Source organism: Mya arenaria, chromosome 1, assembly GCF_026914265.1.
Source record: "Mya arenaria isolate MELC-2E11 chromosome 1, ASM2691426v1".
Taxonomy (NCBI): domain Eukaryota; kingdom Metazoa; phylum Mollusca; class Bivalvia; order Myida; family Myidae; genus Mya; species Mya arenaria.
Genome location: NC_069122.1, coordinates 6213247 through 6357425, shown reverse-complemented (window position 1 = coordinate 6357425; position 144179 = coordinate 6213247). Strand labels below are relative to the sequence as shown.

At 36.2% G+C, this 144179-nt stretch overlaps 3 protein-coding genes across 3 annotated transcripts in view; 2 read left to right on the top strand and 1 right to left on the bottom strand.

Moving 5' to 3' along the window:
- Window positions 1-47909: 47909 nt before the first annotated feature.
- On the bottom strand, window positions 47910-99164 carry LOC128235852 (neurogenic locus notch homolog protein 1-like). The gene is made up of 34 exons (XM_052950647.1): window positions 99091-99164; window positions 98224-98315; window positions 86133-86201; window positions 85046-85182; window positions 84113-84254; window positions 81653-81757; window positions 78165-78281; window positions 74773-74886; window positions 74372-74485; window positions 72527-72640; window positions 71073-71186; window positions 69506-69619; window positions 67914-68030; window positions 66626-66742; window positions 65871-65984; window positions 64519-64635; window positions 64211-64327; window positions 62975-63091; window positions 62072-62188; window positions 61233-61349; window positions 60436-60552; window positions 59800-59916; window positions 59139-59255; window positions 58889-59005; window positions 58152-58268; window positions 57097-57213; window positions 56017-56133; window positions 55290-55406; window positions 51329-51439; window positions 50473-50661; window positions 49927-50011; window positions 49461-49587; window positions 48992-49148; window positions 47910-47971 (listed from the first exon to the last, which is right to left on the bottom strand). The coding sequence occupies exons 1-34, from the start codon at window positions 99162-99164 to the stop codon at window positions 47910-47912; spliced, it is 3906 nt and encodes a 1301-aa protein (XP_052806607.1).
- Window positions 99165-102519: 3355 nt separating this feature from the next.
- Window positions 102520-127857, top strand: LOC128235841 (neurogenic locus notch homolog protein 1-like). The gene is made up of 23 exons (XM_052950637.1): window positions 102520-102676; window positions 104643-104711; window positions 105787-105923; window positions 106575-106716; window positions 108623-108724; window positions 108977-109093; window positions 109745-109861; window positions 111073-111189; window positions 111706-111822; window positions 112266-112382; window positions 114479-114595; window positions 114838-114954; window positions 115331-115447; window positions 115738-115854; window positions 116184-116300; window positions 116827-116943; window positions 117761-117877; window positions 120070-120180; window positions 120610-120798; window positions 121231-121315; window positions 123531-123657; window positions 124491-124644; window positions 127796-127857. The coding sequence occupies exons 1-23, from the start codon at window positions 102520-102522 to the stop codon at window positions 127855-127857; spliced, it is 2739 nt and encodes a 912-aa protein (XP_052806597.1).
- A 6934-nt stretch (window positions 127858-134791) lies between these two features.
- LOC128235830 (uncharacterized) overlaps window positions 134792-144179 on the top strand; it is a 23772-nt gene continuing 14384 nt past the window's right edge. Inside the window, exons 1-5 of the mRNA XM_052950627.1 lie at window positions 134792-134928; window positions 135295-135369; window positions 139515-139613; window positions 143162-143260; window positions 143877-143987. Of these exons, the coding sequence (XP_052806587.1) occupies window positions 134792-134928; window positions 135295-135369; window positions 139515-139613; window positions 143162-143260; window positions 143877-143987 (521 nt within the window). The remainder of the gene's footprint in view (window positions 134929-135294; window positions 135370-139514; window positions 139614-143161; window positions 143261-143876; window positions 143988-144179) is intronic.

The window sequence follows — 144179 nt, the reverse complement described above, 5'->3', positions numbered from 1 at the left end:
GATCAACACAAAGTTAATATATACATAAAATCGATGAGTTGCCGTTTGTGAAGCTAACATAGAAGTTCCCACTTTTTGAAACGGACCCAAACAATATTATTACTTTACATCTTGACTAAAGTAGTTCTAAGATCAAGCGTACGTGTGGTTGTTGTCACTACTCCACAGTCTTCTTCGTCACTTCCGTCTTTACAGTCGGCCATGCCGTCACAGCGTTTATCCCCGTCGACACATCGGCCATTGTCGCAGGTGAACTGACCACGCTTACACTCTGAAAGGGAGTTGTGAGCGTGTGTTAAATTTACGTGTACACCATGTCGGAGAGTTGAGACATGAACTGACCTGCACAGTAATCCGGCTCTAGGTTCACGTGGTTGTGCCAATCAAAACAAGTGTCCCGTACAGTTTATCAACTGGTCAATATACACTTGAAAGGGCGTTGAGAGTGTGCGTTAAAATTACGTATACGCCATGTCAAGAGAGTTAAGATATGTACTTATAGGCACATCAATCCGGATTTAGGTCCACGTGGTTCTCCCAATCAAGACAAGTGTCCCGTACAGTTTGTCAACTGGTCACGTGTTCACTTTGTAAGGGGTTGTTAAGTAATACTAGCGCTGAAGTATTCAAGAGTGTTTCCACATTAAAAGAACGCAACCTTATTGTTTTTTCTACATAAGTTGTAATGCCCCTCTTACTTCTTGCTCGTTATTGATATAGAACTCATCCGAGGGCAGTCACTCTCATGATCAAGGCGGTATTCAAGGAGAATATTTTACCGTTTCAATTTCGCAAAGGGGACAAACTCCTTGACTTACTGCAGCCCTGTTCGTCCGAGCCGTCCGCGCAGTCCACCACGCCGTCACACTGGTGGTACTTGTCCAGACATTCACAGCTGCCGCACGTGAACACGCCTCGCCCGTCACACGTGCAATCTGGGGTAAGAAAAGCGATATTTATATAGATATTCTTCATCACTTCATAATGACAACACACTGTTGTTAGTTCAATAGGCACCAAAAATCCAAATGTACATGAATGCAATTGCTGAGATATTGTAACTTTAATTTGAAAAAAATAAATTTCTATCGCTTTCCGGAAAATTTCTTTTTTAATCAAGAATTACAATTGTACACATTTTTGCACTGAGTGGAAGTGTCTTTAGTAGCGCCGTGCTATTTTGCGTGGACGCAGTAACATTTAACCAATTAGATAACGCATTTATCGATTTGAAAAATCCTATTTACGGCGATCCCTGTTTGTTCGATCATATAGCTGTTACTTCCCTTTGCTGTATACAGTTGATCTTTTCTATTTTGTCAAGGGAGATCACTGCGATGGAAAGTGAATCACGATATGTCAAGGACATCATTTATCGCACCGCATTATATAGAAGCGGTAATGTAGTACTTACTGCATCCAACTTCGTCACTTCCATCACCGCAGTCGTCATGGCGATCACAACGTAACGTGTACGGCAGGCAGGCGCCGTTATCACAACGGAACGTTCGCACTTCGGCACACTCCGTGATAACTGATAGAGAGAAACAAATGGGATTGTATCGCGCTTTTACACCGCAGCCAGAAGCAGGAAACTATATTTCAAAAGGCGATAAAGATGCATAGGTATACTTTTCACGTTTCCTTGTGATGTTACGGTTCCGGTGTCGGAATAAAATGTTTTGACATATCTGTATATAAACAACGTTTACTAGTAAAGCCGATTAAATACGGCGTTTTATTTGGTATGACATAATTTTATTATCAGTCATCAAAGTAGGTGTCTGACTAAGATATTCTGATCGCCTCTGATGACACTTATGCCTTCTGGTATCACGAACAAGTGATACTTTCACTGAACAACTAATAACCATCGAACTAAGAAGCCATATATGCGCGAGTGTATAATGTCTAATTTCTGTAGCACACGAATACATAGCATACCTACAATTGACTTAAACCTACTTGGGCAATTTGCCTCGTCCGATCCATCCATGGGTCCGCAGTCCTGTTCGCCATCACAACGGTAGTTGGCCGGGATACAGTGGCCGCTGTCGCACGTGAACTCGTAATCTTCACACTCAGGCACTGTGGGGCATGAAAGATATATTACAAATATAAATATACTTATTTTTATAATAAAAAATATTATGTACCATATAGGTAATAGCAGATATTTTTTATAAAATAAGAAACACATATTATTCAATAAGGCGAGTTAGACATGCTGATGTTGATTATAAATTATTGTTTAATAAAATCGCAGGTGGCGAATTAAATGGCGGTTTATCTTTAATCATGTAATAATTATTTTCTTGACTCATTACCCACAGATTAATGATCTTGTATGTATGTAACCTTGAAATTTCTTATCTAATAACGATAGAAAGAAACAATTTGATATGTATCATCATTGGTCTTATATGACGAGCAATGGCATCATTTAAGGTCCCACTTGACAGTGATATACACTGGTGCATATTACAGACCCTCACCCCACCCCTCCCTACAGCCAGCATCATTTTGCAAAAAAATATGGGAAGCGACCTACCGCATCCTTCCTCATCCGACATGTCCAGGCAGTCGTAGTAGCCGTCACAAAGGAACTTGTTGTCGATACAGCGGCCGTTCCCACACTGGAATTCGTCGTCCATGCACTCGATCGCTAATGACAGCAGAAGGGTATGTTTAAATATATGTGGCTTTTATCATTACGAAAACATTATCGCAAAGATAATGAAACGCACTAGCAGGCGATAATATGTTAACATAAATATAGAGACGATTTATAGTCAACAATGACGCAGCTCGTATTTGAACGCCATTCCGAGCTGATATTGAATATAAGAGAGGTGTAGCTAATCAGATTACTTGTTTATGTAACTATTACGGTTCAGTTTTGGTACCTCTGCTTACATACCTGTGCAGTTATGTTCGTCACTTCCGTCTTGACAGTCGGAGTATCCGTCACAGACGTATTCCTGCTTGATACAGTCACCATTGGCGCACACAAACTCCCCGTCGGCGCAAACACCCGTACAGTTGGAGCCTGAACACTCAAACACGCCACGGACACATGTACTGCAATATAAATTGTGTTTTTTTACAACGCTCTGGACATATATACAGCAATATAAGTTATTTGTTGTTTTTTCACCGAGGAAAGTGTTAAAAATATGTGTCATAGGGAAGTGTTAAGCATGTTATTATTACCAGTTCATGCAGTTCCTGATGACAGCGGAGCCTGGTGGGTAGTTTACACCGTCCTTCATGCACGGGCAATCGTCAGCTGGTACGCATTTCTCTCCTGAAGGGGGAATGCAGTAAATACTTATTAGATTTAGATGCATATTCAGTGCTTTTTTGTGTAGAAAAAACATTCGACCACTTTGTTAACAATGATTGCGTTATTTCTTCTATAAGTTGCTGTTGAAACCTATAAAGCTTTTAATGTTATGTATCTAATTAAACATAAAAAGACACGCTTACCGTTGGTAAATATTTGACTACATGTAGGTTTAAAAACCTAATCAAAGAAAATTACATAAAGCTCTTTGAAAATCAAAAATTGAATCCGAACCATACTTTGATAAGATATATTTGCAATACACCAATATGAAAGGGAAGGCTTCGCTCACCGAGTTCAACGAATCCCGCGGGACAGAAGCATCCTTCCACACACGGCGTGGTGTCGCTGTTGTCTTCCGGTACCCAGTCTAGTGTGGCGCAGGTCTGAGGGAACGGAGAACCACAGGCGGTGTAAACCTTCCCGTAATCGCACTGCATCGCTGTAATGGTTAAAAGTTTTTTTTCCGTTATGTAAGATGTGAGTAATGTTTAGTCAATGTTGTCTTCTTTTGTACCCCTCAAAAAGCGGTGCAAGTAGAGGAACTGGAAACAGACCGTGTATACATTTACATTTTCACACTGCATAACTTCAGTGGTAAACTGACCTTTTTATGCAATCAAAGTTTGTTACATTATTTGGAATACAACCTACATTTTCAGCCAATGAAATTGCAGACAAGCAATCATTATGTACTTGGCTTAATTATTAAGAATTTAAACTTTCGCGGGTGTTTAAAGGTCCGCCTACTGCCACTCATCCGAAACGCATTCCCTACGTTAGAGTTTGCGTTGACAATGCATCAGCCAATAAGGTTGTATTCTAGTACATTTAGATGACCTAAAGTAAGAGTATACGCCCATTCTGAACCATTAAAATGTTATATTCCTAGTCATCTAACTATTATTTAGGGATGCAAACGAATGACCAAATAGATATTCGAATATTCGGTAGTTCTTTCGATCGAATATTCGATTACCAAAATACATCTTTTAATTTATTTTACTTAAACTGTGTGCCACAGCCTCATTACATTTGTAACAATGCATAGCTTTTTATGATAACTATTTTATTGTAATACGTTAAATACATCATCAAAATAAGAAAAAGAGAGTGGGTCCGATGTGATAATATATTTCGAATACATTTAAAAGCTGTTGGAATTTAAACGACTTACGGCAGAGTCTTTGGTGTCTCCAACGGACAGGCGATCCGAGCTCGTTACATTTTTCGGCGAAGTTGGCCAAGGCTGTACACAGACATTCGCAATCACCGCCCATGTCACATCTTGGGAAGAGGGTACATTCAGAGAAATTAATATGTGGCTGTCATATGTCATTATTAGGGATGGCAACGAGTACCCGAGTAATTGAGTACCCGATCGATCGTCCGAGGACCCGAGTACTAATTCGCTGCTCGAGTTTTCGAAAAAAAAAGTTTAAAATTCACCAAATACACGATACACAATATTCATTATAGAATACATATACACATTTATATTCATACAATACTCTCATATATGAACGACATATAATATAGATATAATATTGCTATTATCAAATATTTCAGCGAAATATGTAGCACTTAAGAAGTGTTTAAGATACAGGGAAAACTTGACCGAGACGACAACTCATAAAATAGGTTGTTTGGCGTTTCTCTATCAACGTTTTGAGATGTGGGTAGGTACTGTTTGTTAATTTTAAACCCTTTAATTCCGGCACGAAAAAAACGAACCAAACACGATCAGAGACGCTAAGACAACTTTTGGGTTTGAGAATTTTTGAGAGTCGGTCGGATACGCTGAACAAATTGTTAAAAAAACTGTTATAATAGTTATTGTTTAACTACGAGATTTTTTTTAAATAACACAAGTAACTGGGAAGACAAACGAAGAGGTCTCCCTAGATTACATGTAATATAAAGCACAGGCGCTTGTGCTCTACGGCCCAACACTTTCATACCTGCATGCGTCGAAGAGACAGTCGTCATAGTAATATTTCTCGATCCAGTCATCCATTTCCTGTCGGCACGAGGCGAACACCTCCCCAGTCAGAATAGTTGAACACATTTGGGTCGCCCACGTCTCACGATGTTCAACACCCTAAAATACAAACACGTTAGTTCGCAGTATTTAAACGTGTAGTCTACCACAGGTACTCCACGACGTCAAACCAGCTAAAGGAAGTTGACGACCAGTTAATTATCATATTTATTTATAAAATATTTTTAGCCTGTAGTTTGAAAAAAAAACTAGTTAATTTGGCCTTCTTGACCAACTCATAATCTTCTAAAGCCGCGCCGATGGTCATAATGCTTTGTTTGTCATTAATCGATAAAGGATTAGGTTAGAATAAAACCCCACAAGAATCATTTCTTTACATACATACCAACCCATCAAAATAAAAATATTATGTGTAGAGTAATGACAAACAAAATATTTCTGATTTTGGCCTTACATAAAATCAAAATCGGTAACGGTGCACTGTACTTAACATAACATGGCCTAATATGAAACAACCACTTACATGGCACGGGTCAAGTTGTTCCGGTGAGGGATGCGGGGCGTCCGCACATCGCGTGCTTGTCTTCCAATCGTTACCGAAGTCGACCACATTCATACCACCGTCGTTGTTCTGGCGGCCGTCGAAGTTGCCGCACAAACCCTCTACAGAGTTCCTCCACTTGGCATCGAGGTACACCACAACTCGGGTGCCTGAAATAGGAGCGTGCGATATGGTACTAAGACGACTATAAATTGATTGCTTTATTTTCAACACCGCCCGTCCCTATTTTTATCCGCCGCCTCTTAAGCTTTATTGACCCAAATGAACATGTTGCGTGTCGGTCCGGTACTGTCCGGGAAAGACGTTTATTCATAACTACCGTGTTGATGTTTAACATTCACATGTAAAAAGTAGAATTGTTACGATCATGTTCGTGGTTCGTCTATAAACGCATGTATAGTCATTAATGCAATAAGGAATAGCATGGACGCATATTAAACGGAAGAAACAATGTCATCCACCGCCCCCATTTAAAAAAAGAAAATGGTTGAAAATCTAGCAAATTTATTTTTTATTGGATTTCAATTGCTAAGCAATGCATGTACTAATTAATGCTTCACATCAAAGATAGTTCTTAATAGTCAAATTTGTCGGTTTGTTAGTCACTTTATATGCCACATGATATTAGATATATGATCTATAAGCCTCATATATACATGTTTAGCCTTTTAACCAAAGTTTATGGCTATAACAATGATACCCAATACCATACGATTATAGAACCTGACTTCCTTATATTTCCAGGTTCCCTTGAGCCACATCTTCGCCATACTCACGATCTAGCTTATGGTGAAGACGTTGGTTTTGTAGAATCTATTCAATTTAGTATTCTAATTATAGAAACTAATCTAACTGACCTTCGTCATACTGGACAGTCAGCTTCAGTTTGGACGATCTCACGAACACCCACATGCCGGCACGGTTGATGGTGAGGCCCTTGGTTTTGTAGGAGTTACCGCTTACTGTATAGTTGTCCACGACAGGCGCCATTCCCTTCAGTAGCTTCACTGTCACGCCGAACATCCGGATGTTTACCGACTTGGTGCATGTCACACCTGAAAATTTTACTCGTTGTTAATATAAAATCCGTTTAAAGGGGCGTTTTCATGTTTTGTAAAATACACTTTTTACAGATTTTTTATTGCGAAATAAAGTGTGGCAAATCATTAGGAGTGTTAAAACTAAGGTACTGATGACTGGAACCATTCAACATATGTTGATAAATGCTCAAAAGTTGTCTTTGAAGTCCACGATTTTGAATAGCGTTAGTAACGCAATTCGGCAAAAGGCTGAAGCGTGATTGGTTGGTTGACATTCTCACGTGATGCTACCAATGTATTCAATATAAAGGTTTAAAAATCCGTCAGCTTATAAATTCTGCCTGGTGGGCGAGTTGATATGGTATTATTATAATATTTGTTCCTGACTGTACCGGCGATGGTGCACTCCCCATAACAAACAGGTTTTTAAGACTTTAATTGTTTTTTTCTTGCAATTTCGGTATTAAGAATAAAATAATTATAATATAAGTGTTAACCGGGAAAACTCATTCTTGGTGCCAAAACATGATGAGTCCCTTTAATACTTTTTTAATACTTTTTACATAGCCGTCAAATAAACACAAACAATAAGATATCGTCTGCTTTAAAATATAGACAAACAAGTATTTTGCAACCTCATTAGATTATCTTAAAAAAACTCATTTTCCGCTTATACAGTGGCGTAGCTACATTTAGGCCTTGTAGGCCTGGGCCTACAACTTTTTTCGAAAAATGACAAAATTTAAATAACCCAAAAATGCAATGAAAACTAATAGCTACTTTGAACAACTCAAAAGTTGTATATAACGTTAATATAACCAAAGAAAGTCTGGTGTTTATTTTACTTACATGCAGGTTGTGTTGATTGATTTTATTGTAATCATTGCATATACGATTAAGTTTGTGGAATACACATACAAAATGGATGAAATTGTGCCTTTTGTTTTTCTCCTGGAATGCTCCAAAATGATATCGAAGGTGGGGGGATACCCAAACTCATATAGAGCCATCGGGCCTACAAGTTTTTTAGGCCTAGCTCCGCCCCTGTTATATAATTAAAATGTTGAAATATGTTGGTATTCAGTATTGCTATATTTATTGATGCAATGAACTTCTACAGTGAATATATAAGCTGCATATTGAATACCATCCATGGACAAAATATACTACATGGTGGTGTTAGTACATGTAGTACCAAATGTTATTTCGGATGATTCGTATCATAAAACTTCCCTGTAAGTTAACAAAGCAATTATATCCAAACCCCTACCCGTGGATCCACATGGCACGTTCTGTATGGTGACGTCAAAGTCGCTTTTGGAGGAGGCGTCCCGTACCAGCGTGTATGAACACACGCCCTGGAACGAGTAGTGCTTCCCGTCGAACGTCTTAAAATGGGGGTCTCCGACCGCCCAACAACTTCCGGGACAATTGTTGTCCTTGGAAACCACCCACTTTTGGCCCTCGCAACGCCTGTGGTGAAGAGAGATTATTAGTGGTAGAACTGAGTACATAATTTTGTATCACAAAACACAAGCTACTTATGAATCAGTGGAAATAAATATTAAATCGAATGCTTAGATCATAATAATATTATCTTTTAAGTACACTTTTTTAATCTTCCTTCAAAAGGCATGAGTTGGACGGCTAATCTAATCATTATTACATGTGTAACATAATAAAAATGTATAATTCGTTTAGTTTTAGACAATATATTCATGTTCATAGTATAGTTCAAGAAAACAAAAATTATACAACTCAGGGCGAATTTGGAACGGTCGTACAAGGCAGGTAGTTGCTTGTACCAGGTGGTCGGAAAGACAGGTATTGCTGTACACAACAATTACATCAACGTTTATCATTAACGATCTATTGTATAACAAAGACGTCCTTTAATTTCAACTTACAGTTCTTTGCATCCTGTCTTTACCACAGCTCCGACATCGTACCACTCGGCTCCGTATTGACATGGGCACTGGCTGGGCGAAATACATCGACCCTGAAATCATGGGGCAAATGTTTGATATCAATGTCATAAAACATGTATTGGTTTGTTCGTATGTGTTCAATATTTCTGTTAATGCTTTTGTTAAAACAAATATCAAGAAGGAATGAAAAACACTCCAAGTCATTTTGATGAAAAGCTACACAGTCTTCATTTTCGGTCTCATGATGTATAAGAGCAATTTCATTTACAGAAATACAAAAGTGGCCGGGAGGTGGACACCTTACGTCTGAGCCATCGCAACCTATATGGCATCTCTGTAAATGATATTGTTGGGGTATGTACTTCTGAACAATCCTGAGCGAGAGGTCCGAATTCGATCCACGGGAACGTTTTTGTGGCCTTTCACATGTACTCTTTGAGGGGTGAATGCAAAAAGGTTATATCTTCTTCTACATGTTATGTCACTTAGAACCTTTTCGCATTCACCCCTCGACTAAGTGGTGCATTTGGCACAGGAAGTGGACTCGTAAGAGTAAAGACCAGGATGGTAGCTTTCTACACAAACTAGCTACATAAAATTGGTATAGTCTAGATGCCAGAGTCCATCATATTGGAAAACTCATAATAGTTTGTATGCTGCAACTAATGGTATAAAACTCGTCTAAATTGTCGCCATGCTATCTTAGGCTAGTTTGTATATTTGAATGATTTGATTGGTTTATAGTATTTTTTGGATAGATATAGACCAATCGATGGATATTCTGGCTAACTTAAGTCAAATATAAGAATTAACTAATTTAATAAAATTGGCCGCTTAAGTCATTATCTTTTTCACATTGGAATGAGAAAAACCAGGTTAGGGAATAGAATATAAAAGCAGCGTACATCCGGTGACATGGTTTTGTTCCCACGGCATCCACAGCCCGTATACACGTAACTTGGTCCACAGTCATGGCCCCAGGTCTCACACGTGGTCTGGCACACGTGACTATCCTCCAGGTAGTCTTGGTTACGGGGGCACGTGATGTCCGTGTAGCAGCCATCTATCGCCGAGCAGGCCCATGCACCTTTGTCGCACGTGCTGGGAGGAAAGATATTAATTTTATTTTTATTTTCCATTGTATAATGCATTAAATACTAAAATATAACAATTAAAAAAGAATAGAAATTTAATATCAGAATTAAATGAACTTAAAGGGATGGATTGTGTAAGAATAAAAAATACCTTAATGGATTTTAAATGAAACTATTAATTTTCTTAATATCTTTTCAATATTTGGCCGATATATAAATAATTCATTAAATAATTATATTTCATTCCATAAGTCTCGAAAAGGTGGCAATTTTGGATTTTTTTTATAAATGATTAATAATTCTCTTCATGTATTAATTATACATGGATGTGTGTTGTTAGTCACTCCTTAGGTCCAACATGTTACCAAAATCTATACTAATATTGTTTTGCCAGCTAATTCCACAACATTGTTTTCCGACTCTTCAAAGAAAACATTCCTCATGGCGTCCCGTAATCCTTGCGGTATGTACGTAAGCCTTCCAGATTTTAAAACTTTGTCACAGCTGAATCCCATTATCCGATTATTCCGTATAAGAAGTGGCCGAGAATTCGTCCATGAGTTTTTTAGCAGCTTTCTCCTTTTACAGCATACATATTTACAATATCGTCGTGTTTTTCCCTAGCGTGCTTAACAGTGAAATGGCGTATAGTCCAGAGAGCTTTGTAAGGACATTAACCCGCTTTTTGTAAATATCATGTTAACATGTATGAGTATATTAAAACAACATTTTGTGTTTCATTCCTTCATTTATTTCCATTTGCTACTGCAAGCATTAGGCGCATGTTTCTGCCATTACTCCACCATTCAACCGAGAGCGATCATAAATACATGTAGAGAAAACTACTACCATATTGTTACATCCAGGTTACAGCAAGCGTACCAGACGACATGTAAATGAAGATATGCCTTTTGTTAGTTTCAATTTAAGGACAGTTGACAGCTGAAATGAATACATTTTGTTTCCGTTCTGGGTAGAGCCAAGTACCGTTGTCCTTTTTAAGCGTTAATCGTTTAAGCCGTTAAGAACATAGCGCTTGCAGCCGTTAAGAACATAATGGTCAATAGCATTCATAATTCGTGTGTTCTCATCTAGTCGTATACATGGCCGTTTCCTGATCTTCTGATCTTGCTGGACAGCAGCGCACAGACTTGTCACAATATGCAGTCCCATATCGTGGACGCCAGTGCCGCGGTGGTATAACTGTCGGACAAAAGCGCACAGCCAACAGTGTGCAGTCCCATATCGTGGACGTCATAGCCGTGGTGGGATAACGGCCGGACAACAGCGCACAGACTTGTCACAGTGTGCACTGCCATATCGTGGACGCCAGTGCCGTGGTGGGATAACTGCCGGACAACAGCGCACAGACTTGGTACAGTGTGCACTCCCATACAGCAGCTAACCCACACCGACCTATTACAGTTACTGTCTCAGCAGCATTGGTTTCTTGATTTTCCAACGTCCATCTGGAATCTTTTGCATCCTTTCAATAATTCTCATTTGGTCAAAATATCATTTATATGATTTCAAAGGAAACAGTGCCCTGACGGGGCTACCATATAAGACATTCTTGTAGTCCTAGACTTGGTTCATTTTCATAATCTCATTATGATAACAGGACGCCATGTTTCGTTCAGGCGCTAAATTAAGTGCGACTTGTTCTTGTTTTTCCTACATAATGAAATATATGTTTGCGTCATACCAAGTTTCTTTACAATTCTACGGACAGTGATGTCATTCCACTTACCATCTGTGACAGTTGCGTTCGATGACGTCACCAGCGTCTCTCACGCGGTCTCCCTCGGGCGCGTATTTGTCGTAGCACGTGCACTGTGTCAGTTTCACGCACTCTCCGTTGTCGTCCATAACCTGGGTGTAGGGAGGTGAAAATATGACTTTATTAATATAAAAAATAATTCGTATAAAAGTATTATTATGTTTGATGTTTATAAATAAAATACCGCTGCGTTAAATGCGGTAAATTCGCATTTAACACACTTAGTTAAGAAGGGTACATCACAGACCACCCAAACGGTAATGCTCTGGAAGGGTACCCTCCCCCAACACACACAATCCTTATCAGTCGGAACAGCTCGGCCATCTCGGACAAACAACAAGCGTCAGATTTATGTTGATGCAATAGTAGAAGTACTTCATAACATTATAAATAATATTAATTCATTCTGGATTTTAACTTGTTATTGTTATGTTTTAATTGTACATCAGATGTTGTTTCGAAAGAAAATGGTCGAGACGCTCTTTAATTCTTTACAAGTTTGGCTCTTCTTCCATATTTTTTGTTAAATATGGCTTACGTAGTATAATAGGCTCGTCAGGAGACATATCTGAGATGTCGTACGATCCATATTCTAATTATAGTTTATATTGGGTTATGAAACATGATCACGTGACCGCTCACCTGGCCACCAGGGCACTGACATCCTGGAATACATTCCTCTTCACAAGTGTTGTCTGCGATCTCCATGTCCCGACAGTGACCCTTGCACGCGGAGCAGCACTCCTTGTACTCAGATGTTCCAGAGGATGAGGTGCACTTTGTGAACGCATCTGAAATTCAAAGCATTGGGTTGTAATGCCTGTGAGCAGCAAGCAAGAATGAACACTGGTAGTTGCCTCAGCTTGCGGGCGTCGTCCTCGTGGCAGCGCTCCGCATCGTCTGGCGACTAACGGCCGACATGGAAACCGTACAGACTAGGGGAATCCGACTGTCTAATGTCAGTTTAGCATAGAAGTGTAATTAGAATTTAGATTTATGTCCAAAATATGTTGTAGCACCTTTCAGAAATATGCAATGCCGCTTAAATATTTGTCAAATAAATTTGAATGCCGCCCACAAACCAATCGTTGTACTTATTTATTTAGCTCATTATATCTTCACGATATGTTTTTTTCACCAGTATTTCCATCAACCTACCGCATTTCCCATCAATGCTGTCGTGCTTGCTCCAGGAGTCGAGCGCCACGCCCTGCAGAGCGCACTCACGCGCCACGACCGCCATGATGATACAGGCAGGTGACGTCACGTCTAGTGATTTCACGGAACATACGTCACTGATACATTGCTGGTAGTAAGCGTTGAAATCCACAAGATCCCGGCATTTCCGCCACAGAGAGGAAGTGTCCCGGATTGGCTCACAAATTTCCTTGGCATACTGCATCTGAGAAAAAGATGGTAACGTTACTGTTTAGTGCATTTACTTTTTAACTGGAATTTACATGTCGAATCACTATAATGAAATTGTGGGAGTGAGATTCAAAGATGCGGGAGGATTTCTGTAGCGAAATAACATTGCCAAGATTTATAAATCAGTGGTTAGAAGTCACCTAGTAAACTGGCTGCTTCAAATGATTTATTTTAATTAATTCGGACATAATTTTCATTTGTTTACGTACGATTATAGAAAGTTTGAAAATCGTCGCAATTCTTAGTAAGGAGCAGTTAGTCGGATATTACAATTTATAATCATTATTTCCATAACAATTCTGTACCTGTATCTTGGAGCACTCGGGCATGGCGGGTCTGTCCTCTTGCGTAGCGCAGTTAGGTGGGTTCATGTAATGAGCCACAAACGCGCCTGCCTTCTTTTCTGTAATGCCGTTAGGTGCCAGCCAATCGTCGTTCGTGATGTAGTTAAATTTACCGCATAGACCCTGGATCTGTAAGGGGTCGTATTGTCTTTAAGTCACGTGATTAATATAAGAGACCCATGTCTGCATCTTTCTTTATATAAACTAATTAATGCGTCTGTTAGGATAACTAACTCAGTGCATGCGTTGATAATGTGAAACAGTAAGAAGTATTTTTGGAAAATATATACAAAATTAGAGTCTTCCGCCAGTGGAAGTAGCATTATGAAATAGCTCGTTTTTATAGTTATGTTTATTAACTTAAGATTATGCAGTTCACATTATTGATTCTGCTGTGTTGGACATGCATAATGACTTGTTTATAAAATCTAATTTATAACGATATTTATGCAATAGTCGCATTCTGGTTTACGACTGTACTTTTGTAATGAAAATGTACAAAGGGGGAGCACTTTTGATTCATTTTACGGAGGTTACACTCAACTATATTTTTTTTTAAATTTGAGAAATACAATAACAACAAACCTTGTTGTCATAGAACGTGTCCACGCTGACAAAGATCCTCCTGTAACCAAATAGAACCCGGAAGCCGAATCCCCGGACCATCTTGAAGAGGGAGGTGGCTTGTTTAACGTACAGGTTGCGCGATAAGTAGGGCTGTTCCTGGACGTATGAGGTGTAGTCTTTGCCGTTGATCTTCACAATGTCGCCTGCAGAAAAAAGTAATGCCTCACATACAGGTTTTCGTGTATAACAGGCAATAAAGCTTGGGGCATACTAGAATGTGTTTAATTCGAAAATAAGTCGATTAATGGACATGCATTTCTTGTTAAAGATTAATTGATTTAAAATTTTAAAATTAGAAAAGAAAGAATATTTAACGTTGAACGACATGATTATTAATAACTTTATTCCGAAATTATTCCGATTAAAATCATATCCTAGCTGTACGCTCTGCTTAATTTCCAGACGAGTTCAAAGGGATGACTAAGCAAGGAAGACTTGGACTTCAGTTAGATTGTTAGATCTATTTATTTTGACCATATGTGTGTGAAGCTATATATAAGTTTTACATTATTGGAAAAGGAGTATAAAAGTAAATAAAATTGGCCAGCATACCTTGGATGACAACTTTCTCCCCCTGCGTCTCGATGCGTACACCGGAAATACAATTACGGTCCTTAATGTCGTTCCCACAATCCTCGTGAAGTGCCCGGATAAGAAGGTTGGCACGTGGGTCCTGCTCAATAGCTTCCGGTGATGGCTTGCGAATAACAACAACAAATACAGTGAAATGTCTACTTATACGGCTTACATTGTTCACCCTTATTAATTTTTTAAAGGATTTGGATTTTGGTAGAAGTACATTTTTTTATTGGAAAAAGACACACACAGTTGTAAATCTGAGACGGAATTTCAAATTGTGTATTCGTAATGCATGATTCAAAAGAAGCAACAAGTCACTTTTACAAGCAGGAAGTTGTTGTTTTTTTTGGAATATAACTTGATGAATCAAGGAAAAAGAAGGGAGCTAACATTTTGAATTTCACAAGAATACCTAAGTAAAATGAAACATTTATGTAAATAACTCAGAAAAGTAGCTACCTCGACAAGATCGTAGGAGCAAGGTGCAGCTTCGAAGTCGTACTCGAGGCCGTCGAAGGTTTTCACGTGCGACATGCCGTAATAGTTGCACGTGGAACTGCATTTGTCCTCTGTGCACTGCCACTTGCTCATGTAACACGTGCTGTGCAGAGGGAAATCAACACAGCATGTGAAATGTTTTAAACGAAAAAACCCACTCACAAAATACTAATAAAAACTTCATAAATAATGTTTGATAATCAATAAAGCCATCGGACGCTTGAAATTCATTTTTATAGTTTGTATAAAAGTTGACTCTGTAGGGTTTGAGTTGAGTTGACTTGAGTTGAGTTGAGTTGACTTGAGTTGAGTTGATTTCTTCATTTTGCTGATACCAAATATCGACTGAAATGAACCAAATCGTTCACGTACCATTTGTTACACCCGATCTGTAGCTCGGCTGTGTTGTTGAAGCGCTCATGGTTGTACTCGCATTGGCACTCTTGTGGATCCACACACTCGCCGTCCTGCAGGAACATCCCCTGAGGACACTCGCAACCGGAAACGCATTCGGCCGTGCACGAGTCTGGCTGCACGTGGTGAAGGGACTGGCACGTGCGAGGGCACGGGGATACACAGTCAGAGTACACGAGGCCGGCTGGACACTCCTTAGCTGTAAGGGACAAATAAAAAAGTTAAAAAAACTGGCATCGCAATTTAATAGTTCATAATATCGTTTAATTAAAACAAATTGGCTTTGCGCGACAGCAATGATGCAATATGTATAATGCATAGTGCCCACCGCAGAACCTCGATGAACAATCCAGCATGAACAATTTGTAATACAGACACACCAAAGAAAGCGTATGATGTAAAACCATAAAACTTAAACATTTCTACAACCTAAACTCGTTTTTTTATATGTTAACGGCACCGGCATACCAATTGACCCCCCACCACTCCCCTCCATCCACGCCCAAGTGTTGCACTTACGAAAAGTTACGTTATAAATGATAAAATATAAACTTACGGCACATAGCCAAAGATCTCCACTGAACGACTACGCCGACGGCGCTGCACTCGCGGCTGTATGCCTCTGTGTAGAAGCACCGTACCGCCTCTCGGTCCTCGCTCGACTCGGCACCGCAGTAATAGTTCATGCACATACTGAACCACATATTCACGTCAATCTGGTAAAAGAAGGATTATATTTGGGTTAATTTATACCAATTTATTCAAGCTCAATTGTTACGAAATATGATACCGTCTTGGAACTTTTACTTGGAAGGAACCAGAACTTGTAGCTGTGGATAGCGGTCGTCATTAGAAAGTGCTTCTAGAACAACTCAAATCAGTGACTATTTGAGCGAAGGAGGGTAATTTCATACCTCACCAATTACTGATTGGTCGAACTATGGTGAATACTATTTTACAGCAGTCAGGAGTGGTATTCAATATGCAACTTCAGTAATTCTAAGGGTATTACATCATTTACTTCATTCACTCTATTGGTCAGTACTTCGATTAGTTACATCGTTCTTAGATCTATTTAAGATATTGAAAACCAGCCAAGAAAGCTTTCTTAGTACAATAAATCTCAATAAAACTGATCATATTCGCATTCGGGCTCCACCTGAAATGCTGGTAACTTTACCTATGATATGGGCTTCCTTTAATATCCTGTCCTCTGATATAGCATTGAACTTACAAGTCCTTGGCACTCGCTGAAGGCCGACGACCTCATATAGGAGCAAGCCTCCTCTGCGTCTCTCTTCACCTTGCTGGAGGCACCCTTGCAGTAGCTCTCGATGGCGCCACTGTCCGGGCACTGCAGTGCAACATGTATGAAATTTATATTCCCTAGATGATGTTGGGTTCCATGCAGCAAAATTTATGTCATATGTATACGCCCGTGGGGTAATTTATTCCTAATCACAATAAAAAATGCATATATGTATCTGGCTCTATTGGCAACGTTTCCTTAATTTAATATCTCACCTGGACCAAGCCCTGATTTCTCGAAACTTCGTCAGCTAAGCAATCTAAATATCTTATTTTATTCTGATTATGATTACTAAAATTGCTTTTCGAGATGATCAGACAGATAAATTCAATAAACAGTCAAAAACTTTAAAGAAAGTTAAGAAAAATCACAAATTATGGAAGAAAATAATAGTAAGCTTAGCTTAATCGTGTTATAACAGACTTCGATAGTTTCGGGAAATCGACCCCAGGTTTCTACCCCAAAATACTTACCACTGCTCCTGAGGTGACGACCTTGTATGAGTTACCGAACGTTGCAGGGTTCTTCACCCCTTCGAACTCGTCTGGAAAAGTAGACGTGTTCATGGGTTGTTAAACAGGCAAACTGTTATTATTTTCGACACATAGTAACAATCCAAAATCATGACAATTTGTTGAATTAACAATGATTTTAACAGCTTGTTGCAGACTTATTGTGGATGATTGTGTGGGTTTTCGTACCAAACAAGAAGTACCTTTTTGTGCCATTCCGCGGGTAGGTTTTGAAACAAAAATATAAAATGCTTCAGCCAAAGTGTCCCTACCTGGAATGTTGGGGTTGCCGTTATTGTTACCACAGAGACCACGGACGTTCTGTCCAGCAGACTTGTCCTTGTCCAGGGTCACATAGACTGTTGAGGCGTGGTCGACCTTGACACGGAGACCGTTAGGGCATTCTAGGAGGACCCAGTCACCAACCACGCTGATTGTGAAAGCTGGAACCATATCATGTGATAATAAATTAATTAATTAAAAAAATGTCTTGGTAAGCAGATGTATTTTGTCCAATATAATGTTGGCAGTTTCGCCTTGGGATTTTTGTCCATTAAAATTGTAAAAGTTTCGCCGTGGTAGTTTTGTCCGATATATAGTGTTGGCAGTTTCGACTTGGTCAACCTTCACACGGTGACCTTCAATGCATTCTAGCAGAGCCGTATGACTGTGAGCAGAGATCTAGAAATCTTGATATAGTTTTGTATTATTTTTGACGCAGATGTATCCTTAAAAACCTTAATTGCCGGGCTGTAGTCTACTTTTCCTTACAGGACAGACGATATAAAACTAATTGAAAATCAATGCTGCCATGAGATCAGTTTAAATGTGTTATTCAAATACGAAGATAATAAGCAATAAACAGGGAAGCATACGTACATTCCCCAGGGGTGAGAGCGGGTTTATCCGGCAGTACTGAGATTGTGCGGCCATTGACGCGGATCTCGCCTCCCTCCGTCTCTACAAAATCCCCGTTGTCCATGAACGTCTTGACGATCTGCCAGGATTATAAGAATATTCAATTAAAAGCAATCTAGTTGCTGTGTAGGGAAAGTTTATACTATAGTGTGATGAAAAAAGTAACCTCTCACAAACTTTAACATATGCATCTGCTCTATTCCGTTAAAGACGATTTAAACTAGAGAAGACCTTTGAACACAATGCGTGTCCTTGGGTGGTATTACATATGCAATTTAATCCAATCTTATGGCCATACATTATGGACTCCATTTGCTCTATAGGCCCGATAATTATATCGCACAATCCGATTAGCTACATCGTTCTTACATCCAATAAAGAACGGTACTGAATACAACCATGGTATCTTTCTCAAAATTAAACAAACGTTCACAAATGTTGACAATATACATGTAATGTTGTTTTGATAGTTAACTCCGTCGACCCACCTTCCTGCAAGTAGTCCAGTAGTCGCAGTTCCTGACAGTCATTTCCACGTGCCATCCCTGATCCACGTTTTCGGCGAGCGTATACGTGCACGTGCCGGCAAACTGAAACTCCAGCCCGTCGAATGTGCGATAGAAGCTTCGTCCGAAGTTGAGACATGTGCGGAACGGCTGATCATTTGACTGCATGATTACTGTCGGTTCTGGAAGTGGTTTATACGTGTTTCATTTTTTGCCAAGATACACTTCGCAAAATTACTTGTCCTGTACTTCGAATCTTAAATGGCTTTAGTCTTAAACATATAAGGGTATCGACTTTTCGAAATGTTGCTATGGGCCGTCGACCTCAGTCAAAGAAACTAGCCGTTATTTGAACTTGAACAAACTGTAGCAGACACTCTTTACAAACATAATCTAGCATTGAAGCGCTTGCCTCTGTTCAAAGGCATCTTTTACAAGTACAATGAACTTCAGAGAACCATAGAAAAGATGTCTCTACAAAGCTTTCTGTACTGTTGACACGTGACACAATATTCAGGTTTGGATACCAAAATGACACAACGCCGATCAACAATACTTGTCTACATTCTATAAATGTCCGTATTACAAGACAGTGAAACATCGCTCTCACTTAGTTCTTTATCATGAGGACATGTTTATGGTTTCTTATTTGCAGTTATTGTCGCTAGCCAAAGATATGCAACAGGGACGGTATTCATAAAAAAATACTAAGTCATTTCCTATCTTAAGTCAATTTGTTACTTTAAGTATGAAACTTGTCATATTCTGAAACAGTCTAATACTATCTGACATACTTTAATGTCTTTGATCTTTTTATGTTAAAAACATTTATACTTAACATGGCTTCAAAAAACTTACGGAATCTACTTTAGTTAAGGTTTGACTTTAGAAATTTTATGAATACGGCAGCAGTACTATTTAGCATCACGACATCCTAGCTATTTCTCCTACCAAGCTCTCCGTCTTCTGGACACGTGTAGCAGTGGGCAGTCCCGGACACCCCGAAGGAGCCGCCACCGGCCTCGCAACACTTTTCCTTGCTGACCGTCTTGTCCTCGAGACCGGAGACCTTGGCGCCGTAACATGTGTCCGACTGGTAACAGTACTGCAGGCTCGACTCTTGCTCTGAAATGGTTGCAAGATAAGATAAGATAAGATAATTTGTATTGTAGAACATTTGTCATGTGATGTATTACACGTCATCCATAGTACATACCTTAGAAACCAACTACAATCACAGTCACTAAGGTTGTAATGTTAAATTCAGCTTGTAACATAAGCTTTTTTTCGTCAATATCATCGAACATGTTTTTTTAGTTTTATTTATTATTTTCTTGGTAAATGAAATAATAAATACTTCTTTTAGTCTTATAAATATATTGTTAACACAACGTGATTCATTTCCATATGCAAAATAAAATATATGTCACTGGCTCATTACTGTTTTTAAAAACCATCTCAATATTAGATAAAGCAAAACACAAGGTAGTAGAAATCATGTTTGTATAATGAAACAATTGTAGAAATATATTTATTTTTGTAATATAATTACTTGTATGTATATCAAACCACACTCACGTTTAGTAAGGTCGTCACACCTGTAGCCCGTGTAACCTTCTTTACAGTCACAGACGTTAGGCTCGACACAGCCGCGGGAGTTGCGCTCATTACACGGAGGGTTGCAATTCGCTGAAGGGAGCATGTATTTATCATTACTAAGCTGTTAATGCATGGAGCCATTTTGCATAAAGTCGAAATTGCGACGCTGATTTGCAATAATTTTAAACAGTATCGCTCGTTTATTACAAAAAAAGAAAATATAATAACTGAACATGGATATTTGATATATGTATTATAACATTTAGTTATATGTTACAACTGAAATTGAATTTATCATTTTTTGACAATCTTTTATTTGCGTAAAATACTTTATTATGTCCGTTGTAATTTACATATTTTTCACTACTTATGCTATTAATTCAATCTCAAGATACACGTAGTTTCACAAAATAACCTAGTGTAAAATCTAAATATCTTACCATTACCGTTTTCATTTTAAATAACACACATTTTAAAGATGATATGTCGAAAACAAAACACACATTGGAATTAGCAAAACAGCAAAATCGAAGATAACCGCTTTCTTTTGGAATTGCAAACTATTTTGCTTTTTCTAAAATTCACTTAAAACTGAACTCTAACAGATTAAACGCTTTGACGACTCTTTTTTTCACTTTTTTGTCTAGGAAAAAGCCATTTTTACGAAAATGTACGGAAACGAGTGATTTAAGACTGATATCACAAAATCAGATTGCAAGTTTATGTTCATATTCAATAATTGATGTTTAAGCAACATTTTTTTTAAAACGGAAATTTGAAAAACTGCGATCAGATTTTTTGTCAGCAATCTTATATTACCATTTTTCAGATATTTTTTTCTCCAAAAATTGGCTCATACCAAGGCAAAAAATAAACAAAAGTTGAAAAAACGTTCAAACATAAGAGTGCAGCTTTAAACCCGAACGTACGTATGTCGCAATTGCTTCCCATCCAGCCAGCACAACATCCCTGTGTCGTCTCCTCATTCTCCCTGTATGATAAAACATAGCATAAATCAAAGCACTGGCAGTGATAGTAGACGGGGGATATAAAACATAAATCTTTCAATGTGCTTTCCACAGGGACAAGAGCAATAGTCAAACAATGAAAAATAATCCTGTCAAGATTCAGAATACAAGGGCCCAGACGACAATGAACTAGAGACACAAACGTATACATATCATATACACAAAAATCAATACCAACAACAGACCACACTTTAATCAAAGTAGCTTTGCCGGTAAAAACATCAAGAAAATGGGACGTCTTTATAAGAAATGTCGCATCAAGGGTATTTTGAAAATGTTGCAGTGATTAAAAACATCATTTTTGATGAAATGGCAACACACCAATTCCTATATTTATTCCGTTCTATGACTTAGAAGTGTTACCATTAAATACCTTTAGTACTTACAAAAAGTAAAAAAGGCATATATTTTCTATAGAAACTACTTATTTTTTTGGCTGAAGGTTACGAAAAAGAAACCCGAGATAGTTATCAAATAACTTACTTTATGTAAACACATTTAGGAGTAGGGCGGCCCTTCATCACGGCGTCCTGCATGTATTCCGATATATCATCGTCCGACATTTTATCAAGGCCTGACGCTCTTTTATCCAAAGTATATCCTTCTATCATCATTTTCGTGAAATCGGCACAAGGAGCCTTTTCCGACTTCGTGACAGTTTTTGTGTATTGGCATTTTCTGAAATGTTTTTGTTGGAAGGATATTAAACATTCATTGCCTTTCTTTTTATAAACTAGTATTAAATCGCTATACACTTGAATGGAAATAACCCGACAACGAGTTCATGTAAAAATCTGCATAGTTTTGAGTTGTAAAGACATTTAGTATGTATGGTAATGCATTCACACATAAACAGTACACGTAATGGAATTTTAAACAATTCTTAAAAAAAATACAAGATACCAATAACACTTATTCATTCACTCTAATGTAATACTTACGATGCGCTAATGGTGTTCGAGTGCGTTAAAACTATCCATAACAGCAAACATGTAATAGGCGGCTTCGGAGCAGCCATACTGTCCCGTAGAGGGGAATTTAAAACGAGGGACTTCGATGATTTCCAGCAAAAGATGTTTTGTAACTTTCAATGCTTAGAATATTAATATAAGTGATGTCCCCTCACTGTTTAGCAGAACGTCTTTCCGGGACAATGCTTCTGGGATTGGAGAATGAGGCTTTTTATACGGTTTGTACGGTTAGTATTACGTAAGAGGGTCGTTCAATATGCTCATATTGTGAGTTTTGTAGGCATTCAATATATTTATTTTGCGATTACGAAGTGCTTAGTTGCAAAACGTTCAACTGGGGATTGTTGTGTATATTGCTGAATATTTTACTGTATGGTCACATGCTAAGAAAGTAAAAATCTAACCGTATTTAAGATTTTCTTTTGCATATTTACACATCTTTTATCAAATTGTCTGAATGTTCGATCAATCCAAATAAATAAACCTTAACAACTGTTAAAAGTGATCCTCTTATTCAATACATACACATGTATAACAACATAATGTTGAGTGATAAACCTTAAACTACTTACTAAATAAGGCATTTATAAAATTATTTATTACTGATAACAAGATTGTAACCGTGTATTTTATAGTTAAAAATGCAAAAATGTTATATGATTGGTGAGTGCTAAAATATTTACTGTGATCTACTTTGGTTCATAAGGTAGAAATACCGTGTTTTCTGCACTTTTCTTTTAAATCAAACTCGGTATCTTTCATGAGAACCCTTGTTTTTGACATGTATTCATCCTTTTTGGTATTTTAATACAATTCTAAAATTGAGGTAAATCTTTTTGGGGAGTAAGAGTGCATCTTTAAAGCATTATTGGATACCTCAGTGTATCATATTGGAAAAAAGAAATATAGCTGTATACATAACTTATACGGTTTCTAATAAATCTAAATAACTCTCACGAAAATTTTTCAACGACCCTTTTCTGAATTCCGTTACTTTGCTTGTGACATATGTAAGCATTTTTTTGAAATCACACACAAAGAAAATATATCAGAGCTGTTCAAACATAGTGTAAAAACATCGCAAATGACTAGAATATATCCGTTAGATAGTGTTTTCTGGAATCTACCTACATGTACACGACCGAATGTTACATTAACTGTTGACGCGAGTCACAGATGCAAAACGACTTAGGACGGATTAGTAGCGATCAGTAAGCAATGTTGCTGAAAGTAACATATCTACCAATAAAATGATTGGCTAATCAGGGTTAAGGATTCGGTCAGATGTTGCGCACAAACCTTAATCGGCTTATACGATTGGGCCGAACCCTAACATGCAAAGCGGTTAAGAACAAAGGGATATAAGTTCATTTAGATAGTTAGTGCATGTACCTTTTTGACCATTATGAGCACACAGACAGTCCGTGATAGATTACGAGAAAATAGGTCATATTGTAAAATGCGTTTATATTTGTGTTTTCGTAGTTTTCGTGAAACATATTTAGATATGACGCTAAAACATGATTATCTGTTAAAGCCAATTGTTTTTACCACAGTGTGCGTTGTTGTGACACACCCTTTGACCACGCCCCTCCCCCCATTTTTTTTTAAATCCCAGGCTTATAAATAATAATTGGGGAACTGTTATTAATGATAGCTTCTAAAGCTACAGGGACAAGAGTTTAAGATAATAGAATAAAAATTCAGATTTTATTTTTTGTAAGTAATCGTTAGTAACAGTTCTCTCATATTTATTAATAAGCCTGGGATTTTTTTAATGGGGGGGGTGTGGTCAAAGAGGTGTATCAAAACAACGCACCCTGCCCCTGTGGTTTATACCGGGTTGCTGTGGATATTGATTTGTTTAACTTTGACTAGTTTTGACATAAAAATTCTTTGAGTACCTGTAGCCCGCATTAGATAAATGTTTGCATTGTATATAACGTGGTTATAATTTGGTTAATTCTATACAAACTAATGCACGTGGATGTGTTGTATCGTGTTATACAGTACACTGCTAATCATATGAACTTATGCTAAGTACGGTTTTATCCCGGTTTTATTAAAACTCAACAAGTGACTGAACATCTGAACGTTGAACCAACAAACAGTGTACGTACAAGAAAAAATGCAAGCTGTAATTTTGTCTAATTGTTGGAAATGATCTACATATTCCATGTCCTGTTACAAACCGTTTGATTAATCCTTATTTATGTATTTAAGCATTTTTTTATTTTCATAAACAAACCTCGAAATAACACATGTAATACATATATAATCGTAAGGATTTAGGCAATAACTGAAAGGTTGTATTGTTTCCCGTCATTTTCAGTATGTTTAGTCAGACAACAAGGATTTGTTTTTAAATATTTTAAACTAGATTCAATTCGGCCAGTTAACCTTTTCCACGTCAGCCCAATAACACACTCAGCCTAGGCCATTTCGGGATATCTTATTAAGTAGTGTACGTTATAATTTGGTCACAAAATGAATAAGGAGACATGACCATCTAAAGGAAATTAACATATATATTTATATCCCATGCGGCACCTTGTTCCCGATTCAATACTTCCATTGCGTCTTTTCTATATTACACATGCGTAATATTACTTTACTCTACTTTCATTGGTGAGAAAATATGTATCCGTATATATGCATTTTAAACGGTTTTATTAGAAATATTGATGGATCATAGTAATACAGGTATCCTTTTGAAGCTTGTCATGTTCAACAAAAAATAATGCAACTAGTCAGATTATTCAGGGTTATTACTGCTGTCTATTTTGCAACTGATTTTTTTCTAAATTAATTATCATCCTTCATCGTAAGTTTACGTTTCTAAACATATCATAGGATTGTGCCATTCACAGAAAATGTATAAAATAAAATTATATTGTTATACATTTTTGGTTGTAACTGCCATATTGCGTATTTCATTTTCATATACTGTTTCAAGTTGTAATGCGACCATATTGACTCCGGCTTTTGAATAAAACTTGAAACGCAGTAATCTCCCTTGACGAGCAGAAGAGATCTCTGCTTCTTGTGCAAAAAAAGCTGGATTTAAGCTATACATTTCTTTAAGAAATTAATTTCAGTTAAGGCCAACAAAAACCTTTGTTTCCACTAACATCTTCAAAAATACGATAGTTAGAAAGGCATACGTTTTATTCTATTTTTTTGGAGAAACAGGATTCTACGCATCAAACGAATTTGACATTTGTTATTCCAAATGAACTTATATTATTCCTGAAGCAAAATTGTCGTAGGTATTGCAGTTACGAAAAGGTTATTACAGAATGTGTGATATTAACAACCCATACCAAGAAATCGCATCAGTTGTTTTCTGTGTTGTCACAGGAACATCAAATATAGCTTCGCCCTTTGCATCTAAATAATTGACCCTGTTCCTGAACATGACATTACATAAAAACATTACAGTAGCATGAACTATTACCTTTTTGTAAGGTTGATTGTAAACTTGACTATAGTGAATCGATCAAAGAAAGCCCTGCTTTTCACAAGATAGTCACTCCATGTATCGGAATGACATTATGCATGCGCCACAACCGTCAAGACAAGACAAGAGTTAACGATATTTAAAAGCTGCTAAAATGTAACTTGCTAATTCGTCATTCCAGAGGGCATTTATACATTCATTATTAATTGACATTTAAAATTGGCTTATTTTAGGCACATTCCTTACTTTACTGAAGACTTTATATATGAGGTATGACTCCTTTCGTTTTCGACCAACAGTACACGAGTATATGTTACTTCTTTGACTTGACGTCATTACCCAACACAATTTTTACTTCGTCTCTTCGTGTCAAATAATTTATTCTGTATGGATGTTGATTTACTTGTTTGATGTACTCCACCACGACATCATGAACTAATAATTAGCTACTTTTGGAATATCAGGACATAAGTGCTCATATTCGGATTTGTAGAGTTCTAATCCGCCCCTTTGTGATCGTTTTATGGTCTAGATTGTATCTCTTGGCATGTCACATTCTGAGAATTGACCGTGTTACAGAACATGACGTTAACAAAATGTTTCAGAAGACAGACACAATCTGTAACAAGGACTGCTCTTTCGGAATTTTGTATGGTCCATGAACACTCGAAAACAAACGGGATGAAACAAAGAGACTCTTGCTTTTGCGCACGTCTTTCGCAGTATCATAACAATATCATATTCTTTCTATTTTTGTCTTATGAAATATTTCTAAAGAACCTTGACTTTCAGGAGGATAGGCTAATGACGTTTATTAGTTGTTCCCTAACGCATGCACAAAAATGCGAGACATAACGTTTAAGCATTGGTCTTGGTTTACCTATTCCTTAAATGATTATCTTAAGGGAAGCATGTTGAAGAACATATGATTGTCAAAAGATATCCAGAGCCAGACTTAATTCCAGGGAAAAGGCTGTAATGATCCTACTATATAAAAGGCTCATCCAATGCAGAAATAGGATGTAAGTGAGCTTTCGTTTTGGTCTTATTAGGTTTTCCTAGCATCTGACAAGTATGACATGATTTGCAAAACATTTGAAACATTTGCTCTGAAGTCTGAAGTCAATCAGGTAAACGAAAATGCCTAGTATCTTAGATTTGTCTTTTAAACACCCAGATGACCTGATATTGGAGGATCATGAGTTTAACTAAATATCTTCGGAAGATATGACTAAGCTTCCACAGTTTTGTGCCCATTCATAATGAGAGGAAACAATCTGGTATGTGGTTTATAACAAAAAAGTAAGGGAAGGTTTTTACGAGTCATTCAATCGGCGAAGTAAAAAACGGTTGTAATTATAAAAAAAAAACTAATGGATCAACTTTTCCTACAGGAGAACGTTACAACCTGTTCAAGAGTAAAACAATCATAAGTCGCAGCATGAAGCTATCCTTCACTTACCGTTTCAAAAGCAAACCTCATTACGACTACAAATGGATCCAAGTCAAGGGAAATGTAGTGCCAGACAGGGACGTATTTGCCCTGCTAAAGTACCAGACCAACAAATGGTTTAGCGATCTGGAACTCGGAGTCAGGGTAATGTTGAGCGATGCTCGAAGAAGAGTATTCGACCCCAAAGACGGTACTTAATACCACGACAATCAGGTTACAAATATCGTACTGCGTATCGTGAGTCACTACACACCCGAAGAGTACGTCGACCCTAGCACCTTCGGATCTAGAGGAATTTATAGAGTCAACAGTCACATCGAGTAGGAAGAGACCTGCACTTTGAGGATCACCTGCAAAAACCCGACCTGTCCTCCTTTGAATTAACATGCATATTTTCCCTTTCAGCGTATTTTTGAATACATTTAAAAAAAGCGTCAATTTAAAAAAGAGACATTGGGCGGTCGCCATTTTCTCATTAGAACCCCATTCTTTTTAAATAACGTACTGAACCTGTGAAGTTTCCTCTTTGCCTTAAGCCGTTGCTATTTCATGATGATGCTCTTAAATAAGCTATGACAGTGTCAATGTGTCATGCTTAGGATCATTTGACCTTAGTAGAGGAAATCTGATTTGATAACCTGTCTTGATGTCAGGCAAAACAGAAGAATTAAGTATGTTTAACTCGGTATTAATAGACTGGCCTATTAAAGTGTCAGGTAAGTCTACATATGACATATTGTTGTCTTAATGGCTTGCTTAGCCATTATGAGAGTAAATGCACTCAAAGGATAAAGGAAAGGATTTTACAGCTGACTCGGATCTAAGGTTTAATTATGCAATGTGCGTGAGTTACTAGTGGTTTGACCATAACCTTATATCCAGCTTAGTCACTCTCTAGGAGTAAATGAATAGCTTTAAATAGTAATGAAGATCTTATACAAACAGCCACTGGCCCAGTAACTAAATATACAGTTGTAAGAACGTCAAATTCACACTCTTAGACCTTGTATAATTTATTTCAGAGGAGGAAGGTTTAAAAAAACAACTCCATACCAGAATCGGACTTGGGTCATGTGACATAAACCAATGCTTTGTTATCAAAACAAGAGTGTGGTTTGACCTCGGAGTTGGCTCAGTACGTTGTTGCTGCTGCTGTTGTTGTTATAATAATAATAATAATAATAATAATAATAATAATAATAATAATAATAATAATAATAATAGTAATAATAATAATTACAAATAGGGGGTTGAGATCAGATATGTTGATCTTTGTTTTAACCAAGTGACATGGGTAAGGGTGTATTTTTTTTACTTGTCTTGCCAAATAAACGCTCAGAAGGAGCTTTGGATTGTTCATGTGAGAAGTTGGTTTTGATATATTAATTTACAAATGAAACTGTTGGTCAGGGTGTAGTCATCGAGTTCGAGCGGGTTCTTCCGAATTTTCTAGTCGATTCTCATCCAGTAATTATAGTCGAGCCAATTTCCTTCCCACAATGTTTAGTCTTAGGAACCTGCAACTCATAATGCTTAAGAATAAACTCTTAAACTAACTGTGTCATAATAAAAGCTTTGTTCAACACTTACCAGCGTGTACCTTTCAGGAGAATTGCAATTTAAACCCAGTGAAAGAGTTATGGTCCAATACTTTTAATAACATTATGGATTTTCTGCAACCTGTTCAAAGTGTAGGAAATATTTGTCATTCAATTTTCTTGAAATGGTGGACAGGTCTAATGTGTTTCGTTACATCCAAGTATAATATTCCTGTTAGATCAGACTAATTTGCTTGTTCTTGGAATTTTAATTTCTTTATTATAACTGAAATCGCCTCTGTTCACTCTCATCTCCTTACTGCATCTGTCTTTCCTGACGCTGTGCGTTTGCGTCTGTCTCTCTGTCATCTGTCTTTCCTGACGTTGTGCGTTTGCGTCTGTCTCTCTTGCATATGTCTCTCCTGACGCTGTGCGTTTGCGTCTGTCTCTCTTGCATATGTCTCTCCTGACGCTGTGCGTTTGCGTCTGTCTCTCTTGCATATGTCTCTCCATAACTTAATTATAATCAAATGCTCACGTTCCGTTAACTGGCATAAAGACTGTTATTGAACAATAAAACAGAGTGCACTCTTTTCTCTACCACTAAACAACGGTTCAAAGATTTCTCAGATATTCCTGCTTAAGTATATATAGAAGTTTCTGAATTTCAAACACTTTTTAATGCTTGATAATGCTTGACCAATTCAGGCTTCTTAGTCAAATTAGGCTCTGTTGAGGTTCCGCTACACAATGTTGAACTACATGAATGTGTTTTGCTAGTTTCAACCACTACAACAGTATCAAATAACTTCCCAAATATATATTTATTTAAACTTATGAACTTTCTTTATCTTTCAAATTATTTTTGCAACATTTTCTGGTTCAAAGAGGACGTTAAGTTTTAATCAAGGGGAAATAACTACAATGGATTTGAAAAAAAAAGTTCTTTAAATTGATATTTTTACTCCTCAGTTTGCAGAGAAAATATCGAATTGATATTTTCACTGTTGTTATTTAATAATAATATATGAATTCACGAGTGGTTTCCCTTTGCACATAAGGACTCAGTAAGCAGGGATATCCTACTGTATTTTTAGGACATGTGTTCGCTGACTGGGAAACTGAATAGTAAATTCTACTACGATTATTTGTTTTTGAGACTTTATTTATTGCCAGTATGCATTCCAAAATGGCCACCATTTGTTTTTTAAATTGTTTGTTTTTTGGATGTTAGTGTTTGGCTGGCTAAGCATGCGCACCTCATGTAATGAATTTATTCATCAGTTACTGCAAAATGCGTTTGTGGAGTATTGATACAATTTTATTTTATTAATCCGTTATGTTACCAAAGCAAAACGTATTGGAATGCCATCCACACATTTATTGCTCAAACAAAAGCAAAAACAAATAAGCAACAACAACAACAATAACAACAACATACATACAATAGCAAAGAAATGATAAACAAAAAGGCAGCACTAACAAAGATTGCAGAATGTTAAATGTAAAAAAAATATGTTATCCTTTTTTTAATAATTTCCATTGACAAAATCATAGAAAAAAAACAATAAGGAAATTCAAACAATATTTGAAACCTTGTATTGTATAAAACGAGAAAGGATTGTCATGATAGTTTAGCAGCCTGTTAATATCACAGAAACAAAGGAGATTAGTAAATTCACACACAAATATCACAGTCCATATGACGTATCCATCATAATTTAGAATATATATTTCTTCAAACAGAAATCCGACCATTAGTATTTTAAGTCAATTGTTTTTTCGTAACTAAAATTAATTTGAAAACTCGAAGAACTCAATTACAATTACGAAATAATTGATTGATTTTCGTACTTTTTATTCGTGCTGATCGTGCAGTGTTTGTCGGCGTAGGTTGTGTCCGTCCAAATTTCACGAACAATGTTAAGTCCCTTAAAACAGGATCAAGCTAACCTCACAAATTTTGTCTGGCATAATTTATTATGATCTAATTAAAAAATTAAGTAACACTTGGTAAGAATCTATTAAAGCTGCACTCTCATAGATTGAACATTTCACAACTTTTTTTTTTATTTTTGTCTTGGAACGAGCCAATTTTTTTGCGAAAATGCATGGAAACCAGTTATATAAGACTGCTGACAAAAAAATGATCGCAGATTAGTAACGGTTTAAGCCATAAAACATTAATTTTCGAACGGAAATATGAAAATCTGCGATCTGATCTTTTGTCAGCAATCTTTTATCATTGGTTTGCAGATATTTACGCAAAAATTTGCTCTTTCCAAGACAAAAATGAAAAAAGTTGTGAAAACGTTCAATCTGTAAGAGTGCAGCTTTAAATAATTTCTTCGTGAATTAGAAACTCCGATCGCTTTTCTGCGCTTCGCTTCCTTAGGTTATTTATTCACGAAGAAATAACTTAATAAACTCTAACCTATACTTTAATAACGAGAGCTGGGCAAAGGTGCAACTGCTACAATGTGTCAACGTCATTCGGTTTGACGCGTTCGGAGGGTAAAGATAACCTCAATAATTCATGCTCAATGACGTATTTAAAAGATCGCACGAGAATAATACGATACAAGGCCTTCTTTTTAACAAAAATCAAGTTACAATTGTGGTCATGATTGACCTGAGTGCAGCATTCGATACCATCGACATTTCGATACTGATTCGAATCCTTCAAACGACTTTGGTGTTTAAGGCACTCCCTTGAATTGGATCGAATCCTATCTCACGAACAGAACAATGAAAGTCATGGTAGAACAGTCAGAATTTGGAACTGAGCCACTGAGGTTCGGAGTTCCACAGGGTTCCTGTGCTGGACCGGTGATCTTTACCCTGTATATATCGGCTCTTAATAGAGTGGTGCTGAAATATCCAGCCGATCTGTATGTATACCCTGACGACCACAAAATTGCATTAAAAATTCAAGCGGGAAATACTCAAAATGAGGCAATTTTCCTTTTTAACAGCTTAACAGTTGTCTCAAGGAAATCTTCACATGGATGATGGTTTGCAAACTCAAAATGAATAACTCTTAAACTGAAATAATTATGTATGGAAGCAAACGTCAATTACAGAAAAGTAAACATTACTAGTGTCAACATTTGTGATTACAGTGTAAAGTGTGTTGGTCATGTCTGAGATCTGTTGTCTAGATAGATTGGAAGTGTTCTCTGCTTCGTGCTGATCTTAATGGGTTTTTTGGACTAGGGCACTTGTGGCCTAGTTCATAGCCGTAAACGCGCTATCTGCATTCTCAAGCCGCACCTGGGTTTCACTGACGTAATGTATTCATACGCTGTATTTTGATTGGATTGCCGTTAGCGAATTTGAATAATCAAAGTAGTACCGGAACTGATTACAATAAAAACATCCAATAAAAATAGTTCTCCTAACAATTCAAGCTAACTGTATGTTCTTTTAATGAAGGACAAGAAGTTCATGCGTAGCGAGTGACTTTATCGGGTTAACTACATGAATGTTCTTGCATACGGTCAGATTATATGCAATAAGAATATGAACATATTGGAAAAGTACGCATCCAAATTTTTCCGTTCAATGCTCTGTATTGATAGACTGGTACCCTCTTTCTCTTTTATCCGAAAAGAAACCAGTATCAGCTAACCGCGGTGCCCGTCGCGGATTCGAAATGTCTTGTGAATTCATACGTAAAGTTGGTTTAAAAAAGTATTGTTATCCTTTGTATACAATGTTGATATTCCGAAGTCGGTCCCTGTTCTTTTTTTTCGACATACAGTAATTTGCATGTTTCTGTGATAATTTCTTTTCAATACAAAGTTTTTTTTAACTAATCATCGCATGGCACTTAGCACTTTTTAAATACAACATGATTTTTTGGTATTTATTGTTAAAATACTATTAATGTTAACTAAAATCCATATGCCGCGTACCTGTATAACTTTATATTTTTGAGGAAAAGTAAATCAGGGTACCAGTCTACTTTTGACCTCAAAATTTACTCTGATCAGAGCGGCCGAATGATTCTGACATGTATGTTTTCAATACTTCAGGATGCTGATTATGTGAATTTCATAGTGTATTATTGAGGAAATTTATCAATAAAGCCGCCATTGAATGATTGTCACTATCAAACGGATTTATTTTCATCTTACCGTGGGTAGCATTTTTAATTTGACACGTAAATTTTCAAGCAATACAAGTTCGTTTGAAAAAATCATGTGATTTCAATTTTGCAAAATGGAGATAAAAAATATCAGATATGCGCATACTTATTTATAAAGTTTCATTCTAAATGAAGCCAAATGTATGAATATGTGCTCAGCATTTGTGAATAAGATGATTGTTTATCTATGTGCATAAAAAAGTCTTGGAGTCACTCTCAGTGTAAGTACATGACGTTGTGATAAACCATCGCCATTGTCGGGCATTGATAAAACAATCTTGCATGCTCAATTTTGATTTCCTCTCTTATAATGCACCAGTCAATTGTTACCACGCCTCCCTCGGGGATATACCAGGGAAAAGGGCTGTGTTTTTACCTTAAAGGTGTTCTCGTAGCTAAAGAACTTCAGCAAACATATTACCTTTTTGGACGTGTTGTAAACATCAAAAAATAAATATCAACATGAAAGTTATAGAAGCCAGAACTAGTGTCCTCGCAATGCCGGGTTATTGCGGTGGTTTTTTTCTTCCCTCAAAATATATCAGGGAATTGCTCTTACCTTAGATCGGCGAGGTGCGGGGTTATTCACGGGATTTTACCACCAGTTCGTTCTCGCAGGGCAGGGATTTTACCGGGAATTGGCTGGACGGAAAGACGGGGGGGGGCTGGTTACAATTGACTGGTGCATACTTTACAAGTTCTTTTTCTGAAGACGCTTTGTGCTCACTTTTTGTTTTCTAGCCAAGAATGAAAATCAAAAATCAGTCAGAGATACAGTATGGTGATGCATTATTGTTCTTAGATCAATAGAAATTTTTGAAATATTTGAGGGAAAGGTATTTGGTTAAATAATTTACAAGTGTAACTTTTGAGTTTTATTTAACAATGCAGTGCCGAATATTGTGGAGATAGAATTGAATTTGTATTAATTAATCAGTTGACTTGTGGCGTTTAGGGAACAAAATTAAAATCAAAATATTCAATAAGGTTCCTTTATCACCCAATGTTGTGGAATAGTAAAGTAATGAAGCTTTAACCTCACAACATTCTTTCTCAAATGCTGTCCAGGCTTTTTATGCTTAAGAATAACTAACCTCGCGATGTCACACCAGAAATCATCTTGGCATGAGATTGGATCACTATGGATCATTATACACCAGTCAATTGTAACCACGGCTCCCACATCCGGGGGTATACCGGGAATAGCCGGCGAAATGGGCCATGTTTTTTACCTTTCAGGTGGCCCCGCAGTGGCAGGTCTTCCCGGAAAATACAGTGTGGATGGGGCTTAACCTAATGTCCCTTAGGTGCGGTGCATTTGGTGGGGACTTTACCATCAGATTATCTCCGCAGGGCGGGGATTTTAGCTGGGGTTGGCTGGACCGAAAGTAAAAGTCCCCGCTATGCCGGGACCGGTGGAGGGGCATGGTTACAATTGACTGATCCATTAGCTTGTCTATTCAGATAAAGTTAAGAATATATATTTATTTATATAAGTTATACTTTGCAATCTAAATCAAAGATTTGCAAAAGGTATCCTTTATCAATAAATGCAAGTATACATAAAACTGTGCAAATCTGTATGTATCATCCAAATATGAGTACCTTGCAGGGTGAATGTTATTTGTAAAAAAATATACTAAGTGAGCTTTTAAGATTACCTTTCCAATCGCATACACAATGCAGTTTGAAACCTGGATAATTAAAACAAATCTTGGTTATAGACCACTACCATTAAATATCTGATAAATCACAGATATTATAAGGTACAGTTTAAAGGGACTGTACTCAGTTAATGATGAAAAAGCAAAATTTTAAAGAAAATTGTAGAAAATTGACATAAACTTGGTATCGATGTGTACTATTAATGCCTTGAAACTTACTGATGATCCCCATAGTTTACAAAAGATTTATAAATAGCAGTTATTTCTTGTTTTTCCATTTAAAAAAAGATTACTAGGTATGTCTACCGAGTAGAATTCATTCCTTATGCGTGATCTGCCGTTGATGTTATTACATGATATAAGCGAGTTATGTATACATCTGGAAAATTCCACCCAGTAAAAGTAACTCTTCAGAGAATAGTGGATACAACACTTCACTGCATTTTTTTTTAGTATTTTATTTACAAGAACGATATCAAAGAGTAAAATATTTTATTAAAAAAGTGTCCTTAGATTCGTTACAGGAAAAAAAAAATTTGGTGCCAATCTGGTGTACAGTCCCTTCTATAAACAACAAGTGAAGCCAATGCTGTATTAATTTGAGACAAACAACAAGAAGACAGCACAAAGTTAAAAAGTGTGACCAATGTGAGGATACCTTACATAATTTATAAATTTTCATGCGATTCAGACAATTTTAATGCTAGAAATCTAAAAAAAATCATTCCCTTGAATTATTCCTGTCATAGTTTAAAGCTACACTCTCACAGATTTACCGTTTTTACAACTTTTTTTTCTTGGAAAGAGCAAATTTTTGCGTAAACATCTTCAAACCAATGATATCAGATTGCTGACAAACAATCAGCTCGTAGTTTGTCATATTTCCGTTCGAAAATTAATGTTTTATAGCTTAAACCGTTACTAACAGTTTAAGAATAATGCTTAAAACATCAATTTTGTAACTTTAATATAAAAACTGCCATCTAAATTTTGGTCAGCAGTCTTATATAACTGGTTTCCATGGATTTTCGCAAAAAAATGGCAAAATTTGAGTGCACATTTAAACTCATAATAATATTTCAATGCATTACATTTGACATAATTTAAAACAGACGAAAAAATGTTATTTTCAAAAAGCACAATATATCCTTTATGTGACCTTACATTATAATGAATTTATTCAGATCATAATTAAGTGACTTTTCTTGCACTTAAATGTGAACAAGAACGCTTGGGATTGAACACTAAATGAAACAAGAATTAAATTGAATGAATCACAAAATATCATCAAAATTATACATAAAATATTCTTTGATATACAAAAAAATGAACTTTTTTAGACTTTCAAAAATTTAACATTTACTAAATAGGGTTATATAAAATGATGAATACATTTGTAGGATTTGATATCCTACTAGATGCAACTCGGCTTCGTTCATTTTTCTAAACTTTCTCTCAGTGATGAGGAATAAATTTTATTCAATGCATTTGCTTTCTAAGTTTATGAAAATAAGAACAATTGAAACAATTCATTAACTACTGTTGATCAGTGCAGATTGTGGGAGGTCATGGTTGATTACAATGAACCACCAATAAGCCCGGCCAAAATTGGATACTGATTGGTCAGTCATGTGCTTTTGGTAGGCATGATTAGCATAAATGTTAATTTTAACCATCATTTATGTATTGCTCACCGTCAAGGTACTAAGTGACAAGCCGGGTCGAACTCGTATGGATAAAGGGAAAACGTAACACAAGCTTTGAATGAAAATAGGGCATTTAATCATGCCATAAAAGTGTTTTTTACGAAATATCGTAAAATAAAACATAAGTGTCAATAGCATGTGTATAATAACATTTCCCGAAATACATATCTGGGTGGAAAAACCGCCACAAGGAGAATCCTCCGCCAACCATCATTTATGAATGTTAACACAATCATTGAATATTGAAATAACAAGCGAAATGTTAGTTTGAATGATGAAAGCCATGAAATATGTGAAGTATTGAAAAAGAGACCATTTTTTCAGCTTGTGTAAAAAATGAGACAATTGTGAAGTAAAATTATTGATTGTTTATCAGGAAAATGTTGAAATCTCATGTTTAGGCTTATAGTGTTCATACTTGATTGCAATGTTATTGGAACTTATTGCAATATGTTTTATTCATTGCAATAATTATGTAAAACATTAATTATTATGTTGACTTAAGTTTGTTGATAAGAACTAATGGTATAGGTGATGTGAGAAGGATCTCGTAAGTCTTTAAAACCCGTTTTGGTATTGTGATTTTTTTTCAAAGTAACTGCAAAACAAGTCCAGCTGTCTAGAAAGACTATGTCAAACCCTGACCAGATATAATTTCTTGTCTATTCAAATTACCAACTTGGCAATGGTTTTATCATAACATAGGATATTGGTTTTAAAGAACATGTTAGTGTTTATGTATCTAGTTTTCAGAATTATTCAAACTCTGATTTAGCAACCTTATTATAGTTATATGAACTACTTTTGCAAAATGAAAGCTTTTTTTAGATTTACAAGGACGGGTGAAAAGTATTTGCCAAATGTACTGCAACACCTGATACCTGTTGCCTAGGAATCCAACAAATTCTTGATACTCCAAATGTTACAGTACTATTCAATTTGGAGTGCCTGAAAAGAAAGTTTCTTGAATCTACATTCAACATCTTCTTTCTGTATGACATATTTAACCAGGAGAATCATGAACCTACAACCTTTTGCATCTATTGAGATAGGGAGCTATCAGGACAGTGACAGAGGACAATACAAGAATGGCCAACTGCTGCATTTATTGAGTTATCTAATACATACAAATTAAGACGGAGAAAATAATTCTGAATTTTTCCAAACTACTTCCTTAAGCATCTTGTACATGTATGTAGTTGTCTTTTACAATGATTGTTCAAAGTTACAATGGCCCTGTGGGTTAAAGATGCTCTGTCCACGGGGTAACATGTTTTGTACATAATAAGTACTGCGTTTTGATCCAGGAGGTTGTATTCGACTCAAGTAGATTTTTGCAGATTCGGATTTCGCACAAGCCGACTAAAATCAAAATCTACAAAAAAATACCAGAATCAAATATGACATTCCGCCATATCCGGATCAAAACGCAGTACTAATAACCCTTTTATTATATTATACATTACTGGTTAGATCACTTAGAAGCCACATCTTTGCATAGTAAATTTCATTTTAAGGATGCACTCATTGGATTAATGACGTCAATTTAATATTGCGCAACTTGTTATGACGTGACGTCACAAGAGTGGTATATGGCCACTGGAGCGGAATATGGGTTAAAGTATTTTGTGATATGTATTGCATGTGGATTGATGATGGGTATTAAATAAAGAATAAAATTATGTTTGGTATTCCATTCTCACTAGCAGTGTGATGAACTGCTGACTGACACCATGTTATGAAATTTGATGGTCAAAGTATTTAAAAGACATTTCAAGATTTTTCACTTTTTTACCATCTCATCTTAATCTACTCAACTTGCTTTGCTATGTACAAAAGTCTGCAGCAGTAATATGAATAGCATTAGACAGAAGGCAGTGCCTAATATTTATCAACAGCACTAAGTCATCATGGTAGCATGTTATATGAATTGAATACCAAGCACAAATTAAGAGGGACAAAATTATTCTTCACTTTTTATATAAAAACTACTTCCTAATAGCTTCCTAAATGTATGTGTGCCAACCACGTAAATTAATTTGTAAAAGTCTGATTTAACGACTTTGAAAAATTCAAAAGAACTATGACTTTATCTGATTTAACGCTTTAGCCACCCCCCCCCCCCTCTCACTCTACACACACTTAACTAGAATTTTCAAATTTCCTTTTTGCAGCTTGCAAATTTATTCTAGCCCATTAAACAGTGACCCCTTGTGATGTGAACCGATATTTTCAATGCTTAGAACATGGTTGTCAACATCTCTGGATGAAGCCCTAGTCCATCAGTGCTATCAGCACTTTGATTGAAGAACCGTGCAGTTGGGAATTCGAATGTTCAACGGCCTGCTAGTTGCCAGTTGGGGATTCGAATATTCAACTACCTGCTAGTTGCCAGTTGGGGATTCGAAAAATCAGAGTTAAATGTTGATGTTGATATTAAGCTACTCGACTATTTTCAGTCGGTAATTCGCGAATAGCAACTGGCAACTGGTATGTAGTTGAATATTCGAATCCCCAACTACCAACTACCTTCCAACTTTACCGTCATGTATGGACTTTAGTTATAGTTCACCCCATAAATCAGCCAATCAGAGCCAGCTATTTCGACCACTCCATTTCTTTTATTTACATCCGTGATTTAGTCGAATAATTTGCTTGGCCAAGAGACGTCATTTAAAAAAAACCTACTTAACACAGTTTTAGCGATATACTTTAAGCAGGTTTAGATAGTATTTTTAATATTGTGCAAATCAAAGGTTGATTAGAATTTCAAAAGCATTTGCATTCAAACACACAACTCCTACAGCAAAAGTTCTACTGAATTCTTAGAATGAATTCTCGACATTCAATATCAATTGCAAATATATTACCTGTTTCCATTGATTTTTTTAAAAATAAAATCTGCTTCAGAATTTTTTTGAATAAAAAGATATCGACCTTACCTTTCCATGTAGACGATTTTTAACAAAGCTATAATAATATATGAAATTTATTTATCACATCGAAAAAAACGAAAAAAAAAACGTACTGTTATTGCTAATTATATAAAAAAAAATGTTTTCAAAAGTTGAAATACATGTATTAGCATTCCCCCTTTTAAGTAGGACCAACCTAAAAAAATTCCCTTTACCTAGCTAACAGACGGTGATGACACCGCCGCAAACTACGCCAAGTTCATGTGCCGGGACCTCGAGGGTGAGACCAGCCCATACTCTATTGTCCATTATCCCGGACATGGCTACTGGGGCACGTGGGGTACATTTAGGTACATGTTTTTTTGTATAATTATGGTGTTACTTCCGCACGGTGTGGTAATGACAAAACATTGGTTTGTTAAAAGTATTAGGGATAACATATTGTACCAAAATTGGACGCAAGACAGTCTTTTTTGTTGCATCTTGTAATCACGGTTGAACGAAACTACCAACATGAAAATTACATAGTCGTTGACCCATGTGGTCTCGTGGTAAGACAGTTGACCGCCTACACAGGGGTCATGGGTTCAAACCTCGACACAAGGAAAATGAATTTCGGAGACCTCAAATGGGAGTCTTGTGTGTCAGTGCTTTACTCTGGTACTCGTTAAAGAACCTGGAATTTAGGAAAAATAAGGACTCTCTTTCCTGAGCCGATCGATATGAATATTCCGGTGCTATCGTAAAATAAACGTACACGCCCTTTACCCAGAAAATACTTTATAGATACTTATTAAACTTCGTTAAAAAACGTTGTATAGTCAGTACAAAAGTTCTTCTAAACTCACTAAAAAATAATTTACCTAAATTCCATGTTGCGGGTCATATAACATTAGATTTTATCCAGCCAAGTCTGTGATCCGGGCAGCGCTATTTGCGGTATAAGCACGAGGATTGAGGGGTCCCTTGGAGTTGAAGGCGACGATACAGCCCTAGATAACGCTCAGTTTTATTGCTGCCAATGACTTACAAATAAAAAGACTATGTAAATGCTGTTGTTGTTTTCGTTGTTGTTGTCATTGTTGTTGTTGATGATAAATAAATGCACGTGTTCGCCAAGGCACGAAATGTGTTTTCCATATTTTATTTAATAAGTTTTACACACGTTTTATCATTCGGAATACCTCGGTCATTTTCCATCGAAAAGACCTTGGATATATGCCGGTTCACCAGTGGAAGTAGTTCGTAAAATTTTAAAATAATAGTAATAAACAAGCGTAGTGTTTTGACGTGTTTTTAATACTTTGTTTAAATCGCATATTTATTACTTATTGCATAAGTAATAATGATTTACGAGAGGAAAGTCGTTCCGAGGCTGTTGCCGATGAAAAATGGGCAAGGCGTTCCAAATGGAGTTTCATCAACTCTGTAAAGTCTGCTTCCTAATTACAAAGTGGACAGGGAAGACAACACAATGTCACATTTAAATGTTCGACACTACCTTTTTAATAAGTTTGTAGCTACACTATCTTGCTTGTGGAAATATAAATAGTTTCCAACATGTTTTGGTGTGTTTAGAGTTTGAATGAATTTAAGAAGACTTTATTTCACAGTTTTGTTGAAATTCCGTGGACAATCAAACAGAAAAAAGATGTTTGATAATATGAATATGTATTGTACCAACATGTTTCAGATAATTCTACAAACAGTGTGCTTTGGCTATTTAATATTAAGATCTTTTAAATTAAGAAATATATTGAAAAAAACCTTCCGTGTATATACCGTCTTTTCGTTTTTCTTTGTTTTGTTTTTTAAAATTGAAAGTAAAAAATGAAAAAGGAACATACAAATCCGTGTCGTTTATCTAATGATTAAAAAGGAAACCTAAATTTATAGTTTTTTTTCCTTTTAACTATTATACCTTTTTTTCGTTTTACAATGTGTATTAGAATGTGTAAAACGAAAAACAAGCTATCCTGAATTTAACGTCTTTTCGTTTTTCGTTTATTTAGGATTTAAAGAAAAAAAACGAAAATAACATTCAAATCATTTTTCTTTTTTTCTTATGAAAAAGCGAGAAATAATTAGCATTCTAAATATTGCCACAAGACAAGGTTTCTATAATGCAACACACGGCGTCTTCAACAAGGGAGGTAATTACAATGTGATGACCATTAAAAAGGAGTTCCATACGGGTACTTGTAGACAAGGATATTCAACAGTTAAAAGACCTTCTTCATAATTCAAAGAATAAGTTAGTTTGTGCATTTATAGATCTTAAAGGAGCATTTGATACCATAAATAGAAGCTACTTGTGGCTTAAATTAGATAAAATGTATATTGCAGGGAAATTTATACAGATTGTAAAAAATATGTATGAAAATGCTAAAAGTTGTGTACGTGTTAATGGTGTAAAGTCAAATTTCCCTTGTACTTTAGGTGTAAGGTAGGGCGAGAGCCTTTCTCCGTTGTTATTTTCTATTTTCTATTTTCCAGGAATGGTTGATACTTTTGAGACGTTGAACTCAGAGTATGGATCATGACGGTGAAGTTCGAAGGTAGTTGGTAGTTAGTAGTTGGGGATTCGAATATTCAACTACATACCAGTTGCCAGTTGGGGATTCGAATGTTCAACAGCCTGCTAGTTGCCAGTTGGGGATTCGAATATTCAACTACCTGTTAGTTGCCAGTTGGGGATTCGAAAAATCAGAGTTAAATGTTGATGTTGATATTTAGCTACTCGACTATTTCCAGTCGGTAATTCGCGAATAGTAACTGGCAACTGGTATGTAGTTGAATATTCGAATCCCCAACTACCAACTACCAACTACCTTCCAACTTTAGTTATAGTTCACCCCATAAATCAGCCAATCAGAGCCAGCTATTTCGACCACTCCATTTCTTTTATTTACATCCGTGATTTAGTCGAATAATTTGCTTGGCCAAGAGACGTCATTTAAAAAAAACCTACTTAACAGAGTTTTAGCGATAGACTTTAAGTAGGTTTAGTTAGTATTTTTAATATTGTGCAAATCAAAGGTTGATTAGAATTTCAAAAGCATTTGCATTCAAACACACAACTCCTACAGCAAAAGTTCTACTGAATTCTTAGAATGAATTCTCGACATTCAATATCAATTGCAAATATATTACCTGTTTCCACTGAGTTTTTTTTTAAAATAAAATCTGTTTCAGAATTTTTTTGAATAAAAAGATATCGACCTTACCTTTCTATGTAGACGAATTTTCAACAAAGCTATAATAATATATGAAATTTATTTATCACATCGAAAAAAACGAAACAAAACGTACTGTTATTGCTAATTATATAAAAAAATATGTTTTCAAAAGTTGAACTACATGTATTAGCATTCCCCCTTTTAAGTAGGACCAACCTAAACAAACTCCCTTTACCTAGCTAACAGACGGTGATGACACCGCCGCAAACTACGCCAAGTTCATGTGCCGGGACCTCGAGGGTGAGACCAGCCCATACTCTATTGTCCATTATCCCGGACATGGCTACTGGGGCACGTGGGGTACATTTAGGTACATGTTTTTTTGTATAATTATGGTGTTACTTCCACACGGTGTGGTAATGACAAAACATTGGTTTGTTAAAAGTATTAGGGATAACATATTGTACCAAAATTGGACGCAAGACAGTCTTTTTTGTTGCATCTTGTAATCACGGTTGAACGAAACTACCAACATGAAAATTACAAAGTCGTTGACCCATGTGGTCTCGTGGTAAGACAGTTGACCGCCTACACAGGGGTCATGGGTTCAAGCCTCGACACTAAGAAAATGAATTTCGGAGACCTCAAATGGGAGTCTTGTGTGTCAGTGCTTTACTCTGGTACTCGTTAAAGAACCTGGAATTTAGGAAGAATAAGGACTCTCTTTCCTGAGCCTATCGCTATGAATATTCCGATGCTATCGTAAAATAAACGTACACGCCCTTTACCCAGAAAATACTTGATAGATACTTATTAAACTTCGTTAAAAAATGTTGTATAGTCAGTACAAAAGTTCTTCTAAACTCACTAAAAATAATGTACCTAAATTCCGTGTTGCGGGTCATATAACATTAGATTTTATTCAACCAAGTCTGTGATCCGGGCAGCGCTATTTGCGGTATAAGCACGAGGATTGAGGGGTCCCTTGGAGTTGAAGGCGACGATACAGCCCTAGATAACGCTCAGTTTTATTGCTGCCAATGACTTACAAATAAAAAGACTATGTAAATGCAGTTGTTGTTTTCGTTGTTGTTGTCATTGTTGTTGTTGATGATAAATAAATGCACGTGTTCGCCAAGGCACGAAATGTGTTTTCCATATTTTATTTAATAAGTTTTACACACGTTTTATCATTCGGAATACCTCGGCCATTTTCCATCGAAAAGACCTCGGATATATGCCGGTTCACCAGTGGAAGTAGTTCGTAAAATTTTAAAATAATAGTAATAAACAAGCGTAGTGTTTTAACGTGTTTTTTAATACTTTGTTTAAATCGCATATTTATTACTTATTGCATAAGTAATAATGATTTACGAGAGAAAAGTCGTTCCAGGGCTGTTGCCGATGAAAAATGGGCAAGGCGTTCCAAATGGAGTTTCATCAACTCTGTAAAGTCTGCTTCCTAATTACAAAGTGGACGGGGAAGACAACACAATGTCACATTTAAATGTTCGACACTACCTTTTTAATAAGTTTGTAGCTACACTATCTTGCTTGTGGAAATATAAATAGTTTCCAACATGTTTTGGTGTGTTTAGAGTTTGAATGAATTTAAGAAGACTTTATTTCACAGTTTTGTTGAAATTCCGTGGACAATCAAACAGAAAAAGATGTTTGATAATATGAATATGTATTGTACCAACATGTTTCAGACAATTCTACAAACAGTGTGCTTTGGATATTTAATATTAAGATCTTTTAAATTAAGAAATATATTGAAAATAACCTTCCGTGTATATACCGTCTTTTCGTTTTTCGTTGGTTGTTTTTTTTTTAAATTGAAAGTACAAAATGAAAAAGGAACATACAAATCCGTGTCGTTTATCTAATGATTAAAATGGAAATCTAAATTTATAGGTTTTTTTTTCCTTTTAACTATTAGTTATACCTTTTTTCGTTTTACAATGTGTATTAGAATGTGTAAAACGAAAAACAAGCTATCATGAATTTAACGTCTTTTTGTTTTTCGTTTATTTAGGATTTAAAGAAAAAAAACGAAAATAACATTCAAATCATTTTTCGTTTTTTCTTATGAAAAAGCGAGAAATAATTAGCATTCTAAATATTGCCACAATACAAGGTTTCTATAATGCAACACACGACGTCTTCAACAAGGGAAGTAATTACAATGTGATGACCATTAAAAAGGAGTTCCATACGGGTACTTGTAGACAAGGATATTCAACAGTTAAAAGACCGTCTTCATAATTCAAAGAATAAGTTAGTTTGTGCATTTATAGACCTTAAAGGAGCATTTGATACCATAAATAGAAGCTACTTGTGGCTTAAATTAGATAAAATGTGTATTGCAGGGAAATTTATACAAATTGTAAAAAATATGTATGAAAATGCTAAAAGTTGTGTACGTGTTAATGGTGTAAAGTCAAATTTCCCTTGTACTATAGGTGTAAGGTAGGGCGAGAGCCTTTCTCCGTTGTTATTTTCTATGTTTATGAACGATTTACATAGCTTCTTTGCAAAAAGTAATATTGATAAATGGTACAATTGTGTATAAACATGATGACGATGTTCGTTTGATAGATTTTTTAAAGTTATTTGTATTGCTCTATGCAGATGACACAGTCATATTGGCAGAATCATATACAGATCTGCAAAATGCTCTAAACATAAATGAAAATTAATGTAAAAAGATGGCAACTTACTGTTAACACCACTAAAACAAAAGTGCTTATTTTTTCGAAGGGAAGACGTGTTGAACACAAATTCCTTCAATGCGATGATAAATTAGAAACAGTAAACGAATATAAATATTTAGGTTTGTTATTTAGTAGAAGTGGTTCGTTTTTCAAAGCAAAATAATATATCGCAAAGCAAGCCACTAAAGCTATGTTTGTTTTGTTGAAGAAAGCTAGATATCATTGTCTTTCTATTGAATTGCAAATTGATTTATTTCACAAAGTTGTCAAACCTATTTTGTTATATGGATGTGAATGTTGGGGTTATGGTAATATTAATATTCTCGAGAAAGTGCTACGAAAGTATTTGAAATATATGTTAGGTGTCAAGAGCAGTACACCAAACTGTATTGTATATGGCGAAACTGGTGTTAAACCTCTAAATATTGACATTAATACTCGTTTGATTGACTTTTGGTCAAAATTAATAACCCCGCCGTTACCTAAACTTACTGTATCTTTATATAATATTGTCCTAAGTAGATTTATGTATTCCGAAAATCCACGACAGTCCCATTTCCAGTGGATTCGTAATATTAAGGAAATATTGATTAAATGCGGGCATATTAACATTTGGCAGAGTCATGACTTTTTAAACAGATCATGGTTAAAGAAAACTGTTTATCAAATATTGTCCGATCTCTTTATAAATGAATGGTTTTCTACTATAAATACCTCTAGAAAATGTATAACTTATAGATTGTATAAAGAAAAGTTTGAATTTGAAAATTATCTTGTACAGACACCTTACAAACACTTGCGATATATGATAAAATTTAGAACTAGAAATAAACTATCTGTGGAAATTGGAAGCTGGAATAATGTAGAATACATCGATAGAAAATGTTTATTTTGTAACGATAATAGCATAGGAGATGAATATCATTATTTGCTGGAATGTCAAGAATTTGTTGGTAAAAGAAAAAGTTGTCTTGATAATAAATATATTAGACATCCAAATACTATTAAATTTAAACAAGTAATGCAAATAAGACCTGATTCAGGTATACTTTTTGAAAAACTCTGTAAGCTTATTAAAGAGATAAATAATAATAAGATTCTCATAATAATGCATACATGGATGCATTTTGTTTCCCTTTAAAAACCTCCTCCATTATAAAGGTAAAATGTTAATATTGGATGACACTGATTGAATATATTGATTCTTATAGATTGTGTCTTATAATGTTGAGACTATTCTCGTTCTTTACATAATTGTATATATAAATATATATATATATAAATATATCAATATATATATATATTATTTTTTTTTATATCAATACTCTTTTTGTCATGTTATGTGACATGAGTTATACGAAATAAACTTGTGGGCAAGATAAGAATTTATAGCATGGTTAATTTTTGGATCTACTTATCTGAGGTGGGAGAAAGGATCCCAACCCTCGCGCAGGGTGCTTTGCGGAAACCCTTATTCTCCTGGGCCATGGAAGATACTTATAATGTATGAACTGTAATTAGTATGCTCCTAAATGTGATAATTGGACAGTTTAAATCTATCGTGTAAATTGAAATATCAGAATGAAAGGTCACCTTTTTAGTCCGAAAGCAAAATGGTATATTTAATCCAAACCTTGCATGTTGGTGTATAGAAAGTGTTTTTGCATGTTTTTGGTAGTCTTAAAACTCTTATACAAGATTTAGATGAAGCATTTGTGAAGCATTGATGTATTATATTTTATAAAGACGGTATTTGACTACAGCAAAACGTATTGGAATGCCATCCACACATTTATTGCTCAAACAAAAGCAAAAACAAAACAAATAAGCAAAAACAACAACAACATACTTAAAATAGCAAAGAAATGATAAACAAAAAGCATATCACAGATAAAGGCAGCACTAACAAAGATTGCAGAATGTTAAATGTAAAATATATATATTATCATTCCTTTAAAAATAATTTTCATTGACAAAATCATAGAATAAACAAAAGGTAATTCAAACAATATGTAAAAGCTTGTATTGTTTAAAACAAACGAGATCGAAAGCTACAAGATTAAAGATAGAATGGTATTTTAGCCGCCTGTTAATATCACAAAAACAAAGGAAATTAGTAAATTCACACACAAATATCACTGTCCATATGACGTATCCATCAACAGCAGCCAAGGTTTGTAATATTATTTTGCTTTGTATAATTTAGAATATATATATTTCTTCAAACAGAAATCCGACCATTTGTAGATTAAGTCAATTGTCTTTTCTTAACCTAAATCAATTTGAAAACTCGAAGAACTTAATAATAATTAAGAAATAATTGATTGATTTTCGTACTCTTTATTCGTGCTGATGCATTCGTTAGCGTTTGTCGGCGTAGGTTGTGGCCAGTCAAAATTTCATGAAGAATGTTAAGGCCCTTATAACAGGATCAAGCTAAGCTCACTATTTTTTGTCTGGCATAATTTAAATAATATTCCCATTTTGAAGAGTTTTCACACATTTAAAGACAATAGTCTTCATAATATTTTTCATTCTATTTTGAAGAACAAGTTTTAGTCAGCCATTTTGCTTATTGAAACAATATACTTAATCTTGTTAAGCTTAAGATTTTTTCCTTAAGGGATTTCGGGTCCTGGTCATTAAAGCAGCATCAACGCAGCCGTCACCAGCAGCATCAGCAGAATCGAAATGGACTGAACTCCTGTAATAAGAAAGGAAACGTTTAAGTTTCACTTACGATCGAATCTCAATTGTCAAGACTGTGTGTCTATCAGTATGATTGACAGTATGTGTATACCACGTGATGAATGACGTCATGAATGCTACGTCGGAAGGCAATATTTTGCTTCGAATGAAGACTTTAAACAGAGATAGCTTTACTATTTAAGGCGCTCTTTAAGTGACATAGTCTGCTCTTTGTTTCATTCAAAATGATGAGGAAGAAGAAACGTTATCTTTGTTTTAAGTCTATTTTAAGTTAAATGTTGCCTTCCGACGTAGCATTTATGACGTTATTTATCACGTGGTATACACACACTGTTTGCTCTGCGTTGGCAAAAGTTATATTTCATAAGAAGATACGCTATGTGTTGGTTCTATAAAATGCAGGTATATCTATGCAAGGTGAGGAATCACGTGACTTCAATGGGGGCCTCACATTGGTCACCACGGGTCACAATCGATGTTAACAAACAAGTAAGTGACGTCAATTTCTAAATAACTTTTTTGACAGAAAATATATAAAAACATTTCTTAGCTTATAAAAGTCTACGCTTTTTTCTGCTTCTACATGTTTTGACGGAATTTTAGCCAAGATTTGCTAATTAAATTATTATATTGGCGGTCATATATCTTTTCTTCATTTCCAATAACATATATATACACATAATTATGACAGCTGCTACAAACTGGATTGTCTATTCTAGCTATATAACTAGAATTGTATATTCTTTAAAAAAGGGTTTCCGTACGAATATGTGATGCAAATCGAAATGACTTTGTTAACCCATACACACATAATTTAATTCGTAATTAGATATACGAGCAGTTCGAGACGTCATATTTGACTGATAGTAATATTTTGACAAATTAATCACCAAAATAATTCCGGATGATCCTTTACCAAAATTTGAATAGTATATAATAATTGTAAATATAAACATTGCAAAGAAATGCAGATAAGAAGTTGCTAGTTTCTCATAAAACCAAGAATGGTAACAACCTGACGCCTTGCTGTTCGGACACATCCCTGAGCAGCCGGCCCAGTCCATATTTTCGTCACTTCCGTCGTAGCAGTCTTCATCGCAGTCGCAGGCGAAATCGTCTTGGATGCACGTGATGCGGCCCGAGTAGCACGTGAAGAACCCCGCGGGACAGGCCTGGAATACCGAACACGCGGTAAGGTTGTTAATTGTGAACGTTGATATTGATGTAAGAACTCACATGATCAATAATATATTTCATCTGTTAGCGGACCGAATGGAACAATCTGACCTGAGGGCACGCGCGTACACCAATAACGAGGTTTGCAGAGTTACCTGCTACGCAGAGTGCCTTGGGTCGGATTTTTCGACACAGACCAGAAAAAAATCACTGTTCTTGCATTCCTCAAATTATCACTTTTTAAAAAAAAACCTCATGCTTGTATAGTTCACAAAAAAGCGTCAGCGATGAAGTTAAGTGGTGCTTACGTTCACATAGGCGGAGGCGTAAGCGTTGTTGGCAGAATCACATGCCTGGAGCTCGCACGTCTCAACAACGGCCGCCTCTCCGGTACACAGTGAGCCGCCGTTACTGGGGGCTGGGTCTGAGCAGGTTCTATGTAAGAAAGGTATCGAGTTATGTATGATGTAAACTTAATTGGCATTTGAGTTATCACATAGAAACGGAGGCCGACAAAAAGGACATCAAAGAAGGCTACATGGCGGCAGAGGTATCTCAAGTAACTAAAAGGTGTAAATCTACTATTTCCATATGTTTTAATGTATTTTTTAAATCGTGACACTGTAAAAAACCAAACATCAATGTGGGAAGGTCAAACATTGTCAGAACAATCGCTACCAGGTCCGGTACGAATGTATAACTCAATGCCAGAGAGTCTATATTACAGAGAGCTAATCTGGTACAATCATGTATACTATCTATGACAGCGCCTACCTGGTTCGAATGGTGGATCCCTGTCCACAAGTGGCGCTGCAGGAGCCGACCTGGCTCCATGCGCCCCAGTTGCCGTCAACCACCACTGAAATTAGTGGTGAACTTTGGGAATAAACAAAAATATACCCTAAGTCTTGCACACTATTATGATATAAGCTATCGCTATAACACTACCAAAATTGGCGTTGGACGTGCCAATGTTTGAGAGCATCACTATAAGGTAGCATATCCAACTAATGTAATAATAATATTAATGACATCCTTCATTTGAGAAGGTAAAAAAACATTATTACATAATTACATAAAAAAATTAAAATGACATCAGAATGAATTTACAATGCAGCCTTCTGTGAACAAAATCATGTACGGCAATAAAAATGATTACATTACTCAATGTGGTGTAATGGTCATGGTTGAATGCCAATATGTTACTAAGATATATCAAAGATGGCGTTTGAACTATGACAACATTGTATAATGCTAGTTAGATTCTGGACAAAAGGTCATCAACCCTCATTTTCTCGGCACTAAAGGGCTACAACCTACCCGGGCACGCCGATCCTGAAGAGCATGACCGATACTCGAAACTGTCGCCCTCGCACGGGTTGCCGCCGTAGTTCGGAGGTGGGTCGTCGCACGAGCGGTAACGTTTCTGCACGCCAGTTCCGCACGTGGCTGAACATCCCTGCCACTTCTGCCACGTACTCCATTGTCCATCCATTGCCTCGCCGATTACTGATATTAAAAGGGTGCATATCGTTTTGAAATTTATCGAGAAAATTTAGCAACAGTACTAAAACGAAAGTCACCAGATGGCCATGGTTTCTATGTTCTGTAACCGTAAACGCATCTTAACGTAAACATTAGCACTTTTGTCTAACTTCAAAATGTATTCAAGTGATTCAAAGCGTCAAAAATGACTGTACAAAGGCCTCCGGCCTATACACAAACACAAATGCATACATAAAATTATAGCGAGAAACACAAAAATGTCCAAGAAGGTAATGATTTTTTTATAATGCTCAAGTTAATAAGTTCAAATAATTCGTATTCTAGATAAGTTCTTTGCCTAATTGTGCTTAATGAAATCAGTAAATTGTGTACAATTAAATCGGTATTATGCAAACCAGTTTTTTTATTGAATGTTTATACAACGGGAAATAGGCTGATAATTGGTGTACTATCTTACATAACTAGTCACAATTTCAATAAACACACATTACATGTTTTGTTCACCTCATATAATTCTTAGCCATAAGGTGAACATAATGCGCATAATTTCTGTATCAAATAATTGTATTTTTTATTATCAATATTCGTTTATTACATGTAACTTTGTTATAGTTTACTGTATAGGTGTATTCTATACCAAACGTAATGAAACAGAAAAAATATCACCCACCGTAGTCGCAGAGTCTGCCCGTATAAGTGGAGATACAGTTGCACCGGAAGCCGTCGGCCAGGTCCTCGCACTCGCCCATCTGGCACGGATTGTCTTCGCATTCGTTCGTGTCTGTGGAAACAATTATAAGATTTAAGTAATATCCGTAAGCGTCTTCAGAGACTTGCAGACATGGTTTTACAATATAATAAATACATTCTTGGATAATACTACCGATTCATATGACACAAAACATACTGGTTCACTTGGTACGGATACTGCATGCTTTTGGTAGCATATGTTGACACCAATATACAATATGGGGCGTCACAAAACGGGGACCCCAAAATTTACCATGACGACATTCAGATAGTCGTAATGCGTTGTAGCGCTTCGCTATCGTTATCATATGTGGATAAACGTATATCAGTGGGTGTATACAACGTGATAAATAACGTCATAAATGCTACGTCAGAGGGCAATGTTTTCTTTTGATAGAAGACTTTAAACAAAGATAACTTCACTATTTCTTCATCGTTTTAAATGAAATATAGCGCATTCTACGCCGCTTACAGAGCCCAGCCTTCGGTCTTTTACCAGAGTTTGATTGAGAGTTTAGTTTCTGAAAACACTTCGACAAACCTTTTCACAAAACCACCGCCTGACGGAGCACTGTCTAAACATAAGTTTGGAAAAAGAAGTGTTTGATGATCTAAGCATCTATTCAATCTCCGGTAATAAAACAAGGCAGGGCTCTTTAAGCGGCATAGACTGCCCTTTGTTTCATTTAAAATGGTTAAGAAAAAGAAAAGTTATCTTTGTTTCAAGTCTTCATTTTAAGCAAAATGTTGCCTTCAAACGTGGCATATATGACGTAATTTATCACGTGGTTTATACACACTGTATATGATACACATAGATACACGTCCTTCTCAAAGCGGTAACCTCACCATTTACCAATAGCGACATTTCGGTAGTTGTATGCTCAGTGTGTGAATACCACGTGCTAAATTGCTTAATAAATGCTTCCACCGCAATATTTTGCTTCGAAATTAGCCTTTAAACGAAGCGTTCGGAACTTCTCGGCTATTTTCTATCGAAAACAACCTCGGATGTATCTGGACGGTTTACAATGTCAGAAATCTGTACTCTTAACTACGCTTAAAAATAGATCACGTAGTATTTTCAATATAAATATAATGACTCAACTGTTGGGAATCGTAATCATGTTTGCAATACTTTACTTAGCTGGCAATAAATTAAACTAAGATATAAATATACACGTTAAAACACTACATTTCATTAACAAAATTATTCAAAATTTTACGAACTACTACTGATGTATCGACATACATCCGAGGTTGTTTTCGATAGAAATGGCCGATGATTTCCGAATGTAAACAAAGATATCATATTAAACTATTTCTTAACCATTTAAAATGAAGTTGTTTTGATACACATTTTTTAGAAAAAAAATATCGCAAATATTATTTGTATCTGTGCCCAAATCATTTTTATCATTAAAGCTAAATTAACTAAACGTGTTAGTGCATTAAAAATCTATTCGTTTTGCCCCCTAAAGGGGATGTTCTCCGTATGATAAAGTAGCGAAAAAAAGAGAAAATTATCGAAAACTGACAAACTTGTCATCGATGTGTACAATGCATTGAAACATACTAACTAAAGTACCACATAGTTTAAAATTTATTTAAGTTTAGCAGTTATTTCGTATTTTTCCATTAAAAAAGAATAATGGGTATGTCTATCAGGTAGAATTAATTCCTTATGCGTGATTGGCTAGTCGGTGTTATCGCGTGATATTACCGAGGTAGGTGTATAATTTTATTATGTCACCATTAGAGTAAGCCGCCATAGCTCAGTGGATACGACGCAAGACTGCACTTTTGGCGACATGGGTTCGAACCCGGTCTCCGTCACAGTTTTTTTTTTTTACATTTTGGTATTTTTTACAATTATGATATCAAAGCGTAACACATTCTCTTAGATAATTGTCCTGAGATTCGGTACAGAAAAACAAACTTTTTTTGGTGCCAATCTGGTGTACAGTCCCTTTAAAGACCAAAGTAACCGACGACATCGGCAATAGAAACACCTTTTAATTTTGATTAAAAAAAAAAGAGTGTAAGAATATAATCTCAAACAAAGCCGTCAATGATATAGAGGATATTTGTTTATTTCAGCGTAAGATCGTATTTTATTTCACAAGTGTCATAGAAAAACATATTTTCACGAGTGGCGAAGCGGATAATTCTTTGATAAAAATTGGATTAAACGACGAACTTATTTAAATCTTAGTACACGGTTAGAAAGGACCTTATTAGGTCATGCACATGGAAGAGTTGATTAATATATATTAAATCCTGTCTGGTATTTAAGTGTTTTTTTTTTTTTTTTTTTTTCAGTTGTGTAAGTTACAATGCAATAACGGATAATTCTTTAGATCAAATTGGATTAAACGATTAACTCACTTATCTATGAGTACGGTAGGTGACGGCCTTATGAGGTCACGCACTTCGAAAAGTGTGTTAATCTAATCCTGTCAGGTATTAAAGCTTACATAAATCATAAGTCTTTTTCTTAAGTATTATTAACTACAATGTAATTATAGATAATTCACTCAGACAAGTTGGATTAAAGATTGAATTCATTAAATTCTGAGTTCGGCCAGTTACGACCTTATAAGGTCATGCACTTGGAAAAGTATATAAATCTACTAAACTCTGTCAGGGTTTAAAGTTTATATAAACCTTTAGTCTTTCCCTTAGTAGAACTATTATTTACTTCAATGAAATAAATATAATCAGTTTTATTTTTAATTTTAATTCTGCTTAAAAATTAAGCGATTGTTTTCTTTTTAGTATCCTTATCCCATACAGTGCCGTCTAAATTTAAAATTAAGACTGATATAACCATTACCTCTCAAACTATTATATGCACACATGTTTAAAAACTAATGAAATAACTATTATGGCACAATAATCGAGAAAATGCTATGTTTGCAAGCTTTGCAAGCTTTCGAACATAACTGATAGATGGATTGGTTTAAAGTAGTTACAGAAAACTCATCCTAACCATATTCAAACATGTAAATATACAAATAATGCAAAGAAATTGCAGGGACAAGCCAAACAATCATTTAATTACAGCTAATGTGACATATGCACGAGCAAAACAGACAATAACAATGTACAGACATAACAACAAACGCCATTTACAAAGATAAATTGGAACTCTTCGGCCATTTTCCATCGAAAACAACATTGGATGTATATTGACGATTTACACTGTCAGTATTCTTTACATTTAACTACGCTGCAAGTAGATCGCGTAGTAATATCATTTCAGCAGTTAAACCTAAAGATTTTACTCTTTGGAATATTAATTATTTATACTTCACTGGGAATAAATTTCAACATAGTTATACAAATAAGATATAAAAAAAACTACATTTAATTAATAATATGACTATTATTACTAATTTTACGAAATACTTCTACTGATGTACCGCCATACATTCGATGTTGTTTTCGATAGAAATTGGCCGAGAAGTTCTGTCACAAAACTTAAAATACAACCTACATTTTCAGGCAATGGAATTGCAGAAATACACTCATTAATTACCAGGCCTAATCAAGTATTTTAACTTTCGCGGGTGTTTATAGGTCCGCCTACTGTCACTCATCCGATACACACTCCATGCGTCAGATTTTGCGTTGACAAAGTGTAAGCCAATGAGGTAGTATTTTTAGACAGATGACTTGAAATAATATTTTAGTGATTAAGAAGAGCGCGTTCGTTTCGCCCACTCCGCCCAATCTGAATCATTAAAATATTACTCCATGCCGTCTAACTGTTACACATCGTTTATCAATTACTGCTGAGCTAATCTGACAGCCATCAAACGATCAGTGGAGATTAGAAAAAAAGTATAAAATATTTGAAACATGATCAAGCGTCTTACTTTGTTCACAATCCTTTCCCTGCCATAAGATGCTGCACGTGCAGTTGTAGTCCCCAATCAGATTGGTGCACGTGCCATTATTCTGGCACGGGTCCGCGCGCGTACACTCGTCAATATCTGGAAACGAAACCGTGACATAACATGCGAGCATTTGATTACATAACAGGAATGTGCACGACAAATGCTGCAGTGTCTACCATCATATGCATGTAAGAAAAATCTTTTGAAATATTAAACATAAATAATTAAAGTGATGAAGATATCCCTAATGTTATAATTTTGGGGATTCAAAATCTACTAAGAAGCAGACGATAGCAAATGTAAATAACGGTTAATCATCTGATTGAACATCAGGCTCCAATGTCTGGAAACATCCTAAGTCCCTTAAAACAAGATAATGCTAAGCTCGGTATGAATTGTATAATATTTATATCCGTTCGAGATTTTGAACTTTGGCTGTAGCATATTATTCCAAGAGGCATAAATCAACATATAATTCAATAAAATGCATTTTCAAAGGTGAAAAATCATATGTTATATTTAACAACTTTTAATGCTATGTGGTAAAAATGAGTCGAGAATGATATTGAGATTTGACTGAAGTGTATCCATGACATTGGGGCCAGTTGGTTGATGGAAATCATGATATAATAATCTTTAACATTAATATCATCCGTTCTAGAATATTAAGCCTGTTTAAATTGATCGACTAGCTAGAGACCCTTACCTACGTCACAATCCGTGCTCTCCCATCCGGCCGTGCACGTGCACTCGTAGGCGCCAATAGTGTTGACGCAGGTCGCGTCATTCTGGCAAGGATCCGCGGTCGTACATTCGTTCACGTCTGTGGTTTACAAATTATAATATCAGGCTGAATTTTATTACTATTCGAAATTGTACAATTTTTCCCATTCATGTTCATAAAATGAATGGAATTAAGATGATTCCTTGATATATAGTAAGAGTGCTTTTCTGAACTCAGCCTTGAGACTGTTCGTAACCACAGCTCCCATGGTTATAACGAACAGTCTTAAGTCTGACTGAGACCCAGAAAACCATTGTTATGAATAACCAAAAAAAAATCTTTATACCATTAATTTTACCAAATCAAAGGCACATAATAGGAAAACATTCTAACAGTACTATCATCCAGCCAAATTCACCACCAATGTCCTGCTATAAATGTAAAGAAGACTTTCCATTTTAAGCGTTAATTCCGAACTCTGACTAGAGATTGTTTTTTTAACACGGGCCAAGTATAACTTGATGTGGAATAACGTGGGTTGTTATGTGTATATCATGTAAACTCCTACATCAATTTGATAATGCATGCTTGATTTAATATAAATGTTGATATAAATACTTGACTGAAAAATAAAAAATTCAGCCATATACACCCTCTAAGTTAAGAAAACACATATTTTTTTATTGTCGTATATCTATGAAATATAACTCATATCATGGAAAAGAGGGAGATTTAAAAAAAAAAAAATAGATAAAAAAGATATACAATGTAGTGCCAGATTACAAACTTGTCAGTTATAGCGGTGGTATTTGGTTTTCAACGGGTACCCTGGTCCCCCCCCCCACACACACAAAAACTAAACGAGTAATAACGTGCCAACGAAAGGAATTAACATTATGTTTATAATTTATTTCACAACCGTTGTAAAATAATTAAGTTTTAACTGGACAGTCGTTTCCGATTTAAACAGTCAGCAATACAAAGTGTGACATGATTGTTGGAATTGTGGGGATTGTGTAGGTATATATGCATACTTCTCACTTATTAGCACATATTATATACCTTCATCACAGTCCTTATCCTGCCAGCCAACTGCGCATGCGCACTCATAGTCACCGATCGTGTTTGTGCACGTGGCACCATTCTGGCATGGATTGGCGGTTGTGCATTCATTCACATCTGTGGAATAACATACATGTAGGCAAAATGTATATCCATACAAACAATAATTTGACGCAAGTGTTCATGGTGAACAAAGCGATATCACAAAACATCAAATTGCGATTATTTTCTATGTGATCAATTAATTGATAGTACGATAGAGGCTATATATATATATGACTTTCATAACGGATATGTTGCATTTACGAATTTGCGACAAAATGGTTTGCATAATATATTCTCGTAATATAAAACATGAATAAGAAAACTGACTGTATTTATGAATTATAGTGATTCGAATTTAAACACTTGCAGGAAATATCTTTGTTTTTTATGTTTTCCTTTTTGCTTCTAATTTTTTAAATCGCAGATGTAGGAACGCACTTTACGTTTTGCAACCTACAAGTAACATTTATTTGGTTATGAGTTTGTGCAGGTCTGTAATCACATACGTTTTCTCGAAAACAAAATATGAATAGCTGTTCCGTTGCAAAAACGTGCATATTACAATAACCACAATCAACTGATGTTGCTGGTCTTGGTAAAGTTTTCCTGCTGGTGAAAGAGTATGCTAAACCTTTAATGACAAACTGGCATCGAAGTTTCAAACTCAGAATATTCTTTTGAAAAATCAAAAAAATCTTATGTTTCCGAACTAAAAATAACCACGCCAGAAATGTGAAAAATTATTGAAAAATATATGTTTTCATAAACATGCACTTTATACTGTCTATATTTTCTGAGAATATATAGATAGTACAAAGAGCATATTAATGGGAAAAAATCTATTATTTTTCACATTTATGGCATTCACATTTTTATTTTGGAATTGTAAGATTATCTTTTTATTTAAAAAACAAACAAAAACAATTTGAGTTTGAAAATCTGATGCCGGTGCTTTAATGACAAACCGGGCTATCAAAGTGTTGAACTGTTGAATTCGTAAAACCACATACCAATATCGCAGTCCTTCCCTTCCCAAGCAGATGTACAGGTACATTGATAATCTCCAATAAGGTTGGCGCAAACACCGGAGTTCTGGCACGGGTCGGCGGTGGAACATTCATCCACATCTATGAACATGAACACAACCCTTCAACAGTGTGTGTATACCATGTGATAAATTGCGTCATTAATGCTACGTCGAAAGGCAATATTTTGATTTGAAAAAACAACAACTTTAAACAAAGATAACTTCACTATTTCTTCACCATTTTAAATAAAACATAACGCAGTCTACGCCGCTTACGGGGTCCCGCCTTCAGTCTTTTACCAGAGTTCAAATGAGAGTTTAGTTTCTTTTCACAGTACGGCCGTATGACGGAGCACTGCCAAAACATTATTCTGGAAACAGGTTTGTCGAAGTGTTTGATGAAACTAATGGTCTTATCAAATTTCGGTGTTAAAACAAATGCGGGGCTCTTTAAGCAGCATAGACTGCCCTTTAAGAAAAGTTATCTTTGAATTAAGTCTTCATTTCAAGCAAAATGTTGCCTTCCGACGTAGCATATATGATGTATATATCACGTGGTATACACAAACTGAGTAAATAAACGCATAAACACTAGCAGTCAGTCATAAACTATATTATGTTGTATTGTCGCAGTATACCACGTAAAAGGATGAGGTACACTTCTTGGCAATGTGTTTATTATCAGAAAACACATGGTCGTAAATTAAACTATTTATTTACCAGTGTCACAGTTCTTTCCCTGCCAGAAGGCGCTACAGGCACAGCTGTAGTCCCCAGCTGAGTTGGAGCAGGCCGCGCCGTTCTCACAAGGATCGTCCCTCGTGCACTCGTTTATGTCTGAAATAAAATTTGTTGTTCTACTTCGTTTTCAGACAATTTAAAAAAAAATATAAATAACTTTCAATCGCAATTGTTTTTTTGGTGCAAAGCAATATTTTTTTTAAATATAAAAAAACAACACTTGACGTACCAACATCACAGTCCGTGCCCTCCCATCCGGTCGTGCATGCGCAATCGTAGTGTCCAATGTTGTTGGTGCATGTAGCCCCGTTTTCACAAGGGTTGTCGGTCGTGCATTCGTTCACATCTGGTATAAAGTAGAAGATGCACTCTTACTCCCAGATAAGGTTCACCACAATTAATAAAAGTGTTTCAAATATTCCAAAAAGGATGAATACATTTCGAAAACAATGGTTCTTATGAAGAAAACCGAATTTAATTTGAAAGAAATGAGCATAAAACAGTTCGAATAAAAATCTTACTTCTGATCAGACTATAGCAGACCGCAGTAAATCTTTTAGCATTCACCGATCATTTAATATTGTTAGCGCTTTCTGCTATTAAATACACGGTTACAATCTTATAAGCAGTAATTAATATTTTCCATAAATGCATTATTTAGTAAGTAATTAAAGGTTTATCAGTCAAAAGTAATGTTTGTTATTTGTATGTATTCATTTTGAATAAGAGTGTCGTTTTAAATAAACAATGATATTTGTTTGTTTGCTTTTGTCCTTAATAATGATTAACATTGGTCCATTGACAAAAAAACATATTATAAACAGTTATTGCTAAAACATACAGTGAAGGACATGTTATTCTAGTTTAGGATAGTTGTTAAAATAGTTCACCTGTGTCACAGTCCTTTCCCTGCCATCCGGCTGCGCATGCGCACTCGTAGTCACCAACCGTGTTAGAACACGTGGCAGCGTTCTGGCATGGATCGGCAGTCGCACACTCATCGACATCTAGAATTGAATGTAAACAGATAAATTCATAGTTTGACTTTATAGTACCGATATCAGTGCTCCAGCTCGGCCTAAATAGCAGGGTGGGGGCACCCCGTTGACCTTTTCCGACACCCTGCTGTGCTTTTTTGTTTGACAGACAATTTTCAGAAATAGGTATAATAATAAATAAATAAACATCATTTTGACACTTAAATTATTAGTATTGAAAGTATTTAAAAGACATACACAAAAAGAATTAAAGATTGGCCCTTGCTAGACTCATTCAATGCGCATCAAATGTACTCTTTCTGGCTGGAGCACTGGTATATCATTTGAAATACAAGTCCAGTGAACGACAGTTGAATGTGTTAGATACACAAAATATGGTATAATACTACTAGACGATTTCAAACTAGGCATGCCATAACGGACTAAAATGGAAACTCTCGGTAGCGCGAAACATCGGATAACTCGAGGTTTTAGGTCGAGCACCGGCGGCTTCGAGTTATCGCAGTTATAGTGTAAAATGATACTCACCAATGTGACAGTCTTTCCCTTGCCAAGCCGATGTGCACGCGCACTGGTAATCCCCAGCAGTATTGTTACACACACCGGAATGCTGGCAGGGATCATCAGTAGAGCATTCGTCCACATCTACGATGTAAAGCAACACACTCTTGCAACATTTTGTGTTTTTGTTTTGCGTTGAATTGTCAATAATTATGGATGAGGATGCAGTATTTAATTGCAATTACTTAGCTAAGTAGCTACATTTATCATTTTTGCAAAAAAATCAAACATTATTCTGAAAATAACATGGAAAGGATGATAAGTCTTAAAGCTGCACTCTCACAGATATACCATTTTTACAACTTTTTAATTTTTTGTTTTGGAAAGGGCAACTGTTTGAGTAAATATCTGCAAACCAATGATAAAAGATTGCTGACAAAAGATCAGATCGCAGATTTTCATATTTCCGTTCGAAAATTAATGTTTTATGGTAAAAATGTAAAAAACATCAATTTTTTAACTAAATTATAAAAATCTGCGATCTTATTTTAGTCATCTGTCTTAAATAACAGGTTTCCTTGCAGCTTTAACAGGAGTAAATGGAATAATTAAGGTAATACATGTAATAATATAAACATTGCAACGACCCAATGCACCATTTGAACCTCATTAATAGACTGTATTTTCATTAAACAAACCTAGAAAAGTTTATTATGTAAGGAAGAAATTGCGGGATTGATGTCATTATCGGGGTATGAATGCAGTTGGGCTGGTTAAAGTGTGTGTAATCCAAAATTGAGTGTATATAATGCCAGACACAGTACCTTGGTCACAGTTCTTTCCCTGCCAGAAGGCGCTACAGGCACAACTGTAGTCCCCAGCTGAGTTGGAGCAGGCGGCGCCGTTCTCACATGGGTCGTCCCTCGTGCATTCGTTTATATCTAATTAATACAGAACATTCAGTTATAGAAAGAAATAATTCGGATGCTATAAAAAAATTGTTAAAACTGGAAAAATAAAACCCACTAAGATTTAAAAAAAAAAAAAACAATCAGAATTGAGGCTTATTTTTCTTTACAACCTATGTTAGTTTTGTATGTTTAATGCATCACGTACGCTGTACACTAACATGTCTTGTCACATGACCCATGGTTGGAAGTAAACTCATCTTCACTCGTCTTATGCTATCTTATGGATACTAATGCTATATTAAAGTAAATGGCTCTGCAATTAGTTTTGTTACTTTTAAACCGTTTAACTTTTGTTTGCTGTAGTGAGTTAAATTACTAATGTATACCCTCAATATCATCATTTAGGTGATCCAAATCGATCATCATTTAAAAAGATCATACTTTGTGGTTTGAAAAGCATTGCAATTGCAGATATGGTCATTTCGTTTCCAAGGAGTCGTTGTAACCAGGCTCAAGTATGACAACTCTTTTGTCGACAATATTGAAGTTGAACACCGCTATTCCAAACACCGTTTATCCGAAATCATCGCTATTTCGAAATTATTTTACTCCTTCTTTGTTTATCTAAATATTTGGTCTTTGTATATCAAAACCGTTTCAAAGAATTGACAACTTAAGGTCTTAAGGTTTTTATTTGTAGCATATTATCTTTGCTAAGGTATTATTGTGTCTCTACTTATTAAGTAACCTACCGACGTCACAGTCCTTGCCCTCCCAGCCGGTTGTACAAGTACACTCATAATCTCCGACTTCATTAGTACAAGCAGCTCCGTTATCACAAGGGTCGGCGCTCGTACATTCGTTCACATCTGTTAAATACATACTCCGTTAAAACTGATTGTCTCCCTTCTTGAATTGTCTAGAATGTTAGCGAACAATCTTTATTTACAATAATGTATTTACTCTCTTAAAGGCCCAGTTTAAGGAATGTTTGGCATGAGTATCCCCTGCTGTGCATCTTCTGCTAATTGCACTGGTGTCACAGTAGGGGCCAATTTCCTGTATATTGGTTTATTGGCTTAGGGCCATTTAGGGTCCAATATTATAATGAAACCTCCAAAACTGCTCAGCAGGATACTCAGATTTGAGATCTGATAAGAGGGGTCAAGGCAAGTAGATTAAGATAAATACGCAGAGGTTGTGTACTATAACCAGATTGGATGGGTGGGGGGGGGGGGGGTCACTTATAGAAGGCTAAAACTAGGCATTTAAACAGAAGATCTCTCTTCTAGATATAAGTGTATAATATTGACGTACATTAACACAATCAAAATGATTTAAATTGCTGTTTGATGTTGTTCCTTTAATAAATACCCTTTTAAACTCCCCTTTGATCTAGGCACCTCAGAATAAAATTTAGAAATCATATACTATTTGTTAAACGTATTTGTTTTTGTTTTGCACACATGCGACATAATATTGCCCTATTTTTGTTTGACCGCAAATGCATCTGTACATATTTTATTTGGAAAATGTATTTGCTTAATTGGTAACATTTCTCCGCTTGAAGCGTTTCGTCCTCATCCTTTTATGATAAATCTTTATTTGAAAAGTGTATTCTACTATGTTTCGAAGCCAAAATAATAGTTCAAAACCTGTGTCACAGTTCTTTCCCTGCCAGAAGGCGCTACAAGCACAGCTGTAGTCCCCGGCTGAGTTGGAGCAGGCGGCGCTGTTCTCACATGGGTTGGCCCTCGTGCACTCGTTTATGTCTGGAAATAAATATCGTGTTATAGAATCGAATGATAAATATTATCTAGAGTTCAACCCCGTTGGTTCGAACCTCCAGGGACCGGCGAAAATACCTCGAGCCTCGGAATGTTCGAGCCAAGCGGGATTGTTTACCTTAGTATAAGGAAATCAGTCCTTTACACAACAAGTTCGAGCCAACGAGGAATTCGAGACAAGCGAGCTCGATCCAACGGGGTCGACTGTACCATTTTTGTGCAATTATTTGTTTAAAATATCTTAAATACGAATTGTCAGGAGGTTGCAATGTTACTGCTCTGGAAATAGGTCAAATAAAGCATTGGTCCAGTGGTAACTATTAGATCAATAATAAGCCTATGGTTTCTATCTATATCTATATTGTATTCATAAACATACAATGAGTAAACAATAGTCAAATTGCTGCAGGAATCATTTGGTGCTCAACCTTATTTTAAAAAGGTTAACCAGAAAAAAGGTTAGGTAAGTGCCATGCGTTTGAAGGTCAAGTTGTTGAAAAGGCATTTGTTCAATCGTACTTTCCCTAAATTATTATTTATTATAACTAAAATGATAGTAAAGATTCATTAAAATGAACATGTATCAGCCCACAGACTAGTAACAGTCAAGTGACCAATATTTACCTCCAACTTTGTTTCAGCCATGTATATTGTTCGTTTGTAACGATATACGTCATTTAATGTGAATAAATGACTTTTTTTCAATTTCCATCCTGGTTTGTCAATTACTCGAAACAAATGTACTCAACTTTTACTTTTAAATAGAAATGTATCAAAACCTTTCACCCAAATTAAAAAACAACAACAATAACTAAACAATAACCCGACAATATGGAGGACACATTGATTTCTTTTTTCTGATTTCGCTTTAAAAACTCTTTTTGTCTCATATATTTCCAAGAAAATTGAAACTCATTTAGTTGGTCTAACTTCATCGTAGGCATCCACTAGTGTGCGATCTCATTTGCGCATGCGCGGTACATATGAGTTAGACTAGCATGAATAGCAGTGCCATACCTTCAGATGTCGAAATTAAAACTAAGATTATCAAAGTATCTAGAAAAAATATATGAGATTCTAGACTACACAACGTCAGTAACCTACCGACATCACAGTCTTTGCCCTCCCATCCGGTTGTACATGCGCACTCGTAGTCTCCGACTGAGTTACTGCAGGCAGCGCCATTGTCACAGGGATTGTCAGATGTACACTCGTTTACATCTGTAATAAAACCATGACGTTTGTAAATGCTATGGATTTGATATTTTGAGGGAAAGAACTTAATATAAATAATAATAATAATAATAATAATAATAATAATAATAATAATAATAATAACATAATGATAATAATTATAGACATTCTAGTAATAATAGCACAAATAGAGGATTTAAGATTATCGCATCACATACCCGTGTCACAGTTCTTTCCCTGCCAGAAGGCGCTACAGGCACAGCTATAGTCCCCAGCTGAGTTGGAGCAGGCGGCGCTGTTTTCACAAGGATTGTCTGTTGTGCACTCGTTAATGTCTGGATTGTAATTATTTGTGATAGTAAACATTAAATTCAATGCAATTGTATAAAACTTAATTACAAGTTTATTGTTCAATTATGAAATAAATGTTTGATACCCAAAATTTAGAGGTTGAATGTACCGACCTCCAAGTCTCATTTTAACATGCATACAAATCGATTGAGTTGTATTAATGTTTGCTTAGACCGATCATGTGCGATTCATTTTTTAAATTGATTTATTTTCTAAGTAAAGTTGTGTCTAAATGGCATTTTCATACTTAAACCTGCTGCTTTTTTCTGGGTGATCTTTCAACTTTGAACTTTTATTCACAACAAGGCTAATGGAATGCATGTTATAACAGCAAGTAAAATTAATATGAAACAGCCAATAACAATACATAAGAAATCTAATTGAGATCAAAGTAACAAATATAGGCATGATATGTATTTGAGCAAATTAATACTAATACCGAGATCATATGTAAAAAATATAGCTTACTTTCAGCCTCGTGTATGTTACCAATGAACAGATATGCATTACTATATGAAGTTTTGGTGAACGAGTATTATTTACACTTGATAAAATGATTTTATGAAAACAAAAATAATTTTGCTTTCATTTTTATAGGTTAATAGAAAATTAAGTTAAAGATGGTTGTAGAAGTATTTGAGAATAAGCTTCTTTCTTTCTCCAATGAAATTGTCACACTCAATTAAGTAATAAAATTCGTCACCAATAGTATTTTTATTACCATTCGGAACTCCTCGGCCACTTTCTATCGAAAACAACCTCGGATGTATTTGTTTATGGACCGTTTTCAATGTCAGAAAACTTTACACGCTAGACTCTGTACTCCGTGTAATAAAGCATTCGGAACTCCTCGGCCATTTTCTATCGAAAACAACCATCCGAGGTTGTTTTCGATAGAAAATGGAAGAGGAGTTCTAAATGAAGTAGAACGCTCCATAAACATAGTACACGTATTTTGCCTGTACAAGAAACTACCGAAAAGATATAACCAAAAGGAGAAAGTGATACACGTTTTTCAAGGAGCATTGCAAAATAGGGTGGACTATAAAATCGGTCGGTCGGTCGGAATATCGTCGGTCGGTCGGGATATCGTCCAGGAGATCGGAAACAAATTATCTTTGGTTACACCTTCCATGCTAAACTGATCAAAGTCAAGTATGATTCGAGACCCTACTCGGCACATGTTGGAATTATGCACACACATATATGAATAACTTACCGACGTCACAGTCTGTACCCTCCCATCCGGTTGTACATGCGCATGTGTAGTGGCCAACGGAGTTGGTACAGGCCGCGCCATTTTTACATTGTCCGGTGTTGCATTCATTCACATCTGTATAAACAAAGGCTGATCATGACAAAATAGGCACGCACACGATCAAATATCGATAAACCCATTTTAAACAAAAGTGTTATCAAAGTTAACATATACTTTGTATAATAACAGGCAAATGAGCTAAACATATTATTGAAATATTTTTATTTCTTTTGTGTATCAGGCTGTATTGTGCGTTAAAGCTGTACTCGCACAGATTGACCATTTTGACAACTTTATTATTTTCTTGTCTTGGAATGAACCAATTTTTGCGTAAATATCTGGAAACCAGTGATGTAATACTGGTGAAAAAATATCAGATCGGGTTTTTTATCATATACGTTCGAAAAATGAAATTTTCGGCATAAAGCATCAATTTTCGAACGTAATTATGTAAAACTGCGATCTGATCTTTTGTCAGTAGTTTCCCGACCTTTACGCAAAAATTGGCTGATTTTAAGACAAAAGTTAAAAAGTTGCCAAAACGATCCATCTGTGAGAGTGCAGCTTGAAGGTGTGGGATGAACAAATGCTTCGGATCCGGACACTCATCGAAATATGCATAACAAAGAACAAAGAAGCCGCATCGGACCCAGCATCTCCATGGATAGTCATACAATATAAGCGGACAGTATCAGCCAACCGAAACACACACTGACCTTCGTCACAATGTTTGCCCTCCCAGAAGCCGCTGCAGGTACAACTATAATCTCCATCCAGGTTCACACAGGCGGAACCGTTTGTACATTGGTTGTTGACGTCGCACTCGTTGATATCTGGAGTAAACAAATAAAAGTATCATGGTTTGTGCTAGTGGTAGAAGATGTCAAACCTATTTTCCCTCAACCACTGGAATAAACCAAGGGCAGTAATGTCAGGTGCATCCTGGTTTCCTGGTTCATTGTTTTGGGGTGAAATTGTCCTCGATTCAGTGAGTATAAACATTGTTTTCTATATGTTGCAACGATATTTTTTAGAAACGACATTAAGCACCGAATGAAGAGCAATTGCTTGTTTACGATGACGCTTGTTTTAGATGAAAATCATGTCTGTATTAGAATATCTCGTGAAAACAAAGCACGTTCTTACTAGGCTTACCAACTCATTAAATGCAATTTATTTATCATAACTACGATTTTATACATTTTTCTCTCGTACAAATCTCATCGGAAACCTTGTTTTAGGTCGATGAAAGGTATTGTTAATGTTTTCCAAATGCAGATCGCCAGTTTTGGAGATTAAATTGCTCAATTAAGAAAATGCTTACTGGTTCATTCTGTACATTTTTAGAAACCAGATTCATCCAAAATCTGGTAAGTCTATGGCACACTAAACTAACGATTAAAAGGAGTGGATTGTTTTTTCTAATCCATGTATGTGTACTATAAAACATATTAGAAGGGACATTTAACTCAAATCTCTCTGCTAAAAGTAACACTGACGTATTTTGGCGTTTGTATGGTATGTCAAGACACGGTTAAATCTATAATTGAAATAGTTTTTACTTAAATTGTGACGAACTACATTTAAGACGTTAAATTGTTGACTATTTTCTGAAGGAGTAGCCCTTTCTATTTTGACAGCAATTCTGTTATTACTGCGCCTATAATAAAATTGTTGTCTATTTTCTGGCAAGAAGGCGGTTGGTACACAGTTCCAGATGCTGACTTGGTGAGACAGAGCTTTTTAATTAGTAAGAGGCATACTACTTTTGCAAAGGGTATTTCCCAATTGTTTAAATTATATGTGTATCGGGTATGACTATAAAATTATTCATTCAGTATAATCCACTTTATTAAAGTTATTCAATAACTAATTTATTTTCGTTTCATTCTAGTAAAAGTGTACCTTTCCATTCAAATCAGCAGTACACTCAAAGAAGCTTAACATCTGGACATTTACCTAAAACGAATTAACATTCACACTTATTGATAGGGGAAAACTTACCGACGTCACAGTCCGTGCCCTCCCATCCGGTGGTACATGCGCACGAGTAACCACCAACGGAGTTGGTGCAGGCTGCTCCATTAGCACAAGGATCGTTGGTAGCACATTCGTTCACGTCTGTGGCCGTAGAGAATATCATAGAAAGTGACAACGTTAATACATAAAATGTGATGTGTATTACGTTGAAATGAAAAACATATCAAATGGAGAGCCTTACGTCCCAAATGATGACTGTAAATACAGTAAAAACCCTGTATGCGACCACCCCATTTTTACGACCAACCCGCTAATAAGATTTGATTTTCTTCAGACCTGATCTTTTTCATCTATAATTCAATGGTCGTAAACCCCGAAAAAACAGGCATCCCGTTATTCAATAAAACGACCTCTTAAATAAGTCCGTTTTAATCAATTTCATGTTAAATTGATCCGTTAATGCGACTGCAGGCAATTTGTTGATAGGTACTGTTTGTGTCCATACCTCGATTGACACGCAATACAAAGCAGTTTACAGAACGCAAGTTAAAAACATATGGTTATCGAGATATGTCATGAATCATAACCAAATTGCTGTATAAAAAACGGCGAAAAGGGCATACATATACTAAATTGGAGACAAACATATATCACACAGGTATTGAACATCATAATATATTGATGTTTGTATTAAGTTTTATAAAGCATGGCGAGACTTTAAGGAAAGCCAATAAAAAACGTTAGAATAAGCTGTGTTATTGAACAATCTGTACAGGTAGAATGTAACCCTGGTAAGAGATGACTGGTTCTAAAATGCGTTCCAATGTATAGAACTTTCAAGCGGGAACTCTAGCTGGGACTGTATTAAAACACTTTTTACTGAAAGCGTGAAAATCTTTCTCAACAAATAACTTAATTACGGACTATTTAATTTATTAATTTTCTTTATATGCATAAAAAATTCAGCCATTTTATCTGTATTTTTTATATTTTTTGGGTAAAACATGGTAAGTTTCTTAAAGATCAACACTTTGAATAGATTGTTTTCACTTAGTTAAACCTTTTCGTTAAAATGCTTATCTAATACAGTCCCTGTTTACCCTTTCCCCTAGAATACTGTTCATAAAGATGCACTCTTACTCGCAAGAAAGATTTTCCACAATTAATACAATTTAAGTTTTAATATACCAAAAAGAATGAATAAAACAATGGTTCTTAGAAAAGATACCAAATTAAATTTGAAAGAAAGGTGCAGTAACCATGCTATTTCTACAATATGAGACGATAGTAGATCACAGTAATTTTTTTAGCTCTCACCAATCATTTACTATTTTTGCGTTTTCAGCTATTAAATACACGGTTACAATCTTGTTATCAGAAATTAATATTTTACATAACTGCATTATTAAAAAAGTAAAAAAAATCTCACTCAAAATGTATGTGTGTCATATATGTGAAAGTATTAATTTTGAATAAGAGTGTCACTTGATGTAAGTGTTGAGTTCGGGTGGAAAAGACGTCATCAGGGGTGTCAGGGTCTATGGGTATACTACTATACAACTAGACCTCTGATCTGCCACACAATAAAATACAACCTAAATCAACGTCTTCCGTACCTGTGTCACAATTCGTGCCCTCCCAGCCGGCCGGACATGTACACTTGTATCCGCCATTTGTGTTGGAGCAGGTCCCGCGTTCGCAAGGGTCGGCAGTTGTACATTCGTTAATATCTGCGTAACAAAGGTACATATACATATAACATATTTTTATTTATCATCGTTTTAAGTGTTTAAGATATTATACCTCATTTGTATTATAATTCTATATTTGTTTCCAGCAAGTGTAATTGTAGGAATGGGATTCTGTGTCTCACATAGAACAAAGAAGCCTTACTTAAATTAAACTTATTTAATTTTACAACGATTGTGAAACAAGTTATTGCAACTTATATTAATCACTCTCGTTGGCATGATGTTTCGCGAGAATGTGGTCTTGTGTTGTGGGGAAATCGGAGTACCCGGAGTAAACCTACTAGTCCGGCTTGGTGACTACTAGCCAAACTCACATGCGCCGAAGCCGGGAATCGAACCCGGGTCGCATTGGTGAGAGGCGAGTGCGCTAACCACTGCGCTAACTGGCCAACCAAGTTTTACTTGTCATGAGGTAAGTCCAAACGACTTAAATTGTTATAAAGAGCACACTTGTGTATGAATACTTCACAGGTCAATGTAATTAGATTAACCTCGTTGCTAGGACTTAAATTGTTATGATAAGCACACTTGAGCATGAATACTTCACAGGTCAATGTCATTAGATTAACCTCGTTGCTAGGACTTAAATTGCTATAATTAGCACACTTGAGCATGAATACTTCACAGGTCAATGTCATTAGATTAACCTCGTTGATAGGACTTAAATTTATGTCATTTATAGCAAATATAAATATGTATATATATACTTTAAAGTATACATTGCGTGTCAGCCTTGGCCGACATAAAACATTTGGTATAATTTAATAATATAAAGCATGGCATTGAGGGTCATATTCAGTTTACGAACTGGGCGGTAAGCTTCGCTTCGATCCATATAGCATCCTCAGTCAGACTGTCGAGTCCTTACACTTGGATATAACCCAACATGCTATGTTTTATTCTTTAACATACTATTTAAAGATGCACTCTTACTCCAAAATAATATTTACCACAATTAATAATATTGTTTTAATATTCCAAAAAGGATTAAAAAAGGATTAAAAAATGTCAAAAACAATGGTTCTTATGAAGGTTATCGAGTTTAATTTGAAAGAAATGAGCATAAAACACAGTATTTCTATCTTATGAGACTATAATAGAGCACAGTAAATCTTTTAGCATTCACCAATCATTTAATATTTTTGCTCTTTCTGCTATTAAATACACGGCTACAATATTGTTACCAGTATTTAAAAATTTCCATAAATGCATTATTTAATAAGTTATTAAAGGTTTATCAGTCAAAATTTGTTTGTTATACATGTGCATGTATTGATTTTGAATAAGACTGTCACTTTAAATGTTCACTATGGTGCTTAACAGGCGTTATTTAGTCTGGTTATATTGGCTTTTCACTTGATTCGATAAGTCCGACTTCATGTACCCAACAGTAGATAATTGACGTGTCAATACTAATAAACATACTACGTACCTGTGTCACAATCTGTTCCCTGCCACCCGGTCTGACATGCGCACGTGTATCCGCCGTTTGTGTTGGAGCAGGTCCCGTGGTCGCACGGGTCGTCAGTTGTACATTCGTTAATATCTACGAAACAAAGGTATACAATATGCAACTGTATTATCACTTCAAATGTTTAACATTACACCTCATATGCATTTTATTTAAATATTTTCCCCAGCCAGTGGATTTGCAAAAAAATGGGATTCTCTGTCACAGCCTGCTGTTTCAATAATACGCACATGGAAAATGCAAGTCTACCTTGTAATAAGGTAGGTTCAAACAACTAACGTTATTGCAGTAAGGGCATACGTGATGGCATACTTCATAGTTCAAGTTGATTAAATTTACCATCATAGCTAGAACTTACATTTAAGTCATTTATAGCAAATTCAATGCTTGTAATTTATGATACTTTAAAGTTACACTTCTTTAAAGTTATGTGCTGTTGTTCCATGTTTCTTGTTTGTGATTGCTTGTTTTTTGTGTTCTGTCTTTGGCGTTTACCGTGTGCCATTAAACGGGGTTTATGTTTAAACTTTCGGCTACTGAGCTTGTTTCTATAGTTTTCATATTAATTTTGGTAGGCATATAACGCTCGGTATAATCTAATAAATAAAACATGACAAGTCGGGCCGTAAAACAGTTTATGGGCCTGGCGCCAAGTCAGCTTAGCTTCTGTCCAAATAGCGTTCATGTCCGTAAAAACTTGTGTTCTATGTCTTTAGCGTTGACCCTGTGCCATTTAACGGGGTATATGTTTAAACCTTCGACTACTGTTTTTGTTTCTGTAGTTTTCCATAAATATTTAGATATAGCCCTTATAGCTATGTTTTCTTTGTTTAATATAATATCAAAATGTCCACCATGGCTGCTCATCGAAGCGTTATTACGACATTGGTAATATTGGTGTTGGACTTTAATTGGAAACGTCCGACGCCATGTATCCAGCTGTAAGTAATTGAAGTATGTTATGTATGTTCATCAATTGACATGCATGCATATTTTGTGTCAATACTTATAAACATCATACGCACCTGTGCCACAATTCTTATTCTCCCAACCGGTCTCACATGTGCACGTGTAATCGCCGATTGAGTTTGAGCAGGTCCCATGGATGCAAGGGCTGGTAGGGGAACATTCGTTTATATCTATGAGACAAAGGTAAAATATATATCTATCATCGTTCCAACTGTTTAAGGGTAGATCTCATTTGACTATTCCTTTAATAGCTTATGTTAAGTCAACCAGAAATCCAAAAGTGCTCACCAAGGAGTAATTAGGTAATGGTTGTATTGGTTTTGTCCTTGGATTTGATAAGCCCGACGTCATTTACCCAATTTTAAAAAAAATGACGTCTGTAATTTTATACGTCACAGACATACCTACAAATGATGGATCATTTACAATAAAATTATGATACGTACCTGTGTCACAATCTGTTCCCTGCCAGCCGGTCTGACATGCACACGTGTATCCGCCGTTTGTGTTGGTGCAGGCCCCATGGTCGCATGGGTTGTCAGTTGTACATTCGTTAATATCTACAAAGGTATAACGTATGTAAAGTAAATATCATTTCAAGAGTTTAATATTTGACCTTATTTGCATTTCATTTCAATTTTTTCCCCGGCCAGTGGATTTGCAAAAATGGGATTCTGTGTCACAAGCAGCTGTTTCAATAATACGCACATGGAATATGCAAGAGTACCTTGTAATAAGGTAGCTTCAAACAACTAACATTATTGCAGTAAGGGCATACGTGATGGCATACTTCATAGTTCAAACAACTAACATTATTGCAGTAAGGGCATACGTGATGGCATACTTCATAGTTCAAACAACTAACATTATTGCAGTAAGGGCATACGTGATGACATACTTCATAGTTCAAACAACTAACATTATTGCAGTAAGGGCATACGTGATGGCATACTTCATAGTTCAAACAACTAACATTATTGCAGTAAGGGCATACGTGATGGCATACTTCATAGTTCAAACAACTAACATTATTGCAGTAAGGGCATACGTGATGGCATACTTCATAGTTCAAACAACTAACATTATTGCAGTAAGGGCATACGTGATGGCATACTTCATAGTTCAAACAACTAACATTATTGCAGTAAGGGCATACGTGATGGCATACTTCATAGTTCAAACAACTAACATTATTGCAGTAAGGGCATACGTGATGGCATACTTCATAGTTCAAACAACTAACGTTATTGCAGTAAGGGCATACGTGATGGCATACTTCATAGTTCAAACAACTAACATTATTGCAGTAAGGGCATACGTGATGGCATACTTCATAGTTCAAACAACTAACATTATTGCAGTAAGGGCATACGTGATGGCATACTTCATAGTTCAAACAACTAACGCTATTGCAGTAAGGGCATACGTGATGGCATACTTCATAGTTCAAACAACTAACGTTATTGCAGTAAGGGCATACGTGATGGCATACTTCATAGTTCAAACAAGTAACGTTATTGCAGTAAGGGCATACGTGATGGCATACTTCATAGTTCAAACAACTAACGTTATTGCCGTAAGGGCATACGTGATGGCATACTTCATAGTTCAAACAACTAACATTATTGCAGTAAGGGTATACGTGATGGCATACTTCATAGTTCAAACAACTAACATTATTGCAGTAAGGGCATACGTGATGGCATACTTCATAGTTCAAACAACTAACATTATTGCAGTAAGGGCATACGTGATGGCATACTTCATAGTTCAAACAACTAACATTATTGCAGTAAGGGCATACGTGATGGCATACTTCATAGTTCAAATTGATTAGATTTACCATCATTGCTAGAACTTACATAATGGTAATTCATAGCAAATCTAATGCTTGTAATATATTCTTTAAAGTTAGCCTTGGTCGGCATAAAACATTCGCTATAATTTGATAAATAAACCATGACATGTCGGGCCGTAAACAGTGTATGGACATGGCGGTGAGCTTCGCTTCTGTATAAATAGTATCCATGTCAGTCAACTTAGATATAACTATTGACATGAAAAACTACACCACCCTTATAGCTATGTTTCCATTGTGTAATATAATATCTAAATGTCCACCATGGCTGCTCATCGAAGCGTATAACGGCATAAGTTATATTGGTTTTGTACTTCGATTGAATACGTACGACGCCATATACCCAAATGTAAATAATTGACGTATGTAATGGATGTTCATCAATCGACATACATGGATATATTGTGATATTACCAATACACATTATACGCACCTGTGCCACAATTCTTATTCTCCCAACCGGTCTCACATGTGCACGTGTAACCGCCGAGTGTGTTTGAGCAGGTCCCATGGATGCACGGGCTGGTAGGGGAACACTCGTTAATATCTATGAGACAGAGGTAAAAAATATGTATATTTATCATCGTTTTAACTCTTCAATGTTAGACCTCATTGAATATCCCTTTAACATCTTATTTTATGTTAACCGGAATTCCAAATGTTTACAGTAGTGCTAACCAAGGAGTTATTAGGTATTGGTTGTATTGGTTTTGCACTTGGATTTGATAAGCCCGACGTCATTAACCCTACAGTAAAATAGTGAAATATTAACGTTTGAAATGTTTATACGGCAATAAACATACGAGCAAATGTTGGTAAAATTATGATACGTACCTGTGTCACAATTTGTTCCCTGCCAGCCGGTCTGACATGCACACGTGTATCCGCCGTTTGTGTTGGTGCAGGCCCCGTGGTCGCACGGGTTGTTGGTTCTACATTCGTTTATATCTACGAAACAAAGGTATAACATATGTAAAGTTGAAATCATTTCAAGTGTGTAACATTATACTTTATTTGCATTTTATTTTAATATTTTCCCCAGCCAGTGAGTTTGAAAAAATGGTATTCTCTGTCCCAACGTTCTGTTTCAATAATACGCACATGGAAAATGCAACAGTACCAAGTTATAAGGTAGGTTCAAACAACTAACATTATTGCAGTAAGGGTATACCTGATGGCATACTTCATAGTTCACAGTAAGGGCATACGTGATGACATACTTCATAGTTCAAACAGCTAACATTATTGCAGTAAGGGTATACGTGATGACATACTTCATAGTTCAAACAACTAACATTATTGCAGTAAGGGTATACGTGATGGCATACTTCATAGTTCAAACAACTAACATTATTGCAGTAAGGGCATACGTGATGGCATACTTCATAGTTCAAACAACTGACATTATTGCAGTAAGGGCATACGTGATGGCATACTTCATAGTTCAAACACCTAGCATTATTGCAGTAAGGGCATACGTGATGGCATACTTCATAGTTCAAACACCTAACATTATTGCAGTAAGGGCATACGTGATGGCATACTTCATAGTTCAAATAACTAACATTATTGCAGTAAGGGCATACGTGATGGCATACTTCATAGTTCAAACACCTAGCATTATTGCAGTAAGGGCATACGTGATGGCATACTTCATAGTTCAAACAACTAACATTATTGCAGTAAGGATATACGTGATGGCATACTTCATAGTTCAAACAACTAACAGTATTGCAGTAAGGGTATACGTGATGGCATACTTCATAGTTCAAACAACTAATAGTATTGCAGTAAGGGTATACGTGATGGCATACTTCATAGTTCAAATAACTAACATTATTGCAGTAAGGGCATACGTGATGGCATACTTCATAGTTCAAACAACTAACATTATTGCAGTAAAGGCATACGTGATGGCATACTTCATAGTTCAAACAACTAGCATTATTGCAGTTAGGGTATACGTGATGGCATACTTCATAGTTCAAACAACAAACATTATTGCAGTAAGGGCATACGTGATGGCATACTTCATAGTTCAAACAACTAACATTATTGCAGTAAGGATATACGTGATGGCATACTTCATAGTTCAAACAACTAACAGTATTGCAGTAAGGGTATACGTGATGGCATACTTCATAGTTCAAACAACTAACATTATTGCAGTTAGGGTATACGTGATGGCATACTTCATAGTTCAAACACCTAACATTATTGCAGTAAGGGCATACGTGATGGCATACTTCATAGTTCAAACAACTAACATTATTGCAATAAGGATATACGTGATGGCATACTTCATAGTTCAAACAACTAACAGTATTGCAGTAAGGGTATACGTGATGGCATACTTCATAGTTCAAACAACTAACAGTATTGCAGTAAGGGTATACGTGATGGCATACTTCATAGTTCAAACAACAAACATTATTGCAGTAAGGGCATACGTGATGGCATACTTCATAGTTCAAACAACTAACATTATTGCAGTAAGGATATACGTGATGGCATACTTCATAGTTCAAACAACTAACAGTATTGCAGTAAGGGTATACGTGATGGCATACTTCATAGTTCAAACAACTAACATTATTGCAGTTAGGGTATACGTGATGGCATACTTCATAGTTCAAACACCTAACATTATTGCAGTAAGGGCATACGTGATGGCATACTTCATAGTTCAAACAACTAACATTATTGCAGTAAGGATATACGTGATGGCATACTTCATAGTTCAAACAACTAACAGTATTGCAGTAAGGGTATACGTGATGGCATACTTCATAGTTCAAACAACTAACAGTATTGCAGTAAGGGTATACGTGATGGCATACTTCATAGTTCAAATAACTAACATTATTGCAGTAAGGGCATACGTGATGGCATACTTCATAGTTCAAACAACTAACATTATTGCAGTAAAGGCATACATGATGGCATACTTCATAGTTCAAACAACTAACAGTATTGCAGTTAGGGTATACGTGATGGCATACTTCATAGTTCAAACACCTAACATTATTGCAGTAAGGGCATACGAGATGGCATACTTCATAGTTCAAACAACTAACATTATTGCAGTAAGGGCATACGTGATGGCATACTTCATAGTTCAAACAACTAGCATTATTGCAGTAAGGGCATACGTGATGGCATACTTCATAGTTCAATTTAATTAGATTTACCATCATTGCTAGAACTTACATAATGGTCATTTATAGCAAATGCAATGCTTGTTATATATGATACTTTAAAGTTAGCCTTGGTCGGCATAAAACATTCGGTATAAGTTTAGTAATAAAACATGACATGTCGGGTCGGAAACAGTTGATGGACTTGGCGGTAAGCTTCGGTCCAAATAGCATCACTGTCCGTAAACTTAGATATAACCCTTAATGCTATGCTTTCTTTGTTAAATATTAAACTAAATGTTCACCATGGCTGCTCATCGAGGCGTATAACGGCATAAGTTATATTGTTTTTGCACTTTAATTGAATACGTCCGACGTCATTGTAAATTGCATTTTTAATTGACGTCGTTAATGTTTAGATTGGTACGTTTCAGCTGTCCAACATAGCTCGTCTTAGTAAATTCAAGGTTTAATACAATGTTTTTAAATATCCCATTATGATTGTATGAGTGTAAGAAACATGAGGTCAAACAAAATATCAATAGAAAAGACTCATGTGCTGTCGATTAGACTTCGGGCAATCCTGGCTGAATATTTAAAACGAAATGATTCCAACAATTGATAAACAACCAATTATTTATGGGCGGTAGTTTATATTGAGATGTTTCAATGTATGTTTATTGTGTCTTGAATATAAGTTAAATAGTATCTAATCTTACATTTAGGAAACATATTTCGGCCGTTTTATGTCCAGGTAGATGTTGTAGGACTAATCCTTTCAGAACACAATACCGATATAATCAATGATGTTATATCACCCCTTTGATCGAGTTGTGCACGAACATGTGTATTGGTTTATTAACGGATGCTTACCTGTAGTGCACGTGGTACCCTGCCATCCAGTTGTGCACGAACATGTGTATTGGTTTATGAACGGATGCTTACCTGTAGTGCACGTGGTACCCTGCCATCCAGTTGTGCACGAACATGTGTATTGGTTTATGAACGGATGCTTACCTGTAGTGCACGTGGTACCCTGCCATCCAGTTGTGCACGAACATATGTATTGGTTTATGAACGGATGCTTACCGGTAGTGCACGTGGTACCCTGCCATCCAGTTGTGCACGAACACCTGTACCCGCCGTTTGTATTGGTGCACCCAGCGCCGTTCTTGCACGGGTTATTTGACGTGCATTCATTTACATCTGCAATAAGAAAACAAGGTCTTGTCAATATCAGACTAAACAAGCCTAAACCAAACCTGTTATATATTTGCTCCTATTTTTAGAGAGAATTGTTTACCTTTAAATTGTAATACCTTTACCCCGTTTTAAGTTAGTCATCTGGTCGATTTTATTTTTAAAAAAACTGCGACATTCGTTCAAATTATGATAGCTATCAACTATTTTGCTAATTTCTGTACATGAATCCTGTCAAACCTTTTAGATACTTGGGTCACGACAGAACACAGAATTCAGCCTTGAAGCTTAGGCAGTGTGTCGCTTCTGTCACTATTGTAAGCGGCCTATACTTGTGTAAGTGCTGTGGGAGTTTGTAAAGCTCATTCTACTTAAGATATGCGACAACATTGAATGAAATTGAACTGATGTCAAACTAGTGTATAATATTTAAATGGTAGTAAGGCTTAAAGCTGCACTCTCACAGATTTACCGTTTTGACAACTTCTTTTTATTTTTTGTCTTGGAATGAGCCAATTTTTGTGTAAATATCTACAACCTAGTGACATATGACTGCTAACAAAAGATCAGATTTCAGATTTTCATATTTCTGTTCGAAAATTAATGTTTTATGTCTTACACACTAACGGTTTAAAAAATGCATAAAACATCCATTTTTGAACGTAAATATGAAAATCTGCGATCTGAATTTTTGTCAGCATTCTTATATCACTGGTTTCAATGCATTTTCGAATAAATCGGCTCGTTCCAAGACAAAAAAAAAATGTCAAAACGTTCAATCTGTGAGAGTGCAGCTTTAATAGTAGACATATTGAGAATGACGGAATGTGACTGGATGGAGGAAATCATGTGATTAGGAAATGTAGTCAAGTTGTAGAATCAGGTTGGTTGGTTCATAGGCTGAAACGATCAAACACGTTTAGTTTGACTAATATAATGTTGTACGCAGTGTTAGTCTGGCAGCGGCTTCCTTCAATCCGAACAGAAATAGTTAAAAGGGCGAAGGCCTTAAAAAGATAAATTGATCGAAGCGATGAAATCTATCAGCATGATTAGATGGACAGTGTGAGAAGTGGTAAGTAGATATAATCAATGTCTCCCTATCGGCAATTTTGGCTATTGACAATACAGTCAAACCACGTTGGCTCGAACTCGCTTGGCTCGACTTTCGCGTTGGCTCGAACTGGAAGTAAAGGACCGATTTCTTTCTACTAGAGGTTGGCATACCCGCTTGGCTCGAAATTTCCGAGGCTCGAGGTATTTTCGCCGGTTCCTGGGAGGTAGAGCCATCGTGGTTCGACTGTATGTTCACAATTGTTCACCATGAATGTTACAGCGCATACGAAAAAATGCGTGAGTGACATTTAAGCTTGTGATTCCGCACATGGTAGAAATAAGGAACTACTTTGTTGTTGTTGTTATTCTCTGTAAGGTTATACTTAAAGGCAAGCAAAGATGGAGAAGAACATTTTTTTTCGAGTTGATATTGTAGATTGCAGAAAGGAACACAACAACACTTGTGATTGGCATGGAATTTTCCGGAGGTTAATCGAATTTCGTGTATTGTTTATGGTTGTAAAACCAACGTAAGATGGAATCTGTTTTGTAATGTAAGCTTGCTTTCGAAAACAAAACATCGTGTAGGAAAAGACGAGTTTATGTTTTTGCCTTCTTTACGTCACAGATTCGAGTCCTGTTCAGTTTACAGATGACCTCACAATATTTTGCAGTGATTGACAGGTCTTCTTGACAGGGGCACGGATACATTTTAATGCTGATGCAATGTGGGAGGGGCTAACACTCGGTTATAATCTATTTAGTAATTTCTTCGTGAATAAGAAACCACGATCGCTTTTCTGCGCTCCGCTTCCTTAGGTTATTTATTCACGAAGAAATAACTTAATACACTCTATCCTATACTTTAATAACGATTCCAGTTTTATTGGGCAAGGGAGCAATTGCTACCATGGCACGTGTTAACGTCATTCGGTTTGACGCGTCCGGGGTGCATAAAAAATCTCAATGATTCACGCTCAAGGACGTATTTAAAAGATCGCACGAAAATAATACGCTACAAGACCTTCTTTTTAACAAATTAAAAATATGCATGCCATCAGCAGATGCACAAAAAGCTGTAACCTCCGCAATTGGAATGCTGTTCTTGATTCATAGACATTTTAAATATGGATAAATGATGGATACATGAATCTTAGAAACAGCCGTTGGACAAGGAAAGTCATTTTAAGTTACTCCGAAAATCTGTAGAGTATTGTCATGTTCAGAAGCTATCGTAATACGCTTGCTTGCCGATTCTGACAAGATGGATGATATGGTTTTGAATTTTCTTGAAACATTTACCACTGGTGATACTGTGTGTGAATAACGAAACCTTTTGATGGTGTTCAGATTTCATAGAGTTTCATCAACGGCTATGTGGATTTAGATGAAAGTTGGTAACATGAGGTCAAATCTGATGGTTTAGAACAGATGTGTATAGTTTGTCTTATGCAATTGCAATATGCAATACATAGCACAATCATAGCGAACTAACTGGTGAAGAAATTGTTTGCCGATCCACATTCTTAAACAATATCTGGCGATGAAACTAACTAGGAATAAGTCGGCAAAAGACACGGACTATTTAGTAATCTGAAAAGCGTCATAAATCACTAAATGTTTTCATAGCATTCTGCAAAATTTGCTTTTACCAAATGTTAACTTAAAACCAGGAAATAATATCAAGACTACTTCTACAACTATGCAGAAGGATATTTTAATATTATATAGAATTTAACCGATGACCTTATATAAATATAACTTAGTACAATCAAACCCCGTTGGTTCGAACTCTAAGGGACCTGCAAAAATACCTCGAGCATCGGGGAGTTCAAGCCAAGCGGGAATTTTAACAATCAGTTATAAGAATTCAGTCCTTTAGATCCAGTTGGAGCCATCGATGAAATCGAGCCAAACGAGTTCGAGCCAACGGGGTTCGACTGTAATGCATTTTCAAAATAAATACATGTTTACAAATGCACTCCATTTATTGTTTCATGGTAACCCAGTGATCATTTCACTGTTTTATCGAACTGTTATTTATTATATACAATCGAAACCCATTGGTTTAATTTCCTCGTTGGCTCGAACTTAATGTAAAGGTCCGATTTTGTTTAACTCCGTGTAAGCATTCCCGTTTGGCTCGATATTCGCGAAGCTCGAAGTATTTTCGCCGGTCCCTGTGATATATCAATCGAACGGATTTGACTGTTCTTGACGTTTATTTGTTGGTATAAATTTCTCACACATGCATATCTTAAACGCACTTTGGTGATTTTGGATATAAGGATATAATGACTTATATATATATACATACTCACCGGTCTGACAGTTGGTTCCGGTCCAACCGGAAGGACACTTGCACGAGTAACTATTGGAAGTTTCCGAGCAGGTAGCCCCGTTTTGGCAAGGATTGGCGTCACACTCTGAAAGGCACGAATCATTTGCCATATCAGAACAGAACAGAACATACATGTGCATTATCAGAACAGAAAAGAGCATACATTTGCATTATCAGAACAGAAAAGAACATACCTTTGCAATATCAGAACAGAAAAAAAAACATACATTTGGATAATCAGAACAGAAACGAACGTACATTTGGATTATCAGAACAGAAACGAACACACATTTGGATAATCAGAACAGGAAAGAACACACATTTGAATTATCAGAACAGAAAAGAACACACATTTGGATTATCAGAACAGAAAAGAACACACATTTGCATTACTTGAACTGAACGAAAAAAAAATAATTTTGATTATCAGAACAGAACAGAACATACATCAATATTATCAGAACAGAACAGAACATGCATTTTGATAATCAGAACAGAACAGAAAACCATTTGGATTATCAGAACAGAACAGAACACACCTTTGCATTATCAGAACAGAACATAACATACATTTGCATTATCAGAACAGAACAGAAAACACTTTTGGATTATCAAAACAGAATAGAACACACATTTGCATTATCAAAACAGAATAGAACACACATTTGCATTATCAGAACAGAACAGAACATTCATTTTGATTATCAGAACAGAACAGAACAATCATTTAGTTAATCAGAACAGAACACACATTTGCATTTTCAGAACACAACATACATTTAGATTATCAGAACAGAACAGAACATTCATTTTGATTATCAGAACAGAACAATCATTTAGTTTATCAGAACAGAACAGACACACATTTGCATTTTCAGAACAGAACATACATTTAGATTATCAGAATAGAACAGAGCGTAATTTTATTATACACGTCAACTTAACAGTTTGTTTGTGTTATATTTAAATACAAATATATCAACATTAAAACTATACAATGCAGTGACCAACACACATAATTTAAACAAGTTATATAAAGGATGAGTTGAAAATAGTACTATTGCAAATCATCGATGTAAAGTACAAGAATATTATTTCATTACCGTATCTCGTATATATATATATAATGTAATGTATACCAGTTTCTTTTCACCAGACTAAGTTTTAAGAAACGTTTCAAAAATTTTGTTCATTGAATGTCTTGAGACCACGCATGCTGTGTGGAAAATACGGAAAAATGATGTGATGATGTAATATGTTGAACAACGTACAATGTTGCTTTGTAAGTGGTTCGGTTACTAAGTGATTTTACATCGATTGAATTTTGTTTAACGCTTTGTATTAAATACTGGTAATTATAGGGATTAACTCATTGTGCTGTGCAAATCAGACTCCAACTAGTCCGGACCGTTGAGACTTACACATTGTATTGGAAGAAGCAGTTTCCGTGTGATTGAGACTGTCGAGACTTACCATTAGTGCAGTCGAAGCATTCTCCATTGACTTACCCCTAGTGCTGTACCAAGAAGTCTCCGTTGACTTAGCCCTAGTGATGTATTAAGCAGTTGCAATTGACTTACCCCAAGTGCTATACTAAGCAATTTACATCGCCGTTCCCCTGGTGTTGTACCAAGCAGTCCCCTTTGACTTACCCCAAGTGCTGTACCAAGCAATTTACATCGCCGTTCCCCTGGTGCTGTACCAAGCAATTTACATCGCCGTTCCCCTGGTGTTGTACCAAGCAGTCTCCGCTGACTTATCCCCAGGGGTGGTACCAAGCAATTTACATCGCCGTTCCCCTGGTGTTGTACCAAGCAGTCCCCTTTGACTTACCCCAAATACTGTAACAACCAATTTACATCGCCGTTCCCCTGGCGCTGTACCAAGCAGTCTCCGCTGACTTACCCCAAGTGCTGTACCAACCAATTTACATCGCCGTTCCCCTGGTGTTGTACCAAGCAGTCTCCGCTGACTTACCCTAAGTGCTGTACCAACCAATTTATATCGCCGTTCCCCTGGTGTTGTACCAAGCAGTCTTCGCTGACTTACCCCAAGTGCTGTACCAACCAATTTACATCGCCGTTCCCCTGGCGTTGTACCAAGCAGTCTCCGCTGACTTACCCTAAGTGCTGTACCAACCAATTTACATCGCCGTTCCCCTGGTATTGTACCAAGCAGTCTCAAATGACTAACCCCTAGTGCTATACCAAGAAGTTAAAATTTACTTACCCCGTGTTCTAAACCAATCAGTTTCCATTGACTTATCCTTCATACAGTACAAGGCAGTCTTCATTGACTTATCACTTGTGCTGTAATAAACAGTCTCCGTTGAATTACCCCTGGTGTTGTACCAGACAGTTGCCGCCCCATTGAAACTGTTGATAATTACCCTTGTGTTGTACAAATCAAGTTCCGTTTGATTACGACAATTGAGACTTACCCCTGGTGCTGTACAGATTCATCCTCCAGTCATCCCCACACTTGTATCTGCGGTCACCTGGGCAGTTGAAGGAACACTGACTTTCAGCCACTTTCTTTGGTGTAAACCGATATGTGTTGCCACAGAAGCACTCGATCGACCACTGGAATAAGAAGGACACTTCAGTAATATCAAAGTCGTTGGGGTCCTCGGGAAATACTCCGAGATAACGAGCATTCGATATAACCGAAATACAAAACCTGTCCAACCCAACACACTTGAAACAAGAAATATCCTAAAAATAGATCAACGGCGATCAACTTGTAAACAAAGTCATGAAGAGTGTATATACACAGGATTATCACGAAGCCGACAAACTGAATAGGCACAGATCAAACATCAACATTTAACGTTAAAGGGACCAGACACCAGATGATAGTATTGCAAGAAAAACGAACAAATGTCAAAAACTTACATAAAATTGTTATCGTTGAGTACAACGCATCGAATCTTACTTACTGATTTATCACATTGCTTACGACACATGTATCTTTTGCAGTTTTAGGGCAGTTTTTCCAATTCAAAATTAACTGGGGTTGTCTTCCACGTTAATCCCAGTAGGATTAAAAAAGCGTCAGTACTTTTATCCGTACTCATAAACAGTCATGCGATTTTAACTGGGAAACCATTATGCGTTATTTTCAAACGGGGAAACATTGATGAGACATCAACGAAATTGATGCATTTATTTATGTATTCATTTAAACCGATGTATTGTCGGCCTCTTACTAGCTTGCATTGACAATTCTAGGTTTGTTTTGAGGTAATATTTTATTTTCCGAAATTAGGACCATCTGGTGTCTAGTCCCTTTAAGGTCAATGGGGCTATCACAGAAAGAGGTTTCTAGTATGCGTGGGTCGGAATGCTTAAGTTTTTTTACTAAAGGGTCTCACCTCGACTCCGGCGTATCGGTATCCCTTGTCCTTGCAGCGTTTTATGCAGCGTGCCGGGGTGTTGGAATTGTCGTTTGACAACATTGGCAGCAGAAGACGGCTTTCAACGTCAACATAACAGCCGATATACGCCATACCTACAGGTAAAATGTTTGTATACATTTTGTGCTAATTGAAACGCTGCTATAATATTAGTTAAATAATCACTTACTTTAACTTCGTATATTATTTAATACTGACTTATCTTTTGCATATCATCTTGACAAATTTATGGGCCGATTTTGAAAAGAACAAAAGGCAGACCAGGGTGAGGAATCGCGTATTTTCAAAGGGGTTTACACATTGTTCACCACGGGTCACAATATATGTATACAAACAAGTAAGTGATGTTAATTTTTAAAAAATAATTGACAGAAAAAATGAAATAATTTCTTAGCTGAGATCCATGTGAAAACCCCTTTAGATACGTAATTTCTCACATTGCACACACTAGCGCTGTATTACTCAAGGGTGAAGACGTATTTTCGTTTCATGCGTTTATTTGTAAACATTGCCTCATAAGCCACAATAACTTTTTTATCTTTAAAGTTATGATACCAAACAAAGATGTCAATCGAAGAATATGTTTTCGCCACATACTGGACGCATACATTTTTCAAAAATTAAAGAAAAAGTCGACTTACCAGGCAAAATTTAGTACCTGAATCGGTACTTTTCATTCTAAATCCGCCATTTTGTTTGCCATGAAACATTTTTCGCACTTAATGTTTGCATGAAACGAAATTATGTCCCCCTTGATTTATTACTACTACTATATTATTTATGTATAAGGCTGAAAACCGTATATGCCTTTTTTGGAATTGGTTAAGCAATATATGTTGGTTAAAATGTAATTAAAGTTATAATGTTCAAATAAAATTGAGTGAAGGAAAACGCGGGCTATGCATTAAATATTCGAGTACATTTAAAAAAAAAAACGATATCTTTTATGGCCTCTCAATCTACAAACAAACCAAGTTGAGAAATATCCTCTTAGATTTTTAAGCTTTGTTTATATTGTACATAGCATGTATTTACACGAACTTACCGGACACTTGGTCAAAAAGGACCAGCATAAGTGCGAGCTTCATGTCCATCCTGGTGACGTCCAGTTGGCCTGCGGGGGAAGATGAAGCTCAAAGGATCGTATTTATGATGCATTTTAAGAGGATCCTAACAGAGAGCTGATAAGACATCTATTAGTTCAAATCGAGTTATTCCATTTAACCTAATACCATGCTGTAGCTTCCAGATACGATATGAATAATGGTACCTTTCACGTTTGGCAAAATAGTTTCTAATATGTTTTTTTTATTTAAAAACAATGTAACTGTTATTTGAAAATTTAGTCACGACGTACCACTTTAATAAGCAGTTTATTAACACTTCATACAAATTGAAAATGGAATACGGCGGACAAATGAAAATGCTTTAAAATGCCTTTAAGATAAAAGTGATAAAGAGTTCTTTTGCATTCCAAACAAATAATGTTTGGCTAATGTTATTCAAACATTGTAACATAGTTAATAGCTACGTTCTTTACTTAATCTCCAAACTCTATAACATTAACGTTTTTTTACAAAGCATTTCTAGATTTTTACAAGAGAAATCGCGTTTTAAATGTTTTTAGTATTACGCTTTATTTATTATTATAAAAAAGTGTTTGCCGTCCTTTTTTATATTTTATCATTTGAATTTATACAGAGAACGTCGTTCGGACTAATAACAAAGTGATTGTTCAGATAAATGATAATTGAGAAAGGAGAATAAAATAAAACACAATTAATAGTGTAAATGTATTCACCTGCTTCCTAAAATTCTTTAGAAATCAGAACTCATCGAACACCAGACTTCAAATGAATCAGGGCATGTGTTTCAAAAATAAAATTGCATAAGGTCCCGTATAATTGGCATAGTCACTTAATACGGTATTACCTCTTTAACCGTATTTGGCTTCGAAACAAGTCTTCATCCACGTGTATAACCGACCAACTGAAAGGTTACGGCATGATTAACCTGGATGACCGGATAATTAAAAAAACATTTCAATAAGAAATGCTTAAACAAATTTGAAAGTAATTAAAAAAGTACAAAATATACGTGTGTGTTTGTAAACATTTTCAAAGATACATAGTTCGTGTGTGTGTGTGTGTGTGTGTGTGCGTGCGTGCGTGCGTGCGTGCGTGCGTGCGTGTGCGTCGTGTGCGTGTGCGCGTGTGTGTGTTATGTTGTGTCCGTATACTTACCTTAATTTTAAACTTATTTAATTTTACAACGATTGTGAAACAAGCTATTGCAACTAATATAAATCACTTTCGTTGGCACGATGTTGCGCGATAGTGTGGTCTTGTGATGTGGGGGAAACCGGAGTACCCGGAGAAAACCCACTTTTCCGGCTTGGTGACCACTTACCAAACTCACATGCGCCCAGGCCGGGAATCGAACCCGGGTCACCTTGGTGAGAAGCCAGTGCGCTATACTTACCATACATGCATGTACAACGTTTAAACAATAAACTGTTTTTTCATCTATCATCAATTATGGTTTATTTTCAACTTTTACCTCTTCCATTTTTAATAATGGAAAATAAAGTCACTTAATTGATTTGAATTGAATGTCATAGCTAACCCTAGCCCTAACCCTTTAACTTGACCTCTGTACGTAACATTATGGAAAATTTATTTTCAAATTGTAATTATCACTTCTTCAATATTTTCATGTATTTTACTAATTTTAAAACATATAACATTTATATATTTTTCAAAATGTTCAGATATATTTTATATTTTATCACATAAAACTTGCAGCTGATGTCCCTTTAAAGCTTTAGATTTCATCGCAGTTTCATCTATATGTATGTTTAAAATAAATATAACTTTTTTATAAAACTGTTTATTTTTTCACGAGTAAACATTGTACTTAACCAGTTTAGTGATTGAAAAAAAAGTTTGAATGATAGCCAGCAAAAATACTCGGAGCGTACCTTCAGGGATGGTATTCAATATGTAACTTCAGTGAACCTTAGCTTCATGCATCTTTGACTTCATTCACTCCATTGGTCGGTTATTTATAACAAGCAATCCGATTAGCTACATCGTTCTTAGATCCAATTGAGACAAATATTGAAAACCAGCCCTTAACATCAATTTTAGTTGCCAGTGTTTAAATGTCGACACAGGAATAACAACCGTAGGCTAATAGCGAATAACCATGCTACTTTTAGCAGGTTAAGATTTGTATTTATATCACTGTATAATGAGAATGCTTAAAAACAAATGTTCTTTCAAACCTTCATAAGGGAGTTCCTAATAATTTCATACGGGGACGGTTTGGAGGAGTGGGGGTGGGGGGGGGGGCGGGGTTGGTGTCGGTCATCCTTCCCTAACCTACCCCTTATAACATATAAAGACCAAACAAAAGAATGGCGTTGACTCATCGACACCTCGCGTTCTGGGGGCAGTATCCATGAAGCAGCTTTGTGACAATTATAAACTAAGTGGTAAATTGCCTTTTTTCTAAGTTGTTTTTAAAGGAAACTAACTATGTTTATATACCAAAGATATGAAAGTAAGCAAAAAATGGTCTAAACAATATATGCGTATGAATAAACGTAATGAAAAGTAGTGGTTATTGAAAATAATAGTTGTGAAAAATAACGATTGTGTCATCAAGATGCAAGTATTCACTAAACAGCTTAATGAATACGGCCCCAGTTTAAAGCGTCCACCCCCACCCCCACCATCCAGTTCCAAATGTGTCAAATATGTCTATGGTACCCATCCATAAAACGTGCAGTGGGAATTTAATTCAAATTATATAACTGATTTAACCCAATAAGGTCAAAACATATTTAATCGTAAGGCACACATTAATTACGAATTATAACTACTTAAATTTATTTATAAAGTCTTTGTACTTTAAAGAGCCATTTTCCAGTTTAACTGGACTAATCGACAGATTATCAAACAAGGCTTGACTGTTTTGCTTAATTCCATTCTACCAGGTAGCATCTTTGTTATTTTGTCTTTATTATGATCGTACATTTACGATAATATCAGACCGTAAAATCCCTCTGAAAAGCACCCCAGCATGCGGCATTTTGTCACATGGAGGGCAAATTCTTCTATGCGCATGCGCACCGGAAGGCGATAGTAAGATGATGGAAACACGACAGTGCGATGATGATAACACGACAGTACGATGCTGAAAACGATGATGAAACCAAGACAGACGATGATGAAAACGCGACAGTACGATGATGATAACACGACAGTACGATGATGAAAACGCGACAGTACGATGATGAAAACACGACAGTACGATGATGATAACACGACAGTACGATGATGATAACACGACAGTACGATGATGAAACCAAGACATACGATGATGAAAACACGACAGTACGATGATGATAACACGACAGTACGATGATGATAACACGACAGTACGATGATGATAACACGACAGTTAGATGATGAAAACGCGACAGTACGATGATGAAAACGCGATAGTACGATGATGATAACACGACAGTACGATGATGATAACACGATAGTACGATGATGATAACGCGACAGTACGATGATGATAACACGCCAGTACGATGATAAAACACGACAGTACGATGATGATAACACGACAGTACGATGATGAAAACGCGATAGTACGATGATGATAACACGCCAGTACGATGATGAAAACACGCCAGTACGATGACGAAACCACGACAGTACGATGATGATAACACGCCAGTACGATGATGAAAACACGCCTGTACGATGACGAAACCACGACAGTACAATGATGAAAACACGACAGTACGATGACCAAAACACGACAGTACAATGATGAAAACACGACAGTATGATGATGAAAACGCGACAGTACGATGATGATAACCCGACAGTACGATGATGATAACACGACAGTATGATGATGAAAACGCGACAGTACGATGATGAAACCAAGACATACGATGATGAAAACGTGACAGTACGATGAAGATAACACGACAGTACGATGATGAAAACGCGATAGTACGATGATGATAACACGACAGTACGATGATGATAACACGACAGTACGATGATGAAAACGCGACATTACGATGACCAAAACAAGACACTACGATGACCAAAACACGACATTACGATGATGATAACACGCCAGTACGATGATAATAACACGACAGTACGATGATGATAACACGACAGTACGATGATGAAAACACGACAGTACGATGACGAAAACGCGACATTACGATGATGAAAACGCGACAGTACGATGATGATAACACGACAGTACGATGATGAAAACGCGACAGTTCGATGATGAGAACGAGACAGTACGACGATGAGAACGAGACAGAATGATGATGATAACACGACAGTACGATGATGATAACACGACAGTACGATGATGAAAACGCGACATTACGATGATGAAAACGCGACAGTACGATGATGATAACACGACAGTACGATGATGAAAACGCGACAGTACGATGATGAAAACACGATAGTACGATGATGAAAACGCGACAGTTCGATGATGAGACCAAGACAGTACGATGATGAGAACGAGACAGTACGATGACCAAAACACGACAGTACGATGATTATAACACGACAGTACGATGATGAAAACACGCCAGTACGATGATGATAACACGACAGTACGGTGATGAAAACACGACAGTACGATGACGAAACCACGACAGTACAATGATGAAAACGCGACAGTACGATGATGAAAACGCGATAGTACGATGATGAAAACGCGACAGTACGATGATGAAAACACGATAGTACGATGATGAAAACAGATGTAAAAAATGACGACAAACAAATATGAAGAAGAATGTCGATAAACTGATAGCCTTGTTGTCCGTAGAAAGAAGAATATTGATTATAAAAAGAGAATGAGCGATATTGAAAACTTAAGAAAGAGCAAACCTAGAGAGTTTTTAAAGCATTTTAAGTCTAAATCCTCTTATAAATCAAACAAAATACCACTAAACGAATTTCGGGGATATTTTGAAACACTTTGCAATAACACTTTTGGTGGTATTAATCACGATGCAGAAGATTTTAATAATAATAATGAATTTAATGATCCAAATATTTCTTTTCCTGAACTGGATGAACATATCGCTGTACAAGAACTTATAAATGCTGTTAAGTCATTAAAACGATGTAAAGCCTACGGCAGTGATTATTTTTTGAATGAATATTTTATCGAAACTGTAGATATATTATCTTCACATTTATGCGATTTGTTTAACAATATATTAAATTCGGGTCATTTTCCAGAGCAATGGACTGAAGGTATTATAATTCCCCTTCATAAAAAAGGTTTAGAATCTGATGTCAATAATTACAGTGGAATTACTTTAGTTAGCTGTTTATCAAAATTATTTACCACTGTTATAAATAAGCGTGTCGAAACGTTTTGTGAAGAACATGATATTATTTCGGATGCCCAATTCGGATTTTGAAAGGGGCGCTCTACAATAGATGCTTATTATATACTGTTATCTCTGATACAAAATTATTTGTTTGAAAATAAAAGACTTTATATTATTTTTGTCGATATGATGAAATGTTTTGATACTATTTATAGAAATGCATTATGGTTGAAGATGTATAAATGTGGAATACAAGGAAAAATACTTAGAATTGTTCGGGACATGTATCAAAGAGTTAAATCATGTGTTAAATCATTGTCATCATATTCTGATTATTTTAGTTATGCTGTAGGTTTACGACAAGGGGAAGTTATGTCCCCTTTATTGTTTTCTCTATTCGTAGAAGATATTGAATTATATTTGCAAAGTGATATTAACTTAGGATTACACATAGATTATATTGTATTGATTTTACTATTATTCGCTGATGACATGGCCATTGTAGGCAAATCTCCTGATGAAATTCAAACCCATTTAGATAATTTAGCAAATTACTGCAATACTTGGGGATTAAAAGTTAATACTGATAAAACCAAAGTTATGGTGTTTCGTAAGAGAGGTGGGTTATTACCCAATGAAAAATGGACTTATAATGGCCATGATATTAACGTTGTTAACGACTTTAATTATTTAGGTGTTGTGTTTAATTATACTGGCAATTTTAGCCTTAACCAAGAACATTTGATCGGTAAAGCCCTTAAGACAATGAATATTTTATTTTGTAAATGTCAAGAGTATGACTTAAAACCGAAGATATGGTGTCAATCATTTGACGCATTTGTTGGTTCTATCTTAAATTATTCGGCAGAGGTTTGGGGCTATACGAAATCAAAGGAGTTAGAAAGAATACATTTCAAGTTTTGTAAAAGATTATTAAGAGTCAAAAGAAATACTTGTAACGCCACTGTTTATGGCGAATTAGGAAGATTTCCGTTATATATTCAAAGATATGTGCGTAAATTGTCATATTGGTTTAAGGTTGCTACCACTGATAATATTATTATCAAAACTATATATACACAAGCTAAGACTGATTGTGATAAAGGTTGTCGTAATTGGGTGTATAAATTAAAAAATATATTAAATGATTTTGGTTTTAGCCATGTTTATGACGATATCTACAATATTGATGTTGATAGATTTATACCAGTTCTCAAATGTAGACTACATGATGCTTTTAAACAAGATTGGTATGGTGCTTTAGAAAACAGCTCAGTGCTAGATATGTATGACATTTTAGGCTAGTTTTGAATATGAAAGTTATTTAGACATTTTACCCCAAAGTTTACGAATTTTTTTTGTAGACTATGACTCTCTGTGCACCCACTTCATATTCAGACTGGTAGATACGCTAGAAATAATATTGTTCGAAACCAAAGATAGTGTCTTTGTTGTAATTCCAATGATATTGAAGACGAATTTCACTTTATCTGTGTGTGTCAAGCTTTTAATGATGTTAGAAAGAAATATATTAAGAAATGCTATTATACAAGACCGTCTGTATTTAAATACTTACAACTACTGCAATCTAATAATAAAATAAAGCTTATTAAACTATGTCTGTTCGTTAAAGATTCGCTTAAAGTAAGATCCACAATAATTAATGTTAGAACTTAATATTGTAACATTTGTTCATCCTCTGATTCATATAAGATGATTTTTTGTGTATATATATATATATATATATATATATATATATATATATATATATATATATATATATATATATATATATATATATATATATACTCGTTTGTATTACATTGTTTGTTTTTATGCATACACGTTGACATTGATCAGTATAAACATATGTGTTGATGACGATGTACACTGTACAAGTCGAAATAAACTGTCTGTCTGTCTGTCTATAATATTTTCAATTATCCTTTAATTCATCAATGCCTCTGTGGTCAAGCGGCAACGATCACGTTTTAGTTACTTAAAAACGTATTTTTGTTTGTTTTCTAACATGATTTGATATTTATTAAACAATGAAGCTAATGCGGCTTTAAGTGACCAGCATGTGCCCACGGTTACAGGGTCTAGTTACTGGCGGATTACGACTTTGTTACGTATACTTCAAATTTAATTCTCACAGGTAAGTTATGAAAGTTATGAAAGTTAAACATTTCGCTTTTGGCAGATTTGCACTTTTACTTAACCAAAAATATCCAGTCAAATCCGGTCAACAATAAAGTACATGACCGCTGCCTCCGCAAGCGCTAATCAGATCTAGATCACTATGTTGTCGTGGTAGAGCTTATAAAGATCAGACGAAAAATCAGTTAATCCAACTTTGGTTAAGTACTTTGGTTCAGTCGTTCAATCTTTGGCTAATACTGCATAAGTTTCCAACTGTTTTTCTTCCACCGCCTTGTCATTTTAAAAGCGTTTTCATTGACATATCATTACAACATATGTCCACCATATCATAGCAAATAATATCATCAAATGCAGGACCTGTGTAAGAATACCGTTACAATACTTTATGGAAGCTGAAACATTCCTCAAGAACCAGCATTAGCAATAAACATCTGTACTGGAGACTAAACGTGCTACTGTATGCATGATGTGTTTTCTATAAAAGTTAAATGCGAACCTGCCCACTACAATTTGAGCCATGTTTGATCACCATTGACTTGTGTGTAAAGCCGGCCAACCGGGGATCGAGCCCACAACGGTTGCACATGATACAAGCACTCTTAACACAGATAGACTAAACAAGTATTGCATATAAGGTATTCATTTGCCTAGATATTTATGGTGAATGGATATTACTCGAGGTTTTGTATTATTTCCTTGTAGATGCCTGAATGGAGATGGTTGAGGCTTAGACGAGGCAGACTATTTATCCATAAAGAGGAAGCCGGGAAAAGAATAGTTCTAGGCTGGGATAAATGACAACAACTTCACTGGAATTCACAGAGCGTTGCTTTGTATAGGGTACGTTTTTCGAACCTTTAGTAGGTCACAGTTGAAATTCAATGCTAAAGGGTCTTTTTTTAAAGACCTGCCGAATCATAAAACAACTGTCATGTCCGGGCTTATCATAATGCGCAGCTGAAGTGGTCTTTGTTAGCTTCTGTGATCAATTCGGACATTGTTCGTCGTTTTTTCGTCGGTTTTCGGCAATATCTTCAATATTTTATAACCTTATTTTAATGTAACCATACTTCAATGTAACACACACGGTGCCGTACAAGACCAGATATTATGTTCAGTTACCAAACAGAGACCACGAGACAAGACCGAAACCTTCGTGATACCATATCCAAAGCGCCGTATAACTCTCAAACATATATCGCATATACGGTCCGGAGGCTCCGTATTGAGATACAGTCTCATTTACCAAACAGCATGTTCCGTACAAGAATAAAGCAGAAACCATGACGTCAGACCGGAGGCTCCGTATTGCGAAACTGTCTCATCCGTAATACCAAACAGCAGGTTCTATACAAGGATAAAGCAGAAACCATGACGTCAGACCGGAAGCTCCGTATTGCGAAACTGTCTCATCCGTAATACCAAACAGCAGGTTCTATACAAGGATAAAGCAGAAACCATGACGTCAGACCGGAAGCTCCGTATTGAGATACAGTTTCATTTGTAATACCACACAGCAGGTTCCATACAAGTATAAAGCAGAAACGATGACGTCAGACCGGAAGCTCCGTATTGAGATTTAGCATCACCTAAATTTCAAAACCGAAAGTTTCGTTAAGGGATGAAGCAGACGACCCGCATGGGCAGTAAATCAGCAATATTTTATGAATGATGATTGTGATTATCACTCCATTGTTGTGTCATGACTTGTCTATGTTTTTATGATTTGACATTCACGGATAATTGTTTTAAATGGTGTTCGCATTTCTGTTCCAGATTCACCATTTAACATCGGTATCATATGCGTTTGTCGTAGTCGTATCATTGCAGACACAAGCGGGTCATATTTCAGGAATGAATTGCGGAGTTGATGTCCTTATCGGAGTATGAACGTAATTGGGTTGGTCAATGTGTGTGGAGTCACTTTAAATCGTAAAAATTGAAACACTTATGGCAACAATACATTTAAATTATAATAAATTAACACTTTTAAAAATATTGATTTGTATTTTACAGGACCTGCTGACACAATACAAACAATAACAAGATCAATAGTTTTCATGTATATTGTTATGCAATAAATTACGATCCGAACATATCCGAAGATGTTGCGTTCATAGACTGATAAGCGCAATTGCCAAAAGGCAGTTCATTTAAGGAATTGAAGTTGGGGTGTAAATATTGTACGGTGTCGACGTCCTTTCCTGCGAACTCGCTTATCTGGTCTGTTGATATCAGATTATAAGTCTTCCATTGCCGAGAGTGTAGGATAGGTTCATCCCGACCCGAGCGTTCATCCCGACCCAAGTGTAGGGTGTTTTGCGGAAACGAGGTTTACCGAATTTCCGCAAAACACTCTGCGCGAGGGTCGGGATGAACCTATCTTAGACGGGCAGCTATGGTAGATCCTTTTTCTCCCACCTCAGTTCAACAAAATTAAGTAAAAATGTATTTTTTGCTGGAACTCTTTTTTGCTTAGTGACAATAATTGCGTATGGATATGCGATAGCACGTGGTTATCATGGATATACGCGCAGTGATCCAGTTAATGTTCTAAGGAGAATGGAGCATTATTTCTTGAATGGTGCGTGAAAACTGTTTTATGGTGACATTTGAAGCGAGAAATAATTAATTCGCGTTCTAAATATTACCATAAGATAAGATTTCCTTGATGCTATTGACGACAGCCTTCAACAAGGGAGGTAATTACAATGTGGTAAAAGGAGTTCCATACGGGCATTTTATCTTCGCCCGTGGGCAAGATAAGAATATCTAGCATAGTTAAATTATTGGATTTACTTATCTGAGGTGGGAGAAAAGAATTTCTAGCATGGTTAAATTATTGGATCTACTTATCTGAGGTGGGAGAAAAGAATTTTAAGTATGGTTATTTTTTTGGATCTATACTTATATGAGGTGGGAGAAAAGCGACTCTATGTATGTATTTGGGGCTAGTAGCTACTTAAGAAAAGGAGAAAACAGATGAATATAAGGCTATACCAGATTGATACTCTACTTACTATAAGGTTATGTTGAACCGTAATTTCACACATACGAATATGTCTCACATGTGTAAAAGGTGTTGTGACATATTCGTATTCTTTTTTTCAATACCTCCCAGCAAACATTTTATATCGATGTCGGGCCGGTATGGAACACTTCATCGGCCCGACATCGGCATTTACATCGGGCCGATTTCGGATGTGCAACACGGCTCGACGTCGGGCCGATGTCGGCATAATTTTAATAACCGACATTTTGCCAGGATAATGCCGGTATCCTATTTCGTCCCTATTCTCATACAGCTGGATTGTCATGCTCAATGACAACAGAACATGATAGTTAAACACAAGATTTTGTCTTGGTTTGTCTTCAGAGAGAAAAAAGTAATAATCCAGAGAAAAATTACCGTAAACCTACAGGCATATTATATACTCACAAATTCCTACATAAAAAACCCAGTTTGATCTTACATTTTTTATTATTATTTTTATCATTGCTTTAGATATTTAAACAATAGGGTTATCACAAAATGTGGATAATACCCCTGAACAGTATTATCAAAATGTACAAGTTATAATACATAGACATGCCATAATACACACAGACTGTCACTGTACAAATAAACAAACAAAATAAGACTTGAAATAAGAGTTATTTCATTGAACAATACTTAAGGTCAAGCTCCTGCATTAAACATCAAGGGTTTTTAACATTATATTGTTTTGTTTTTTCATCCCGGTGTTCCAAGGATGCACTCAGACATCGCATGCCTCATTTCCCTCTTATTTCCCTTCCACAATCCCTGTTTGATGCTCTCCCAATCCAGGCGGCATATGTCTCTCGTACCTGTGCTGTGAGAAACGACGGAATTTCACGACAGCCTCTGGAATAAGTGAATGTTCTAGTAAAACATAGGTAGGGATAAGGGTTTTTTCAGGATATGGGTATTAACAAAATGCATTTACAAGGAATTTGGTATTCTTAATTTTTAATTGGGTTTTTGTTAAATGTGAATTATTTTTCTGTTGTTTGTATAAAATTTGCCTACATCCCTTTGCATATTTCTGGGGATTTTTTATTTGAACTATGCTTGTTAACAAAGGTTAAGTACGGTATATACCTGTAGAACAGATGCTGGGGGATCTTGTAGTAACTGTTGTGATGCTTGCAGGACAGTCCTGCCATTGCAACTGTCAGTTTCAATTGCCTTGGTGGTGTTATCACTGACATGTATTCATCCTCATCTGATTAAAATACTCTTCCTCTGAAAATGCATCACATTTTGTTACAGTAACAAATGCATTAATCGGTTATACTAATCATTTCTCCACTTTAGGTAAATTTAAAGGTTGGCATAGTCAACCTGCTTGTTCTTAAGTGTGAAATAGCCTAAATCACCTGCTTTTTATCAATACTTTCGATCTGAATTCGTGAATAGATGTATCATTAATTAATTTGCTTCACAAAAAGTATATAAATGCACACCATCCTGACAGAATGATTTTAACTATCATAGTATGCATAAGTTCAATATAAATGGTAACATTGGGACGCAAAGACATACCTCCCCTTTGATCGCCTTTATTCCTCATTTTCAGAGCTTCAATTTGCAGTTGTCCGCTCTCTGCAACTTCGATCTTTCCACAATATATGATGCTGTAAATTAAAATGGGTCAATTATGATTCATTATTGATAACAAAATGTTCTTTTTAAATTTGTCTACAATGGAAGCAGATAAATTAATCGTTCAAACCCAAGAAAATCATCAATGTAATACTTTGCTTTTGTGTGCACATGCTACCTAAAATGTTGATTTTAATGAAACTCATAAAACAACAAAGAGAACTAGTCACGAAAAAATATTACACGAATTCCTTTTCAACATATTTACTCCAAATAAAAGTATTTATTACTTTCGAGAATAAAACTATAGATAAACAGAATAGTACTACATGTATAATAATTCCTTATATTCATGCGCTCAACAACGATTCAAACACTACTTACTACTGATAAAAACCAAAAGTATGATTTGACTTTCATCTTCTCTTTGAAATGGCAAAAATACCGCAGTGAATATAAAACTTTAATTATGTAGATAAAAATCAAATAAACATAAATTGAATCTTTTAATTACATAATTAATTAGTTAATTAAAAACAATTAACTATAAAAACTTGAATTGGATTTAATATTTTATGATAATGAATTTAAATATTTATTAACCGCCAGGGGAATGAACTGCTAGTGAAAGTTGCAACATATGCATTGCTCTCCCTTGAAGCAATACCACGTATACATCGGGCCAATATCGGCCCGATATTGACATATTTATAAAAAGTTGTTTGTCCATAAAAAAAATAAAAGCTATTATTTATGTTATTATGTTTAAACATTCAAATTTAAATCATATAGTATTACTACACATACAATGTTTCTGTCAATATGCCCATATCGGGCGATATCGGCAAACACTGGCCGACATGCCGATATTCAGCCGACATCGGCCCGATATGGTCATGTTTGCTGGGCTATTAGTACCGACGATTTTTTTACATTCCATTTATCGTTCGTTTATTAAATTTAGTAACCAGCCGCCGTATTTTGAGTTAATGTCATTTCGCAAGACTATCCTAAATTATTTAATATTTAGAAATGCAGTTCTTAAAGCAGAGGTAGTACGTGAACTAAAGAAAATGGTGTGTCTAAATATTTTAAGTGTAAATTGAACATGTTTTTGATAACCCCAAATTAAGAGATGCACCTGAATATATGGACCGGTACCTCTAAATATAGAGGTGCACCTGTACTTTTGGGGATATGGTTAGGGGAACACTTCTCCATATAAACGTTCTCTTACAATATCATATTTTAGCTTAAGATACTTTGATGGCTGATTGTTCAGAATAGTGTTAAAGTTAACCACGTTGTTAATTTAATTGTTGTTAACTTTCAAATCTTTTTACTCTTAAAAGTTGCATTGACATAGGTGTGATTTGTGGTTCATTTCACAAGTATTAAGACTTTATATATAATAAAATAGTTCACCTTTAAAAGTTAACAAAGATGTAGTTTACAACGTTGTATACTTTAAAGGGACTATACACCAGATTGGCACCAAAAAACACGTTTTTTCTGTAACAAATCTCAGGACAATTATTTAATTAAATGTTTTACTCTTTGATATCATAATTGTAAAAAAATACCCAAATGTAAAAAAAAAAATTGTCAGATACCGGATTCGAACCGGTGGCGCCAAAATTGCTGAATAGCGTTGTATCCACAGTGCTACGAAGGCTTACCCTAAACAGTTGGAATATTTAAGCTTTATACCTAACTTGGTAATATCACTTGATAACATCGACTAGCCAATCACGCATAAGGAATAAATTTTAGTCTTTACTACGTCTCGGGCCATTATGAGTCACTCGGGCCAATTATCACTCAACGGCCCGGCTACGCCGTGTATTAACCTCTAAGTGTTTTATTTGTATCATTCAATACGAGCATAGATAAAAACAACAACATAATTATAATTGTTTATGGTTATTAGATAATTAAGTGATATAAATCTCTATACATTGCCATACATGTATTTTCTATGTACATAATTGAATCGTGAATTATATCTTATGTTGTTACTATATATGTTTGAAAATCATTTGTAACTTATATATCGAATTATGTTAACTCACTCTTAAAGGTGACCTATAGGCCCATGGGGCCGGGTGTACTCTCACTGTATAAATTATGTTATTTATTTGTATGATACACATGTCACTATAATAAACAATCTACTACTGTACAGGAACGAATCAAGGAATTAACGTTAGAGGTTAGAGGGGTATAATTTAAAGCTGCACTCTCACAGATATATAATTTTTACAACTTTTATTTATTTTTTGTCTTGGAAGAGCAAATTTTTGCGTCAATATCTGCAAATCAATGATATAAGATTGCTGACAAAAATCAGATCGTAGATTTTCATATTCCGTTCGAAAATTAATGTTTTATGGCCTAATTTTTTGCCAGCAGTCCTATTTAACTGGTTGCCATGGATTTTCGCAAAAAATAAAAAGTAATCAAATCGTTCAATCTGTGAGAGTGCAGCTTTAGAAGCGCAACATTTTGACTTGTGTCATTTCCTCAGACCGAAATTAATGAAATTATTCTATTCATGTGGCGAACTAACGGGACAAGAGGTTTAATCAAATTTTGACAATTAAAGGGCAAGAACTCCAGCGATACCGAAGTGATGGTACCATACTGGTTGTCCAATGTCATTCATTGTACGATTAATATAATTGCAATAACGATATATTATATTTCGCTTAACTCTTGATTATATAATCTGCATTTGCAGGCTATGTTTACATTTACCAACGATATGATAGAGAAACACGACCCACATGTAGTCTTGTTATTCAATATATACAATGAATATTGGAGAAAATATATTTTTCAATATTGTAACTTATATCATAAGAAACGTTCATATCTTTTTTTGTTAGATTTTTAAACCAGTTGAATAAGAAAGAGCTTTTTCTATGGAAATTCAAAATATAAGAGTTTTTTTTTAAATGATTTCTTTTCAATAAAAAGCAAGAACTTATTGTCAAATATCAGAACTTAGATTATTTATCCTTTAAGTCTCAAGGCCTACCTATGAATATTCAACTTGAATATTTTTCCTGAAATTTTCAGGGCATTAAAACTTGTTAATTTCATCTTTTTTCAATATTAGTTTTTTAAACATGGCGGGTGGATGTAATAAGGAAATTTGCAATCAGATATTTTAAGTATGTTTTTATAAAATTCGAATGAAACCTTTGTTTTAGTCTCCAAATAACCTTGGTTTTAAAGTATCTGAAACATTCAATAAAAACAGCTTGATACAATGAACTTTAAGAGTTAAAATACGCAAAATTAAGTAGTAATCCACCAGAATGTAATTATGTAAATTACACAATGGAAAAAGCTCAATGGCACAGATAAACGGATTGCATATAATCAGTTATAATTCGTTATAAATGTGTGCCAAGCGATTAAGAAACAACGACCTTACCACCATAAACTTAAAGTTTCTTGATCTAAATTATTTAAAATAGAGTGGAACCCCGTTGGCTCGAACTCGCTTGGCTCGAGTTTCTCGTTGGCTCAAGCTGGATGTAAAGCACCAATTTCTATAAATTGAAGGTAAACATTCCCGCTTGGCTCGAATTTTCCGAGTCTCGAGGTACATTCACCGGTCCCCGGAACTTCGAGCCATCGGAGTTCAACTGTATGTGTGTGTTTTGCTCGACATTTGCGGACTTCTACTTGTACACGTATGTTTGAACGTCCCTCCGCGTCTTTCACGTATATTAACGGTAACGTGTATAGTGCGTATAGTCAAATTATTCATGTGTATGTTTTGCAAGAGGGGTAAAATAAGTTATATGCGATGTGTTTTATAATATCTTTAATACAACTAATTCGAATATTGTAAGAAAAGTCATTTATCAAATCGCCATACAGTATAAAAAGTATAACTGTCAAACTGATTTCAAGATATTTTTCTTTATTGCTTGATGTTCTCCTGTTGATGTAGGCTGCCGATCTTCTCGACAAAAATATTTTAAGAGCAACAGTTAACGTTTACTTAAACGTGTATTCCCTATTAGTTTATAAAGACCTCCCGTCTGTCGGCATCCCGTCTGCCCGTCGAACTTGATGTAAAGGGCCGATTTTTTATACTGAATGTAAGCATTCCCGCTTGGTTCGCCTTTTATGAGGCTCGATGTATTTGCGCCGGTCCCTGGGAGCCAAAGAGGTTCAACTGTAGTTAGATGCCATAAAATAACATTTAAATGATTAAGAATGGACGGAGTGAGCGTAGTTGAGAGCTCTCATCTGCATGCCATACACCAAGAATGTGTACAGGAACAAACAACATTATATGTATACGGGGGAGCCATGAAACTAGTAACATTGTACTATTTTGGAAATGCTAGAACAATTAAACCCAACTTTACAGGTGCGCGGCTATGAGGATCCGTGAGTACAAATAACAGTGCGTGTATACCACGTGATAGATTACGTCATAAATACGTCGGAAGGCAATTTTTTTTATCGAATGATGACTTGAAACAAGGATAACTTTTCTTTATGTTTCATTTAAAAGGGTGAATAAATGGTAGTTACATTTGTCTTCATTTGAAGCAAAAAATTGCCTCCCGATGAAGCATATATGAAGTAATTTATCACGTGGTATACACATTGAATAAACTTGACACAGAAAGCTCAACTTGCATGATTGCAGTGAAAATCAAATAAAAATCTATAAATCGCGGAATCGTCTAGTTTCTGTTACACCTCATAAATTAGATTGAAAAATGGATTAATTTCGGACTGATATTCTTCACAAATAACATCATGATTTTACTTAAAATTCTTGATAAAAATCAATTTATTTTGCTCTAGACCACGGATCCGCTATATCAGACATAACACACTCATCTTCTTAGTGTAAAAAATCGCAAAAATGGCCGATCTTTGACTTGACGAAAATATTGTAAGGTTCTGACTGGCCAATATGTACATGGCTGAATGAACCGCTGGTTCCCAGAAATGCACGCATGTATCGAACTTTGACATAATTTATGGCTTAGGTTTCATTGGTTGTGACGAAAAATCACAGACTCGTGGTATATAAATATTTGAAAAAAGGAGTTTTAGTTATACGTATATAACATAAAGATGTATAAGGTCATTTTGACTGACCGTTTTGCGTATTCGATCGTACATTTGTTTTGGCTGCCAAATTTAATTATGGGTTAATACCGGACTTACTGAGTTTGCAGGCGGGAACTGATTAGTAACGGGTGTAATCCGGGGATTACAAGATTTGTAGTTTTGAAACCACCGCTTAGCTTCATTGGAAGAGTTGCTTTTGTGGAGTTCTGATTTCTAAAGACTTTAGAAAACAGGTAAAAACAATTACAAATCTAAACTCTTTTTTTTTAATAAATTTAATTTTAATATCCGTCGAATTTGGGAGGAAAAGTATCGAAGTGGCTTATAAAATAAAAATATAATTTCTTCTTTTATTTAATATTAAACCACATCAATATGCGTTGTAGTTATATAACAGCTATTTAGATTTAAAAGACTCAAACCATATATTTGTATTTCATATTTTTAAGTGTTATTTAAAGGAAATACCCATTTCAGTAGTAAAGCGAGCATTTTAGAGACATCTCGAAGTCTAATGATAACATTTTTTTGCGTTATTTGAAGCAAATTTGCTAAAAAATAAAGATTTTTCGGCATTCAAGTTGTTCAAAACACGGCATTTTTTGGATTGGCAATTTTTATTTAAGATTTGTAGTGGTGAATATGGGAGCGAAAGATTAAAGTAATGAAATTAAACTTTTCTGAGGAAATCTGACGAACAAAATATCAATTAGGTTGCTAAAAGCTGCACTCTCTCAGATTGACCATTTTAACAACTTTAAAAAATGGTTTTAGAATGCGCTAATTTTTGTATTAATGTATGGAAGCCAGTGTTGCAAGGCTGCAAACAAAATATCAGATGGCAATTTTGCATATTCGCGTTCGAAAACGGATGTTTTATCACTATTAGCGTTACTAGCGCTTCATGAAAAAAGAAAATTCCGCTGTTGTTCAGCAATTGAGTTCTGTTCCATTGTGAGTCATCTTATACGAATGATTTAAAGGCATTGAAACCGAAATCAGCTGATTCTGAGACAAAATTAAAAACAAATGTCAAACCTGTCATTCTGTGAAAGTGCAGCTTAAATCGTAAAAACAGAATTAGAATTTTTATATGTTTTTCTCTTATTTGAATTGTTTATATATATACACACGTATCAATATTAGATTTACAGCATATAAGTACAATTCGATGATTGAAGAAATTCTCGGATTTAGTTTTAAATGTTTCGTGAAAACGACCCATTGACCATCATCTTCCCCCACAGCTCCGGAGGACGTCCTCAGGATGAACTTGAAGCTCGCCATTCTACTGGTCCTGTTTGACCATGTGGCCGGTAAGTTCTTCATGATTTTAACGTGGAACAAAATCACGCCTACTAAATGCCATCTCCACCACCTATCGGAGGTAAACATAAAATGAGGGTGGTGGTGTGGTGTTAGTAGTTTATATTCCGGGTCCCGGCGTGAGCACATTGAAGGGTCCCAGAGTGGCAGTTCAACCACCGCACGACTATCCTGGGCAGAACCAGTACTAGGTGCCTTCACCTCCGCAAGGAACTGACAACTTCTGTACATGCCAGGTGCAGTGGTACAGTGCGAATGGTGGTAGAAAGGATTTCATAACCAATCACAACAGAAGTGACCTGGTCCGCCCGGGAATCGAACCCGGGTTGTCCGATTCAGAGTCCAACGCTCTTCCGATTGAGCTAACCGGGCGGAATAAAATGAGCTATATGTACAGTTCTGATATACCGGTACACATCAAAACTTAGGTGATGCAGCTATGGAGTAGTGGTGGCGATGTCGAGAATGATTTGCGCTGAAAGTCGATATGATACAAATCCCTTTGGACGGAATGTAATAGGGTGCCATGTTCACCATACATTGTTATGGTTGCTTTGCGGAATCAATAAGATATGCACAAGACCATAAAGAAAGTGAAAACAATCTCGAAAATCCGTATACAACACCAGAAATACTCTTAAGGCGCTTATAGTTTTTGCAAGCGGTAAAATACACCGGCAACGGAGAGTATTTCTGATGTTGTATAAGGTTTAAATGTATGTTTATATAATACAATATTGCTGTAGAATGAGAGAAAGTATAGTAACGGAGGATGTAAAATATAAAGAAGAATTATAAAGAATGAACGGCATAACGAACACGTAGTGATTCTTTGGCATATTTGCAGAGCTTGATAAACTTATATCCATTAACAGACTAGTAGTATATAGTTTAATATTTACATTCCAACTCAAATGAACGATTATTTTTTGCGTTCGTTCTGCATTGACTAGTCGAGCTTTCTGTAGGCGGGGTTATTTCGGAAAGCGGGTGCATATATAATTTCAATTACTCGTGTAGCATGTGCAGCAGCTATCACTTATCTTCCGTCTGCCAAACCTGCAGGTATGACGTATATGGGCTGTTACCAAGATGTAAAGGGTCGCATCCTGCTGCCCATGTTGTCCAACGACAACTCCAACAGCCCGGTACGCTGCATAAAACGCTGCAAGGACGGTGGTTACAAGTACGCCGGAGTCGAGGTGAGGCTCTTATATCAAAGCACTGAAAGTGACACTCTTATTCAAAATCAATACATACACATGTATAACAAACCTAAATTTTGACTGATAAACCTTTAACTACTTACTAAATAATGCATTTATGGAAAATATCAATTTCTAATAACAAAATTGTAACCGCGTGTTTCATTGCTGAAAATGCAAAATTATAAAATGATTGGTGAATGCTTAAATATTTACAGTGATTTACTATCGTCGCATAGCGTGTTTTCTGCACCTTTCTTTCAGATTAAACTCAGTATCCTTCATAAGAACAATATTTATTGACATTTATTTATTCTTTTTGGTATATCTAAACAATTGTATTTTAATTGTGGTAAATCTAATCTGTGAGTAAGCGTGCATCTTTAATGAAACTGAACCACAAATAAACTATTTTACTGAAAGTTAACGTTAATGTGAAATGTCTGATGACCACGTATCATATTGAAATTATTTGAAAGGTATTTTCTTGCTGACTATTTATATATTTATATGTAAAAATACCAGCATAACATAATACATACACGCTCAAACCAAACCAGTTTAACACTGACATATAAATACAGTAGCGCTTACCCTCAATGCAAGTCACTTTAACATTATTTGAACACAATATCCGTTTCATTCCAGTTTAATGTGGAGTGTTTCTGTGGAAACAGTTTTCGGGTGTCACCCCAGAAACTTGCCGAGAACCAGTGTACGTACACTTGTCCCGGGGACAGAAACTACAAGTGTGGGGATAGCTGGAAGATTAACGTGTACGGCACCAGTGGTATGTCTCAACAGTCTCAATTAAACCGAGACTAATTTATTCAGAATAGGAAGTTTCAATAGTCTCAATAAAACCGAGACCGATTTACACAGCATAGAGAGAAAGTGTCAACATTCTCAATTAAACCGAGACCGATTTACATAGAATAGAGAGAAAGTGTCAACATTCTCAATTAAACCGAGACCGATTTACATAGAATAGAGAGAAAGAATCAACATTCTCAATTAAACAGAGACCGATTTACACAGAATAGGAGGTAAGTTTCAATAGTCTCAATAAAACCGAGACCGATTTACACAGGATAGGGAGAAAGTATCAACATTCTCAATAAAACCGAGACCGATTTATACAGAATAGGGAGAAAGTATCAACATTCTCAATAAAACCAAGACCGATTTACACAGAATAGGGAGAAAGTATCAACATTCTCAATTAAACCGAGACCGATTAATACAGAATATGGAGGAAGTGTAAACAGTCTCAATTAAACCGAGACCGATTTATACAGAATAGGGAGAAAGTATCAACATTCTCAATAAAACCGAGACCGATTTATACAGAATAGGGAGAAAGTATCAACATTCTCAATTAAACCGAGACCGATTTATACAGAATAGGGAGAAAGTATCAACATTCTCAATTAAACCGAGACCGATTTATACAGAATATGGAGGAAGTGTAAACAGTCTCAACCAAACCGAGACTGATTTATACAAAATAGGGAGTAGGTCTCAACAGTCTCAATCAAGCCAACACTTATTTATACAGAATAGGGAAACACTCAAATAAATCGAGATCGATTGATAAAAGTATGGAGAGAGACTTAACAGTCTCTACCAAACCGAGACTGATTTGTACAGAGTAGGGAGAAAGTCTCACCAGTCTCAATTAAAACGAGACGAATTTATGCACAATAGGGAGTTAGTCTTAACATTCTCAATCAAACTGGGACTGATTTATACAGATAATGGAGTAAGTCTCAACAGTCTCAAATAAACCGAGACTGATTTATAAATAATAGGGAGTAAGCCTCACCAGTGTCAATAAAACCGATACCGCGATTTAAATAGAGTTGGGAGTAGGTCTTAACAAGCTTACTCTATATCATTTATAATTTTTCAAAGCGAGCAGTAAGTCTCAACAGTGTCAATCAAACCGGGACTGATTTATACAGAATATAGATTAAGTATCACAAGAGGTATTCTTACAGGCATATATTGTTTGTAACAGTCATAACAGTCCTATCCACCAAGAAACTGTTTTAAGCGCCACTAAAACCGAAACTGCTATTTTCATATTCTGTATATAGTTTTCTCTTCCAAAAATCTCTCTTTTTATTGGAATGTATTAAAGGGACTCGCTCATGTTGTTTTGTAAAATCCACTTTTGTGTATGGGCAAATCATTAGAAGTGTTAAAACTAAGATACCAACAGCTATTAGCTCAAATATCGTTTTTGAAGACCACAATTTTTATAAGCGTTAATGCATGATTCGTTGTTGATCGATATTTTCACGTGATGTTATCAATGTATTAAAAGGTTAAAATTCCATCACTTATGAATATGTCCAGGTGTTCTTGTTAAAAAGGCGTCTGTTTTTACCGGCGTGGGCTCGCACTCCACTAAAATCAAAATATTTTTATAATATAATTGCATTTCTTTCTGCAATTTCGATATTATAAAGTAAAATAAGGATAGAATAAGTGTTTTCTGATTTATTACCGAAAAAAACTTTTTTGGTCTAAAAACATCAGCGAGTCCCTCTAAAGGTAAAGTGTGTGTCTTAGAATATGATTGTATGTGAACAAAATTATAGATACAATGTTGACCTCGGGGCCTGACCCTATAGTTTTCATTGTCACATTTCTTTATCATAAAAGTAGTGCCAATAACTCGTGCTTTCCAGCCTGCGACCCAAGTCCTTGCTCGAACGGGGGTGCTTGCACGGACACTTCAAGTGGTTACACGTGCGCGTGTCCTTCCGGTTGGACAGGAACCACCTGTCAAGGTACATCATTTTATAGAAACTCTTGGTTTGTCATCCACAGCTTGTAACAACCAATTACACTGACATTACACTGACTTAGTAACGAAATGCTGTATCGTATCAAAATTGTTAAAAGCAATTTTGACATTTGAAAACAAAATTGTTATACGTAATTATTTGAACTTTCTGGAGCCTGGAGAAGGTTTCTATTGCATGGATCGATGCCAGGAACATAACTGCATCACTCCTACTATTTTTCCAATTATCCCTTAGACCGAAACGTATGTGTTAATGCCGACCCGTGCACCCATGGGACCTGCTCGTACGTATCCGGTGGTAGCTACACGTGCGCATGTCAGACCGGCTGGACAGGAACAAATTGTGACACAGGTAGGAGTCACGTGTGTTTAAGCTGTATGGTATGACTATCCTAGCATTTTGACGGATCATTTGAATGAAGCTTTATTCCGCTCCATTGCATTCAACTGGTATCAATATGTAACTGCGTTATCCATAACACAACATGCCAACTTCTTTGTTATATTCTTAGCGCTTTTTTTATTTACTCTCTTTAATATCTCTCCATATTGATACGGTGAAACTATATTTACACCAAACAGGGGCGTAGCCAGGATTTACTGAATGTTACGCACGAAAGGGGGAGGGTGTGAGAGGGGGAATATCCCTGTAGCCGTATGGGGGGTTGGTGTAGGGGGGGGGCTCCCCAGGGGAAAAAAGGGAAATGAAACTAACATTTTGAGCACTGATGTGTATTTGGAGGGATTTATAGGTCCGAGGCCGCCGACTTTGTAGTAACCAAGAGACTCTAGATGATCTCCCCTTTATTCTTATATCAATGTTTAGCTTGGCCCTCGACTTTGAGATCATTTTTGGTCATATCTATTGTTTCATTATTTAAATTGATGTTACGCACATGCGTAAGTTCGTAACGCTGGCTACGCCCCTGCCAAAGTATAACTTATCTGCCTCATTGTATTCATATAACAAATGCACTCCCTGTGATATTATCTACGACCACAGACGTGAACGAATGTACTACCAACGATCCTTGTGCTAACGGAGCAGCCTGCACCAACTCCGTTGGAGGTTACTCGTGCGCATGTACAACCGGATGGGAGGGCACGGACTGTGACGTTGGTAGGTTTTCATTTGATAGTAGGTGTGACTCACTTAAAAAAATTGTGTTAATGTGTGTGTTCGCACTAAGGGTTTATTTTATTTGAATGAATTTGTTTCATAATTTTATTTAGACTGCTATTCATATGATATGATTTTAAACTGCGCGTGCGCATGTACACCCGGTTGGGAGGGAACCGAATGTGACGTAGGTTGGTTTTCATTTGATAATGCTGTATGATCATGCGCGTTAACCCGTAACATCAAGCTTCTTTAATTGTTCACCTGTTTTGGAAGGAAATTTACTTTTTGGCTCGTACGTAACTGCTTGTAATAAACATATAACGTCTAAGTCATAGACGGTATACATGGAATGTTAACAATCATAAACTAACAAATATTGTATAAAAGTGACACTCCGATAGTCACAATCTCGACATGAGTGTAAACTTTTGAAAAAAAGGATGACTCCCTTTCACCGAGTAAAACGCTGGCAAAAGAATAACTATCCATCTTACTAAGTAAAACGCTTGTTAAAGAAGAAGTATCCCTTTTACCATATAAAAAGCTTGCAGAAAATAACTATCCATGTAACCAAGAAAACCGCTAGCAAACGAAGAATTATCACTCTTACCAAGTAAAAAGCTTGCAAAATAATAACTAGCCATCCAACCGAATTAAACGCTAGCAAAAGAAGACGTCTTCCTCTTACCAAGTAAAACGTTAGCAAAAGAAGACGTCTTCCTCTTACCAAGTAAAACGCTAGCAAAAGAAGACGTCATCCTCTTACCAAGTAAAACGCTAGCAAAAGAAGACGTCTTCCTCTTACCAAGTAAAAAGCTTGCAAAATAATAACTAGCCATCCAACCAAGTTAAACGCTTGCAAAAGAAGACATCTTCCTCTTACCAAGTTAAAAGCGTGCATAAGAATAAGTCTCCCTCCAACCAAGTAAAAGGCTTGCAAAAGAAGAAATATCTCTCATACAAAGTAAAAAGTTTGTCAAAAAAGTAATATATACCTCGTACCGAGCAAAGCTTGCAACAAAGTAGTACACCCTTACCGAGGAAAACTTACAAAGGAAAAGGTATGCCTCTATCAAGTTAAAACTTGAAAAAAAAAGAGTTTCCATCTTGCCAAGTAAAGAAATTTCAAAATAATAATTTACCTACTGACCAAGTAAACTCTTTTCAAACACGAACGATATAATCATGCTCGAATCTATTTTCTCCAGATATCAACGAGTGCGACGTCAACAACCAATGTACAAACGGTTCCGCCTGTGTGAACCTGGATGGAGATTATAGTTGTACCTGCAGCGGCTTCTGGGAGGGCAAACATTGTGACGAAGGTGTGTCTTGTTTTTCAAACAGGTGAATTTTGTCTCCAACGAGATGTTGTCCCCAAAGCAGTTTGTATGTTGTTATGTTATTTTTTTGCTACGTATTTCCTTGGGGTGAGTGTGTGGACAGACTAAACCTAGACCTCATATGAACTATTCAGTTTTCGCACAAGTTTTAAACACTATTTTTTTAAACAATTATAAACGATATGAACATTTAAAAAGCTTGCATAGAAACTACTTTTTAATACAGTCAAACCCCGTTGGCTCGAACTCGCTTGGCTCGAAATCTTCGTTGGGTCGAACTGGAAGTAAAACACCGATTTCTGTATAAGAAAGCTAAGCATTCCCGCTTGGTTCGAATTTTCCGAGGCTCGAGGTATGTTCGCCGTTCCCTGGGAGTTCGAGCCAACGGGGTTTGACTGTATCATGTATGAGTGTTTATTTGTACACTATCAGTTAAATCGATAATATATTTCCACTTGCAATAGGAGTATAAAACCTTGGGTTTATGTGTTCATACAGATGTGAATGAATGTACGGCGGACAATCCTTGTGCCCATGGCGCTGCTTGTACCAACGCTATTGGAAACTACGAGTGCGCATGTACAACCGGATGGGAGGGGAAAGATTGTGACGTCGGTGGGTTATATAGTTTGTATATATCAATAACACCAAGAAGATTGCCATGCATGGTAACAGTATATAAACATTTAAGTATGTAAGACTTCAGAAAAAATACAATAGTTCTGTGTTCCCTATGGACAATATTTTTCCCTCTGTTTTGCTACATATTTTCGTTAGTTTGTGGTACCTGCAAAAAGCTTACATGTACTGTTTAGATAGAGCGCTGTATTTATCATGGATCACAACAAAAAGAGCGGCAGTTCTACAAGTGTACAAATAAATATCAGACAATGCCTATTGACCTTTTTCTTTTACAATTTGGATCAAAAGATTCCGCCTCTAATTGATTGTATAAGATATTGAATAAATTAATGAGCGGCAATTTAATCTTAGTCAAAAGTACTTGTTATAGTAGTATTGAATTTAATGTTTACTATCACAAATAATTATAATTCCAGACATTAACGAGTGCACAACAGACGATCCTTGTGAAAATAGCGCCGCCTGCTCCAACTCAGCTGGGGACTACAGCTGTGCCTGTAACGCCTTCTGGCAGGGAAAGAACTGCGACACGGGTATGTGATGCGATACTCTACTCGAACGTCACCATCACCTCATCAATATCACCACCACCACCACCACCACCACAATCATCAACATCATCATCATCATCATCATCATCATCATCATCATCATCATCATCATCACCATGCATCATGGAAAATAATAATGTTAATACAAATAATGATAATAATAAACATTTTAGTAATAATAGCATCGTCAGCATCATCATAATTAGGCCTAAAAAATAAATTATGTGGTTCGGGTAACATGGTCCCCAAGAATAGGTAAGGTAGGTCGGAATTTTTTTTTTTTTTTTTTTTTTTTTTTTTTTAGTTTGGTACAGGTTTGTTTGCTTTGTTTTTGTCCTTTCTCAACAGAATTTAGTTATATAAGGACATTGCTGAGCATCGCTGCAGTTAGATGGTGTGTCATTGCCAGTTTGTTGTCATTCGTCACACACCTTCCGAAAGCAAAACATATTGATAATTAAATGTGACAATACTGACCTGCTTCAGCATCTCAAAAACATTTCTCTGTCATTCTCCAAGAAGTAAAGTTAGGAATAATTTATAAACTGTACAAATGGCAACAGACCCAGGTTTCAGTCCCAGTTTAAAAGAAAGTCACATTTTGTCAGGCACCAGCCTATCTCAGAACTCCCGATATTTTATATTTCCTTTCAATACTAGTAGTATGTTTGCCCTGCTGCTATTTTAGTTAGACTATTTTTTTATGATTGCATCTGACAACATGACAAGTGAAATTGGTCATGCCTTGTCCTGCAGTGGTGGGTGGGGTATATTAAAATTAGATCGGCATTCAATCTTATGTATGGGAAAACTTATACTATTATCCAGAGACATTTTTGTTGCATTGTATATACCTTACTCTGAAGAGCGAAAAGTCGGAGAATTTCCCGATAAATTGTACGAAAGGAATATCGTACAGCTGTTCTTCATACAAACATGGCCCCTTGTCGGATGTTGACATGTCAATTTCGGATACAGATCCCGGCTCGAACAAAAACATTATCTCTACATCTTCGAAACTCATCTTGGGTGTTTATTTTTTTCGCAAGTTGCACCAAAAAACAGTAGGGTCGGCGATATTTTCCAGGTAGGGTCGGGTCACCCGAACCACACAATTTATTGTTTTAGGCCTTATCACTAAAGGCAAAGTTTGCCTTTTTATCACCAACCTTTGACTTGTTGTTAAAGGTCACAGATTATACATTATACTGAGGTAAACCATCTATCATTATTACATTAAGCTAATGGTAAAGTTCATTTAAATGAAAAAAAAAAATGTTTAGTTAGATTTTTTTCATCGAGAGCTTTTTTTAATCGACATTTAATACTGTTATTTCAGACACAAATAGATAAATTTGCAATATATTAAGCGTTGTAAATTAAAACAAGCGTCATTACGATGTTATTCAAATATGCAATCCATGTAAATATTATATAATGGTTAATAGATAGAATTAAACACAGAAATAAGCTCGATGTAAAATGTCGTTTACACATTTAAGGATCCCAATGATGGATGGCTTACCTTAAATGTTGTAAAGAATTATGTGTTAAATACTACTGTAACAATATGACATGCTGCATTTCAAAAGATTTCAATTGCTTTAAGGCCTAATAAAAAAATATATTTGGTTCAGGTAACCCGAACCTACCTACGGAATAGGCGACGACCCTTCCGTTTTTATAGTCAGTTTGAAAAAAAAAATGAAAAACTAAAAAAAAAAAAAAAAAAAAAAGAATTTTTTAATTCTTTTTCAATATGTAGTTTAAAACCTTAAATGCTTGTACAGAAGATAACTTTAACACCATTCCGCTAGGATAAAAAATGACATTCTTATATAAACCTAATAATAATAATAATAATAATAATAATAATAATAATAATAATAAACCCTACCTACCCTACCTATTTTTGAAAAGGATGTTACCCTAACCAAACATTTTTTTTTCTAGGCCTTAACATTGTGAACTTTAAACGACTTTCATGGTATAAAAGGGACTTCTCTGCATGCAATGTTTATATCTGGTTTGCCCAATATAAAATCCATAGCATATACAAACGTCATGGTTTATTACAGATGTAAACGAGTGTACATCTGACAATCCCTGTGACAATGGCGCTGCCTGCAATAACTCAGTCGGAGACTACGAGTGCGCATGTACAACCGGATGGGAGGGCAAAGACTGTGACGTCGGTAAGTTAGTGATGTTGATGTCTGAAATGTTTATTTTTTTACTAAACATTTCACAATAATAATTACTGACTTTTTCTTTCTTTTTCAATCTGGATCAATGGATTCAGCCTCTTATTGATTTTATAAGACATTCAATACATTAATGCAGCAAATGAATCCGAGTCTAATTAAAGTTTGTAAAAAAATCCTGTTATCGTAGCGTTGAATATTACGTTTATCGATCACAACTAATTATAATCCAGACATTAACGAGTGCACAACAGACGATCCTTGTGAAAACAACGCCGCCTGCTCCAACTCAGCTGGGGACTACAGCTGTGCTTGTAGCGCCTTCTGGCAGGGAAAGAACTGTGACACGGGTATGTGATGCGATAATCTTAAATCCTCTATTTGTGCTATTATTACTAGAATGTTTATTATCATTATCATTATCATTATCATTATTGTTAAAAAATTATTATTATTATTATTATTATTATTATTATTATTATTATTATTATTATTATTATTATCATCATCATCATCATCATCATCATCATCATCATCATCATCATCATCATTATTATTATTATTATTATTGTTTTAAAGTTATCAGTTTTATTAGAAGTATTAAAATAAATAGTTTTAGTATCAATATCAGTAAAATTGTTATCATTATTTTTATTCATATTACAAAGTTCATTCCATTAAAATATAAAATTGAATAGCATATACAAACGTCATGGTTAATTACAGATGTAAACGAGTGTACATCTGACAATCCCTGTGACAATGGCGCTGCCTGCAATAACTCAGTCGGTGACTACGAGTGCGCATGTACAACCGGATGGGAGGGCAAAGACTGTGATGTCGGTAGGTTAGTGATGTTGATGTCTGGAGTGTTTATTATTTTTTACTAAAAACATTGTAACAAAGTATGGTATGTCCCCTACCATTGAACATTTCACAATAATAATTACTGACTTTTTTCTTTCTTTTTCAATCTGGATCAATGGATTCAGCCTCTTCTTGATTTTATAAGACATTCAATACATTAATGCAGCAAATGAATCGGAGTCTAATAGTAATTCAAGTTTGTAAAAATTGCCTGTTATCGTAGCGTTGAATATTACGTTAATCGATCACAAATAATTATAATCCAGACATAAACGAGTGCACGAGGGACGATCCTTGTGAGAACGGCGCCGCCTGCTCCAACTCAGCTGGGGACTATAGCTGTGCCTGTAGCGCCTTCTGGCAGGGAAAGAACTGTGACACGGGTATGTGATGCGATACTCTTAAATCCTCTATTTGTGTTAGTATTACTAGTATGTTTATAATTATTATAATTATAATAATAATAATAATTATTATTATTATTATTATTATTATTATTATTATTATTATTATTATAATTATTATTATTATTATCATCATCATTATTATTATTGTTGTTTCAAAGTTATCATTTTTATTAGAAGTATTAAAATAAGAATTATAAGTTTCAATATTAGTAAAATTATTATCATTATTTTTATTCATATTTCAGAGTTCTTTCCCTCAAAATATCAAATCCATAGCATATACAAACGTCATGGTTTTATTACAGATGTAAACGAGTGTACATCTGACAATCCCTGTGACAATGGCGCTGCCTGCAATAACTCAGTCGGAGACTACGAGTGCGCATGTACAACCGGATGGGAGGGAAAAGACTGTGACGTCGGTAAGTTAGTGATGTTGTGTTTTCTGGAATGTGTATTATATTTAACACAAACATTGTAACATATGTCCGCTATCTTTGAACGTTTCACAAGTATACTTGCAATCTCATTATACAGTTACTTAAATTGAGAAAATTTCAAATTACTGTACAAGGTAGCGTTTTTCCTCGTTTCCAAATCAATCCGGATCGTATGACATGTATTAAAGGTATTTCATTCATTATTTAAAAGCGATATTTTACTGGGTTTGAAGGCCTAGTTGAGAAAACGAGATAATCTTCACTAAAAGTGCCAACTCTAAATGGCCTTGAACCAAAAAAACAAATAAACATTAAATTTGACCCCTGTTGTGACTCTCGTGCACTAAACGAAGGATGCACAGCGGGGAATTAATATGCCCAACATTCCTTAAACTATGCCTTTAAGTTTAATGGATGTCGCTTAAATAACAGCGGAACATTTTAGGTTCAAATTATTTCTAAAAAGTTTTACATTTTGCATATAATATTATGTTTTTAATTACCATAGATGTGAATGAATGCACCACCGCCGACCCTTGCAAGAATGGTGCCACGTGCACAAACACGGCTGGTGACTATGAGTGCGCATGCGCAGTAGGTTGGCAGGGAAAGGACTGTGACGGAGGTAAAACATTAAAATGAATGATCTAATGTAGATGTTGACGTGCTTATAAGCGTGCGTGATAAACGTTTATTTCTACCTAACACCTTACCAGTAATGGTGTCCCAATTTCCATTGCTGAAAGTTCATTTATCAGAAAGCATTTCTAGGAAGGTTTGCGAACACTTTTCGGAGACCTTTTCATTAAAATATGTTCTATATTTGGTTTGAAACATTACGTAAATCATCCATACAATTTAATGGTATTATTTTGAGTATAACATCAATGATAAATGCACCACAGACGTGAACGAATGTACGACCGCCGATCCTTGCCAGAATGGAGCGACCTGCGTCAACACCATCGGAGATTACGAGTGCACGTGCACGACCGAGTGGGAGAGCAAGGACTGTGACGTCGGTAAGGGTCTCTAAGGGGTTGATCTCTTTTAAAATCAAATTTATGTTTGGTGGATATTTCATGGCAGTTATTTATATTTTTTATCGTTCTTTCTTCAATTTTCTGACTTAATCCATGCTTTAACAGGGTGGTCATGACTTTTTCTTGTGATTTGAACGAGTGTCATATGGCTTTGACTCTTTCCCGTGCTGAATCATTTTCCGCAGGGTTATCAATTTTCTCGTGCTTAAACGTGTTTCACATGGTTGTGACTGTTTCTCGTGCTTAATCGTGTGTGACATGTTTTTGATAATGTGAATCAAACACAATACTTTCTAACCTATCCTCATAACCCTTTTCAATTGTGTAAAAAAATGTAAAATTAAAATTTCATATTTAATGGAATTCTTGCCTGTAAATTTAACACTGTTTCTTCTCCAGACGTGGATGAGTGTGTGCGCGCGGACCCGTGCCAGAATGACGCCACGTGCACCAATTTGCTTGGGGATTACAACTGCACGTGCAGTATTTTGTGGGAGGGAAAGAATTGCGAGTCAGGTAAGGATTGCTTACATGCCAAAATTTGCTTCAATAGCGATAAACGTGTCGTTAATTGCCCAATACCCCGTCACAGTCGTTTCCATGGGCACAGACGATAGCGCCCTTCACACATTGGTTGTAAATGACCAAGCTAAATAAAAAAAATCATAACAAAATATATGTTTTTCTCCATTGGCCATAAACAGCCGAAATATTGGTGTGTGTGTGTGGGGGGGGGGGGGTGCAGGGCGACCGTCTACCCTGACCGATCTTGCAATAGGAAGTCATAGGTTACCGGAAAATGTTAACACATTTTCTTTATACAGTCATTGGCTAACAAACAACACTTAATAAGCCATAAAAATATTCTATGATATATGTTGACCATGTTGACTTTTGTGGCTAATATTGACCGCCTGTTTATTTTAGCTGTTTATTTAGCCTTTTTCCGTTGAACAATATCAAAGCAAACTGTCGTGTTTATCGCAAAAAATAGCGCAATTTCTGTCAATTATTTGTTTAATGGCCATGAGAGAAAATTTGCTGAACTCAAATTACTTTCGCAATTAAGCCTGAGTAATGTATTGGAAATCAGTTGTTGCACATTTTGAATTCTAGTAAAGAAAACTAAAATCCTGTGTAATGAACAATATAATAGCAAAACAAAATGTATACAAGTATTGTTTAACAAAACACATTGATTAGCATGCTTAGTATGTTCTTATATTATTCGCATTGCGGCCAAAAATATACACAATTCATCTTAGCGGTCAAAAGAGCAGGATTATAATTCAGTAAGACTAAAGCTTTCTTTGATTATGTGATCTAGACTAAATTCCAGACCGGATTATGTATCTAAGTGTTAATTTCTACAGTGATGACCTTATAAGGACATGACTAGCCGTATTCTGTTTGAAGTAGGTTAATCGTTGGGATAATCCAATCTGACCCGTGTTATGTATCCGAGTAACCGTAGTTCGCTTGGTGTAAGAACATCTGGCCTGAGCATAATACTAAATAGAGCGGTTGCGAAAAAATCGTGCAAAGCTACGGCTATTAAACTCAACTGCAATTTCCACATACATAAACCTTGACGACTCAGTGCTCTCAAAAAATGTTTGGCACGTACACGTACCCGTACATGTGACTATACCCGTACCCGTCCTGTTCCCATACCGTACACGTTCCCGTACATGTGACTATACCCGTACCCGTCCTGTTCCCGTACCGTACACGTGTCCCTACCTGTACCTGTACACGAACCAGTACCCGTACATGTTCCCGTACACGTACCCGTACATGTGCCTATACCAGTACCCGTACACGTCCTGTACACCTACCATACACGTTCCCGTACCGTACACGTACCTGTACACGTACCCGTACCTTTACCAGTACATGTTCCCGTACACGTACCAATACCCGTACCTGCACACGTACATGTACACGCTCCCGTACCCGTACACGTATCTGTACCCGTACCTGTACACGTACACTTTTCAATAATCGTACCCATATCCGAACAGGTAGCGCCTTGCAACCTGCATACTAATCGTCTAATTATAGATTATGGAATAAACCTGAAAATGAGGTTAACCCGAGATTAATCCAAATTGTTCGGTGCAAGGGATTGGTTTTAAATGGGTGTATTTTTTGCAGATCTGAGTTCAATCTCTGAATAATTTTATTGTGCACGTGCCGTTAGAGTCTTTCATTTATTATATGTTAAGCTAGAGGTCTCAAAGTGTTGTTTTTATATTTTATTTGTTCTTAAATCCTTAAATGAAGTGTATTATTTTATTTCTCACAAACAAAAACTTATAGCGATCTTTAACTGAAGCTTATTATAATTTCCCAATTAAAAAGGCGCCCAATGTTATGAGAACGTGACGTCATTCTGGAAAGGACGTCATTAAAAACAGCAATGGAAGAACCAGTCAAGGTTTTGAACGCTATCTTTCATTAGACTTATAACAAACAGAGCCCCTTTAAACGTTGCAAATTTATGCGAACATTATTATTCGATTTTTGTCCCTACTTTCGAGATTTTAGCGAGTGCCGTTGCGGGGAAACCAATATTGATGCCCCTGGAAGTGCTTAATACGTACTTGTTACTTATATTTTTGGCGTCATGGTTTAACGGGTCCGAATGAAAGAATATGTCATATTTCTAAACTGCCTTTTGTTACTTTTTACATTTTTTCCCACAGACGTGAACGAATGCGACCAGAGCCCGTGCCAGATGGGCGACTGTGAAAACCTGATCAACGGCTACCGGTGCATATGTATCTCCACCTACACAGGCAGACTCTGTGACTACGGTTGGTTGTCTATGGTTATATAATATAAACAATTTGAAAGCTGCACTCTCTCAGATTGACCATTTCGACAACTTTTTATCATTTTTTTTGTCTTGGAATGAACCAATTTTTGCGTAAATATCTGGAAACCAGTGATAAAATACTGGTGACAAAATATCAGACCAAAGTTTTTAACATTTACGTTCGAAAATTGAAGTTTGATGGCTAAAATCGTTAATAAAGCTGAGTTTTTCGGCATAAAACATACGTTTTCGAACGTAAATATGTAAAACTGCGATCTGATATTTTGCCAGCAGTCTTATGTCACTGGTTATAGGATATTAGTTGTTTTAAATACGACCATAGCCTTAGTCAATACTTTCTCAGATTTAGGATTTTCAACATATTCACCGATGATAGACTTTAAGGTAGCCCCTATTTCATTTCCAGAGATCGGCCAGCCAATGGACGGGCAGTGGAGCGCCTGGCAGGGGTGGCAGGGATGCTCGGCAACCTGCGGCACGGGTGTCCAGAAACGCTACCGCGCATGCGACGACCCGACCCCGGACTACGGCGGCAAGCCATGCGAGGGCGATAGCTTCGAGTCTCAGTCCTGCTCCTCGGGATCGGCGTGCCCGGGTAGGTTATAGCTACACGTTATATAATCTTTACCCCCAATTTAACTTCTATGTTGATAGCCAAATGTTAAGATAATAAGGATTGATAAATAGGTTGTGAACTACCAAATCGGGACCGTAATATTTACTTCGAAATAGCGATTATTTCGAAATACCGATTTCGGATTATTGATTTAAAAAAATAGTTAAACATAGTAGGAAAACAATCGGGGCCGAAAACTAATTTCGAATTAGCGATAATTTTGGATAAACGATGTTCGAAATAGCGGTGTTTAAATGTATAAGATATTCATTTTGTTGAAGCCATTTTGATTATTATAATATCTCTAAGTTTAAGGTCATGAAAACGATTCATGTGATCGGCAAAATTTGGGACCATCTATCGTGTCACTCTAGACCATGTGTATTACCTTGTTTTTACCTGAAACTGCAGTGGTGGTTGACGGCAATTGGAGCGCGTGGAGCCAGCTTTCAACGTGCAGTGCCACGTGTGGACTGGGAACTACTGTTCGAACGAGGTACGTGTAGTCATAGAAAAAGGGACAACTTATAGAGATACATAAAAATAATAAAATGAATAACATGTTATAAAAATATATTTCAATTCAATTTGAGTAATATGTTTCTGGAAAGTTAATTTAATTTTAACATAGCAATTAACTCCAACGAAAAACGTTTAACATTTCTGTTGATATTAGGCTTTATTTTAAACGTTATAATCAAAAATGGACATGACAGTTGTACTTTTGGACGGGAGACGAACTCATGACCAACCTGCATACCAAGTATGAAGTTCCTGGGTCCAAGTATGAAGTTCCTGTATTAAAGTGTTCTTTAGTTACAGAGCGTAAAGAAGTATGACGTACGGACTGGTGACCAACACATCGTTTTTCACTTGAAGGTCGCTCTGGCCTTGACCTACCGACCTCAAAATAAAAAGTAGTCATTTACTAATCAAGACCATGAAGGCATGGACCAAAGCATTCTTTAGTTATTTAGCGGAAACCGTTATTTTACCTCAAGGTCACGTTGAGCTTTGACCTACTGGTCTGAAAATCAACAGGGGTCAGCAATTAGTCATGACCAAATGGCATACCAAGTATGAAGTTCCTGGGTCCAAGTGTTCTTTAGTTGTTCAGCGGAAACCGTTATTTTACCTCAAGGTCACGTTGAGCTTTGACCTACAGGTCTGAAAATCAATCGGGGTCATCAATTAGTCATTACCAAATGACATACCAAGTATAAAGTTCCTGTTTTAAAGCGTTGGTTACAGAGTGGAAAGAAGTATGACGTACGGACTGGTGACCAACACATCGTTTTTCACCTGAAGTGCACTCTGGCCTTGACCTTCTGACCTCAAAGTCAATAGGGGTCATATACTCACCAAGAACAACAAGCAAACCAAGTATGAAGTTCCTGGGCCAAGTCATTCTTTAGTTATTCAGCGGAAATCGTTATTTTACCTCAAGCTCGCCTTGAGCTTTGACCTAATGGTCTGAAAATCAATAGGGATCATCAATTAGTCATGACCAAATGGCTGGCATACCAAGTATGAAATTCCTAAGTGCAAGCATTCTTTAGTTATTAAGCGGATATTGTTTTTTTCACCTCAAGGCCACTGCTACCTTGAGCTTTGACCTACTGATTTCAAAATAAATAGGGGTCATCTACTAGTCATGAAGATCTCGCATACTTATTATAAAGTTGCAAACGTTTTTATTGAGCGGAAAGCATTTTCAGTTTTAGGTCACCACCAACATATCGATTTTCACCTGAAGGTCACCGCGACCCTGACCTTTGACCTTCTGATCTCAAAATCAACTGGGGTCATAAGCTGGTCAGTTCTTAAGTTACTGAGCGGAAACGAAGTGCGAGGTAAAAACTGACTGACTGACGGACGAACTAACGGACAGGGAAAATATTTCTGCCCCATTCGTTAAAATCTCGTTCATTTAATATAAAAAAATAAAGTTATGTGCTTGTCAGAAATCTAGCAGTGGAAGATATGTTTAAACTAAGGGGTTCCTTGTCTATATTTATATGACACAGTGCCTGTTCATTCACAAACCCTAGAAATGACGGCCGTTGCTGCTACGACATGTACACTCAAACATAGTAGCCCTAATTGATTTCCCGAATGTATGTAACACATTACCCACTAAGACCGGGCCCTTAGCAACGACGACCGTTGTCTCTACATTTATAGACTTATATAAACACGCATGTAATGAAACCAAGAGAGCTTCTCACAGAACCTGTTCAGACAAAGCCTTTGCATAGAGACATCTACACTCAAACATAGTAGCCACAATTGATTTCCCGTATGTATGTAACACATGACCCACTAAGACCGGACCCGTAGCAACGACGACCGCTGTCTCTGCATATGGACTTATATAAACACGCATGCCCCAAGTGCTTACCACAGAGCCTGTTCAGACAAGGCCTTTACATAGAGACATGTACACTCATACATAATAACATCCAGGGCTGGTATTCAATATCAGTCTTAAGTGGATCTTAAAACGATGTAGCTAATCGGATTACTTGTTTTAAATAACTGACCAATATATTGAATGAAGTCAATAATGTATGACCATAAGATTCAGGTTGAATATTGAATATTGAATACCCTCCCAGATGACTCGCTTGATAACCTAAATACCGGATAACCCAACCAAGAAATTAGTTTACATCCTTCCACACATATAACAATGTAGCTTTCTTACACAGGACCTGCTCAGACCCAGCCCCCAGTAACGGCGGCTCACTGTGTACCGGAGAGGCGGCCGTTGTTGAGACGTGCGAACTCCAGGCATGTGAATCCGCCAGCGGCAATTACGCCTCCGCCTATGCGAACGTAAGCACCTTTAAGTGCTGTAGTGGTCTCTGATATGCTCTGCAGGATCTAATAAGCTCCGCCTAACGGCAAGTAGTCACCGAATAACAATCACTGCATTATATTCATGTATTTCATGAATGATGGTTAGTTGTTGTCAAACTGTTGTACAGAATAAACCTATTATACAAATCCCGTTTCGGGTCTGAATCAACCCTTTACATACACAAGGGTCTGTTATTATGACCTAATTATATATAACACAGAACATTATAAGTGTTACATTCCGTTCGTAGAGTGCAGTATATGGATACAAACTCCCAGTTAATGTAGTCCAGCGGCCAGTTTCACGAACAAACAAAAACAAAGATTCGAAATTATTTGACAGTCAGAAGTCCTGTTAACCGATTAGACAGTAATGATACCAGTCTAATCAGGTGACCGTTAAGTATTTGCTTTGTTCGTAATGAGACTCAATTTTCTTTTCGCGAAATCTGGGTTAATAATTATGAACAGTCAGACTCAAGACTCAAAATTGCAAATATTCATTTCTTTCTTGTCGAGTTTCTTAACCTGTTATGCACCAGTCAATTGTGTACCCACGGCCCCCAGGTCCGGGGGTATACCGGGGATAGCGGGGGGAATGGGCCGTGTTTTTACCTTCACAGTGCCAATGAATGCGTCGGCTTTGTTTTTTTGCCGAAGATAGCGGGGAATGGGCCTTACCTAGGTTGTCCCCGGGGTGCGGGGGCTTTTGGCGGGGATTTTACCAGCAGTTTGTCCCTGCAGGAAGGGGATTTTACCTGGGATTGGCTGGACCGAAAGTCAAAGTCCCCGCTATTGTCTATTTCCAGGCCTGTCCCACAGGCTTCTTCACGTGCTACTCGGGCCGCATCACGTGCATCCAAGAGGATTTTGCCTGCGACTGTGAAGAGGACTGTTTTGACGGAAGTGACGAGGTCAGTGACTGGGCCGGTTGTGCAGTGACGTGCAGGAACAAAGCCTCCGGTGGGTACCAGTCATTATCAAAATGTCTTACAAGAAACGGTGTCACCGAATCCCATACTTGATGCATGAACATGTTTTAACTATGTGTTGTTTTGTTTACCTCAATGGTGAACAACCAGTGTATTGTATCTGTTCCGAGAAACGCCCCAATAATACATGAGTTAATATACTACTGCACTGAAACATAATAACGTAAGTGAAGTCAGTGGTATAGGCGTGAAGTTGGCGGCCTGGCTCCAGTATATAATAACATTTGTATGCCGCTAGGCCGCTAACTTCACGCCGCTTGGCCACCAGAACGATGTTTCAAATATAGATATCAGAGTGCTCAAATAAGCGAAAATGTGTAGGACACAGAAAAATCATGCAGACATCACGGAAAAAGCCTTGATTACAATATACACGCAAAGTTGCCCTTGAGTACACATACTTGGATGACGTAGTGCACGCAAAGTAGTCCACACGTACACATACATTTATGACTTTGTGCACGCAAAGTAGCCCACACGTACACGTACCTTGATGACTTTGTGCACGCAAAGTAGTCCACACGTACACATACATTGATGACTTTGTGCACGCAAAGTAGTCCACACGTGCACATACATTGATGACTGTGCACGCAAAGTAGTCCACACGTACACATACATTGATGACTTTGTGCACGCAAAGTAGTCCACACATACACATACATCGATGACTTTGTGCACGCAAAGTAGTCCAAACGTACACATATATTGATGACTTTGTGCACGCAAAGTAGTCCACACGTACACATACATTGATGACTTTGTGCATGCAAAGTAGCCCACACGTACACGTACCTTGATGACGTAGTGCACGCAAAGTAGTCCACACGTACATGTACTTGGATGACGTAGTGCACGCAAAGTAGCCCACACGTTCACGTACCTGGATGACTTTGTGCACGCAAAGTAGCCCACACGTACACGACCTCGTACAACATGAAATGCACAAAATAAAAGCAGACAAATTTGACGATTTTTGAATTATCAACTTGCGTTCAAAAGTCATCAATAAAAAGAAGATCTGACTTACTTCACTCATCCAACCTTTTGGGTAGCATTTGAACAGTTGTTATTTTGTGGGGGGTTTTGTGTTTAACAAAACATTGTGAAGCATTGACGCGTTGCGAGAAGCAGTTGTTTAAGTTTGAATTTTTCATTTGGACTCTTATTTAATGGCAAAATCAAACTTGACCCTTCACTTCAGAATCGTATTTTTAGTATTAGATGGTTTTATAACATCGTTTAATTAAGTTTTATATACTGTGTTTACAAACGGCCAGTTGACTTTAAAAGAAGTTTTTGGAGAACTACATGGATATGCCTCAAGGGAATACAGAAATAATAATAAAACAATGAAAACTACAGGGACAAGCCCAGTAGTCATAAATTCAAACATAAACCCGGTTGAGAGGCACAAGTAACGATTCTAAACAACAATAAACATGAAACGGATGGGTCTTATATTATTTTTTCCTTCAAATCATAACGCTCCTGCTGCCAAACTATCAATTTTCTCCTTCACAATTTTCTCCTTCACATCATAACGCTCTTGCTGCCAAAGAATCAATTTTCTCCTTCACATCATAACGCTCCTGCGACCAAAGCGTCAATTTTCTCCTTCACATCATAACGCTCTTGCTGCCAAAGTATCAATTTTCTCCTTCACATCATAACGTTCCTGCGACCAAAGCGTCAATGTTCTCCTTCACATCATAACGCTCCTGCGACCAAAGCGTCAATTTTTTCCTTCACATCATAACGCTCTTGCTGCCAAAGTATCAATTTTCTCCTTCACATCATAACGTTCTTGCTGCCAAAGTATCAATTTTCTCCTTCACATCATAACGTTCCTGCGACCAAAGCGTCAATTTTCTCCTTCACATCATAACAATCCTGCTGCCAAAATTATCGATTTTCTCCTTCACATCATAACGCTCTTGCTGCCAAAGAATCGATTTTCTCCTTCACATCATAACGCTCCTGCTGCCAAATTATCAAATTTCGTCTTCACATCATAACGCTTCTGCTGTCAAAGCGTTAATTTGCTCCTTCATATAATAACGCTCCTGCGACCAAAGTATATTTTTTTCTTTCATATCGTATCGTTCCTGCTGCAGCAGCATAACGACCCCATTCAAATCATAAATCTCTTGTTCCTCAAGCCTCATCGTTTCCCATAAGCATAAAGCACCGGCAGTCAAACCCTTAATAATAACTCCATTTGCCAAATCACAACGCCTAAAAGCATCACGCTCCGGTTGCGAAGCACCATTTTTTCTCTTCAAAGATTAACGCCGTTGTTGTCAAAGCACAGCACCCCCCCCCCCCCTTCCCTTCAATTGATTGTTTCTTCAAAAACGGTCTAGGCATTAAAGCACCAATTTTTCTCTTCAAATAATAACGCCGTTGTTGTCAAGGCAAAGCGTCCCCCTAAAATTGATTGATCAATAACGCCCCGTTGACGAAGCACCAATTTTCCCTTTAAAGAATAACGATGTTGTTGTCAAGGAAAAGCGTCCCCCTAAAATTGATTGATCAATAACGCCCCGTTGACGAAGCACCAATTTTCCCTTTAAAGAATAACGATGTTGTTGTCAAGGCAAAGCGTCCCCCTAAAATTGATTGATCAATAACGCCCCGTTGACGAAGCACCAATTTTCCCTTTAAAGAATAACGATGTTGTTGTCAAGGCAAAGCGTCTCCTAAAATTGATTGATCAATAACGCCCCGTTGACGAAGCACCAATTTTCCCTTTAAAGAATAACGATGTTGTAGTCAAGGCAAAGCGTCCCCCTTCAATTGATTGTTTGTTCAATAACGCTCTGGTGGTATTAAAGCACCAATTGTTCTCTTCAAAGAATAATGTTGTTGTTGTCAGAGCACAACGCCCCCCCCCCCCCACACACACACATTGCAAATGCCCTTCTCATCATAACGCTCCTGCTACCAAAGCACCAATCTGCTTTTCAAAGCAACCCTCCTGCTGCAAAACCTCAGCGTCCGCCCTTCAAATCAGAAAACATGAGTTGCCAAAGCACAACCTTACAATTCTAAAACTAATGACATGTGAGATTAGAACATTAAAGTTTTATGAAGAATATGTATATTGTTTTTATTTACAGGAGTTCAGTCCATTTCGATTGTTCTGATGCTGCTGATGACGGCTGCGCTGACGATGCTTTAATGGCTAGAACAGACCCGACCTACCCTGCGATATAGATAATAAACAAAGTTAAAGTGAAAAATTGTTTGGCAATTATTGTTCGAATAGCTGTGTTAAAACAATTTAAGCAATTATTTATCAATTGAATGCATAACAACAATGCGATTTTAATTCTAGATCTACAAAAACTCAGGGATATTACAATATATGGCAACTTATTATATAGTTACGAAATACGGACTGTGATAATATTTGTTAATTATATTTATGTTGTTTATCATTTATTAGAGCAGTTAAATATCATCATTTTCATATACCATTCCTTCTTTGATATTTTCCTTCTCGTGTAAAAGTAGGACGTCAACGAGTTGAAGTACTGATAACTGATATGTCAAATACATGACGGCAACTACATAAAAGATTAATTAATTGTGGTTTATATTTCTGTTCTTTGGACGTTAAAATGTCTGAATTTACAATATTTCAATACAAAAAAGAGATCATTGGTCATATGTTATTGTTTAAACATTTACATGCATTTCTTCACATAAATTCCTTTAAAATTACGGCACAATCTGTATGTACCTCGTAGTTGTATGCTTTTGAACGAAATTAATTTTGCATTAACGCTTCTTATTTTATGTGTTATATACATAACTATATACGTGTTATATTCTTACATTTCTTCAAGATTTTATTTTGTTACATTGATTTTTATTAAGTTTGTTGTTATTGTTATGTATGCGTTTGCTGTTGTTATATGTTTTAGAAATAAATATTTGTTTTTCAAAATATCTACCTTTGTTTCAATTCATTATGAAAGGAAAAGGATGTTACTAGGCGTCGTTATTCAATTAGCTTATATAGTAATGGGGCATTGGAAATTCTAAAAAAAACATTCAATCGAAGAATATAACACCCTCTTGTACATTTGAATGCTGAGAAAAAACAACACATTTGCAAGAAGAGAAATCATGTATCAAAAGTTTGCGAATCTAAAAGAAAAGGGTAAGTAAACTGACCTATTGAGCGTTGGAAAAAAATGAAAAACATTGAATCGAAAAATAATATTTCGTCAATATTGCATAATATGGAAACATTTATCAACCAATAAAAACAAACTCCTCCATGTCCTCGGTCATTTTCTATAGATCACCACTTCGGATGTATGCCAATACATCATTAAAAGAAGTTCGTTAAATTAGTAATAATATTATTAATTTATTGTAGTGATTTAACGAGTGATTTGTATCACTAAGTCAAAATTGATTCCAAGTGTAATGTATTATTGCATAAATAAAATGAGGTTTAACTGCTAAATCGACCTAACTACATAATCTACTTGAAGCTTAGTTAAATGTATAGAGGCTATTTGTTTATTTCAGTGTAAGATCGTATTTTATTTCACGAGTGTCATAGAAAAACATATTTTCACGAGTGGCGAAGCTTACACTGAAATAAACAAATTTTCTGTTTCTTTTATGCTAATTTTTCGGAGTTTTATTAGTTTTTTTTTATTTATTTCTGAATTACCCCCTTTTTAGAAAAGGGTGGTTTTTACGCCGCTACCCGTGGGGCGCCCCTCATGCAAAATTATAGCTGTCAACTTTTCTATTTTCGGTTTGCTGAGAAATAGTTCTCTGCTATTCATTCTTATAGCTTATTATTCGCTCGTTTTTTAGTGCAAAGCTTTTATGAACAGTAAACAATAAGTTTTATAAGTGCACATATGTTCCAAAAAATAATGAAAACACTTTTATTTTAAGTTGGGCATGATTACATAACCAAATGACTACGCCGCTATTTAATGAATGAAAATTTGGAAGGTCAAATGTGTTAGCAAACCAAATGCGGATACTCATTGGATTTTAAACATTCTTCTTAGTTTAAGACTGCATGTGTTTCATAGTAAATTAATATTCAGTCATCTTACTGTCAGATACCAGTCTGTTTTGCTTGAAAACAGGTTTGTTTTTCCAGATAAAGAGTGAATGCCACGCTAGTTTGATGACAAATTTTGAGGTGTGGGTGGGGTAAAAAATATCGGATTATCTGTAAATTGTTGTGAATTTTCCAGGAAGCTCATTTTACGTACTACATCGGCAAACAGTTCAAAATACATTTGAACGATGATATAAAATTCTATTTATGTTCGAACAGTTGTTTTTGGTCTGTAATTTGTTTGGTAAGAAAGCAAATGTTCGAACAATCAGCTTCAAAGATCAGGAAAATGTTTAAAAAACGGGATAACCGGTAATAAACGGTAAGTTGTTAATTTCCAAGTATATATTTATTTAAATTTATAAAACATTTCTTTAATTTTTAAACATCGTTTTGAAAACATTTATTGGTTCAAGGTCCAGTGTTCTGTTTAGATCAAGGCAAGTAACTACAAAGGAATTTTAAAAGTAGTTCTGAAAATTGATATTTTCACTCCTTATTTTGCAGTGAAAATATCAAATTGATATTTTCACTGTTGTTATTTCACTGTTTAAACCCCATATTTCATCATAAAGCATGAAAGAAAATGAATTATGACATTGTAAACCGTCCATATACATTCGATGTTGTTTCGATGAAAATGGCCGGGAAGTTCTGATTGCAACCAATCCATTCCTTGATATGCTATTGGTTTTCACTGAGCATTACTTGACGAAACATCAAACAAGGCACTGGCATAGTGTTTTCCATATAATCCTATGTTTAGTTTAGTTAAGAATTCGGAGGTAATAAAGAATAAAGAATAAAGTTTTTGGATTGGTTGGTCAGGCACTTATGTTTTAGTTCAGTTAAGAATTCGGAGGTAATAAAGAATGAAGAATAAAGTTTTTGGATTGGTTGGTCAGGCACTTATGTTTTAGTTCAGTTAAGAATTCGGAGGTAATAAGAATGAAAAATAAAAAACCAACAAAGTTCATTCATCACTCTCTAGAAATTTAGCATATGTTTTAACATTCAATATAGAACAATGGTTATTGCCTAATGATAATGATTTAATAATTATTGCGTCCAGAAAACACACGTCCGAACCGGATTAAAACTTAAGAACAAGTGAGAAAGGCGATCAAAATAAGGACAGACAACTGAGCCTTCGGTAATAAGAAAGAGTTTCCTCCCTTAATAATTATTAAATTTCCTCAAAATCTGTTAAATAAGTGGTGTCTTCGGAGTTTGTTTCAGCCTACATAAAGTAGCACAAATGCCAAGCTTCCTTCTCAATTGTACCGTGATTATTTTTTTCGTGCATATATCAATTATTTCTATTTTATTTTTGTACATATTAATACCACGGTAACTCCTTTGATTATGTGTAAACGTTTTATATCTTGTAAATGTTTTATTGAAAAAAATAATTGTTTAAACCAAATGCAAGTGTACGCAATGAAATAACTTAAGAATATATTATAGAGAATAAGCGTAAATTATTGTGTTACCCAGAGTTGTTTAAATTACCCTATTTCATAGATAAGCACATTGGAAGTGGTAGCTTAACAAATTGACGAATACCCGGAACAGTTTCCTAAACTCCTCGCTGCGTTACTTGCCCTTTTTGTACACTGTCCTATATACTAAGGGTCCACAGAACACTTCTGTGCTACTTAAATACTGTAAACGAAAGTACCGGGCAGCCGACGATGTGTATCCTTCGGACATTGAAATTTGAAACAGGGGACATTACTCGCCGCAAATAACACAGACGCCTGCTTTCAGATGTAACTCCCTTACCATATTTGTACGCGTATTAAGTTTGTTTATTAAGTATCGGTTATTGTTTATTTGGAGGTCTATGAAATTTAAACGTTCAAGCTCGGCGCAGCTGAGCGAACGTTTAATTTTGATGTTTAGTTTTTGTTGCCTCTACCCAAAGCATGTGTACATGTAAGCCATAAAAGCAATATGAATGCAGGGTGTGTTTTATTCAAAATTTCGTCAAATAAACGTGCCCCCCCCCCATGTGTATTAAAATAATTTAACAGTTAAAGACTACTCCCTTTACTGTATACGAATCTTAATGACTAATAGCAATAGTATTAATTTATGATAAGTATATCTGCCCTGAATAGATACGTTAATAGACCTTCTGTGTATATATATTGAGTTAAAACAGTCTTGAACTAAACCCGCGATTTTGCGAATAAAGTTGGCAGTGTGTGTATACCACGTGATAAATTACGTCATATAGGCTACGTCGGAAGGCAATAGTTTGCTTAAAATGAAGACTTAACTTTTCTTTTACTACACCATTTTAAATGAAACAAAGGGCCGTCTATGCCGTTTAAAGAGTCCCGCCTTCGTTCTATTACTGGAGTTTGATAAAGTCATTAGTTTCATCAAACACTTCGACAAACCTGTTCCAAAGTATTGTTTTGATAGTGCTCCGTCAGACGGCCGTATTGTGAAAAGGTTTGTCGAAGTGTTTTAAGAAACTAGACTCTCAATCAAACTTTGGTAAAAGACCGAAGGCGTGGCTCCGTGAGAGGCGTAGACTGCGCTTTGTTTCTATCAAAATGGTGAAGAAATAGGAAAGTTAGCTTTGTTTAAAGTCAGTATTTCAGTATCATAGAGTAAAACATTTATAATATAAGTGTTTTCAGATGTATTTAATATACCGTGAAAAAAATTAATTTTGGTCCAAAACATGTCATGATCTAATCCCTTTAAATGTTAAAAGAAGAATGTACCCTTAAGGTACTCGACAGTATATCACAAACACTTACCACAAAATGTTCAATTCTGAAATACGAGCATGATTTTGAAATTAATTCAAAATAAGCGATGCATTATGTATTAAAAACCTAGAAACTATATCAAGTCGAGTGTATAATGTAACCTCGGAAGACAATGATCGCCATGGCGCTAAACTGAATGATATTAGTAATCTCTTCATCTAGTGGATTAAATAACAATTACTTTCTGCTCTTTAAACTTAATCGCTTATTTTCATTTCTGAAAGTGTAATCCGATAGACTTGTGTCAATTTTAATGTCTAAGAATACGCAATAATTGATAATGATATCGTTAATGAAAATATTTCGTCTATCACTTATTCAGTATTCATGCTCGAACAAAATAATATTTAAAGATACACTCTTACTCCCATATAAGATGTACCACAATTAATACAATTGTTTTAATTAAGCGAAAAGGATAGATTCATTTCGAAAACAATGGTTCTTACGACGGATACCGTGTTTAACTAAAAAGAAATGTGCAGAAAACACAGTATTTCTACCTCATGAGACGATAGTTGATCACTGTAAATCTTTTATCACTCACCAATCACTTAATATTTGCGCGTATTCAGCTATTAAATACACGGTTAAAATATTGTTATCAGTCATTAATATTTTCCATAAATGCATTATTTAGTAAGTAGTTAAAGGTTAATCACTCAAAGTTTGTTTGTTATAAATGTGTTTGTATTGATTTTAAATACGAGTGTCACTTTAATTGTAATATGGTTAAATATATATAAAGTTGACATCTGGCTTTTTATATCCGACAGTGGAGTTGAAATGAAGGTTAATCCGAAATGAAAATGCATTATTATCGGAAATCAAATGAAATCCTAATATCTTTACCAGACAAAAGCCGATTTGCTCTATGCATTAAAGCTATAACAATGTTTTAAACTTATTTTATTAGTTACAACAGTGGATTTACATGTGTTTGTTTTGTTGTTTGTAAATAGTAAGGAAATGTTATTTTTTATCAATTAAATAAATTTTGTGCCATAGCGGATGACTATTAGGAAGAACTGAACATGTGTACACCATTATTCAAATTTTGGTAAGTTAATTTTGTCTAAAAGTTTATATTTTATCTATAAAAGCGTTTACCCATGTTGTTATCACGCTGCTTTCTTAAACTTTGATCTCACAGATTGACAGTTTTGCCATTTGTTTTAATTTTGTCTCAGAATCAACTGATTTTTGTATGAATGCCTTCAAGTCAGTCAAATAAGATAATTCAAAATAGAACAGATCTCAAAGATTTGGGAATCTGCCGAAAATTGTATTTTTTGTTATAGCCTTAGTAACGCTTTTAGCCATTAAATGAATTTTTTGAACGTACTGGGAAAAAAACTGGGATCTGATCTTTGGTCAGCAGTAGTGTATCACTTGTTTCGAGACTTTTACGAAAAAAAGACCGATTCCAAGTCAAAAGATGAAATAAGTTGTCAAAACGTCCAATCTGTGAGGGTAAAGCTTTAATTAAAGTAAACACATATTTTTTTCATATTTTTGAGTCAAAATGATGCTTATTAAATTTCTGTATGAATTTTCACACATGTGGAATATTTTGATATTTAGAACTGTTTGAAGAGTTTACTATATACTATAAATCTGTTTCGGTATTTCAGTTTAAGATGTTTTGTAATAACTATAGTTCGTTTTAAACATTTAATGACATAGGAATTGATTATTATGGTCAAAAACACAGAATGGAGATTAATTGAGAAACAAATTCAATTTTCCGCTCAAAAATAGAGAGCAATAAAAAATACATATTGTCACGGACCTATAAACCATTATTTAACAGGCTACAGGTCCTTGATATTGTTCCTGTGATCATGCAGTATGATTTTATGATTTTACAAAATCTTTTTTTTTAAATTTGCAAAATCGCAGCCGAGTGTTCATTTAATAACTGCATGAACGCACAGAAAATATGAATGAATCCTTATACATTATTTTCATTTCTCCTCTTCGTTACTTATGTGTGGTAATAGGGATATTGGTTGTAAAAATTGTTGGAGTTTATTAACAAAATTATCGAGATTTTTTAATTTATGTTTAACATATGCATGCATTTATATATGTCAACAAAACTAAGCATCCGGAACATTGCTAGACAAGCAGGTAGCCAGTGTGGTTTTGTAGCACTATAAACAAGTCCTTAGGCCGCGCGTATAAGACAGTGCTGTCACCAGAGTGATACCCGTCCGCAAGCCATGGCGTCCCTGCTGATCCAGCCCCGACATAGTCGACAGAAGAAGTCCCTACGCGAGCAGAGTCGAGAAAAACCACCGGAGATTGTGTTTCATAGCTTAAAGACCCGACAGCTATGGAGGAAAGCGAGTGTTTTCAGGTAGAAAACAAATATAAATAATTGTATCTCTGGTTGGTTCATGTGCGCCCTGTCCCATGCTGTTCATGTTTAGCACTTATCATACAAAAAATCCAGATAGACGTTCGAGTTCTTGTTCATACAATACAACATAACATTTACGAGTTAACTATCTAGCAACGTGGTTGATGTTAACAATGCCATTCTGCTAACAATGTGTTAGTGCATATACTTATAAAACAAAATGTAAGAAAAGGAAGGAAACCTGCATACGAAGAAATTTCTATCAAATAAGTGCTATACATGACTACAGGACAGTTTACGCACACGAATCAACCTCTAATAAGTATTGCTCATTGTTCACATGTCCGTACTTGTGTTGATCAGGAAAGGCGACCAGGATGAGGTTGACGATACAGAAAACCTCAAAAACCTCGAGAAACGCAACCCATCCGCGAGGAGGTAGTTTAATGTCCGTGTTTTATGTGCTGTGGCATTGAAGTGTTCACTACTTTGCTGGTCATTACTCACTCCCATATAGATGTCGATTTACATTTTTAGTCATTCACTTGTATTCACTGTACCCCCTTGTTTGGCGTTTTCACCAGTATATGCCCTGGGTTCAGTAAACGCTAACTAAAGGTGTTTGCGACTTGGTTCCCCACTTGCAGTGTTTGGGCTATGATGCAACAGGGAAACAAAACAAACAGCGATTGTTTGCGGTAACTGAACTCAGTTAAGGTGATCTATTTCAATATTTATGAATACGAAGTATCACAAACAGTGATACATATAAATGCGTGCCTAATGTTGTTGAAGTGTTAGAAGTCCGCTAGAGTTCTCACACATTCCATTGTCAGGTAATTTGAATGGATGTCTGGTGTGTGTTAACAGAATATTGCGTTTATCTGAATGAAAGCTCATATTGAGATCCCATGTCATCACTTGTCTTTACGTATTTGTTTATTATCAATGAGTATCGTAGGCATTTCAAATAACTGGGGATGTTAACTGTCAGCATAAATACAAGGCTTCACTTGTCTATAGATAACTGTCAGTATTATGACAAGTAGTCACTTCTGTATCACTTGTCTATAAGTAACTGTCAGTATAAACACGAGGGTTCACTTGTCTATAAGTACCTGTCAGTATAAACACGAGGGTTCACTTGTCTATAAGTACCTGTCAGTATAAACACGGGGGTTCACTCGTCTATCAGTACCTGTCAGTATAAACACGGGGGTTCACTCGTCTATAAGTACCTGTCAGTATAAACACGAGGGTTCACTCGTCTATAAGTACCTGTCAGTATAAACACGAGGGTTCACTCGTCTATAAGTACCTGTCAGTATAAACACGAGGGTATCACTCGTCTATAAGTACCTGCCAGTATAAACACGAGGGTTCACTCGTCTATAAGTACCTGTCAGTCAGTATAAACACGGGGGTTCACTCGTCTATAAGTACCTGTCAGTATAAACACGAGGGTTCACTCGTCTATAAGTACCTGTCGGTATAAACACGAGGGTTCACTCGTCTATAAGTACCTGTCGGTATAAACACGAGGGTATCACTCGTCTATAAGTACCTGTCGGTATAAACACGAGGGTATCACTCGTCTATAAGTACCTGCCGGTATAAACACGAGGGTATCACTCGTCTATAAGTACCTGCCGGTATAAACACGAGGGTATCACTCGTCTATAAGTACCTGCCGGTATAAACACGAGGGTATCACTCGTCTATAAGTACCTGCCGGTATAAACACGAGGGTTCACTCGTCTATAAGTACCTGCCGGTATAAACACGAGGGTTCACTCGTCTATAAGTACCTGCCAGTATAAACACGAGGGTTCACTCGTCTATAAGTACCTGCCAGTATGAACACGAGGGTTCACTCGTCTATAAGTACCTGCCAGTATGAACACGAGGGTTCACTCGTCTATAAGTACCTGCCAGTATGAACACGAGGGTTCACTCGTCTATAAGTACCTGCCAGTATGAACACGAGGGTTCACTCGTCTATAAGTACCTGTCAGTATAAACACGAGGGTTCACTCGTCTATAAGTACCTGTCAGTATAAACACGAGGGTTCACTCGTCTATAAGTACCTGTCAGTATAAACACGGGGGTTCACTCGTCTATAAGTACCTGTCAGTATAAACACGGGGGTTCACTCGTCTATAAGTACCTGTCAGTATAAACACGGGGGTTCACTCGTCTATAAGTACCTGTCAGTATAAACACGGGGGTTCACTCGTCTATAAGTACCTGTCAGTATAAACACGGGGGTTCACTCGTCTATAAGTACCTGTCGGTATAAACACGGGGTTCACTCGTCTATAAGTACCTGTCGGTATAAACACGGGGGTTCACTCGTCTATAAGTACCTGTCGGTATAAACACGGGGGTTCACTCGTCTATAAGTACCTGTCGGTATAAACACGAGGGTTCACTCGTCTATAAGTACCTGTCGGTATAAACACGGGGGTTCACTCGTCTATAAGTACCTGTCGGTATAAACACGGGGGTTCACGAGGGTTCACTCGTCTATAAGTACCTGCCAGTATAAACACGAGGGTTCACTCGTCTATAAGTACCTGCCAGTATAAACACGAGGGTTCACTCGTCTATAAGTACCTGCCAGTATAAACACGAGGGTTCACTCGTCTATAAGTACCTGCCAGTATAAACACGAGGGTTCACTCGTCTATAAGTACCTGCCAGTATAAACACGAGGGTTCACTCGTCTATAAGTACCTGTGAGTATAAACACGAGGGTTCACTCGTCTATAAGTACCTGTCAGTATAAACACGAGGGTTCACTCGTCTATAAGTACCTGTCAGTATAAACACGAGGGTTCACTCGTCTATAAGTACCTGCCAGTATAAACACGAGGGTTCACTCGTCTATAAGTACCTGTCAGTCAGTATAAACACGAGGGTTCACTCGTCTATAAGTACCTGTCAGTCAGTATAAACACGAGGGTTCACTCGTCTATAAGTACCTGCCAGTATAAACACGAGGGTATCACTCGTCTATAAGTACCTGTCAGTATAAACACGAGGGTATCACTCGTCTATAAGTACCTGTCAGTATAAACACGAGGGTATCACTCGTCTATAAGTACCTGTCAGTATAAACACGAGGGTATCACTCGTCTATAAGTACCTGCCAGTATAAACACGAGGGTATCACTCGTCTATAAGTACCTGCCAGTATAAACACGAGGGTTCACTCGTCTATAAGTACCTGTCAGTAAAAACACGAGGGTTCACTCGTCTATAAGTACCTGTCAGTATAAACACGAGGGTTCACTCGTCTATAAGTACCTGCCAGTATAAACACGAGGGTTCACTCGTCTATAAGTACCTGCCAGTCAGTATAAACACGAGGGTTCACTCGTCTATAAGTACCTGTCAGTATAAACACGAGGGTTCACTCGTCTATAAGTACCTGTCAGTATAAACACGAGGGTTCACTCGTCTATAAGTACCTGTCAGTAAAAACACGGGGGTTCACTCGTCTATAAGTACCTGTCAGTATAAACACGAGGGTTCACTCGTCTATAAGTACCTGTCAGCCAGTATAAACACGAGGGTTCACTCGTCTATAAGTACCTGTCAGCCAGTATAAACACGAGGGTTCACTCGTCTATAAGTACCTGTCAGTATAAACACGAGGGTTCACTCGTCTATAAGTACCTGCCAGTATAAACACGAGGGTTTTATACCTTATGAGACCATAGCAGATCACAGTTAATCTTTTAGCATTCACCAATCTTTTAATAATTTTGCGTTTTTAACTATTAAATACATTGGTTACAATCTTGTTAATAGTAATTAATATTTTCCATAAATGCATTTTTAGTAAGAAGTTGAGGGTGTATCACTCAAAAGTTATGTTTGTTTTACATGTGTAAGTATTAATTTTGAATAAGAGTGTCACTTTAATGAATACATATCTGAAATTCCATAGGCGGAGAATGAAGGTTGTATTCTAATTATAATTATTGTCATATTTTCATGACAATTTAATTCGTCTTTGACTAACGCTTGACATGTCACTCTGCGTGCTTCTACTGAATTCAGATGTGCTCTTTGCGATTGAAGTCATTTTAGACACCACATTTGTAAAGATGCACTCTTACTCCCAAATAAGATTTACCACAATTATTAATATTGTGTCAAAATTCCAAAAAGGATGAATAAATGTCGAAAACAATGGTTCTTATGAAGGATATCGAGTTTGATTTGAAAGAAATGAGTATAAAACACGGTATTTCTGCCTTATAAGACTATAGTAGACCACAGTATATATTTTAGCATTCACCAATAATTTAATGTTTTTGCGCTTTCTGCTATTAAATACACGGTTACATTATCTTGTTATCAGTAATTAATATTTTCTATAAATGCATTATTTAGTTAGTAGTTATCAGTCAAAATTAATGTTTGTCATACATGTGTATGTATTGATTTTGAATAAGAATGTCACTTTAAACAGACAAATATCAATTTTTGAGAATCACAAGTAAGGTATGATTCTGAATGATTTTGAATTAAAGTGTCACTTTAATTACATATGTCGTATTTTGTTCTTAAGCCGGGTCGCAGCCATACAGCGCCCACCAACCATCACGAAGATGATGTTGGAGATCGACCGGTTATGGGAAACCAGCAGATTACTTATGAAAAAGGAAGGGTACGTTGCCTTAAGTAGCATAGATACGGTTGTTGGTGAAGATACATTTCATTCAAATCATCTTTCCAGAACCGACTGAGTTTGAAGTGGAAGTTAGGTGTATTAACGTATATAATAACCGAATTTAAACTCATAAACGAAATACATACTAAGTATATTTCTTATAATATCCATGATGCGTATTTCAATCGACAGAGAAAAAAATACCATAAAGGCACGTCCACCAGCATATGAAACGTCGCGCTTAAATTGAAAGGTCAAAAAACTAATATTACGATAGCTGTGTGAAGTAAGCTTAACATACGACATTGGACATTGGACATTCAAAATCGAATGTTGTGCTGGCACGACATTGGACATTGGACATTAAAAATCGAATGTTGTGCTGGCACGACATGGGACATTGGACATTCAAAAGTGAAAGTCGTGCTAGCAGTTAGCACATTCAAATCAATGTATGACATGTTTTATAAATGAATGTTTTTTTTACCGACTTGAAATTAATTTTGATGCCATGCAATATTCGGATTTTTTGTTTGTTTGAGATATTGTCTTGAAATTATTTGAAAAGGGTCAGAGATCACAAAGCAATGAACCATTATAAAATTTATTAACACCAAGAGAGCATTGTCATGACGATTCCATCGCAATATTTGAAACTTAAGCATGATTCAGATATATATGATGCAGAGAAAGATTCAAATGAATATACTTATGAATGGTCGTGGATTCATTCTCTGAGGTTTACTTAGATCTGTTCACAAAATGGCCGATTCCTTTTTAATAGTAGGTTTTTTGATTGGTCACCAAAAGTATGCATACCTTGTATAAATTATTTTTCAAACAAAAATCTTTGATGATTATAAAAGTAATAAAATGTGAAATGAAAGAGCTAGTTAAAGCGCTATTGTTTCTGCGGATTATATTGAGCAATAAAAATATAACACCTTTACTGAACATATTCCGGCTCTCAGCAGGGTGCCCACCTTTGATGGATTAAAAATATCCAAATTGAAATAAGGCATATGTTGTATATCAACAATTAAAGCAATCAACACAATTTATGAGTAATAGAAAACACAATCGATTGCAAAATTGCGTCCCACCAAACAATAATTCATATTGAGGTTATACAATTACAATTGTAAAGGATCATTATGTACAGTGATATATCTACTGCCTTTATGTATACAATGACTATATGTACAATTTGGATTTCAATTTATTGGGGCTAACATCTGCAACATTTTATAAATGTCGCACTCAATAAATGTTCAAATATAAAACAAGCAGTTCAATTCGACTACAATACTGGCCACATATTATTCAGCTAATGGACGCGTGAACTGCTCAAATCTATCTTAAAGGATCATTCGAAGTCTCTGTCTATCATGGGTCCAAAATTTATATTTATTACCAAGACAACTAGCCAGCACGACATATTATTTTGAATGCCCAATGTCGTGCTCTTTCGATTTTGAATGTCCAATGTCCAATGTCGTGCTAGCACGACTTTCAGTTTTGAATGTCCAATGTCCGATGTCGTGCCAGCACAACATTCGATTATGAATGTCCAATGTCCAATGTCGTGCCGGCACGACACTCGTTTTTGAATGTCCAATGTCCAATGTCGTGCTAGCACAACATTCGATTATGAATGTCCAATGTCGTGCTAGCACGACTTTCACTTTTGAATGTCCAATGTCCAATGTCGTGCCAGCACAACATTCGATTTTGAATGTCCAATGTCCAATGTCGTGCTAGCACGACTTTCACTTTTGAATGTCCAATGTCCAATGTCGTGCCAGCACAACATTCGATTTTGAATGTCCAATGTCCAATGTCGTGCTAGCACGACTTTCACTTTCGAATGTCCAATGTCCAATGTCGTGCTAGCACAACATTCGATTTTGAATGTCCAATGTCCAATGTCGTGCTAGCACGACTTTCACTTTTGAATGTCCAATGTCCAATGTCGTGCCAGCACAACATTCGGTTATGAATGTCCAATGTCCAATGTCGTGCCGGCACGACAATCGTTTTTGAATGTCCAATGTCCAATGTCGTGCCAGCACAACATTCGATTTTGAATGTCCAATGTCCAATGTCGTGCTAGCACGACTTTCACTTTTGAATGTCCAATGTCCAATGTCGTGCCAGCACAACATTCGATTTTGAATGTCCAATGTCCAATGTCGTGCTAGCACGACTTTCACTTTTGAATGTCCAATGTCCAATGTCGTGCCAGCACAACATTCGATTTTGAATGTCCAATGTCCAATGTCGTGCTAGCACGACTTTCACTTTTGAATGTCCAATGTCCAATGTCGTGCCAGCACAACATTCGATTTTGAATGTCCAATGTCCAATGTCGCGCTAGCACGACTTTCACTTTTGAATGTCCAATGTCCAATGTCGTGCCAGCTCAACATTCGATTTTGAATGTCCAATGTCCAATGTCGTGCCGGCACGACAATCGTTTTTGAATGTCCAATGTCCAATGTCGTGCCAGCACAACATTCGATTTTGAATGTCCAATGTCCAATGTCGTATGTTTAGCTAACTTCACACAGCTTATTACGATAGTATCATATACCATATCAGCAGTTACGCCCTTCCCTGTATGCGGATCATTCATTTCAGTCTTAATTATTTTTTGCCTTCATGAAATCAAAAATTTAAGAACACATACATACTGAAGAGAACAAGAATAATAAAGAATGCCAAGTTTGGTGATATCTTACTTAAATAAAAATTGAATAACCCGAAAATCCATGTCCGGTTGGAGAAATATCTCCACTATTTGTTTTACCATTCGGAATTCCTCGACCATTTTCCATTCTAGATTTTTATGGACGGTTTACAATGTCAGAAATCTTTACAGTTTAACTACGCTGCAAGTAGATCGCGAAGTAATTTCAATTTAGCGTTAAACTTTATGACATTGGTCTTTGGAATGTTAATAATTTATGCAATTATACACTTCACTGCAATCAAGTTAAACATAGTTATACAAAATACACGTTAAAACACTGATAATAATTAATACTATTATTAAGTTTTAACGAACTACTTCTACTGATGTACTGGTGTACATTGGAGGCTGTTTTCAATGGAAAATGGCCGAGGCGTTCCGAATGTTGTTTTACTACGGGCCATGTAATATACATTTAGGGGGCATCATATCAACTCACGTTTCGTACGATCATTTATTTTTTTAAATCGATATATCTTAATAATTAAATTATCAAATTCAAACGTTATGGCTGGGTTTATTTGGTTTGGGAAGTAAAACGCTCAATTTAATATGTGACACTCACTTCATATCAAACTGAAATTCGTGATCTTACTTTATTTTGTCGTACGCTTTTTGATAAGATGACCTCATAATCCTTATGTATGAAAATCTATAAATCGTGCGAATTTGAAATGTGCTAACCTGCAGGAAACATTTTTTTTTAAATGCCAAAAAAAATCAATGCATTTAACTAAATGACTGTTTATCACAAAGGAACTATATTTAACGTTTAAAATGTTCTTACTTGTAGGGCTATGACGGAGGACGACATTGAGAAACTACGGCGGATCATCAAGGAGGCAGTGGACCTCAGCAGTCGGATACGCATGCTCATAAGGGAAAAGGATGTGTAAGTGATTGGATTCGTGAATTGTCCGTAACGATATCTTCATTTCAAGGGGTACAGTCAATTCCTAGTCGTATCAATAAAGCGTCAGACCTCAGCGGTAGAATAAGAGGAAAGGTGTGTGATTAAGGGTGAAAATACATGACCGTTAATGTTTTCTTGGTGATGGTGTGGTGTAACCTTATTTGTACTCGCACTCGGGCGTTGCTAATCAGCGAGTGCTCCGATAAGATTGTTAGTTGTAGCATAGTCCACAGACTGAATGTAACCCTGGTTAGGGCTACCCTGATTCTTTAACGTGCACCAGTGAATAGCACTGTCACACGGGACCCCCATTTATCGTCCCTCCCGGAGGACGATTAGTGTTTTTTTAGTGGTGCGGCTGGGAATCGAACCTGTGGCCCCTGCATTGACAGTCAGTAATGTTTTTGTTTGTTAAAGACAGTATATTTACATGGTTATTGGTAGAAACAACAATTGTGGTGGATCATTAAACGGAGAGGCGGATAGAAAGAGGGAGACAAGTTGTTATCCATTTTCAATAAAAATGTCAAATTAACACTTTAAAGTTGTCTTTACAATTGAGCTTAGTTAAACCTTACAAACTGTTTTCTTTCAGGTACACGGATGAAGACGTGTTAAGCCACGCTAAAGACATCAACAGCCTCCAACTGTTTCTGCATACCGTCGTGGAGATTTGGACCAAGGTTGAGGACGTACTCAAAGAAAAGTAAATAACTCTTCAGTTTAAATTGCTGTTTACTATCTTATATTCAATTATAATATGACACGTCAAGGACGTCAAAAGTTCCTGCACGCAGTCAACGACGCGATCACACATCCGAGGTATTGGCACACTCACAAATCCGGGGTATTGGCACACTCACAAATCCGGGGCATTGACACACTCACAAATCCGACG

Coding starts and splice junctions, on each gene's coding strand:
- LOC128235852 (XM_052950647.1), bottom strand. CDS start 99,164: ATGTCGGCTGAATATCGGCATGTCGGCCAGTGTTTGCCGATATCGCCC. Junction 59,917..60,435: donor AGGGAAAGACTGTCACATTG/GTGAGTATCATT, acceptor ATTCAATTCTAG/ATGTCGATGAGTGTGCGACT. Junction 50,012..50,472: donor TTCAGGATCGGCGTGCCCGG/GTAGGTTGTAGC, acceptor CACTAATTTCAG/TGGTGGTTGACGGCAACTGG.
- LOC128235841 (XM_052950637.1), top strand. CDS start 102,520: ATGGACGGAGTGAGCGTAGTTGAGAGCTCTCATCTGCATGCCATACAC. Junction 112,383..114,478: donor GGGAAAGAACTGCGACACGG/GTATGTGATGCG, acceptor GGTTTATTACAG/ATGTAAACGAGTGTACATCT. Junction 117,878..120,069: donor GGGAAAGAATTGCGAGTCAG/GTAAGGATTGCT, acceptor TTTTTCCCACAG/ACGTGAACGAATGCGACCAG.